At 49.5% G+C, this 138994-nt stretch overlaps 5 protein-coding genes, 1 long non-coding RNA gene, 3 other non-coding genes and 1 pseudogene across 20 annotated transcripts in view; 5 read left to right on the plus strand and 5 right to left on the minus strand.

Moving 5' to 3' along the window:
• Positions 1–30025: 30025 nt before the first annotated feature.
• LOC129046522 (uncharacterized) lies at positions 30026–48462 on the minus strand. Its single transcript, XR_008508058.2, has 3 exons — positions 47810–48462; positions 43325–43522; positions 30026–30359 (listed from the first exon to the last, which is right to left on the minus strand). It is a non-coding gene; the product is annotated as an uncharacterized LOC129046522 (long non-coding RNA).
• Positions 39353–39450, minus strand: LOC123862599 (U6 spliceosomal RNA; annotated as a pseudogene).
• Positions 47755–47826, minus strand: TRNAH-GUG (transfer RNA histidin (anticodon GUG)). Its single transcript has one exon. It is a non-coding gene; the product is annotated as a tRNA-His (tRNA).
• A 25-nt stretch (positions 48463–48487) lies between the features above and the next one.
• On the plus strand, positions 48488–48559 carry TRNAH-GUG (transfer RNA histidin (anticodon GUG)). Its single transcript has one exon. It is a non-coding gene; the product is annotated as a tRNA-His (tRNA).
• A 1440-nt stretch (positions 48560–49999) lies between these two features.
• TRNAH-GUG (transfer RNA histidin (anticodon GUG)) lies at positions 50000–50071 on the plus strand. The gene has a single exon. It is a non-coding gene; the product is annotated as a tRNA-His (tRNA).
• A 5999-nt stretch (positions 50072–56070) lies between these two features.
• On the plus strand, positions 56071–75580 carry SHF (Src homology 2 domain containing F). Of its 5 annotated transcripts, XM_045900158.2 has the most exons (7): positions 56071–56599; positions 65272–65413; positions 67167–67373; positions 68902–69042; positions 70279–70450; positions 70598–70717; positions 73967–75579. In XM_045900158.2, exons 1-7 carry the CDS (start codon positions 56099–56101, stop codon positions 74151–74153), a joined length of 1470 nt encoding a protein of 489 aa, XP_045756114.1. In that variant the 5' UTR covers positions 56071–56098; the 3' UTR covers positions 74154–75579. The 5 variants fall into 5 exon arrangements, with proteins under 5 accessions (XP_045756114.1, XP_045756116.1, XP_045756117.1 ...); XM_045900160.2 differs by lacking the exon at positions 68902–69042 and having other exon boundaries at positions 73967–75158; XM_045900161.2 differs by lacking the exons at positions 68902–69042; positions 70279–70450 and having other exon boundaries at positions 70522–70717; positions 73967–75580.
• Positions 75581–75923: 343 nt separating this feature from the next.
• DUOX1 (dual oxidase 1) lies at positions 75924–109084 on the minus strand. 5 transcript variants are annotated; one of them, XM_064570522.1, is made up of 36 exons: positions 108941–109084; positions 108460–108514; positions 106864–107090; positions 106492–106600; positions 104385–104468; positions 104031–104195; positions 102582–102769; positions 102228–102429; positions 101934–102100; positions 101466–101526; positions 101253–101349; positions 99828–99918; positions 98731–98833; positions 98305–98477; positions 96984–97159; positions 96654–96772; positions 95912–96049; positions 95135–95248; positions 94195–94394; positions 93389–93574; positions 91057–91282; positions 90693–90786; positions 90253–90428; positions 88266–88335; positions 87746–87835; positions 87122–87300; positions 86726–86956; positions 86081–86180; positions 85773–85822; positions 84270–84397; positions 80347–80500; positions 79702–79934; positions 79296–79454; positions 78075–78230; positions 77700–77828; positions 75924–77035 (listed from the first exon to the last, which is right to left on the minus strand). In XM_064570522.1, exons 4-36 carry the CDS (start codon positions 106547–106549, stop codon positions 76913–76915), a joined length of 4620 nt encoding a protein of 1539 aa, XP_064426592.1. In that variant the 5' UTR covers positions 106550–106600; positions 106864–107090; positions 108460–108514; positions 108941–109084; the 3' UTR covers positions 75924–76912. The 5 variants fall into 5 exon arrangements, with proteins under 5 accessions (XP_064426592.1, XP_064426589.1, XP_064426590.1 ...); XM_064570519.1 differs by having other exon boundaries at positions 87746–87871; XM_064570520.1 differs by lacking the exon at positions 108460–108514 and having other exon boundaries at positions 87746–87871.
• Positions 109085–115482: 6398 nt separating this feature from the next.
• On the plus strand, positions 115483–118753 carry DUOXA1 (dual oxidase maturation factor 1). 2 transcript variants are annotated; one of them, XM_045901904.3, is made up of 6 exons: positions 115483–115629; positions 115970–116027; positions 116365–116499; positions 116714–116927; positions 117174–117391; positions 118113–118753. In XM_045901904.3, the coding sequence occupies exons 1-6, from the start codon at positions 115483–115485 to the stop codon at positions 118367–118369; spliced, it is 1029 nt and encodes a 342-aa protein (XP_045757860.1). In that variant the 3' UTR covers positions 118370–118753. The 2 variants fall into 2 exon arrangements, with proteins under 2 accessions (XP_045757860.1, XP_045757861.1); XM_045901905.3 differs by lacking the exon at positions 116365–116499.
• Positions 118754–119570: 817 nt separating this feature from the next.
• Positions 119571–122776, minus strand: DUOXA2 (dual oxidase maturation factor 2). Its single transcript, XM_045901906.2, has 6 exons — positions 122630–122776; positions 121474–121531; positions 121057–121191; positions 120593–120806; positions 120092–120306; positions 119571–119740 (listed from the first exon to the last, which is right to left on the minus strand). Exons 1-6 carry the CDS (start codon positions 122774–122776, stop codon positions 119571–119573), a joined length of 939 nt encoding a protein of 312 aa, XP_045757862.1.
• Positions 122777–123908: 1132 nt separating this feature from the next.
• The window catches only part of DUOX2 (dual oxidase 2), an 18537-nt gene continuing 3451 nt past the window's right edge, over positions 123909–138994 (plus strand). The window contains exons 1-28 of one of the 3 annotated variants that reach the window (XM_064569678.1): positions 123909–123978; positions 124263–124352; positions 124587–124751; positions 125340–125527; positions 125680–125881; positions 126009–126175; positions 126583–126643; positions 126760–126856; positions 127284–127374; positions 127652–127754; positions 128309–128472; positions 129065–129240; positions 129462–129580; positions 129946–130083; positions 130302–130415; positions 130615–130817; positions 131130–131315; positions 132304–132529; positions 132609–132702; positions 134798–134997; positions 135503–135572; positions 135979–136062; positions 136590–136768; positions 136913–137143; positions 137325–137424; positions 138105–138154; positions 138423–138550; positions 138793–138946. In XM_064569678.1, the coding sequence (XP_064425748.1) occupies positions 123909–123978; positions 124263–124352; positions 124587–124751; positions 125340–125527; positions 125680–125881; positions 126009–126175; positions 126583–126643; positions 126760–126856; positions 127284–127374; positions 127652–127754; positions 128309–128472; positions 129065–129240; positions 129462–129580; positions 129946–130083; positions 130302–130415; positions 130615–130817; positions 131130–131315; positions 132304–132529; positions 132609–132702; positions 134798–134997; positions 135503–135572; positions 135979–136062; positions 136590–136768; positions 136913–137143; positions 137325–137424; positions 138105–138154; positions 138423–138550; positions 138793–138946 (3850 nt within the window). The remainder of the gene's footprint in view (positions 123979–124262; positions 124353–124586; positions 124752–125339; positions 125528–125679; positions 125882–126008; positions 126176–126582; positions 126644–126759; positions 126857–127283; positions 127375–127651; positions 127755–128308; positions 128473–129064; positions 129241–129461; positions 129581–129945; positions 130084–130301; positions 130416–130614; positions 130818–131129; positions 131316–132303; positions 132530–132608; positions 132703–134797; positions 134998–135502; positions 135573–135978; positions 136063–136589; positions 136769–136912; positions 137144–137324; positions 137425–138104; positions 138155–138422; positions 138551–138792; positions 138947–138994) is intronic. The other 2 variants (XM_064569679.1, XM_064569680.1) reach the window with 2 other exon arrangements.

Raw genomic sequence — 138994 nt, forward strand, 5'->3', positions numbered from 1 at the left:
CTCAGAATTACCCTATAGGCAAAGGAGTTACCAACCGACCATTGTAAGCAAGACCCACACGACCAGTTTGTGTTTCAGAAGGGTCGTGCTGGTGGCAGTGGTGTGACAGCTGGTCGGAAGGCCAATTAGGGAGCAGCTGTGATGATCTAGGGGCGAAAGAATGAGAAGGGGAGGCAGAGGAAGTAGAAGTTTGGGAGAATCAATAGGAGGTGGAGAGGAAAGAGATGTGAGGTGACCAAGAGGCCTTTCCCAGGGTGACTGGGAATGGTGATGGTATTTACAAAACAGAGAGTGCAGGAGGAGGAGCATATTTGGGAAGGAAGTGTAAAGTTATTCATCTTTGCATACCTACAACATAACCTAGAGCTGACAGAAAAGCACTAAATGCATGTTAATTTGCATTTGATTTTGGACATATTTAGTTTGAGATATCACTGGAACACGCAGGGGGAAATGTTTGGCAAACTGTTAGAAATACAGTTCTAGAAGCTTAGAAGAACAAGAAAGCCTGTGAATTAGCTTTGTATATTTTAAAAATTTTTATTTATTTAGAGGGGAAGCTGGGGAAGGGGCAGAGGGAGAGAGAGAGAGAGAATCTCAAACAGACTCCCCACTGAGCGGGGAGCCCAACGTCCTGGGCTCATCTCACCACCCTGAGATCATGACCTGAGCTGAAATCAAGAGTCAGTCGCCTGACTGAGCCACCCAGCCTCCCCTGAATTATCTTTTTAAATCAAGACATAAATAAGGGAGTAAGAAAAGTCCATTGACAAAATCCCTGAAGGTACTTAGCATAAAAGGGCAAGTGGTGGTGGGGGGGGGGGGGGAAGCTAATGAAGCAAACAGAGAACAGCAGCCAGAGATGTAGGTAAACAAGGAAGTTTGGTGTAATGAAAACAAAGAGATGAATTTCAAGGAAGAGATTTGCACATCCATGCTCATGGCAGCATTTTTAATAATAGCCAGGTGGAAGCAACCTAAAGGTCCATGGCTAGATGAATGAATTAAGAAAATATGGTAAATACATACAAAGGAATATTATTCAACCTTAAAGAAGGAGGAAATCCTGTTATATGTTACAACATGGGTGAATCTTGGGACATTGTGCTAAGTGAAATAAGCCACCACAGAAAGACAAATACTGCATGATTCTACTTATGAAGTATCTAAAATAGTCAAATTTATAGAACCAGAAAGTAGAATGGTGGTTGCCAGGGTCTCGGGGAAGGAGGAGAGAGGAGTTGTTATTCAGTGGGTATGAGTTTCAATTTTGCAAGATGAAAAAATTCTAGAGAACTTTTTAACAATGAGCATATGGTTAACACTACCATACTGTACACTTAAAAATGGTTAAGATGATTTTTTTTTTAAAGGGAAGGGGTTGTTTGAAGGGTCTTTCTGCAGAGATGCCAGATGAAATAAGGACTGGTACGCGTGTGAGAGCATTTAATAAGGTGGTTGTGATGACAATTCAATTGCACTTGGCTGTGGAATGAATGGAAGGTGAGGAAGTAGAAAGAGCAAGTGAACTTTACTTCTCCAAGAAGTTTGGCCACAGAGGATATGGATCTTTCCTGGGTAGCACAACATTAAGGGAGGATAGATTTAGGGCTCACCTTGCTTGCATCCATTCTCTCAGGGGTCACAGTTCTTCACTGATTATTGTCTAATGTCCAAAAACAGTAATTTAATATTTTGTCCAGGTTCCTAATTATTTACTGTAGGAGGACATTTTTCATACCAGTTAATCATTTGTGGGCAGAGGTGAGACTCTCTTTTATGAATTAAAAAATTTTTTAAATCGTTTTAAATATAAAGTGGGGAGTGAAATCAGGGGAAAAAAGTCAATTACCTTCCAGATCCTCCCTTTTTCAGTATCTCCCTGGGGATTCCAGAAAGGTCAACTTTTATTAGCTCTAGTAGGTAACATTCCCATTGTGCATCGTCATGAACAGGGTCCTGACAGCACCTTCCTGGACAGGCTAATAATTTGGCATCCTCCAAATCAGTATTTTAAAAATATTCTTAGTGGGTGGGAGGCTCACCTGTGGGGAGGAAGGCAGCAAGGACTGCTGCTGCTGGGGAACAAGGATGCTTGGAGTCCAGCGCTCAGGCCACCTACACCTCCTCCTGCAGCAGAGACTGCCCTGCTTAGGCGATTCTATGCACGGGCAAATGGAAACTGAAACCACCCCTCAAGCAACAGGGACTGCCCTGCAGGACCTCCAGCCAGCCCAGACCACCCACATCGCTTTGAGTATAACCCCCAACTTACGCCTGAGAAGACAGACCATGGTGTAACCTCTAGAATGATTGACAAGTACCTTTACTTTATTATCATTCTAAAATCTCCATCCAAGGAGGAGCACAAGCCTCATTTACATAACCTACAATGTATGTATAGGCATATTTCCTTAAGGCGCATACATGGCTTATGCCCACCTCTACATACGATGACAAGGCTTCTCTATCTAAATATTCATCTTAACCCTAAATAAAAAGAACCCATTCACCCTTGCTTGGGGAGTCATGGCTTTGGAAGTCATTCCCCATGATCTCCTTATTTGCTGCAAATAAAGTTTCCTTTGTGGGACCACTCGCCTGAGCATAATTTCTATCTGTGACTCACCAAGGAGCCAACTCACATTGGTTTGGTTGCACTATGTCATTATCTTTGTTGATTCTTTCTTCATCTGTGAGCTGGTCTTTAATTGGGCATAACCCTTCATTGTCAAAAGTTTTGTGTAATATTATCACATTTATTTCTAGAAATTCTGTATCTTATATATAAGAATTTTAATTTCAATTTGCAGGTGATTTGTATTTGCATAGAGACTGAAGTATTAAAAAAATTATTGGGAGAGGATAGAAATTAGTCTAAAGAGGAAAGGCCCACTTCCTACAGTCACATAGGTCATGCACTGAAAAACTTCAAGGGATGTCTGGAGAGAGAGGTGGGTGGTAAATGATTTAATTTTATTTGTGGTTGGTTCCTAAGTGATTGTTTTGATGTTATAATAACACGTTTTCTTACATAAGCATGTAACTACAGGAACTCAGAAATTCACTAATGTGGTCATGAGAAGCTGCTTCAAACTAGTGTGTGTGTGTGTGTGTGTGTGTATTGTAAGGCTTGTAATGCTGTTAGAAGCAACCAGTCTATTCCTCAATTCTTTTTTTTTTTTTTTAAGATTTTATTTATTTATTTGAGACAGAGAGAATGAGAGACAGAGAGCATGAGAGGGAGGAGGGTCAGAGGGAGAAGCAGACCCCCTGCCGAGCAGGGAGCCCGACGCGGGACTCGATCCCGGGACTCCAGGATCATGACCTGAGCCGAAGGCAGTCGCTTAACCAACTGAGCCACCCAGGCGCCCTATTCCTCAATTCTTATCATTATCATTTCACCCATACCAATCAAATACAGCATCCACTTGGTACCCTAGTCCCTTATCTTCCACTTGCACCTCATTCAAATTAACTGTAGGTAAAATCTTTGGTAACAGTGATGCATGCCACTGCATTGCAGGAATTATTATCCACTTGCCATCAGGAAAATCATTCCTATTGCTTTCAGATAGGTGGGCTATTGCCTTTTGGGGGGTCTGCTCTTAAAGACCACTTCTGGTACCAGCATTTTTAACTGAGGGTCCTAAGAAAATAAAGCTTAAAGCAAAAGATTATGTGCAAATGCTTTACTGATGAGTGCAATTCCCCAGGGAGGTGAGAGAGAGAGAGAGAGAGAGAGAGAGAGAGAGAGAGAGAAAACAGAAGTGAGGTAGTGAAAAAGTAAAAACAAACATAAGGGATGTATTACTAAGATGGCCATAGCTTCACTGCAAACAGAAGCTGATTGTTTCATCTTATGGGACATCTCCAGAGAGTACTTCCAAAGCTACTGCTTCTCAGAACCATCCACCACACAGGAGGCAGAGTTTAAAATGCTGGCTTCTTTCTGTCTCCTGTCTCTTATTGGTTGAGTTTTACCATACCCCCAGACTAATGCCCCAGCACTTCTGGATTTGTATTACCCAGCCTTACTAGGTAGCTTCTTGGGAAGCCAGAGCCTCTGCAGTCCTGCACGTGTCGGGGCCAGATGGCAACAGCGGCTATGGCCAGGGCTTTACAATTGTAGGATGCCTCATAGGGTTTTTGTCAGGACTCAGTCAGGTAGTACCCAGTGCCTGGCATATAGTAAGCACTCAGCAAATGCTAGTTGTTATTATTAATAGTAATTAAGTGACATTTTCATGTGTGACTATTATGGGGGTTTGAAGTTATGAGCATTTCTCCCACCCCTTCTAAGACTTTGTTAAGCACCGCTGGGCTCAGTCAGCACTCTGATACAGAGCCAGACACATGTGAGTGGTTCAACAATGCTACGGCCTGTGGTCTACAGCAGTGGGAGACAGCCAGGAAGCCAAATGTATTTGCAACAAACTCATAATAATGGTGGCCACCAGCCTGGTGGGATGCAGCTATGCAATGGTGCTGAGCATTTTGCCTTTCTAAAAACATGACTATGATAATGCCTTCCATTTTCTAGCTACCTTAAAAAATTCTTTTGAACTTTTAACTGGTCTCTGAAATCCCCTAAGGAAATAAATTGGTATAGTTGTTTGTTCTATAAATTATAGCCAGGTAGCTGAAGGATAATTTGCCCATTCATAGAGTCATAGATTTGCTTCTGAAACCATGAATACAGGAGCCCTCAAATGTCAAATATCTGAAGGATAATATGTTCTTTGGGAAATTTTCTGCATCATCCTCTGAGTTTGGTTAATCATAAATTAATATCTTTCATTTAATGAATAATTCAAATCTTAGTCTTGTCACCATAGAAAAGAGGACTACCCTCCTCTAATGTTTCTTTATGAGGCATTCAGTGCCACAGACATAAATGTTTACTTCCCTTGAGGGAATGACAGCTCTTGACAAGTGGAAACATGATTTCAGCAAAGAAATTGCTGTTCTATATGTTAAAAATGGCTTCGATATTCTGCTTTGATTCCTGCTTAAAATATATGGAAAGGATTTTTATAGTCAAAGTAAATCTCTGTACTGATGAATGTGATAGGCATGAGCCTTGAGACAGTGAAAAAATGAATTTTGGGAATTCAATGAATTTTGGGAATTCTTGCCTTTCTGGAAGCAAGAGCTGAGTTTTTAAAAATAAAAACTGATAGAAGTTATTCAGTCTAATGAAAAATGTAAGCTACAGGGCACCTGGGTGGCTCAGTTGGTTAAGCGACTGCCTTCGGCTCAGGTCATGATCCTGGAGTCCCGGGGTTGGAGTCCCACATTGGGCTCCCTGCTCAGCAGGGAGGCTGCTTCTCCCTCTCCCGCTCCCCCTTCTTGTGCTCTTTCTCTCTCTCACTCTCTCTCTCTCAAATAAATAAATAAATTTTTTAAAAAAAAATGTAAGCTACAACATGGGTGGTTTCTAATAAATTTCCTACATCATGCTTTTCTTGTTGATGACAAATGGTTACCATGAGTGTCTGGTATTTGTGTTGAAATCATATGATGACCTAGCTGTCCCTGTTCCCTGATCTACCTCACCCCCATCGCCTGAGAACAAATTTGGCTTCTGCTCTTTGGCCTTGTGCCCTAAACATGGCAGGGGGCTCCTGTCATGATGCTTCAAGCCAACCTGAGCAACTACCAGCCTCTAGCCCCACCCTTCTGAGACTATCTTTGTCCCCGAGAGAGCAGTAGGACATGCAAAGGACATGGAGTCAGGTTCCATCAAAGTAGCAGAGAAATATAAGGAATATATGACAGAGTTACGCAGGAAGTATTGAACTTTGAGTTGGAAAATATGAAAGAGAAAGGAAGCTAGGAAACCAAGGAGAGAACATTCTTTAAGCATCTCTATGTTCCAAGTGCTTTAAAGTTTAGGCACTTAATCTCCACAACAACCCTTTAACAAAGCCATTTTATCTTCATTTGTCTAACCGTGAGAACAGAAGGTCTGAGAGGTGAGGTTAGGCACCTTTTTCAAAGTCACTTAAGTGTAGATTTCTTAGGGAAAGTCAGTAGTTTTGTGTGCTGATTGTGTACTTAGACGGGTGTACATGAGACAGTGGTAAGAACTAGATTGGAAAGCTAGATTTCACCCAGACAATGAAAAGCCTTAATAAACCATGTCCTTTTCACTATACAAGGCTGGCTTAGGTCCTTGTTAGCTCTGTAACCAAGAGCAAGTATTTAGCCTCTCTCTGCCTGAATTTCCTTGTCTGTAAAATGGAGGGGTGGGGAGTGACACCATCACACCTATCACAGAAGGTTTCCTTAGTTCCAATGAGTTAGTGTAGGGGCACCTGGATGATTCAGCCGCTTATGCATACGACTCTTGATTTCGACTCAGGTCATGATCTCAGGGTCATGTTCTCAGGATCATGATCTCAGGATCATGAGATGGAGTCCAGCGTCAGGCTCCATGCTGGGTGTGGAACCTGCTTAAGATTCTCTCTCTTCTTCTCCCTCTACCCCAAAAGAAAGAAAAGAAAGGAAAGAAAGAAAGAAAGAAAGAAAGAAAGAAAGAAAGAAAGAAAGAAAGAAAGAAAGAAAGAAGAAAGAAAGAAAGAAAGAAAGAAAGAAAGAAAGAAAGAAAGAAAGAAAGAAAGAAAGAAAGGAATTTATACATAGAAAAGTGCCATACAAATTCAACTCATTTCTTGTCATTTCTAGTTGCAAAAATTTACAATCCAGCTGGGAGGACATGAAATAAATATAACCATAGAAGTATAACTTGAGGTTTAGCTGTTTTGATGTTCCAAAAGTCACCCAATCCACTGGAGAATCCCCCATCTGATAAGATTTAATGGAAATGGTTTTGCACCCACATCCTATATAAAAGGAGACTCTCTGCTCACCAGACTGCCTATACCAACACCATCTACACTACACACATCTACACTGGCCATCTCTTCACAAACAGCCCTAGCCCAGCATCATTTTGCTCCATTGCTTCTTTCTTTCTTTTTTGCTTCCCATTTTCTACTCATCCATAAACCCCACCCTATTCATATTATACTTATGTAGCAATAATAACTAACACTGATTAAAAACTTATTTTGTACCAGGAATTATAAGTGCTTTAGTTTCTTTGATTTGGCAGACATTTTCTCTCTTTTTGTTGTGCCCCAGGTATTCCTGCCCAAACCCTTCGAGTTTCATCTTTTTTGTTCTTCAACAAATATTAAACAGCTGTGTGTGTGTGTGTGTGTGTGTGTGTTAGGCACAGTGTTAGCTCTTAGGGCTTTGGTAACAAATCAAACAGACTTGGTCTCTGCCCTCATGGAGCTCCACATTCAGAGAGCTGATAAAAGTAACGTTAAATAAAGTCAATTCTGTCTTTGAGGGAGTTACCAGCTTGAATAGCAATAATTTTTTTGCTTGCTGCAAAAGAAGACAACAGTAAGACAAATAGCAACATGAGACAAAAATACAAAAAATGCCACACAGCAGGACATGATTGGCACACAAGTTCAGAAAGTGTAAATACTTTACAAACTGATGAGATCACTTGGGTTAAACTTGTGACCCTTGAGGCACTGAAATGGTGAAGGAAGGAAGGCAGGAAGGGCTGAGATGGTATAAGAGTGGACATAGTGGTTAAGAGTAAGGCCTTTGGAGTCGGTCAGACCTGGGCTCAAATCCCAGCTCTGTCACTTACGATGTGACTATAGGGAGTAACTTAATTTAAACTTAATCATCCAGGTGCCCCTACACTAACTCATTGGAACTAAGGTAACTTTCCTCCTTTGGAAAACTGGGATAATACTAGTACTTTCTTCAAAGCGTTGTTGTATACATTAAATGGGAGGAAAAAAGCAAACATGTAAATCTTGTCAAGCAATGCAGGGAGTGATAAGGTGCCAAGCAAATGTTCATGTATAAAAGAGCAAAGGCTCGATATATAAGGTTCTTACACTTTACTTGTGAAAAGAATACCTTTGGAGCATCTTACCATTTACACAATATGGTTTTTTCATATACATCATTCAGATTTTCTAGCAGGTTTGTCAGGTACATGATTATCACATTCATTAGGCAGAAGTGGAACATGGGCTTCAGAGAGATTAAGACCTTTCACATGGCTTGAGAGGGACTCTGGCCAGGACTTTGAATCCAGATCTTCTGACTCCTATCTTTTTATTCCTGTCTTAAAAGTCAATTATTCTCACAGAGGTGATAGTCTTTTAAATGCTTGCCAACCAATAGTTTAGCCAAGGACTTTTCACCAAGAGGAAATCAGGCATCTAAAGGCAAGTCAGAAGCAGCAAACACAAACTTTGCATACCTCAGGCCTCTAGAAATGATTGGCCAAATATAAATCAATCTAAGGCGCCAGTGTGGCACAGTCCATTGGGCTTCTGACTCCTGACATCCATTAAATTTACCGAGGTGAAATTCGCCTAACATAAAATTATTTTAAAGTGAACAATAAGGGGCGCCTGGGTGGCTCAGTCGTTAAGCGTCTGCCTTTGGTTCAGGTCATGATCCCAGGGTCCTGGGATCGAGCCCCACATTGGGCTCCCTGCTCTACGGGAAGCCTGCTTCTCCCTCTCCCACTCCCCCTGCTTGTGTTCCCTCTCTCGCTGTGTCTCTCTCTGTCAAAAAAATAAAGTGAACAATAAGTGATATTTAGGACATTCAAAATATTGTGCAACCTCCATCTACATCTAGATCCAAAACACTTCTGCTACCCCAAAGTAAAGCTTATATTCACTGAGTAGTCATTCCTTATTCCTGCCTTCCCCCAGTCCTTGGTAACCACCAGTCTGTATTCTGTCTCTGGATTTATCGATTTTGAATATTTCATGCAAATGGAATCATACAATAATAAGACTTTGTGTCTGGCTTCTTTGAATTAGATAATGTTTTCTAGGTTCCATTATGTAGCATATATCAGTACTTCATGCTTTTTATGGCTGAATAAAATTTCATTTTATGTACATAACATGATTTGTTTATCCATTCAGCAGTTGATGGATATTTGGACTGTTTCCACATTGTGACTATTGTGAATAGTGCTGCTATGAACATGCCTGTACATGTATGTGTTGGAATACCTGTTTTCAGTTCTTTTGGGTGTATACCTAGGAGTGGAATTGTGGGGCCATGAGGTAATTCTGTGTCTAACTTTTTGAGGAACACCTGCATCCTTTTGAAACTCATTCTTAAGGCTGTAATATTATTCATATTATAAATAATATTAGATAGATGATATATATTAAGCGTTTTAAATCAGAGTGTCTCAAACCTAGCACTGTTGACATGGGGACCAGAGAATTCTTCGTTGTGGGGGCTGAACCTGTGCATTTGAGGATGTTTAGCAGCAGTTCTGGCCTTTACCCAGTAGATGTCAGTAGCATCCCCCCAGTTGTGACAACTAATGCTGTCTTAAGACATTGCTAAATGTCCCATGGGTGGCAAAAATTTCCACTTCTTCCCACTGAAATCCGTTGTTTCAAAGGGTTCTCTGCACACTTGAAGCAAAGCTGTTACTAAAACAAAACAGTCAAACAAAGTAAGGGCCTTTAAGAAACGGATATTCCTTGCAAATTTGCATACAGGAAACATTTTTTGTTTACTGTGCAGTGATGTTAAGGAGTTTGCAGATTTACAAATGTGTGACAACCAGAAAATTGTATCATTAAATATTCATGTAACTTTCATATCTACTTTTGTACCATAAACCCAGCTCACCTGCAGAACTCCAAGAAATACAGCTTTTCACCTCAGTACATGTTATATATCAAATCACTTTTATAGCACACTGCATCACATAATTTTTAAGATGGCAGCTAGAAGCAAGATTTGCAAGATTTTTTTGATATGATAGTATTTATTATTTCAAATCTAGGCTCAGACAGAGCCCACAAGGAATTTCCTATTTGGCTCAGCCGAATAATGGAAAGATATATGTTAATTTTCATTATTGGGGTACAGTGAACCAAAATGAAATTTTTACATTTACTGTTAAAGATCATGGTGAGTTAATTGTAGAGTGGGAACTCTAAGTACATAAGCACCGTTGCCATCAAAATGCCATCAAGATCAGGATTGTTATGGAAATGGACCAGCTTTATGCACAGACAGACAGCATTCGTGTAGAGCTCACAGCAGTTAGCAAGGGCTATGGCAATGAACTTTATCTTCCCGGGGATGGAGGCGGAGGGGTGGGGCAGGAAGGTTCGTGCCATTCAGAGAAGTCGGGCAATGAAAAGCCAAAGAGATACATAGTAGGTCAGATAAAAATAATGCAACAAGTGTATCAATAAGTTCTACCAAACAGCTGAAGAAAAACAAGAACGAAAATCTATAGATGGATCCAAATCACTGAGGCAAAATTTATGCCTTGTAATGTGATATAGAAATCCATTTATTCTAAAAAGTAAGGTGGTATTCCAAAGCCACTTTCCTCTTGAGAAAAGAAAACAGCTCCTGATTATTTAAATGATGTTATTTATATGTATGTATTTATGTATTGTTTGGGCTTTATTGAGGTGTAACCGATGTATTTATATGTCAGTTGTCATATGTCATTAAAAATGACGTATTTATATGTATGTATGTATTTATTGTTTTGGCTTCATTGAGGTGTAACTGAGAAATGCAATTGTAGGATTGCCTGGATGGCTCAGTTGGTTGAGTGGCTGGTTCTTGATTTTGGCTCAGTTCATGATCTCAGAGTCGTGGGATTGAGCCCCACCTCTGCCTATGCGCTCAGTGGGGAGTCTGCTTAGATTGTCTCTCTTTCCCTCTGCCCTCCATGCCCCCCGCTTGCATGTTCTATATCAAATAAATAACTAAATCTTAAAAAGAAATATAATTGTAATATATTTAGAGTGCATATATGATGATTTGACATACTGTATATGTAGAAAGAATTCCCAACACTGAGTTAATTAACACATACATCACCTCACATATTTACGTTTTTCCTTCTTTCCTTCCTCCCTCCCTTCCTTCCTTTCTCTTTTGGTGAGAACACTTCAGTTCTACTCTCTTAGCAAGTTTCAAATTTCAGTTATATAATACAGTATTATCAACTATAGTCACCATGTTATTATACATTAGATCCTTGGACCTTATTCATCTTATATCTGAAAGTTTGTGCCTTTATACTGGTCTTTCCCTATTTCCCCCAGGCCCCAATCCAAGGCAACCATTATTCTACTCTCTGATTCTGTTTTGGACTTTTTTTTTTTTTTAGATTCCACATATAAATGATACCATCCCTCTCTCTTAGCTATTTGTCTTTGTCTGGCTTATTTCACGTAACATAATTGTTTATCCATGTTGTTGCAAATAGCAGGATTTTCTTTTTTTATAATGATGAATAATATTCCTTTGTGTATATATACCACATTTTCTTTATCCATTCATCAGTCAGTGGACATGTAGGGTATTTCCATTCCATGGCTAATGTGAATAATGCTGCAATGAACATGGGAGTACAGATTGTGATTTCATTTCCTTTAGATGTATACCCAGAAGTGGGATTGCTGGATCATATGGTAATTTTATTTTTAATTTCTTCAGCAATCTCTATATTCTTTTCCATAGAGGTTGCACCATTTTACATTCCCATCTATAGGGTATAAGAGTTTCCTTTTCTCCACATCCTTGTCGGTATTTATGGTCTCTTGTCTTTTTGATAATAGTCATCCCAACAGGTATAAGGTGATATCTCTTTGTGGTTTTGATTTGCATATCCCTGGTAATTAGTGACGTTGAGCACCTTTTCATCTACCTGTTGCCATTTGGATATCTTCTTTTTTTTTTTTTTAAGATATTTTAAATTTATTTATTTGACAGAGATAGAGAGCACAAGTAGGCAGAGTGGCAGGCAGAGGAAAAGGGAGAAGCAGGCTCTCTATTGAGCAGGGAGCCCGATGCAGAGCTCGATCCCAGGACCCTGGGATCACGACCTGAGCCAAAAGCAGCCGCTTAACCAACTGAGCCACCAGGTGCCCCTGGATATCTTCTTTAGAAAACTGTCTATTCAGTTCCTCTGCCCATTTTTAATTGGATTACGATTTTTGTGCTATTGAGTCGTATAAGTTTCCTTGTATATTTTGGATATTAACCCCTTATTGGATATGTGGTTTGCAAATATTTTCTCCCATTCTGTAAGTTGACTTTTCATTTTGTTGATAGTTTCCTTTGTTATACAGAAACTTTTTAGTTTTATGAAGTCCCACTTGTTTATTTTTCTTTTGTTGTTTGTGCTTTCGGTGTCATATCCAAAAAATAATCATTGCCAAGACCAATGTCAAGGAGCTTACCCACTATGTTTTTCTTTCTAGGAGTTCTAAGGCTTCAGGTCTTATGTTCAAATCTTTAATCCATTTTGAGTTGATTTTTGTGTATGGCGTAAGATAGGAATCCAGTTTCATTCCTTTGCATGTGGATATACAGTTTTCCTGCACCATTTATTGAAGAGACTGTCTATTCCCCATTGTATGTTCTTGGCTCCTTTGTCAAAAATGAATTGACCACATACCCATGGGCCTATTTCTGGGCTCTCTATTCTGTTCTGTTACTCTATGTGTTTGTTTTTATGCAAGTCACTATAGCGATACTATAGATTTGTAATACAGTTTGAAATCAAGAAGTGTGATGCCTCCAGCTTTGTTCTTTCTCAAGATTGCATTGGCTACTCACTCTTTTGTGGTTCCACATGGATTTTAGGATTGTTTTTTCTCTATGAAAAATGCCATTGGAATTTTGATTGGGATTGCATTGAATCTGTAGATCACTTTGGGTGGTATGGACATCTTAACAATATTAATTCTTTTAATCCAGAAACACAGAGTATCTTTCCATTTCTGTCTCTTTAAATTTCTTTCATCTGTGTTTTATAGTTAATATTGTACTGATCTTTCATCTCCTTGGTTAAATTTTTTCCTAAGTATTTTATTATTTTTGATGCTTCTGTAAGTGGGATTTTTTTTTAAATTTTTGTAAATGGGATTTTACTTCTTTCTTTTTCCAATAGTTGATTGTTAGTGAATGGAAACACAACTGATTTTTTTTTTTAAGATTTTATTTATTTATTTGACAGAGAGAGACACAGCGAGAGAGGGAACACAAGCAGGGGGAGTGGGAGAGGGAGAAGCAGGCTTCCCGCTGAGCAGGGAGCCCGATGTGTGACTCGATCCGAGGACCCTGGGATCATGACCTGAGTCGAAGGCAGATGCTTAACCGACTGAGCCACCCAGGCGCCCCCACAACTGATTTTTGTATATTGATTATGTCCTGAACTTACTGAATTCATTTATTGGGTCTTATAGTTTTTTGGTGGAGTTTTTTCTATATAGGTGGGTTTTCTATATAGGAGATCATGTCATCTGCAAACAGAGACAACTTTACTTCTTCTTTTCTGATTTGGGTGCCTTTTTTTTCCCCTTGCCTAATTGCTCTGGCCCTGACTTCCAGTACTGTGTTGAATGAAAGTGATGAAGGTGGGCATCTTTGTCATATTCCTGACCTTAGAGGAAAGTGTTCAGCTTTTTACTGTTGAGTATGATGTTAGTTGTGGGTTTGTCATATGTGGCCTTTATTATGTTGAGGTACATCCCATCTGTCCCAATTTGTTGGAAGTTTTCATCATGAGAGGATACTGAATTTTGTTAAAAGCTTTTTCTGCATCTATTGAGATGATCATATGATTTTTATCCTTCTTTTTGTTAAACTGGTATATCACATTTATTGATTTGTATATGTTGAACTATCCTTGCTTCCCAGAAACAAATCCCACTTGATCATGGTGTATGATTCTTTTAATGTACTGTTGAATTTGTTTTGCTAATATTTTGTTGAGAAATTCTGCCTCTATATTCATCAGGAAAATTAGCCTGTAATTTTCTTTTCTTGTGGTGCTCCTGTCTGGCTTTGGTATCAGGGTAATGCTGGCCTCATAAAATGAGTTTGGAAGTGTTCATTCCTCTTATGTTTTTTGGAAGTGTTTGAGAAGATTCATATTAAATCTGTTCTAACTGTTTGGTAGAATTCACTGGTGAACCCATCTGATCCTGGGCTTTTATTTGTTGGGAGGATTTTGATTACTGACTCAGTCTCCTTCCTAGTAATCAATCTCTTTAGAATTTGCTTCCTCATGATTCAGTCTTGGTAGGTTGTATGTTTCTAGAAATATATCCATATCTTCTAGGTTATCTAATATGTTGGGGTATAATTGTTCATAGCAGTTTCTTATGATCCTTTCTGTGTTATCAGTTGTGATATCTCCTCTTTTATTTCTGATTTTGAGTTTTCCCTCTCTCTTAGCTAAAGTTTTATCCATTTTGTTTATGTTTTCAAAAAAAAAAAAAAAAACACCCAGCTCTTAGTTTCATTGATCGTCTCTATTGTCTTTTTTGCTTCTATTTCATTTATATCTGTTCTGATTTTATTTCCTTTCTTCTACTAACTTTGAGCTTAGTTTGTTCTTTTCCAGTTCCTTGAAGTGTTAAATTAGGTTGTTTGAGATCTTTCCTTTTTCTTTTTAAGATTTTATTTATTTATTTGACAGAGAGAGAGACAGTCAGAGAGGGAACACAGGCAGGGGATGTGGGAGAGGGAGAAGCAGGCTTCCTGCTGAGCAGGGAGCCCAATGTGGGGCTCTATCCCAGGACCCTGGGATCAACCCTGGCATCATGACCTGAGCCGAATGCAGACGCTTAAGGACTGAGTCACCCAGGTGCCCCAGATCTTTCCTTTTTCTTAATGTAGGTATTTATTGCTATAAACTTTCCTCTTAGAACTGCTTTTGCTCCATCTCTGAAGTTTTGGTATGTGGTGTTTCCATTTTCATTTGTTTCTATTTTTTTCAAGTTTTTGCCTGTTTTACTTAAATATAATTGACATGTAACACTTATAAATATAAGGCATGCAACATAATTATTTGATATATGTATATATTATGAAATGATTACCATGGTTAAGTTTAGTTAATATCTATCATCTCACATAGTTACAATTTTGTTTCTTGTCATGAGTCAAGATATTTTAATTTCTCTTTTTTGGACCCACTGTTCAGGAGCATGTTGTTTAATCTCCACATATTTATCAATTCACGAGTTTTTTTCTCATACTTTATTTCTAGTTTCATAGCATTTTGATCAGAAAAAAATGCTTGATATGATTTCAATCTTCTTAAATTTATTAAGATTTGTTTTGTGACCTAACATATGATCTATCAGATGATTTCCATGTATACCAGAATGTGCATTCTGCTGCTGTTGGATGGACTGTTCTGTAAATGTCTGCTAACATGTAGTTTAAGTTTCCTGGTGGGTTTTCTGTCTGAATGATTTATCCATTGTTGAAAGTGGAGTATTAAAGTCCACTACTATTATTGTATTGCTATCTATTTCTCTCTTCAGATCTATTAGTATTGGCCTTATATCTTTAGGTACTCTATGTTGAATGCATACATATTTACAATTGTTATAGCTGCCTAATGAATTGACCCCTTTACCATTATGTAATGACCTTTGTCTCTTGTTGCTGTTTTTGGCTTAAAGTCTATTTTGTCTGATGTAGGTATGGTTACCTCTGCTTTCTTTTGGTTTCCATTTCCATGGAATATTTTTTCCCATCCCTTCACTTTCAGTCTATATGTGTCTTTGAAGCTGAAGTGAGTCTCTTGTAGACAGCATATAGTTGGGTCTTTTTTTTTTTTTTAAATCCATTCAGCTACTCTGTGTCTTTTGATTAGAAAATTTAGTCCATTTACATTTAAAGTAATTATTGATAGGTATGGACTTACTATTGCAATTTTGTTAATTGTTTCCTGAATTTATTGAAATTCCTTTGTTCCTTTCTTCCTCTCTTTCTCTCTTCCTTTGTGAGTTGATGGCTTTTCTGTAGTATGCTTTGATTCCTTTATCTTTTGTAGTATCTACTACAGGTTTTTGTTGTGTGGTTACCATGAGGCTTACATAAAACATCTTATAGTTATAACAGTCTATTTTAAGCTGATAACAACTTAACTTTGAATGCATAGATTTATACACCCCCCATTTTGTTTTTGCTGTTCTAATTTACAGCTTTTTATACTGTGTATCCATTAACAAATTATTGTAGCTATAGTTATTTTAAATACTTTTGTCTTTTATCCTTTATATTACAGTTATGAGTGATTTACCTGCCATCATTACAATATTAGTCTGAATTTAACTATATATGTACTTTTACCAGTGAGTTTTATACTTATGTGTCATGTTACTAATTAGCATCTTTTTATTTCAGCTTAAAGAGCTTCCTTTAAATTTCTTTTAAGACCAGTCTAGTGGTGATGAACTCCTTCAGATTTTGCTTGTCTGGGAAACTCTTCATCTCTCCTTCATTTCTGAAGGAAAACTTTGCCATGTAAAGTATTCTTGGTTGGCAGTTGTTTCTTTTGAATATATCATCCAACTCCCTTGTGGACTGCAAGGTTTCTGCTGAAAAATCTTTTAGTAGTCTATTGGGGGTTTCCTTGCTTTTCTCTTGCTGTTTTTAAGAATTACTCTTTATATTTAACTTCTTTTTTTTAAAGATTTTATTTATTCATTTGAGAGAGAGAGAGCAAGCACACAAGCAGGGGGAGAGGCAGAGAAAGAGGGAGAAGCAGACTCCCCACTGATCAGGGAGCCCAACGTGGGGCTCGATCCCAGGACCTGGAGATCATGACCTGAGCCAAAGACAGATGCTTGACAGACTGAGCCACCCAGGCACCCCTATATTTAATTTCTGACAGTTTCCAGGCTAATTAGAAGTTAGACCCTTAGGTACCAGATGGGAAAGTATGCAGTTAAACTCCTCTGGGAAATGAGCATTTTTTGCCTGCTCCCTCTATGCTGAGCCTGGCTGGACAGCTGTTGGGGTTTGCTTCTGCACCCATTTGAAAACTGTGTCTTTGTTTGCTATAGTCCTCTTGTATTCATGTATGCAAATGCCATTTACTATCAGAGCTAGGTGACTTGGCGGCCATCCCTTGGGTGGCAGCCATAAAAGTTGAGGGGCTATATATGTATATAAACTCTTCCAGAGAGATGCTGGCAACTTAATTTTATTGTTGGAGGGAATCAGAGGGGAAAGGTGAACTCCAGGGAGGATCACAGTCATCCCCTAGATGTATGCTGATTAGAAGCTGGATCCTCAGGCAGTGGCTTGTAAAGTATGCAGTCACATCTCTTCCAGTGAAAGACTGGGAGATGGGTGTTTTTGCCTGCTCCCTCTGCACTGAGCCCTGGGGGAATAGCCACAGTGAGTGCTCTTGTGCAAGCCCATTAACAACAGCTTCTTTGTCTGCTTCAGTCCTGTGGGACTCATGAATGCAAGTCCTGTTGGCTATCAGATCCAGGCAATCCGGAAGCTTGTCCCTTGGGTGGCAGCCACAAAAGCTGTGGCACCAGACATGTGTACAAGCTCCTTCCAGAGATGCCGATGACCTGGTTTTACCATTGGAGTGAGCCTGAGGGGAAGGTGGGGAAGTGCCTATCAGCTTGTTCAGGCTCCAGGAAGATGGTCAGCACTTGGATACATGCTAATTAGAAGCTGGACCCTCAAGCAGCAGCTTGTAAAGTATATAGTCAAACCCCTTCCAGAGAAAGACTAGGAAATGGGCATGTTTGCCAGTTCCTTCTGCACTGAGGCTTAGAGGCATAGCCACAGTGAGTAGTCATGTACTATTAAGAATGGCTTCTTTATTCGCTATAGTTCTGTGGGACTCAGGAACCCCAGCCCTGTAGGCTTTCAGAGCTAGGTGATTTGGGAGCCCATCGCTCAGGGTAGGGAGCCTTAAAAGTTGAGGCACTAGATGTGCAGTTCAAATTCTTTCCTTCTCAGGGAGAAGATGGGAGTTAGGAGTTCCCTTGGATTGTATGGTGCTCTATCAGGGGTACGGTTTATGGGGAGACTGTCTCAGATTCCCCCACCCAATTAGATGTATTTTCTCCGTTGCCTGATATGTAGGAGTCACTCAGCCACTAGTTTCTGGATTTCTCTCAGAGGGAATTACTCCATGTGAAGCTGTACATTTGGCACATCTATGGGAGAAGGGAAATTCTGCACCCTATTATGCGCCATCTTGGTCTGCAGTCACTCCAGTCTTACTTAGTATAAATGAGTTGGACAAAAGCATTATCTCTTTCAGATTCCAAATCCTAATGACGCTCAGTAAGTGACTTTAGGCAAAAAGTCAGTTGCAGCTTTGAAGGCAGAAATGAGCAGGAAGAATATTTTATTAAATTTTAAGGGAAGTTCAGTGATGTAAAGACAACTCATTGTTAAACAAAAATTAGCAATTTTCACTGTGCCTACAACGACATCCACTGAACTGCCACAAGAACATAGGAATCAAAACTTTTGCCAGACCATGATCCTTCCAATTTATAATTCATCTTTAATAGTACATCAAAAGGATTATTTTCTCAGAGGATGATGGTTGCCCTCTCTAATGATAATCTCCAAACACAAGAGGGTAACATCTGTTAATTTGGCATAGTAACCTGTTAAGCAGCTAGCACCTGAACATCTATCTGTATAGTGAATGAATCACTTGCTTAATGATAGATACCTTTCAAATCTATCTCTAGCTTTGATATTTCTCCTGAACCCCAGACCCCAGTTGGCTTGTGAATAGCTTCACATGGTGGTCCCCTAGGTACCTCCAAGTCAACATATCCAACTGAATTAAGCCATAATCTCTCCTCTTTACTTCTATTCCTAAAACTAGTCCTGTTCTTCACAGTGAATGAATGGCACCCCTTAGGCCCACTTGCCCAAACCAGAAAGAAGTCATTTATGAGTCCTTTCCCTTCCTCACCACCCTTCCCTCCTAGCAAGGGGACCAATCCTATTGATTCTCCTTGATCTAGTGCATCTCCACCCTCACAACCACCTAGTATCAGCTCTCATCATGTCTCACTTGGGCCATTACAGCAATGTGTTTATTGGTTTCCCTGACATCCAAGTGGCTACCAGAATGATCTTTGGAAAAACATCTTAACATTTTCACTTTGAACACTTAACAGTGTTCAAAATTCTGACAGTCAAAATCTAAATTCCTAGCAATTCATACAAGGTTTTTAAAGACCTTTCAACCTCATCTCCCAAAACAACTCACTTCATTTACCCATGTATCACTACTAATACACATATCTTTTGCTTTGGGAGAACCAAACATTCTAGTTCCTCAAATCTTTTTGTGTGTTCTGTAAATGGTTCTTTTAGCTTAACGATAATTTTTTTTTCCCTGTTGCCTTCTTTCAGTATTTTGTCTTTGTTTTTGACTTTCTGTGATTTGAAATGATATGTCTAGGTGTAATTCTTGGGGACATTTATCCTGTTTGGTGTTCTCTGAGCTTCCTGGATCTGTGATTTGGTGTCTGACATTAATTTAGGGAAATTCTCAGCCATTATTGTTTCAAATATTTCTTTTATTCCTTTTTTTCTTTCTGGTATTCCCATAATGTGTATGTTACACCTTTGGTAATTGTCCCAAAGTCCTTGGATAGTCTATTCTGTTTTGTTTTGTTTTTTTCTTCTTCAGTCTTTGTTCCCTTTGCTTTCAGTTTTGAAGGTTTCTATTGATATATCTTCAAGCTCAGAAATTCTTTCCTCATCTGTGTCCAGACTACTAATAAGTTCATCAAAGGCATTCTTCATTTCTGTTATAGTGTTTTTTGATATATAGCATTTCTTTTTGTTTTTTTCTTGGGATTCCTATATCTCTGCTTACATTGCCCATCTGTTCTTGCATACTATATACTTTATCCATTAGTGCCCTTTGCATAATAACTGTAGTTGTTTAAAGTTCCCAGTGTGATAATTCCAACATCCAGACATGGCAGGATGTCTTCAAGTTATGTTTTTTGACTTTTAGTGTGCCTTGTAATTTCTTCTTGATAGCCAGGAATGATGTACCCATAAAAGAACTGCTATAAATAGGTCTTTAGTAATGTGGTAGTAAGGGGTAGGGGAGGGAGAAGTGTGCTCTAGTCCTATGATTAGGTCTCAGTCTTTTAGTGACCTATGCATCTAGACTGTAAACTTCACAAGTATTTCTTAGTTTTTTTTCTCCCCCCTTAGGTGGGACAGGATGGCTACAGTAGACTGGAGTTGGGTATTTCCCTTCTCCTGGGTCAGGTAGGTCCTGATAATACCCAGAAGGTTAGGCTCTAGTTAACTAGTTTCCCCTGAGGGAAGTCCTTATTAAAAAGAACAGAGTGCTCTGGTTTCAAAATGGTTCCTTTCCCCTTTCCCTGCCAAAGCATTAGAGGATTTTTGTCCAATATGATTACCAACTGAGCCACCCAGGTGCACCTTATCAACACAACTTTATCCTCTCTCAGTCTTCCTCATTTCTGTCAGAAGCAGCCCATAATTTTTTAGTCACTTAGGACCACTGCCAAACCTTTACCAACAACATATCTATATCCCAATCACAATAAATACAGTACCTTCTTATCATGGGAACCACCCTTCCTTATTTCTTCCTCTACCCCTCCACTTCTCAGGAGCAGATGACCTCGGTGAAGGAAAGAGATATCCCAGGAAAAGGAGGCCAGGAGCCAAGGACTGTCTCTGGAGCCTTGACTCAGTCTCCACCCTTCTCCTATCCATGTTCTCTCTTAGGTCACTATGGGTCAGGATATGCACAGTTGAAGGACTACTCACGGCACTCTAGAGGGATAGCCCAACCTTCACCTGGAAAGGGGGAATCCTGTATGTCTACCAATTCTAACCAGCAGAGGGCAGCGCTGATGAAGGACAACACAGCCAAAAAAGGTGATCAGGATGGCTGCTACATTATCAACAAAGCCTATGGTGTCCATGGCTCCATTGCTGGCAGCTTCGAGAGGGTGCAGCTCCCCAGCTCCAGAGTGCCCACTCCAACCCCCAGGACACATCCCTTCAGTGTGAGTGCCCCTCCAGCACCCAGCTCTGCTCTCAGAGCTTCCCAGTGTTTACCTCACTCCTTCTGGCACCTACTCATATCCTGGCTGGCATTGTTCTGTCTGTTTTCACAGGAGTGTATCTCATCCATTTAAATTTTAAAATGCTATAGAAGGGAAATGGTACATTTCTTTTGTATGTTCTCAGTGTCTGAAGCCATATACTTAATGAATGACCTTATGGAGTACATATTAGTTGCTTGAAAAGTACTTATTAAATTAATTGCAAATAGATTATTAAAGCCCAGTGTTTATGACAGAATCAAAAGAAACCATGTTTGTTGTAATATTGAATGTCAGCTATACTTCATTTAAAGAAAAATAATGTTTGTGAAAATGTTACGAAATTATGAAGACCCAACTATGTAAACTGTATCTAGTATTGAGCTAAAATAATGCTATTTATCATTTAATGATAGGGATATTAATATGAATGAGACAAACTTCTGATGTTAGGAGTCTAGCAGAAGAAACTAAGCTGATAATGCATAATTTTTGTGCTATGGTGTAAGTGTGCAGAAGTACCCTAAGAACATTTCAGAAACAGTTAATCTGCCCGAGGCCTTGGGAGAGAAACACCTCAATACTAACTCTGTGTCAGTTTGACAAGCCACTGTCCCTATCATTGAGCTCTTCAGTCAATAGTACATACTGAGCACCTACTCCATACAGACAAATGTATCAAACAAGTATTATGAGAGATAGCCTTAGTGTTAGCCCTGAGCAAGGCAAGCTGTTGTCTCCTTAGAAACCCTGGAAAACAGGGGTCACAGAGAGAAACCAGAATATAGAGCTAACTAACATCCTGCATAGCCCCCCGAAGGAGAATTTTTGGACCAGGACATTTCTATACATTCCTGTGTAAGAAGTTGGATCAGTGGTTAAGGATATCCAAATTAAGTATGCCCAGATAAGTATTATTGGGCATGAAGTGTGAAAGCAATAAGCAGAGTTTTCTTTGAGCTTCCAAGTTTTCTTTTATCAGTGATTGGCTGTCCATACCGTCCTCATATATTTGACTTATCAGAAAGAAAACATGCTTTTCTCAACCTGCTTTCTGCCACACCTTGTGTTCCCCAAAGAAAAGGAGATCAAAAGGCCTTGGGGTGCTTACCAACTCCACAAGGAGGCTTCCTGCCACAGCTAGGGTATCTGTGGCAGTGGTACCCATGGTGATTTGAAAAACCAGGTTACCTAAAGGGATATAAACACCTAAAGCATTAACATTAGCAGGAATCTTGGAGAGTATCCCACAAAACCCCTCCTCCATTTTACTGGTAAGGAAACTGGGGCCTAGAGAAGTAGAGTGACAAGCCTAAGGCCACAGAGCAAGTTACAAACAGAGCCTAGACCAGAACTCAGGACTCCTGGCTTCCAGAACAAGTAGAAGAGAACTCATTTGAAATAGAGTTCAGCCTATTATCCATCTCTGCTCTGCCCCTCAGCCTACATAGGGCCTGCACCTGACCATCTGAAATCAGGCATGCTTGAAAGGGTTTGCCTTTTCACATTGGTTTTACCGCTCTACATCCTACACATACGCATTTTTCCAAAATAAGTGTCACCTTCATGCCTCTTGACAGATCACGAGATGAAAGCCCACTTCCTGACTGGTACAGGAGAATGACTCACCTTCTGAACCATCCACTGCACAAGGCCCAAGTAGTAGAGCATGGACATCACACATCCAAAGAAAGAGATGATTGATAAGGTCTGTAGTGAGAATGGCAGGGCAACTGGTGAGATAAATGTGCTCATTTATGCCATAAGTGAACTGTGTTTCAGGCCTCTGAATTAAGATGTTGGCGAGGATGCAGAGAAAGGGGAACCCTCCTACACTGTTGGTGGGAATGCAAGCTGGTGCAGCCACTCTGGAAAACAGTATGGAGGTCCCTCAAAAAGGTGAAAATAGAGCTACCCTACGACCCAGCAATTGCACTACTGGGTATTTACCCCAAAGATACAAATGCAGTGATCCAAAGGGGCACGTGCACCCCAATGTTTATAGCAGCGATGTCCACAATAGCCAAACTATGGAAAGAGCCTAGAAGTCCATCAACAGATGAATGGATAAAGAAGATGTGGTACACACACACACACACACACACACACACACACACACTGGAATATTATGCAGCCATCAAAAAAAAAAAAAAAGAAATCTTGCCATTTGCAATGACGTGGATGGAACCAGAGGGTATTTTGCTAAAGGAAATAAGTCAGTCAGAGAAAGACAAGTATCATATGATATCACTGATATGAGGAATTTGAAAAACAAGACAGAGGATCATAGGGGAAGGGAAGGAAAAATAAAACAAGACAAAATCAAAGAGGGATACAAACCATACGAGACTCTTAATCTCAGGAAACAAACTGAGGGTTGCTGGAGTGGAGGGGGATGGGAGGGATGGGGTGGCTGGATGATGGACATGGGAGAGGGTATGTACTATGGTGAGCACTGTGAATTGTGTAAGACCGATGAATCACAGAGCTGTACTCCTGAAACAAATAATACATTATATGTTAATTTAAAAAAGAAATCTGAATTTTAAAAAAGGAAAAAAAATAAAAGAGTCCAATCTGAGGACACAAGTCACATGACTTCCTTTTCTTCAAGTTTCCATATCGGTAAGATGTGATATAAAGGTTTATTCTTGGGGTGCCTGGGTGGCTCAGTTGGTTAAACGTCTGCCTTCTACTTGGGTTGTGGGTCCTGGGATAGAGCCCTGCATCAGGCTCCCTGCTCAGTGGGGAGCTTGCTTCTCCCTCTCCCTCTGCTCCACCAACCACTTGTGCTCCTTCTCTCTCTTTAATAAATAAAATATTTAAAAAAATTTTTAAAAAAGGTTTATTTTTTAAGACTGTTCTAATGAATAACCAAAGTATTTTTTAAAAGATTTTATTTATTTATTTGACTCAGAGAAAGCACAAGCAGGGGGAGTGGAAGAGGGAAAAGGGGCTCAATCCCAGGACCCTGAGATCATGACCTGAGCTGAAGGCAGATGCTTAATTGCTTAATCGACTGAGCCACCCAGGCGCCCGTAACCAAAGTATTTTTAAAAAGGAGGAAAAATATTCTTGTTCCCCTATGGATCTCTACCCAATAACCAACTACTCCAAGGGCAAAAGTAAAGGCTAAGCCACAAATCAATTACTTACGGTCTTCTGGTCCTTTGATGTACCAGACATATTGGATCAATACACAAACTGGTTTCCTCATGTCTGAGTATTGGACAAGGAAAGAAAATTAGAAGAGAGGTCTCAAATGAAAAGAAGAGAAAACAAAAAGAACACGTTGTCCAGTGAGATGCGTCAGGAACACCAACAATGACAAAAGACTTCACAGGTCAAAGTTGAATTTCAGAGCTGTTCTCATTGTGAACTCATCTCACTTAAAGTGAATAAAATCTGGCTTCCAAAATCCATCCTGTTAATGAGTGAAGTCTTTTTAGCTCTATCTTCTCAGTGTCAAATAAATCAAGGATCGAAAATTAAGGTTGTAGTCTGGTGTGTTTCTCCAAATTATCGCTGTTGTGAACATTCTTGTGTGTGTGTGTGTGTGTGTGTGAACATTTTCTGTGCATCCATTGGAGAATAGGCAGAAAAGAGGAACTTCATAGAGTCTGAAAGTTATTCTCTCGCCCCAGGCCTGCGATCAAAGGACACGTGCATGCCATAGTTAGATGAGCTGTGGCTGCTGTAGAATCCAGCTCAGTATACATTGGACAGTAAATTTTCCCCTTAAACTCTAAGGAATTGTAAAAGATAGCAATGGACTCAAGAAGTCTGGAGGACTCGAGGGGAAAAAAGCATAAAGAGTATCAGGGAAGTAAGGGAGACACATATGACCACTAAATCAATTCAATAGCTCAATGCAGCTGCAAGCCTCTTTGTTTTACTTCATTGAAAAGGAGCATGTTTTTTCTCATTTTTGACACCAGCCCTGACAATAAACAGACTGAAACTCTTCTCTGAAACTTAACCCCTCCTGCCCCCTAGCAATGTTGAGACCCAAGGCTACAAGAACCCGAAGTCCAGTGCTCAGAGGCCTGTTGCTGTTTGCTCCCTGAGCTTTGGGTTTGTAAGTGTAGGGGAGTGGTTTGAGAGATGGCTCAGGTGCTGTCAACAGAGAAAAAGGGAAGATATTAAAATCTTACTCATCATTTCATCCAGAGCTTCAGGAAGGAGTTTTTAAAGGGCTTAGACATCTTGTTAGTTTTTTTACCAAAGAACCTTTTTCAGAAAGTGGTGAACCAGGACCAACAGCACCAAACAGGTGAGGACAGACAAGGTCAGTGCCTCTGGGAATCCATGATGCAGATGCCAGGAAGTAAGCAGCTTAAGCTAAAAAGAGAAGGTACGTCGCTTCTCGGCCTTTGGGCTAAGATCAAGTGTAGTAAAAAGAGAAGGTACAGAGTGAGGATCAGCAAATAGGGCTCCTCGGGGGCAGATGAAGCTCTGGTCATGAATGTCTGAGACTTAAAGCAAGAATAACCCTCCAGCGACCTTGCTACCCAGTCCTAAGTGCCAGACTGAGCTGCAGTCCTCAAGGTCAGGATAGATGGCCGTTTTCTTCTTGAGGATTCCCAGGGAGAGTCCAGCTTAGTTTGAATACTACATTTTTTTCATTTATCTCTAATGAAATCTCACTTCCTTCTATTTTATCTGATAACCTCTTTCTGTCCCTTGGAGTAGATTTGATCAGCATCTACCATTAGACTCTTCAAAAGTCATCTGTCCTCAAAACCATATAACCTCAGTCATTTTAATCTTTCCTCTGGAGCAAAACCACGTAAATAAGGCTACTAATAAGAAGTACAGCCATATGGTTCTCACTTCATGGCTCCATGACTCACCTCAAAATAAGATTTCTGTTCTGGGGCGCCTGGGTGGCTCAGTCGTTAAGCGTCTGCCTTTGGCTCAGGACATGATCCCAGGGTCCTAGGATCGAGCCCCACATCGGGCTCCCTGCTTGGCAGGAAGCCTGCTTCTCCCTCTCCCACTCCCCCTGCTTGTGTTCATGCTCTCGCTATCTCTCTCTGTCAAATAAATAAATAAAATCTTAAAAAAAGATTTTTGTTTTCACCATCCCAGCTCTCTCTCATAATGGCATCAATGTCCCATACATCACTGACAGTATATTTTAAACAGACGTTTTCTCCCTTTTTAAGGTATTTTATATCATTGATCTTAATAATAAAGCTAGAAATAAGTAATATATACTAGGCTTCTTTTGTAAAGGCTACAAGAACCAGGCCCTGCTGTGAATCAAGAGCCAAACCCAGATTCTCTCAAATATTTAAGTCTATCAAATAGTACAGTTTTGAAAAATAGTTTATCCTCAGAAATAGTTTATCCTCAGATTTTACCTATTCCTGGAAGTACAACTCCAATAAATTATGGTTCACTTACAAGTAATTAAGATATATACATCAAATAGCCCTTTAGATCAGTTTGTGAAGAGAGTTGCTTTCCATCTAGTAATTGTCTTGACACAAGGTCACATTCCTAAAATAATTGCATCTCTTGCTTCCGTGAATTCTCAACACCTCACCTAAACAGGCCCAGCAGGATCTTCTTGAACAAGCCAGCATGTGTTTTGTAGGAACTTCTTGCTCTGGTGAAAGATTGTAGGTTCCGACTGATAAGCACCCAAAAACTAAGTTACAAAAATTACTGCATCCCATTTGTATCACACACCCAGAACTTAGATTACCTGGCCTGAGGAAGAATTTTCTATTAATCAATGAGGAAAAGTATTCAGCCAGGGGACACTGGATAATATTGTGGGAATGGCAAAAAGGTGAGATCAAACCTTGCCAAGGAGGAGCAAGTCAGAATAGACCTACCCAACCTGGACTAGTAATCAGTAATCTCCTCAGTAATCTCCTACCATGGAAGTGGACACTTGTCACATCAGGCGAGACTCTTGAGACTTACTTCTCCCTTGTTCCTTAGGGACAAAGGATGGTTTAGCTTCCAGATTCAGAAAAGGGCCATTTCTCAGAGGTAGCCTTGACCATTCTTCCCTAAAAGCCACATGAACGCCTACCCCTGAGCAGTAAATCAGATGTGCACTGACAGGCTGGAAGGGAAATACCACCACCCTCAAGAATCCCTGGTGGGCACGGCCTGAACCAAGAAGCCCAGCAATAGAGCTGTTCCGGTTTGATTTAACATTGATATTGTGCTTTCTATGTGCTGGGCTCTTTGTCGGAACTTTACAAGGAGTAACTCACTGACTCCTCCTCAGAATTCTTGAGGTGGTTACTATTCTCTTTTCCATTTTACAGAAAACAGAGAAGTTAAGTAACTTTCCCAAGGTCACAGAAGCTATAAGGAGCATAGACAGAATGCAGACTCAGGCAGCCTGGCTTCAGAATCTGAGCTCTCAACCGTCCTCCTATGCTGCATCTTACCTGGGCCAGGCTCACCCATCTCTGCCCTTCCTAAGTATCCTCAGCACACTGAAGTCATAAGAGCAAAGATCTCCAATTTCCAAACTCTTGGAAGGTCCAAAGAAGGCGAGGCCAGCAAGAAGGTCCCAGCTGGCCATCACACTGAGGTAGGACAGGTTGGCCAGGGCTGGGACTAGTCACTAAGTTCAGATGCCCAAGGGTCTTGGCTCATAGATTTCCATGACTCTTTCTCCACTGCTATCTCTCCCATCTGAGATGCTTCCTCTTCCTTATACAGAGCCTTCCTTTTCACTCTTCCCTCCTCCTCATTTCCCCTTTGCAGGGAGCCCAAGCCTGTGTTAGCTGAGTAGAGTGTGTATTACCAGATATAGGGAATCTGAGAAAAGAGAAAGTAATCTTTATCACCACCTAACTGAATCAATTCAAGAGGATACTTTAGGATCTCAAGAACTCTGTTGCCTTTCCATGCTTAATAGAGAACGTAGTGAGTAAAAAGGATTGCTTAGAGGTGTCAGTGTGCCCGAGAGACATCATTATCTCTGGAACATCATTTGCAAAGTGTATCAAGGAACTAATTTAGTTTTAATCCTAGACTTCCTGTGTGTGTGTCAGGTACCTTTGGTTTGCCCGTCCAGATCAACTCTCCACCTGGCTCTGGACCCTAGGAGCCTGACCCTGTGGACTATGGGCTCCCATGCCCTCCTGCTCATCTAGTTGGGTTCTACGAAGGGGACAAACAAAGAGATCAGAGTATGAAAAGGCTGAGGTCAGAGTATTGAGGAGGTCTTTACCTGACTCTCCTGGTTCTCTTACGTCTTGTCCTTTCAGGCCTGGGAGTAGTAAGGGTTCACTGCTTACTGCCTCGGGTTGTTGCACGATTCTTTCTTGTGGCTCCGCTACATCTGGCACACATCTTTGTAATGGTCTCTTTGTAAATAAACCCTCCTATAATTTGAATTTAAATATTCCATCTGTTTCCTCTTGGGGCCCAAACTGATACACTAGGTGAAGCTGATTTAAAATTATACCCAGTCAAATGCCAGTTCAGTAAAAGCCACTGCAAAATTAGAGGGGCTGCACCAGTCCAAAAATAAATAAAAATCACATGCCTAGAAAAGATTTCTGTCATCACTTCACAACCACATTTGCCTATTTCCTGGGAACTAAAGTTCAGTGGGTACCACCAGAAATCAGTTAAGAACAATCACTTGAGCAAAATCTATTAACAACCTGATCCTAGAATATCAAGTTGAAACTGGACCTCTCTTGTAAAAAATTAAAATAAAAAGAAAGCCATAAGAGGCATTGCAAAGGAAGAGAGAAAACAAACTCTCACACCCTTTTTAACCAATTGAGAAGCAGGGCATAGAGGTGGGGGAGTTCATAGTCTTGTTATCCTGCTTGGCCTGGGATCTTGTTAATACTACCAAGCTCTTTACTTTACATAATGGTACAATTTGAGGGTTAGTAACTGTGCTCTATCTGGAAGCTGAGTTGAGAAAAAAAATCTGTCTGATAAATGGTGAAACGTAATACCTTGGCCATAGCTTGCTGTGAAGTATTTACCCACTGATAAATTCTCCAGGTATGTATATGAGAGGCTTTTCAGATATGGACTAACAATAGCCCTCTCTCGTGCTTACTGCCTATAGCCTCAACTGACAGAGCAAGAAAGAGTGGGGTAAAGGTGGTGGGTAGTGCTAGCTGAACAGAGCATTAGTGGACACTACAGATCAGGCTTAGCAGCCAAGGTGTTCGTGCATTTTCTCAATGACCTTATCCACAGGATGCAGAAACTCCCAACTAAGGGAGACAAAGCTATGGAAACTCCTAGGGTCTGGGGTACTAGTATTTAGCAGTTAGAATGGAAAGCTTAGGATGACTTTCAGAAAATCCATCTCCAGTGCTGTTGTCATTGTGACCCAGGCTGATTATTGTTGCTTTAGCTTAAAGTAAGAATGACTGAGTCTGAAAAGCAAAAAAGGTTATCATTAGGCCAAAGTGGCAAGCCAAATAGGAGGAAAACCATGGGAGGCAAGAGAAAGGTCTATCAGATGGAGGCCAGCAAACTTACAATGGAGGCAGAGACTCTGTGAACCTGGGGATGACCAGTTCTGAGAGCCATCAGCCCAGGTTGAGTGAGAAGGGAACCTAAACTGAACATGGCCAGGTGCTTAATTGCTGAGTTGTGATGGATGTATTACCTTAGAAAAGAATGCTTTCTCCACAGAGTACCCAAATCTGTTTCATGTGCCCATTTCAGAAACAGAAAACATCAGATCTTCTTCACACTAAGGGTGGAGATCCAACCCCAAAGGTCCAGGAAGGCAGTAAAGTGAGATATCCAAATGGCCCTTCAATCCACCCTCAACTTCTTCCTTCCAGAACTCTTATCTCTCAGAGTTAGAGATAACACTGGTTCTGACAGGCAGTAAAGTCTTCCCAGGGACTTTATGAGAGAGACGATGCCTTCTCTCATTGGGGAGAATCACGACTCTATCTCCAGTGGCCTTTTCAAGCCAAGTCCTAGGTTCTGTTGTTAGCAAAATTTCTCCTGGTTTCTAATATATAGTTAATGCTGATCATGGACTTCCTATGCTGATATAATTTGCTCCTATTTATACATTCTTTTAATAATTTAAGTAGGAATTTGAGGACACAAAAGCTCTAGCTTCTTCAGCTGCAGATAGCAGATTCAGGCCCTAATGAGAGAAAAAAAGTAGAGGATGGGAAGGATCCCCTACCAAGGACGGGCTGCCTGAAATTCTTCACTTGGGATTTGCATTCACATGTAACATAGTCAAGACTGAGATGTTCTTCCAGACCTCCTTCCTGAGAACTTGTACAGCTCATACCCACCCACCAATCTTGCTATGCCCACCCATCCCTGCCAGGCTTACCACCATCCTCCCAGGAAGTCAGAACAGTTGCTCTGATAGGAGAGCCAGAAGAGACAGCAGACTTGGTAGAAGCAGTTGGTGAGCTAGGAGGAAAAGTGAAAAAGAGATATAATCTGTAAGAAGGAGGAGAGATCAATGATTTTCAGTGATGTATAAAATCAGGTAGCATGGCAAATGAGAAGAAGATGCTAGATTTGGCAGTGAAAAGGTGACTGGTTCTTATGAGAGAGCTGTTTACAGAACAGCTAAGGACCATACCAAGTACTAACAGGCTTTCAGAGCAACTGGACTTCTCATACATTGATGGTGGGGATGATTTCCACAAAAATATGCAAAAACAAAATACAAAAGTCAACTGTTTCTGTGTACCAAAAAATGAAGTTTAATGAAAGATACTTTAAGATATAATCTTTAGGGGCACCTGGGTGGCTCAGTCAGTTAAGCATCTGCCTTCGGCTCAGGTTGTGATCCCAGGGTCCCTCTCCCTCTGCCCCCTATTCGTGCTTGCTCTCTTTCTCTCTCAAAAAAAATAAATCTTTTTTAAAAGGATATAATTTTTAAAATAGTGTATCTTCAAATATTTTTTTCTGTCTCTCCCATCTATCCCTTCTTTCTAGGACTCCAATTATATGTATATTAGGCCACTTGATAATATCCCAGGGATCTCTAATACTGTTCTCTCTCTCTTTCAGTCTTTCTGTCCCTGTGTTTTATTTTGGATAGTTTCTATTGCTATGTCTTCAAGTTTACTAATCTTTTCTTCTGCAATGTCTCAGCTGCTATTAATCCCAATCAGTGTACTTTCATTCTAGATGTTGTGTTTTCATTTCTAGAAGTTCAATTTAAAACTTTTTTTTTATGGTTGTTTAAACTGTCTACAGGTTATATGACACACAGAAGGCCTTCCTGCTCCTATCTCACCCCCAGGAAAATTCCATTCTCCTCTGTGATTTCTGCATCCATCTGTCACACAGACAGAAAGCCTCTCCAGCAGACCAGTAACCCAGTTGAAACAAACACACAAACAAACGAACCAAAACACTCACCACTCACAACTCAAATGCACAGTGCTTCCTAGGCTGTTACACAGCGGGCACCTGATAGATACTTGTTGGATAGTTAATAATGAAGAACAACTCAACAACCCCCGCCAAAAAAAATCCAAATAAAAAATGGGCAGAGGACCTGAATAGACATTTTTCCAAAGAAGATATACAGATGGCCAACAAACACATGAAAAGATGCTCAACATGACTAATCATCAGGGGAATGCAAATCAGAACCACAATGAGATATCACCTCACACCTGTCAGAATGGCTAGAATCAAAAAGACAAAAAAGAACAAGTGTTGATGAGGAGATGCAGAAAAAGGAACCCTCACGCATTTCTGGTGGGAATGTAAATTGGTGCAGCCACTGTGGAAAATAGGATGGAGTTTCCTCAAAAAATTCAAAATAGAACTACCATATGATCCAGTAACTTCACTACTGAGTATTTACCCAAAGAATACAAAAACACTAATTCAAAGAGATACATGCACCCCTATGTTTACTGCAGTATTATTTACAATAGCCAAGATATGGAAGCAGCCCAAGTGTTCATCCATAGACAAATGGATAAAGAAGATGTGTATATACATATACATTCTCCCACATATGCATATATACACATATACATATATACACATATATATGTGTGTATGTACCTACAATGGCATATTACTCATTCTTAAAAAGAATGAGATCTTGCCATGTGTGACAACATGGATGGACCTAAAGTGAAATAATTCAAAGACAAATACCATATGATCTCACTTACATGTGGAATATAAAAAACAAAACAAATGAGCAAACAAAGCAGAAACAGACCCATAAATACAGAGAACAAATTGATGGTTGACAGAGGAAGGAGATGGAAGGGATGGGCAAAATGAGTGAAGGGGAGTGGGAAGTGCAGGCTTCTCATTACGGAATGAATAAGTCATAGAGGTGAAAGGTACAGCATAGGGAATATTGTCTGTGGTATTATAATAGTGTTGTATGGTGACAGATGAGAGCTACACTTGTGATGAACATAGCATAACATATGGAGTTGCTGAATCACGGTGTTGTACACCTGAAACTAACATTGTGTGTCAACTATACTTCAATTTTTAAAAAAGGGAACATTTTTTTAAAATAATGAAGACAGAAGAAACCATGCTGTAAGGAAAGGAGCTAGATAACTTTGAACACCAGGATCTTTTAGGCACTCCTGAAATCTTCCCCTGTGGGTGACTCCTTCTTGAGCTCTAAGGTTGGGTCTGCCAGTGTTAACGCAATGCTGATGTCATTTAGCCACCTCTGGGGAAAATGCTGAAAATTTGTTTAAAATGAAGGAGTTATATTAAGAGGAAAGGTCAAGAGACTGAAAATTTCAAGAGACTGAAAATTCCAACTTTGTAATCATTGGCTAGCTAAATGCTGAGTGGTTATATTATCTTGCTATCAGCTAAGGAAGAGAACAGATCTAGAAATTATCCTGTTTCCAAGAGAATGACTGAAGAAATCAAAGTACCAAGGAGGAGTACTTGGAGGCCCTCCTGTTCCTCTCTTACTCAATTCCATCTTAAGTCCTTGGTGCCAGCCAGGGTCATAAATTAGCTGTTATCTGGGGGCTTAGAGCAGATTATCTTGTAGAGTCATACAGATTTTTAGAGCAAAATGGACCTTTAAGATCTTCCTGTTAACCACAACTGCATTGATTGTAGATAATCCAAATCATCAAGCCATAGGCAGTCATCTGATGGGCATGGCATAAGGACTCTGTGCTCTGTTGGCTCTGTATTCAGGCCCTCAGTGAACTCAACAGCCTATTACACCTCCCACTTCCTGGAGAGGACATCCAGTTCCTCTCTCTAACCCTGACCTTAAGAAGTCTCCTTCCATGCTCCTGTCTTCCCAAAAACCTGAAGGTCATTTCCATTTAGATGACCCACTGATGTCCAGCACCACTATGTTCTACACAAGAACTTCCTGTATCAGGGCACTTGAGTGGCTCAGTTGGTTAAGCATCTGCCTTTGGCTCACATCATGATCCCAGGGTTCTGGGATAGAGTCCCACGTCAGGCTCCATGTCCAGCTTGAGGTTCTTTTTCTCCCTCTGCTCCTCCCACTTGTGCTCATGTGCTCTCTCTCTCAAATAAATAAATAAAAACCTTAAAAAAAAAAAAAAGAACTTCCTGTATCTTCTCAGATGCCACCTCCTCCCAGTTCCCCTCTGTTACCCACTGGGTAAAGCACTCCTTATACTTGCTTCTCTCCTCCTATACCAGCCCTCCCAACCCCCACCATTGGCACTTTCCTTCACTCAACCTTGTGCTGGAGCAGAGCTTGTGTTAGAGCTAAGGGCCTTTATGCCCTCTCACCAGGGGGGAAGTTCCTTGAGTGAAGAGCTTGTGAGGTAGAAAAAGAGATATGCAGTAGGGTGCAGAGGGAAGCATTTAAAGATATAGTTCTTCAACATCACAATTTTGGATAGTGTGCACCCTGAATACCACGCTATTTGAATTACTGCAGGCAGTTAAAATGGCAGGTTTGAAGGGGAGGTGACAACAAGTGTTTTGCAAGGATCCCGTTATCTTTATAATCCCATTATTTTTGTATCCAGTTATAGTTATTTTTTGAAATGCTTGCCATTTCTCATGGAATTCTGATGCTTTTTGAATTTTGCTGGCAAGAACGGTAAGGTCTTTTTTTCTCTAGCTTTGTCCCACATGCAGGTTCCTGTGGCAGTGAGACACCAGATGTGTGAAGGGTGTGGAAAGAGAGGAGGGACTTGATAAATGCCCCTCCATGCTGCAGCGCTGGGCTTGGCCATACCAGATAACCTGCTCTTTCAGGAAAGAGTTTCTAAAAAATACCTAACTGAAAGATCAACCACACGTTATCCGACCACAATAAGGAGAGTGGGAATATGGTAAATACTAAGGGCTTACAACCTCTGTCCTGGCATTAGGGATTTCTATCTTCCCTCCCGTCCTCTGCTTCTACATCCTGTTTGTACTTTCTCTCTCTCTCTGACTCTCCTTCCCTCTCTCTCCCTCAAACCCCCTCCTTCCTTTCTCCCGTCTCTCCAAGTACACTTTGCAGTGCTCTGCCTGAGAATACTGTGATGGAGACGGCTCTGGGAAAACAGCCTCCGGAATGCCTGTGGGGCCATCACAGTCCTTGCAGAGTGGAGCTGGTGACCGAGGCAGACGGTGCTGTGTTTGTGCTCTGTGTGTCAGAGAGCAGGTGGGTGAGCAGTCATGGCCTTGTGATGGGGATGGACGAGGCTTGGGGAGAACCCAGGGAGGCCCTGTGAGTGTGCTCATGTGCTATAGACATTCGGCATCAACAACCTTCTACAATTAGTCTTATAAGGATGTGGATTCAAATCTTTATTTTGTTTGCTAAACTTCATGGGAGACTTTTGGCTTGGGTTCTGGTTAGAAAAGCCTGACCTCCAGTATCCCTTATTGATTTATGATTGGCTAATTATTTTCCATGGCTAAATTGTGAGGTGAACGAAGTCTAAAACAGTTGGTGTTGTTCTCCCAACACCAATGCTCTAACGCTGATAAGAGTCTATCCTTGGGTGCCTGGGTGGCTCAGTTGGTTAAGCAACTGCCTTTGGCTCAGGTCATGATCCTGGAGTCCCGGGATCGAGTCCCGCATCGGGCTCCCTGCTCAGCTAGGAGCCTGCTTCTCCCTCTGACCCTCCCCCCTCTCATGTACTCTCATTCTCGCTCTCTCAAATAAATAAATAAAATCTTAAAAAAAAAAAAAAAGAGTCTATCCTTGTCTGGAAGATAACTTATAAGGAAGCAATCCTTGGCCTATTTGTTATTAAGCATTTCAAGGTTTATCTCTCTTGGGGCTTTTTACTTTTAATGCAGGATTAGAAATATTTGGAGTCAGAGGCTCTATGGGCAAAGCGACCTCATGACCTTGGGGGAAGTACAGTATTTAACTTCCTTGAACCTCAGTTTCCACTTCTGCAAAATGGAAGTGGTGATAAGCATATCTGCCTACAAGATTGGGAGTGATTAAATTAGAACCAAAGTGAAAGGGGAAAAAAGACATTTGTATAAATGGCAAAGTGCTCCAAGAAGTGCAAATCACTTAGCATAGTGCCTGGTACAAAGTAAGTGTTTGCTTGGTGGTGGCTATCCTGTCCTACATAAGTCACATAGCAGGAATCACTGGAACATCTTAGAAGCAGGAGACAGAAGGCAGCAGGAGAATAGAGAGAAAGAAAGGGAGCACTATGGTGGTTGCTGGGGATCCATGTAAAGAGCAGGACAGTAAGGCCTTTTCAGAGGTGGCAATGGCCAAGGAGCAACTAAGAAAAAGGACATTTAACATCTGCTGTGCTGAGCTATCCTCTTTCCCTCAAATCTTTGGTAAACTCTGCTACATGTACAGCTTGGTGTCAGTGGTACTTGGAGAATTCAGGAAGCTAGGGTATCTTTAATCAAGGCTGGTGAGGCATGGAGAGGGAAAGGGAGGTGATACTTTTAAAAAGATAGTCCACCTAGTAAAGTTAGAGAACTCAGCAGAAGTGTGCAAACAGAGCCAGAGACAATAAGGAGAGAATCGCCAAGATTACTTAGAAATATTGGGAGTGATGGTGATTATTCTCATTCTACAGGAGATGAGGATTCAAGATAATTTTATTTAAATATGAAAGTATGGGAGTTCCCAGCAAGCCAGAGGAGTCTGGGGACATCTAAGTGGCTAACACTTCAGTCACATGTATATTATTATCACTTGGTTTATGTTATGCCCCCTTAGCCGTATTGTAACCTCCTTGGGATTGCACCTACGACAGGGTGTTGCAACTGAATTTGTTGGGCTTTTTTACCCTGTATGAATTTCATTCCTGTATATGGACACACCAGATCCTGGCAGTAACCCACAAATAGTATGCCAAGTGTCAGTGTATTGCTCCTATTTTCAAGATAAGAAAATGCAGCCTCAGAGTGATGATGTCCTGTTCCCTGGGGGTTCTAGAGCCAAAAAACAGTGAGCCAAGCCTGAGGCATGAGGGTGCATGAGGGTAAACTTGGATGTCAAGGTGAAATCTAACTTTCCGTTCCCTCTCTCACCATCTAGATAGAGCTACACTCATGCAACAGCCTGTGTCCTCTCTAGCCCCACAGAGGAATTTGTCTGTCCCCCTCAAATCTCACATTTACCACCTAGGGCAAAACCTTTAGATGAGCTATTTGGTATTTAGAAGGCTAATGCCAATGGCATCTTCACAGAACTATGGAATTAAATGAAATAGTTAAAGTCTTTGACATGTTGCCTGGTACATAGAGATGTTCCATAAATTTTCTCTCCCTTTTCTTTCCTCCCTTCTTTCTCTATCGCTAAATTTTTTTAAAAAGATTTTTATTTATTTACGAGAGGAGAGGCAGAGGGAGAGGGAGCAGACTCCTCACTGAGCAGAGAGCTCGATGTGGGACTAGAACCCTGTACCGTGAGACTTGATCCCAGGACCCTGGGATCATGATCTGAGCCGAAGACAGATGCTTAACTGACTGAGCCACCCAGGTGCCCTCTATTGCTAAATTTAGGTTCAATGTTCATTCTACCATGCCCTGTTCCTTATGTTTCATTGTACCTTCAACAGCCCCTGTCACATGACTGATCATCTGACCCTTCACCTGGGGGTAACCCAGCAGGATGGGACTGGGGCTGGGCTGGGCTGGCTTTGGGCTTGGGCTAGAGAGGCAGACAGAAAGCCCCAGGCCATGTTTGAGGTACAAGGACAGAGATCCAAAGTGGTAGAGCCAAATTTGTTCTCAGGTCCAAGAGGTGACCTCAGAGCCAGATTATGGGATAATTTCAACACAGATACTAGTCCATGTGAAAAGATCTGTTAACAAAAGAGAACCATGGTCTGGAAAGTTTATTGGTGTATTAGCCTGTTTGGTTGCTATAGCAAAATACCATAGACTAGTATTAAACAACATAAATTTATTTCTCACAGTTCTGGAGGGTGAAGTCCAAGATCAGGGTGCAGCATGGCTGGGTTCTGGTGAGAGTTCTCTTCCTGGCTTGCAGATGGGTGCCTTCTTGCTATGTCCTCACATGGCAGACAGCAAATGAGCTTTCTGGTTTCTCCATGAGGGCCCCACTGTCATAACCTCATCTAACCTAATTACCTCCCAAAGGGCTCAGCTCCAAATACTATCATATTGAAGCCTGCTTCTCCCTCTCCCATTCCGCCTGCTTGTGTTCCCTCTCTTGCTGTGTCTCTCTCTGTCAAATAAATAAATAAATAAAATCTTTTTAAAAAGAAAAAAGATCTTAGTAGCTAGGCATATTTTTTCCTTGGTTTATTCTGTATATATGTATACTTGTTAATTTATTTCTTCTCCTTCTCTTTTCCCTTCCTGTGCTCTTCCATATAGGATGAGTTGATGATAGTTAACCTTATATTTTGTTTTTAGATTACAGGACATCAAGGGGGGATCGTGACTGAAAAAGAAAAAGGATGACCATCATAAAGACAACAAAAATGACTGATAAAACTTTGGGTCTCCTCTTTTGAGGGGAGATGGTAAGGCATCTTTGTAAGAGAGATAGTCACAGCACATTAGGTACAAGCATTATATTGTCATTATCATCGTTTGGAAGCTAAATGAGAGTAAAATGGTATGTATGGATGCTGAGTACCTAAAATAATGAACTGCCCTAGACTGTCTACTGGCAACTCAGCATCCCACTTCTGTACTCCCCGAAGAGCTAGGAATTCTGGAAAATATTTCTTAGAATCCCTTGACAACTGTTTTGCATGTTAGATTCCACAAATGAGAGGCACTTGCATGAAATTTAGAGAACAGAAGAGAGGCAGCTTCTTCAAGGCTATTCAGACTTTAGGACAACATCCATTCATGATAAAAACCCACTCCAGAGTAGTCAACATAATAAAGGCCTTATAAGACAAACCCACAGGTAATATCATACTCAAGGGTGAAAAACTGAGAGCTTTTCCCCTAAGTTCAGGAATAAGACAAGGATGTCCACTCTCACCCCGTTTATTCAACATAGTACTGAAGTCCTAGCCACAGAAATCAGACAACATAAAGAAATAAAATGTATCCAAATTGGTAAGGAAGAAGTAAAACTCTATTTACAAATGACTATGCAGCCATCGAAAACCCTAAAGATTCCATCAAAAACCTACAAGAACTGATAAATGAATTCAGTAAGGTCACTGGATACAAAATCAATGTACTGAAATTAGTTGCATTCCTATACACTAATAATGAAGCAGCAGAGAGTGAAATTCAGAAAACAATCCCATTTGTAATTGTGCCAAAAACAATAAAATATCTAGGAATAAACTTAACCAAATAGGTGAAAGATCTGTACTCCCAAAACAATAAAACACTGATGAAAGAAATTCAAGACAATACAAAGAAATGGAAAGACATCCCATGCTCATGGGATGGAAGAACAAATATTGTTAAAATGTCTATACCACCCAAAACAATCTACAGATTTAATGCAATTCCTATCAAATTACCAACAGCATTCTTCACAGAACTAGAACAAACAATCCTAAAATTTGTATGGAACCACAAGACCTCAAATAGCCAAAGCAATCTTGAAAACAAAAAACAAAAAACAAAACTGGAGGTATCATATCCCAGACTTCAAGTTATATTACAAAGTGGTAGTAATTAAAACAGTATGGTGCCAGCATGAAAATAGACACATAGATCAATAGAATAGAATAGAAAACCAGAAATAAACTACAATTATATGGTCAATTAATCTTCAACAAAGGAGGAAAGAATATACAATGGGAAAAAGACAGTCTCTTCAACAAATAGTGTTGGGAAAACTGGGCGGCTACCTGCAAAAAAAACCAAAAAAACTGGACCATACCAAAATAAACTCAAAATGGATTAAAGACCTAAATGTGAGATCTGAAATCATAAAAACCCTTGAAGAGAGCACAGGCAGTAATTTCTCTGACATTGGCTGTAGCAACACTTTTCTAGATATGTCTCCTGCAGCAAGAGAAAGCAAAAATAAACTATTGGGACTATACATTAATTTGTGTGTCATTCTTGCACAGGGACAATCTCTGCATTGTTCCAATTTTAGTATATGTGCTGCCAAAGTAAGCCCTCTATTGGGACTATATCAAAATAAAGTTTCTGAACAGTGAAGGAAACAACAAAACTAAAAAGCACCCTAATGAATGGGAGAAGATATTTGCAAATGACATATCCAAAAAAGGATTAGTATCCAAAATATATAAAGAACTGATACAACATCCAAAAAACAAATAATCTGTTTAAATGGGCAGAAGACATGAACAGATATTCTCCAAAGAAGATATCCAGATGGCCAACAGACACATGAAAAAATGCTCAACATCATTCATTAACAGGGAAATGCAAATCAAAAGTACAAAGAGATATCACCTCATATCTGTCAAAATGGCTAAAACACAAGAAACAACAAGTGTGGGTGAGGATATGAAGAAAAAGGAACCCTCATGCACTCCTGGTGGGAATGCAAACTGGTACAGCCACTGTGGAAGACAATATGGAGGTTCCTCAAAAAGTTAAAAATAGAACTACCCTATGATCCAGGAATCACACTACTTGGTATTTACCAAAAAAATACAAAAACACTAATTCAAAGAGATACATGCACCCCTATGTTTATTGCAGCATTATTTACAATAGCTAAACTATGGAAGCAGCCCAGTGTCCATTGATAGATGAATGGATAAAGAAGATGTGGTATACCTATACAATGGTATATTATTCAGCCATAAAAAAAGAATGAAATCCCGCCATTTGCAACAACATGGATAGAGCTAGAGAGGATAATGCTAAATGAAATAAGTCAATCAGAGAAAGACAAATGCCCTATGATTTCACTCATATGTGGAATTTAAGAAACAAAACAAATGACCAAAGGAAAAAGAGAGAGATAGAGAAACCAAGAAACAGACTGAAATATAGAGAACAAACTGGTGGTTACCAGAAGGGAGGTGGGTGGGTGGGGGATGGGTGAGATAGGTGATGGGGATTAAAGAGTACACTTACCATAATGAAAAAAAAAAACTATTCAAACTTTCCCTAACACTCTCCTCAAAGCTCTTCTACTGTCTGCCCAGTTCCAAAGCCACTTTCATATTTAGGTGTTTATATTATGGCAGTGCCCCACTTCTAGTAATAAAATCTGTATTAATTATCTATCACAGTATAACAAATTACCTGAAATTTTAGCAGCTTAAACTGATGAACACTGATTATCTCACGGTTTCTTAACTCAGGAATTTGGAAGTGACTTAGCTGAGTGGTTTGGGTTCAGAATCTCTCATGAAATTGCAGTCAAAATGTCAGCCAGAGTATAGGCATCCGGAGGTTGACTGAGGCTGGAGGATTTGCTTTCAAGATGGCTCACTCACATAACTATTGGTCAAAGACCTCATTTTCTTGATGACTGTTAGCAGGACTCCTCAGTTCCTCAACTCATGGATCTCTCCATGGGTTGCTTGAGTGTCCTCATGACATAGCAGCTAGCTTCTTCTGGAGCTAGTGATCTGTAGGTGCCAAGGGGAGGCTGCCCTAAGATGCGCCACTCTGGCACGAACATCATTTTGAGTTAAAAACAATCAAAACCCAGTAGAATCAGGAAAAGCTCTTTACATCCCCCTCAACGTGGCTTGGCTTGTACTAGGAAGAGAGTTATTAACAGATTCTTCTTTACCTGATTCTTCTTTACCTAAGTAAGTAATCTATATAATAAGGCAACCTTTGTTTTCCAAATATCTCCTCTCACCTTCTTGCTACTGGTCTTTCTCCCCCTTGTATCCTCAGGTTCCTATCCCTCCCCTTAGCTCATACAAGGCTCCTGTTGCCTCACTGTCTGTAATTTCCATGTCTGTGTGGATTCCCTGTACAAACACTATTAAATGTGATTTTCTCCTGTTAATCTGTCTCATGTCAATTTAATTCTTACTCCAACTAGAAGGACCCTGTAGGGTAAATTATTCCTATCTGACAGATCCAAGAGAGAGAGCAAAGAGGAAGCCGCAGGGCACTTTATGACCTCATCTCAGAAATGACACACCATCACCTCTACTTTATTCATTTGAAGATGTCACTAAGTCTAGCCCTCAGTCCAGGGACAGAAATGAATCTTTACTTCTGGAAGGGAGGAGCATCAAAAAATTTGTGAATATATTTTAAAACCACAAGTTCTCTTGAAGCATTTGATCTAAAGAGACTTAGGGAGGAAAGGAGTTCTTAGCAGTTTTGATGATATAGTAAGAAAGAAAGTCATCCAGACTCAGGATGAGGCCAGTGAACCAAAGGGTAGTCATGACACAGAAGTATTTTGACTCTGAAATTTAGGAGAAATTGGGAAAAGAGTCAAGTCAGTTTTTTGCAATTTTTACATGTGTCTCTCCCTTTTAACTTAAAATTACATTTGAAAATTGCATATTCTGTCATCATGTCAGATTCTCAATACCACAGGGTAACACAGATACACCTATTTTCATACTATTTTAACTACCACGACTCCAAAAAGTTTTCCATCCTTGATATTAGAGCTTCCTCTCAAACCTCACATCCATTTCCTTCATCCAACATGTCCATCCCCTCTACCTCTGAGCTAAAGAGCCTCTGAACTTACTGCCCTCTGATCACACATCTAGAGTCCCTCCTTCACCCCCAGATTAGTCCCCAAGCCCCAACCTCAACAACCAGAACCAAAAGCTGAAATTCTCTTCTGTCTCTCCTCTGAATTAAGACTTTGTCAATAATTACCCATTTATACCTCATCTTTCTAAAATACAGATATAATTATGTCCTTTTCTGTTTAAAAATAGAGACTTAAGGGATGCCTGGGTGGCTCAGTCGGTTAAGTGTTTGCCTTTGGCTTGGGTCATGATCCCAGGGTCCTGGGATCCAGTCCCTCATCAAGTTCTTTGTTCAGTGGGGAGCCTGCTTGTTCCACCTGCTTGTGCTCTCTCTCTGGCAAATAAATAAATAAAATCCTTTAAAAAATGGAGACTTAAATGGCCCCCCAATACCTATAACAAAGTCTATAAATGGCCTTCAGGAAATCTGTGAATTCCTGACATTTTTGTCATAGGTACATCATTTGGGGAACAAGCCTATGGCTTTAAATGGATCCCCCAAACAGTAAGTTACCATAAAATGTCAAGAACCACCAGCTTCCAGGAAAAAGGCCTGACTCAACAAGGGGCAAGAGAATCATCAGAATTTGACTCCACCCTTCCTTTCCCTTCCATATCTTATGTCATAGCTATGACTCGTCTTTCCCTAGTCTACCTGTATGTTCATGCTTCCTTGCCTTTGTTTCTGCCTTTCTCTCTGCCTAGAATATCTTGCTTTCTTTTCTGCTAGGAAAATTAGTATGCATGCCTTGGAACCCAGCTCAAATGTCATATCCTGGGGGAATGAATGATCTAAGCTGTAATGCGTTTTGTATATACTTCTAACATAATTGTAATTGTTTCTTCACTCTTCTTATTAACCCTGGACTGAAATGATCATCTCAGAGTTAGAATGAGTCTTATTCAAATTTATATCTCCAAGGCCTAGCATAGATCATACTAGGGCCTACTGTTTGTCGGGTAGGTGGATGGGTGTTAGCTTGGACCACTGCCTGACAGAACAGGGATAACCTCCCTGTGAGCATTCCCCTGCAGACCCCCCATAAACTGAGGACCCTAGTTTCTTCTCCCCCTAGTGCTTTGCTCTGTAGTGAGCTTTGTTCTTTTAGATCTTACTGACCAGTAAAATTTTAAAAATAATTTTGGAGATCAACAAAGGATTGCCAATTTTTAATTTTCCAAGTAAAGACTTTAGAAGAAATTATCACTTACCTTCTCCATCACGTTATAAGAAAAGTCACTTTAAAACCTCAAAAGTATGAAGGACATAATCTCAGCCTAGAAGATAGTCCTTTGAATTAAATACATTTAGCCTTTCAAAAAGCTTACCACATTTACCTTATTTTCTCTCATTCCATGATGAAAAATTCTTGTTTATCAGTTCTAGAATAATGTTTGGAAACCATTGATTTAGACCTTTGCTTCTGAAAGGTGACTCCTGCATTCTTCCTCAGGAATGAGTTTTTGGCCTCATGACAGGGACAGTCCTGTAGGATCTCCCCATGGGTTTCTTGTTGTGGGAATAGAAAGAAGTACCTGGAAATAAGAGACCAACTAATGCATATTGAGCACTTACCATCACAGTTAAAAACTCAAGAATGCAAGAAATGCAACTTTATCTCTTTTCTTACTGAATTTATTTTCTATTTGAATATGTCCCACTGGGTGACAAATATCATCTTAACTTGGGGTCCCTCTCCCTTTCTTTCATCTTTGATCCAGGGGACTGATTGAGTACACAGGCAGGGCTAGATGAAACCTCCCAAGGTCTCAAACACTGATGAGATTATGATGTCTCATATGTAACTGAAAAAATTTTAAATACGTATAGCTCATTATTTCCCAACAAAGTTCTCATTTTTTTCTCTCTCTCTCCTGAAATCATCACTTCAGTGCTTCTTATTCTTTCAAAAACTGTCTTACATTTTGGGGTAGATGCTTTGTTTCCCTGGTGTCCTTGGTAAGTTCCAAGCCTACCAGTGGGGTCATCTGGTCCTGCTCATTGGTCCTTAGCATCCACTTGGATATATTTGATTTTATTGTGGGTCCATACAGATCACCACAGAGTCATTCTCACACACAAGACTGCCTCAGATCTGAAGGCTCTTTATGCCACAGCTGAGCCATTCAGGGTTAGAATTTCTTTCTTCAGTGTAAAACTTTGATCCCTTTTAAAATGCAACACTTATTACTATATCAGTCATCATACTTTGTACAGACAAAGGAGCTGAGGGAATAGCAGGGTGGACAATAGGCAGAGAACAGGAGGACACTGTATCATATTATTTTCCATTGGCTCAAATTCTCTTATTTTTTTTTTTTAGCTTTCCTTTCTGATTCTTGCACTAGATTATAGGGCTACGAGAACAACACATCTATCTTATTTTCATTACTATGGCCCCAGAACCTAGAACAGTGCCTGCCACGTAGGAGGACCTCAGTAAATATTGTTGATCTAATGAATGAGAATGACGGGATAAGAACAACACAAAGAGGTAGAAGAGTGTCAGAGTGAGGGGGCTGGAAGTGCTAAAAATAAACTTCAATTCTTTTACAGTTCTGGTGGAAGTTTGTATCAGTTTTCTCTTGGAAAGTTTCGTTCCACTGAAGCAAGAAATGCCTCCTCCTTCTACCATTCCGTGTGTGTGTGTGTGTGTGTGTGTGTGTTTAGGGTGGGGAGGGGCAGAGTGTTTAGGGTGGGGAGGGGCAGAGGAAAGAGAATGTTAAGCAGGCTCCATGTGGGGGTAGGGGCTCGATCTCAGGACCCTGAGATCATGTCCTGAGCCAAAATGAAGAGTCCGATGCTTAACCAACTGAGTCACCCAGGCTCCCCTCTTGTGTTTTTTTTTTTCTGATTGTTGCCTCTGGTCTAGTTGTTTCTCCTAGCTGGAAAACTAAACTATTTTGGGCAAGCAGTATCAGTATATACCTTTGCAGCTCCCCAATCCGGATACAGAGCACTTTGAGAGCTAAAAGATCCTAGTTTATGGAATGAATGAATGAATGAATGAATGAAACTTGAGTCTGAATATCCAGAGAATCTCTGAGGAATGGGCTCCCTCTTGGGGCTTAAGGCCAAAGTGGTGTCTCTCAGACTGAGTCTTATCCAGCCTCAGCATTCCACATCCACTTCCTGCGGGGGCAGCACCTCCTAGTGGAAGTCCAGGGGTGCTGCCTCCTCCTTAGATGCCCCAAATAGGGCCTCTTGGTGACTCTCTCCCAGAGCTCCATCTTGTCATCCTCAAAACCATATGTTACTCCCCTAGATGAGGTCCGGTAGACTCTAGCAGGTCCCTTCTAGTAACCCCAAGTACCGACAAGGTGAACAATGAAGGGCTCCATTCCAGCCGAGTGTTCTAGACAACAGCAGCACTTCTCAAACTTGAATGTGCAGATGAATCACCTGGGAAGGATCTTGTTAAAATGAAGATTCTGATCTAGTAGTTCCGGAAGCTACCAAGGCTGTTGGTCCAGTCTGTACTGCACCTCTGCAGTGACCAGCCCCCAGATGCACCAGGTGTGACCCGGAAGCCATGGGGTTGGCTGTTTATGCAAACACTGAAGCTGATAAATTACAGTTGTCCCCTTCAAGGCTTGCCCCTTAAAAGTCAACACACTGGGGGCACCTGGGTGGCTCATTCGGTTAAGCCTCTGCCTTCGGCTCAGGTCATGATCCTGGGATCCTGGGATCCCCTGCTTGGCAAGCTCCTCCCTCTCCCCCTACCCCATGCTTGTGCTTTCTCTCCCTCTCTCTCTCTCTCAAATAAATAAATAAAATCTTTTTTAAAAAATAGAATACTGTGTGTTAACTATACTGGAATTAAAATTAAAAACTTAATAAAAATAATGTTTAAAATAAAAGTCAACACACTGATACCAAAAAATATTTTGCTGGAATGTTGCCTAAAACATTTTTGGAATGTTCGTTGAAGCCTGTTGCACCTTAAAAACTCAGTTTTTCTTTTTCTTTGAAGGTGGATTTAAAAGCAGTCAAAAAAAAAATTCCAAAATAAAATGTGACTATAAATATTGAGATGGATTTACTTATATGACTTATAAATTAGACCTGAAGGTAATCCCCAAACAAGAGTTCCAAAAGTATTTGGGGTAGCTGATTGGAGAAAGTGGAATGTCTACTTTGAAATACAACACTCATTTAGCTGCTTAGTACCACTGCGGTCCTTTTTAAGTTGTTGATTTTATTATGTCCTTTTAAAGGAGTTGATTTCATTACTAGTTTATTTAAGCAAAACAAATAGGGCTTAGTGAGTAGCAGGCACTGTTGCTTTACAAATATTAACTCATTTAATTCTCATAATAAGCCTGCTTTTATTCCCATTTTACAAATGAGAAAACTGAGGCACAGAGACATTATGTGGCTTACCTAAAGTTACCCCGCTAATTAAAGCAAGAGTCAGGATTCAAACCCTAGGGAGCCTGCTTCCAGGTGTCACTGGCTTAATTATTAAGCTATGCTAACCTTAATTAGAGTTAGGACTAGCCTAAGGAGTGTCAGCTACTACAGAGTCCATCAGAAGGAAAAGAAAAAAATTAAGTGACTTACAATGGAGACAGGAAGCCTACAAAAAATAACAAATCCAACCCAAACAGAAACAGCTGGAGCTGGAATGTGTGAATAGAGAGGTCTTACACCCCCTGTCTCCTTCCTGGTTCTGATACCTAGGAAAGACCTCAAGGTGGAAGGGATAGCAAGTTCTCAGGTCGACCTTCTGCTATTCTATTCTCTCATGCTCTGAGCTGTCTGTTTTGTGGCTTTAAACTCGTCAAATTTAGGGAACAGGGATCTGGGAGACCCCAGGAAATTACAGCCTGCCGTAGTGTCTCGCTTTTTACATGCTGTTCAGTGAGTCTTTGCTGATGGATTGTGGGTAAAGGGGGCCCAGCCCCAGTGAAACGTCCGTCTCTTCCAGGAATGCTTCCTGACTTGCCCTGCCACCTCCAGGTCCCCTGAGAGGAGCTGGAGAGGCTCATTCCTCACTCAGTCCTACCTCATTCCCTCCCTGACAGTGACACAGCCGCCAGCAGCCACCTGAGAGCCAAATCCAAAACTCACTACCATTTTGCCTAACGCCAAATGACAGACCCGAATTTGTAGAGCTCGGATTTTTTAAGTGCACATAAAACCAACTAACAAATGAAATTTGCCTTTAAATCTGAGGTAGATTAGGAAAAAAAAAATCCGCCAGGAGAAAACACCCTCTCATGTAGGAGGCTGTGGAAGTGGAGGCCACAAGCCCCTCGTTAGCACCCCTCACAGTGGGTATGGGAAACAGTGCCTCTAGTGTGGTCATGTTTTTCACTGGTCACAGGATCTGAACCAGAAATGGTTCACCGTATTGTCTAATCTGCATTCTTCTAATCCTTCAAAAATGTTTGCCCCTTGTTCCTATAACCCCTACACTCAAAAAGTATTGAAGTTGTAGCAGGGTGAGGCTTTTCTGAGGATCTGGTGTACGGTTTGACCATTGACAGCGGCCAAATGAGTTAAGAGTACCACACAGAACGACGTCCTAAAACAATCATACAGCGGGGAGGATGGAGGTGGGCAGCTTCACTCGCTCTTAGAGAATTAGAAAGAGGGATTCAAGTCCCAGAGATCCGCAGAACTTCTGTCCGCTTTTGCCGCATTCTAATTTCGGCCCTAAACCTAACCTACTATTAAAGGGGGCAGTCGGGGCACAGCCGTGGGAGGCAATGTGGCTTCCCAAATCTAAAAAGGCGCCCTTGCCGTGCCATTGTTCCCACAATGCCGTGACTCGGATTCGAACCGAGGTTGCTGCGGCCACAACGCAGAGTACTAACCACTATACGATCACGGCGAGCTACCGGGACGCCACGGAGCTCTGGCTTCCGAGTGTGGGCCTTCAAGTCTAGCCGGCCGCCGCCTTAGCCTTCCAACGTCGCCCGCGCTCTGCCAGGCCTGCCTGGCCCTCTCGCTGACCCCGAAGCGAAGAAGGGGCGCCGTGGTCTCCCCCGCCGGTCTCCGCCGGTCGTGCGCACCGATCGTAAAAGAAAGGACGGGAAAGTGCTTTGCAAACGAAAGGGTTCCTAGGAGGCCGGGACGCTCCCGTAGCCTGTAAGGATGTGATGCCCCGGTGTCGCCAGAATGCCCCGGGGTCGTCCCGCACACACCCACCAGGCCCCGGCGCTCACGGTATGTGAGCGGATTCCGGCTGGGAATGGTCTCTCGAATTCTACAAGAAGGAAAAATCAGTTCCGACCCACCCGCACAACTTCCTTCGAGGCGCGGGGGCAAGGGAAAGCTCGAGCGCAGCCTCCACACGGGTGAAGCGGCCGGATCTGGCCCGCGCCGAGCGCGGACTGAACTCAAGAAAGCAGGGAGACCAGTGCGTCTGCGCGCGCGCGAGGCGAAGCGAAGCCCCAGAGCGGCGGGAACAGATAATGACGTGACGAGGGGGCGGGGCTCTCAACACAGAAGGACTCAGGCGAGGAAACCGAAGGACGAATCCCCAGTAGCTCGCCGTGATCGTATAGTGGTTAGTACTCTGCGTTGTGGCCGCAGCAACCTCGGTTCGAATCCGAGTCACGGCATTGCGAGAGCAATGGCACGGCAGGGGGTTCGGGTTTTTATCGCCGTCCTCCATTTTTATTTCGAATTTGTAACAACATTCTCGAAAATGGATCCCAATCCTCTTGTGACAGCTGGAAACGACGTTTACGTCACGCCAGCTCTGGCTAAATTGGACTTCCAAAGAATATAGGCTTCCGGTTACTCAGCCTACCCGCGATGCCGTTCAGTGCGGACAAAGCACAGAGCACTCACAAGGCTAATTGTTGTCATAGGCATATGTACGAATTTCTATGGCAGCACTGGAAAAGGACTCCCAACCATAATAGAAAGAGAAGGCTTCGCAGAGGAGGTGACTTTTGAAGTAGCTCTACAGGCAGAGAAGGAATTTGCCGAGCAGCCAGGATAATCTTGTGGGCAAAGGTATGAAGGAGGTCTCAAAAAGGAACTATCGGCAATTCTTTATAAATCTTCTCCCTTCCCCACCTCTAAAGGACCTGTTGAATGAATGAATGGAAGTAATTCAGGAATGGGAAACGACGCTGAGGCAAGGCCAAGGGCTGGAAAAGGTGGACGAATTTCCTGCAGTCTGTGGGTGGGGGTGAGGGGTGGAGGAGTGAAAGGATTCAATTGGTGTTTAGTAACACCCCTCCGGTGACTCTGCAGGGGGTGGGGGTGATGATTAGAGCAGACAGATGGTCACCGTGGATTCTCTTGTTAGAACCAGTGGCACCTTCTCAGTTTAGCAAAAAGCCTCTGCCTACTGTGGACTCGGCCTGGTTCTAAGCGTCGTGGGGGCGGGAGCACTGATGGACAAGAAGAAAAACCGGACTGGTGCCTGTTGCCGCCCGGGGCACAACCAAGGTGGGCACCGGGTCCTGCGGCGGCAGTACTGTGAGGGAGGAGTCAGGGCCGTCGGGGCAGGAACAGAAGCTGCGAGGAAGTTGGTGGGGAGGGGATCGGCAGGGTGAGATGCATTCATTGAGCCCCTTCTACGTAGCCAATCGGTCCTGAGGGCGTCCACATCCTCCACCGAGGCGATGTTGGGTCACTTCTGGGGGAATCAGCAAGGACGAGAACCCCTTAGGAGCGTCCCCTGCAGACCCTCCCAGGCACAGGAGATGGGCATCTTCCTAGGAATGGGAATCACACAACTTGTGAACACTGAGTTCCGGCCAGTCCCGTCCCTGGATGCCCAAGTGCCCCCCCCCCCAAATCCCACCCCATTCCCATAGAACCCACCCTTCCCCACCGCAACATCACCATTTCTGTGGCTAAGGGACCAAAACCTGAGAGAACCCGAGCAACTGGCCAGAGCGCAATGCGCCTGCGCATTCTCAGATTCAGTGTTAGGCTGGAACTCCGCCCCATAGGTGGGTCTCTCGGTGACGTGCACACTGCGAAGGCCTATGACTATTGAAGAGGACAATCAGAAGGCCATCCTTACAGGTCCCCGGTAGCTCGCCGTGATCGTATAGTGGTTAGTACTCTGCGTTGTGGCCGCAGCAACCTCGGTTCGAATCCGAGTCACGGCATTGTGGGAACAATGGCACGGCAAGGGGCTCGTCTTTTTAAATTTTTCTTCTTGCGGTCGATAATGTTTTATAGAGATCACAATTCGCCTTCTTGAAATGAACCACCGCGTCTTTCTGCCTTGAAGAGTGAGCCACCCCTAAGATCGCCACCTCCAGTAATTCTCACTTAATGCTGTGAATTCAGTTTCACAGCAGTTATAATCCCTTCCCTCCTGAAGAAATTGAAAATCGGTGTCTAAATCATTCTACAGCAGCAAAACAGCGCCCCCATGACCTTGCGATTTTTTCCTTTTTATGAATTTTTTAAAATTGAGTTGTTTATGTTTAAATAGAGAATACATGCGCACAAGTCCAAGGAAAAGTAAGTCTCCCTCTCATTCTTCACTTCATCCCCCAGTTATTGCAGTTTCCTTCATATCTTTCCATGACAGCCCTTGTATAAACAAACATTTATATAGCATATATGTATAAAAATATGTCCCCCCCCTTCTTGCATAATACAAATGACTTCTTCCCTTCCTTGCCCTCACCCCCAGAAGTCAGGCAGAACTTGAGGTGATATATTTGCACTAATAGGCAATCTCCCTTTACAAGGAAGAGTACACATACAGGGAGGGAATATCTCCCCACTGATCCTGTCCTTTTTCTCCCTAGGCCCTGGATCCTGGCTGGGGTAGGTGAGGGATGGCTGGGTTGGTGAGATAGAGGAAACAGATACCTTATTGTGCTTATAAAAACCTTTGGATGGGAGCCTGGGCTCTGTTGAGAAGCAGTCCTATTTTGATTTCACGTTGGAAGGGCAGGGTAGCATCCTAGGTTTGGGGTTGGGAAGACGGACTTGACTTGGTAGTCCATTTGGAGACCCTTCACTTCCATCTCTCTGTTATCTTATTATGAGGATCAAACTTAAATTACAGGCCACTAGAGTTAGAAAATTCAAGTTAATCAAAGGTAGAACTGAATCTTACTATGTATATTTTCCAAGCATACAACCTCTCCATAAATATTTGAAGAGAGGTTTCTTATGGAGTCCATAAATGAGTGAAGTGGGCCAGTTTACTTCATGATTGTACCTTACGTTGTATTCTTTCAAATACATGTTATCTTCACATCAGACAAATAGAAAACTTGGCCCAAATGAAACTCCATCTCTATCTAGAATCTCAAAGAAGAGAGTGCATGTGTGAGTGTACTAAGATACGTTTGCCCTCTCAAGTTTGTGAACAGAGATGGGCCTGAGGCAAGGCTGGAGACAGAAGACAAGGACCAGTCTTAGAAGAAGGCAAAACCCAGAAGGGATCAGAACTCAGGAGAGGACTGGGCATCCAAACTTAGACAAAGAGAAGTGAGGACACCCCACTTAGTACCCACTAAGAAAAGTAAGGGCTGGGGCGCCTGGGTGGCTCAGTTGGTTAAGCGACTGCCTTCGGCTCAGGTCATGATCCTGGAGTCCCGGGATCGACTCCCCGCATCGACTCCCGCATCGACTCCCGCATCGACTCCCGCATCGACTCCCGCATCGACTCCCGCATCGACTCCCGCATCGACTCCCGCATCGACTCCCGCATCGGGCTCCCTGCTCGGCAGGGAGTCTGCTTCTCCCTCTGACCTTCCTCCTTCTCATGGTCTCTGTCTCTCATTCTCTCTCTCTCAAATAAATAAATAAAATCTTTAAAAAAAAAGAAAAGAAAAGTAAGGGCTAAGAACTAGGCCTTGGGACATACACAAATGTAGGAGGTTAAAGGAGGAAGAGGGTGTGGCCTGAAAGAAAGGAGAATCATAACAGTGTCATTTAAGGAAAGTTTGGGAGAAGGAGGTTTCAGGGATAGAGGTCAGAAGATTCAGGTGCTGCAAAAAAGAAAGAGGAATAAGATAAAATCATTGGGTTTGACACTTAGAAGTCATTGTTGACTTTAAAAACCTATGAGACCAACTAGGCAATGTGTATCAAGAGTCAGAAAAAAAAAATGTACACCCTTTACCCCAATAATTCCATTTCTGGGGATCTTGCTAAAGGAAATAATCCTAAACTTGGAAAAGGTATCTGCATAAAGATGTTTATTACAGGGTTATTTAGAAGGGAAGAGAGTGCAAATACCCTGAATGCTCAACAAATAAAGTAAGATTGAACCAAAATAAAATATGTTCATTTGATGATATATTGAATAGTTTTTTTTTTAAAGTATCAAAAGTACATAAATGAAGTATTAGGTCAACCTTTATTTTTTTTTTAAGATTTTATTTATTTATCTGACAGAGAGAGACACAGCGAGAGAGGGAACACAGCAGGGTGAGTGGGAGAGGGAGAAGCAGGCTCCCAGCTAAGCAGGGAGCCTATCACGAAGGACCCTGGAACAATGACCTGAGCCGAAGGCAGACGCTTAACGACTGAGCCACCCAGGTGCCCCTAGGTCAACTTTTAAATACCATTTCCAACCAAAAGGAGTAAGGTTCCCTTAAAAAAAAAAAATGACTGATTATAGGTCTACGGCAGGGGAAGCATAAGTCTGAAATATTTTCTGTAAGAAAGAAAGTTAACTGCTTAAAGATTGATGGGACCAAGTCAAAAGGACACAGAAGCCTCTTTAAAGGGCTCCTGTTGGCCAAATTTGGGACAATTTGAGCATCAAAAAGTAATGAGTAATAATAGTAACGGATTATATCACACTGAATAGGTAGACAGAGAAATAGATAATTTTTGAGACCATGGAGATGAAAGAGAGAGAGAAACAGAGAGGCAGAGAGAGAAGCAGCAGCAGCTCTTCTTTACAAGAAAATGCCAGATAATAAATGCAGAAGAAATGAAAGAATTAGAGTCACCATTTTGCAATCCCCAACATCATGACAAATAGAAGGAGAGATCATCAGTGGAAGCTAAAAACCATTGGACAAAACATTGTTGGGAGCAAATAATCAAGGATATCTCAGGATATCCCAACCACAGCTTACTTTAAATTGTAAAGGAAAGATCTGATGGACTCCAAATTAACCAAGTGATTGAGCCCAGCATCACCAATGAAGGGACAAATGTGTGCTACCGGCCTGCCAGTGTAATATAGTGGGAAGTCCACAACATCCCCTATGTAGTGGTCCTTTCCAAAATGTCTAATCTGAGTCAAATCAGGAGGAAACTGGAAAAACCCAGAATGTGGGACATTCTACATGACAACTGCCCTGGATGCTTCATAGTGATCAATGTCATGAAAAACAAATAACAACGATAAAATAGGGGAACTGGTCAAGATTTCAAAAGACTAAAGAAACTTAACAAACAAATGCTATGGGAGAGCCCTGATTAAATCCTGAATCAGGACAAAAAAATATGTATATAAAAGACATTTTGGCAAAATGGAAAAAATTTAATATGGACTGCATAATAAACAACACTATTGTGGACGTGTTTGAATGGCCCTATAGAAGAATTCTTTATTTTTATGAAATGGCAGCTGAATTATTTACAGCAAAAGTGTCATGATATTTGCAACTTGCATCAAATGGTTAAGGAAAAAAGAGAAAGGGATAAAGTAAATATGGCAAAATGTTAAAAAGTAGTGAATTTAGGTGAAGGGTATACAGATTTCCACTGTACTTTCTTTGACCTTGTCTGTAGGTTTGACATTTAAAAAAAAATTTGGAAGAAAATAAAGTTTACATAATAAAAATGAGGGAAACTATGCAATGTTAAGTGAAAAAAAATAAGGACATAAAATTGTGTATACCACAATTATAGCTATATAAAAATAAGAACAAGAGAAATGATCTTTATTCATTTCAACATTTGTTAAGCTCCTGCCACACAATAGGCTCTGCACTAAGAGATGGGAGGACCCTGCTCCCCTACAGAATCCTGATTTTATGGTGTAATACTTAAAATGGATGACTTTGCATCTGGCAAACCTCACTCAAGACTCAGAGAGCCTTGCTGTGATGACCTCACCTCTATACCCTGGTTCCTAGCAAGCTGCTTGGCCCCTATGAGGTGCTCAACAGCCTGCTTCCAGGAGTCCACTCTGGTGAGGGAAGAAAGTACATTAACAGATAATCTAAAACAGGTGTACAAGTGCAAGGTGTACACAGGGTATTAATTTTAAAATTATCATTTAAATTCTACTTTTATGATATCCACCCCCCTCCTCATCTAACATTTTTTTCTATTCTTTTCCACCAGGTATACCCCGCTTCTTTATGCTGCTTCCTACCTCATTGCTGTGGCTCAGCTCATGCTGGCCTCATAGCTTGGAGTAACCTTTTGTTCTTTTGCTTCATCTGCCCAAATCCTACCCAGCTCAGGTCTACCTGCCCCATGAAGCCTGCCATCTTTTGTGTAGACTTGATTGATTCCGTTCCTCTGAGCTGTCCGCAGCTTAACTCCCTACTTCTTAAACAAACATGGCTTCATTTGATACCTACCATTGTAAGCATTTTACAGGTTTCAGAGCATGTTCATTGTCCATCATCTCCCCTAATCTTCCCACAACAGTTATTATGCCCTCTGCAGATATAAGGAAAGTGAGCATCAGTTGCACTGAGTACCTTGCCCAGAGATCAGGCTAGATAGAGCCTGCAACTATTGGACTCCTGAGTCAGTGTTTCCTACAACCCTACTACTCCAAGCGCATGTGTATGTTTGGGGGTGGGGGTGGGGACCAGCAGCATCTGTATAACCTGTGAGCTTGTTAGAACTACAGTCTGGGACCCCACCCCAGCTAGACCTACAGAATCAGAAACGGCAGTGTAACAGGTTTCCTAGGTGATTGTGTTCACATTAAAGTTTGAGAAGCATTGTCCTATGATGCCAACTAGAATAGGCACAAAGCAGAAACCCAACAAACATTTCTCCAAATGTTTTGACCTGGGCCCTGGGATTCCTAGGGGATTCACAGTTTTGCCATTACATCCTTCTCTTACTCCCCCCACCTCTGAGCCCCCTTCCCTTTGGGGCCTAATGTGGCTCTTTGCTCCCTCCCATGGCAAATGTGAGCCCAAGGGTGAGAGAGACTCTGAGGCAGTGCCCAGGGGGATGAGGATGATGTGAAGCTGCTACCTCCCCAGCAGAGCCAAAAGCAAATGTTGGCGTTTGCTTCAGGGCTACATTATTTCTGTGGGGAAACTGGCTTTATTTCTAAGACAAAAATGCCTGTCGCTTGAGCATCCGAGCCTCGAGAGGATAAGGGGTTTGTGACAGACAACATTGGAACTGTTTCTAGACTTGATTTATTGACTTGTCTGTTTCTATTCTGTCACTAACCTGATTGACAATGAAGCCTGGGATTTGACTCGAAGGGATTTCTGCGTGTGTGCACGCTGCCGTCTGGGCCGGGTGGGCCTGCTCCTAGCGGCTGCGCGGGTGGGTGCGAGGCGTTCGTGTGAGGGCTGTTTGCATGTAAGGAGGGCGTGTGTGGAAACGACACGGGAGAAGCAGGTATCACTAGAGAGCTGATTATCTGTGATGTGAGATATGCCTGCCTGGACTGGGAAGCAATGCAGTGGGAGCAGTTGGATGGGAGGAGGTAGGTGGGGCTCCCATGGTACACAGAAGAGAGGGGATTGTTACAGAAACATCTTACGGAACAGCCCCTTCCCTCGCCCTCCCTAGCTTTTCCTCTTGGGATATTTCCCAGTTAGGAAGCCTTGGAGGAAGGGAGGGGAGGGACGGTAGGCGTCCAAGGGCTGGGAAGCCAGGAGTGTCAGGCGCCGCGCGTGAGCTGGGGAGGGGGAACAGATGGAGACAGGTGCGCCCCCACAGGGGCACGTGTGGGGACACGTGGAGGATTCACCTTCAGTCCAGGATTCGCATCCCCTGCCTTGCGGTCGCCCACTTACTTCTCGTGCGTCCACCCCGGCTGGAAACCCGCACCCCCTCTTCTCTTCCCTGGCGGGGGGAGGTAGACCCCGATAGGGAGCGGAACCCCGCCCCTCCCTTGTTACTGACGAGCCCCGCCCCCTCCCGCCGCCCGGCGGAGCTCCGCCCCCGCCCCCGCCCCCCGCCCGGCCACAGAGCTCCCCTCGCTCAGTCTGGCTGGCCCCATGTTACTGAGCGGAGCTCCTCCGGCGGGCTCCGGCCCGGGGCAGCGGGCGCAGGGGAGCGCGGGGAGCGGCCCGGGGGGGTCGCGCCGGGGCGCCGGGGGAGCGGGAGCCGGCCCTGGAGGGGGCGGCAGTGGCGGAGTGGCCAAGTGGCTCCGGGAGCACCTGGGCTTCCGCGGGGGGGGCGGCGGCGGAGGTGGGGGCAAGCCGGCGCCCCCGGAGCCGGACTACCGTCCCCCCGCACCCTCCCCGGCCGCGCCCCCTGCGCCACCCCCGGACATCCTGGCCGCCTACCGGCTGCAGAGGGAGCGCGACTTCGAAGACCCCTACTCTGGGGGGCCGTCCAGCTCCGCTGCTGCTCCAGCCACCCCCGCCGTTCCCGGCCCCACGCCGCCCCCGCGCCACGGCTCGCCTCCCCACCGCCTTATTCGGGTTGAGACCCCTGGCCCCCCAGCGCCCCCTCCCGAGGAGCGGATCTCTGGACCCCCCGCCAGTAGCGACCGGGTGAGTGCTGCGCCGGGGCGGGGGTGGCCGGGAGGAGAGGTGGTAGGAGGTCTGGGGCTTTCAAGAGGGACAAAGGTGGCCTGGCCGGGGCCGGGCCTGGGCCCCTCAATGTCACGGTTCCTGGCGGACAAATCTTAATCCTTGACCCGGGGGCTCGGAGCCTTCAACCACCTTTGTTCAAATTCTCGACTGACTAATCTGGGACGTGCGCCCCAAACTCTGCTTCTGTCCCTCTTATCGCCCCGGGACCAGTGGCCCTCTTCCTCACGGGCTCTGCCCTCCTCATCTCAGTCCTCCGCCTCCTCCCGGGGCCTAATCAGCGAGCTTTTTTCTAACGGATTTTGAGCACCCCCCCACCCTACGCCAGTTTATGGCCTCCCTGCCCTTTGATCTCTGACCCCCCCCGCCCCCCCCCCCCCCCCCCCCCCCGGGCAGAGGCAGCACAGAGCTCCATTGCTCCTCTTCAGGGAGCCCAAGCCTCCTTGCAGGTGTTGGAGCCCCAGGAAGGAGGGCGGGGGGGGGGTGGTGCGCTGGGGTTTCTCCCTGTGGCTACCGCAAGAGCTGGTCTTTGCCTTACCCAATGTGGTCCTGGAGCCAGGTGGACTGTTGTTCTCAGGAAGCCAGAATAAGCGGTATGTAGCTCTCCACCAAGGATACTGACCACTGAGGTCCAGGCGGGCCCACTCCTGCACTACTTCCCTTGTCCCCCCCAGGTAAGGGGGCAGTCAGTGCTTAGAACCTGTTGCCCAGAAGGGGCTGAGCAGCTGAGCCCACTTGTCTCCTCCTGGCCTCCCCTTTACCGGGCCCATTCTGAGGGAGGCTAGAGCCTTTGGGGGACCTGCAGGCATGGGATGAAGGGAAAGCTGGGCATTCACTGTTCTGGAGAACATTCACAGTGCCTCAGAGGCTCTGGTGGAGAAGCCATCCCTTGCCCAACCCCTTTTCAGCCTTCTCCCTCCTTGATAGCTGAAAGCCATCTCCAGGTCCCTCTAGCCCTAAATTCCACGGCAGTGACTCTGTGGGCTGCCCTGGCTCTGTTGTCCCTTCCTCACGCAACCCTGGAAGCTCAGCTCTGGGGCTTAATCCCTTTCTTCAGTGGAGAACACAGTTTTATTTGATTGGAGGGCAAATCCATTGGCTCCAGTGTTAAGCCTTTGGTGGAGAGAGTGCCGTTCTGCCCGATTTCCTGGATAAGAGAGATGTGTCGGGGTCAGAGCAGAAGCCTCAGGAATGTGAATTATTTTTCCCCTAGTTCCTGCCATGGGGCATGACTGCCCAACCTGGGCCAGGATCCTTAGCCTGCAGAAGGAGACTGTGCTTTCATCATGTCCTTCAGCTCCTGTCCTTCCTCATTGTCGCCCACTGTTGGGCGATGTGAGGTGGTGGTGGCAGTGAGGCAGAGGAAGCATTAGGCCTTGTTCTTACTATTGACCAGTTAGTGTCCTTCTCCCTGACCACTGCCCATTGGCACATGGGCCTGAGCTATCCCTGGCCTTCCTCTCTGCAATCTTGGAATGGCCTAACAGGCTACCCCCCAAGCCATGGGCTCCTCTAGGACAAGGACCATTGTCCTCCTCATGTGTGTATTTCCCAAGTGCCTGACATGCTTGGCCTAAAAAGGAGTGAATGAAATACGCCCATTGCTAGGGTGACCTGAAGGTCAGAGACTCCCTTAACTACAGCTCCCTTTTGTACATTTCCCCACAGAGACCCCCAAGGAAGGGGCTGCATCCACACAACTGTGGATGATCCATAGCCGCTTCTCACCGAGGGCAACCATTCCTCAACCTGGGTCGACTCTGTGATCTGTGGGCTGTTCAGACCTTAGGGGCCAAGAGGTGTCTGACTCCTTTGTCAGCTGCAGGGACAGGAATGAAATCCAGCAGGATCTCCCAGGAGCTACACAATCTGTGGTTTCTTTAGTGGGTGTGATGAGAAGGATCCAGGATGCCATCCAAACTGGCTCAGGGGCAGGGACATTGTCTCTGCGGGCCCTGACCTGGAGCCTCCCACCATTGAGAGAGAGCAGCTCCACTCGTTTAGGAGCAGAGTTTGGGGGATCCCAGAGTTTTCCCTTAGGACGAGTCCAGGTTAGGTCCCTGAGCCCCTTATCCTAAACCCAAGTTGCTGTCCCTGAACAGTGAGCTGGCCTGTTGATCTGGAGTTTATGTTCTGTGAGGTGTTTTGTCCCAATTCTCTGTTCCTCTCCTCTCAGCCAGGCAGGTCTTCTTGGCTTTTTGCTTTGGGGTCACTTCCTGAGGTGAGATAGGGACTGCACACCAGGATGTGCCATAGGCTGGCCCACTTTTCTTCTTCTCCTGGAGCCCAGTGGCTGGTGCCAGGAGGGCCCGAACCCTGTGAGAGGGCCTGGGTTGTGAGGTTTGACGAAATGGGTGGAAATACTTCTGTGATGAGATGATTGAGGAGAAACGAGCCCTGTGGAAAGTGAATGTGGGGGGCAGGAGAGAATGGGAATTTAGGCAGGACCCTGAGAGGCCCAGGGAGCTTAAGACAGTTAGTGTCTCCCCATGCAGGGCTCTGGCTGCTGGCCCTCCCTGAAGCCCACTGCCGCATTTGGCAAGGGGGCAAGGGTGCCATCTGGGCAGGCCTGGCAGGGCAGGTGTGGGAGCAGTGGGAGCTGCACCCTGGACCGGGCAGGCAGGGCCTCACCGTCTGGCCATAGGAAGAATTCCCTCATGGTGCTGGGCCCTGTCTGGCCTCCAGGCCACACTTGGGCAGAGGGGTGAGAGAACTGGGCCTTCCTTGCTTTGCTCCCTTTTCTCAGATCTGCAACAGGAAAAACCTGGTCTAATTAGGAAAGGGGGATGGGGATGGGAAAGGGACCCTAATTGGATGAAGCTTTGAGCTGCCTGTGACCATCTGCACAGTGTGTCCTTTGCCTCCATCCTGCCAAGATATGTGTGTGTGTGTGTGTGTGTGACAGAGAGACAGTGAAAGAGATGATGTGAACAATAAGGCAGGCACCCTGGATGCACTGAAACCAGGGCTCTTGTTCTTAGCCCATGGAGAAGCTTCTGGGGTTCATGAACCTCCAGAAATTGTGTGCAAATATTTGGGTGCATGAGCATTTTCTGGGAAAAGGCTCACAGCTCCCAGATTCTCACAGGAGTTCATAGGGCCCAAAATATCAAGAACTTTAAAAAATAGATACACCTCATATGTGGTGTCCATGTGGACTGGGATCTTCCAGGCCCAAATTTGGAAACAAGTGAAAAAACAGGTAGAAAGAGGAAAGGGAAGGAAACTTTGAGGGTGTCCAAAGTCAAACAAGACATCCCTGCCCTGGGATCAGGAGGGCGGGTAGGGGCTGCCGCAGGATCGTGCCTTAGCCAGTGTTCACTGAGGATTTCTATAGCATTAAGTGACACTGGCCTGAGCGCTGAAGGGACTCACCACCTACAAGACCCGGTCCTTGCCTTTTTTGAGTTTGTTCGGTCTTGCTTTAATTTTCCTTATTATGACTTCCACAGAGTCCGGAGTTCTGATCTGTTTATCTTGCACATGTCCTCCGGTGGAAGCAGGGAGAGGAAAGGTGAAGGGACCTTTGTGGCCTGGTTAGAGCTCTTAACCCTTTGGGGCCTGGGCTGGCCATCTTTGCTGCCATTGGTGCTCAGCTTCACTGCTGAGGCCTGCCAGCTCCTGGCGCATTTTATGGCAGGCCCATCCACTCTTCCCACTGCCACTTCCTCACGCTGCGGCACGCACTCTTTCGGGGAGGCATCTGCAGCTTGTTGGCTTGGCCAGTGACTCAGTGACACCTCAGTCAGCCCTGGCACTCCACCTGCTGGGAGCTGGGAACAGCCAGGGCGCTGCAGACCCATGGGACGCTACGCGAGAGCCGCGGGGGAGCCCAGTCCCTGTGCACAGTGAGCCTGCGGTACCTCCAGAGCCTGGGGGCGGCCGCGGGGCTTCGCGGCACCTCGAAGTGCCGCACTCTTGGAGCTCCCTTTGTGGCTGTCGCTGTGAGCTCCTGGAGGACCCAGAGATTTGGTCTTTTCTTCTTTAATGATATAACGGCAGACAGTTACCTCGTCAGTACCTACCGTGTGCCTGGTACCCTTTTGAAGCAGCTGATGTGTTTTAGACCAGTTGCTTCTGACAGCGACCCTCCGAGCAAGATTCTGTTCTTATCCCCAGGTTATCTATAGGGAGACTGAAGCACAGGAGCGTTGAGTCACATTTGCATGGTTTCACAGCTGGTAAGTAGGAGAGCTGAGGTGCACAGCCAGGCAGCCTGACGGCAGGCTGGCTGCCAACACCGTGCCGTGGGGCCGTGGCACCTGCAGACAGGAGACGGGAGGTGTTCACCGAGCATTCGCTGAGGAACAAGGGGAAGGAGACTCAGAGAAGGAATGGAGAGTGCATCCCATGCTGAGTTCACCATTTCCCGAGCCTGAAGGCCAGCACTTGCCACCCAGTCCTGAGGTGGCCCCAGACACACCTTAAAAGGGTTGTCGACATCCATTGTGTGTCTGTGATGTTCGAATGTCTTACAAGCATGACATTTCTTTGTAATTAGAAAAAGATGATAACAAATTTGTTTCATGTGAAGGAGTTTCCATGGCAGATAAAATTGGGAAAGACATTCCAATAAGTGGGAAGAGGGTGCAGAAAGTTTGATCTCGGGAAAGGTAAATAGTATACCATTTCCAAAACTGACAGACTTTCAGCGGAAAAAGGATCTCACGGTTAAATACTTTGGAGAAATGCCGAGTTAAACAAAATTAGACAGCTCTCTTTGCTACACGATTTCTCAGAGCCTTTAACATCCTAGAGTGTATTTTAAATCTACAAGGAGAGGAGAGAAGATGCTACATTTCCCAAGTTGTCTGGAAAATCTGCAGCAAGGCACTGAGAGTCAGGAGACCTGGGTCCCAGTCTTGTCTCTATGGCCACCATCTGTGTACCCTATCAGGCACCTAAACTCTGGGCTTTAGTGTCTGAATAGACGAGATCTGCAGCAGGGGTAACATCTATTGAGCACCGACTGCATTCCAGTCTCTGAACTAAGGACTTTGACGCTCATTGTCCTCTTCCCAGTCCTGTGAGGTAGGTACTAATACCATCCCCATTCTACAGGTGAAAAACCAGAGGCTTCCAGACATTAAATGTCAATTGAAGACATGGAGGAAAGGGGAAGGGATAGACTTTGGGGACCTTGCAGAGCCCAAATCCTGTGACTTGTGCCCCCTCCTAGCTCCCCCTGGACTGGCAAGCCCCATGGGTGGGGTCAGGAACTCCTAGCAGGGCCCACCAGATGGTGGGCCTGCCAGCTATCTCAGGAGAGGCTTAGGCAGGAAGGAGAGTCAAAGCCGGACAGCTGCTCTGGGAGGGGCACTGCCCAGTAGGAACAGGCACAAGAGCCGGGTCTGGAGCCTGCTGGATGGCAGGAGGGAGGGGATCTGGTTGGCAGGAGGCATGGGGACAAGGGGGCGTCTGAGCAGCAGCTACTTGCCTACTAGTTTGGAATTATTTCAGCCTTTCAGTAGCATTCTGTTTACTAGAGGGTTTGCCTAAATATTAGCCCTGGTTTTAGGTGCCTTCCCTGCCAGTTCTTCCCTTCTGCCCTTGAACCAGAGGCTTTGATCCCCATTAAATGTTGGTTCTCCAGACGGCCTGCTCCTACAGCAGCTACTGGCCTGTGAGAGTGGTCAGAGTTGGGGTGAATGGGGATCTGAGAGTCTGTGTCGCTCCAGAAGATAGAGTCTGAGAGAGGGAGGCCTTTTGAGCATCCAGGAAATGTGCACTGAGCGCCTACCTCGTGCCAGGCCCCGTGATGGATGCGGTATACAACGGTGAGTACAGTAGTCAGGTAAAGGTCCCATAAACAAAATAAATCATGATAGAACAAAGGTGTCAGAAGCCTGCGGAGGCAGCCCTCCCCCCACCCCCCGAGCAGTTTTGCCTCCTCACATGACCTAGAAATCACTGGGAAGGCAGGCCTGGCCTCTGACAGGGATCCTATGTGCCCAGGGTGGGTGCCCATCTTGCCAACCTTCCCAGCAGGTGTTTCTGCTTCTGCTCCTGACTCCCAGCCCTGTGGGTGGCTTCTCTGGGTGACGCGCCCAGGGCGGGGGGCTAGTGTTTCCTGGAGCAGGGTGTGGAGTCAGGGATAGAACAGAGGAGCCATTGAGCTGCCCACAGAGCTGCCACCTGGGTGCCCACAGGCATCGTGGGCTGGCCCTCAGGAGGCCCGTGCTGGGCCTGGGATGGGTCACAGCTCAAGTCCAGCCCAGGACTCCAGTGGGAAGGGCTGTTGGGGGGAGCTCTGTAGAGTTGGGACTGGAGCTTAGGCCAGGCACTTCTCACTGAGCAGCTCTGGGACTCAATGCCCCCCCCCCACCTCCCCGCTGGATTCATGATGCCTTTCTCTTCTGAATAAACAAGGAAAAATGCTTCCTTTGTCCATTCCTCCTGTTCTATGTGAACTAACTTAACAAATATCTACCAAGCACTTTTAGGCACTGGGTATTTAGCAGTAAACATGGTTCCTACCCTCAGGAAGCTCATGGTCTACAGGAAGACAGATGATAAAACAAGTATTTACTACACAGTGTAATAATAGCCCAGCACAGAGGCACCTAACCATACCTGGGGGGGGGAGAATGGAAAGGCTTTCTGAAGAAAGAAAATCGTCTAAGCCAGGCAGAGGGAAAGCTTTTTTGGTAAGAAACAAAGCACAGAACTTTCAGGTAACAGAATGATCCAAGGTGGGTAGGGAGAAACCGAAGAAGAAAGCAGAATCTTTAAATCCCTTTAACTTTGGACTTTGTCTTGTGGGCATTACACTGTTTAAGGATGGCACGTCCAGTGACTCAGTTCCTGTTAAGTAGCTGCCACATAGGAGCGTGAGGCTGGGTGCCCGCTGCCAACTCCAGAGCCCCCTTGGTCAGGTGGGTGTGGCTGTGGGTGCTAGTAGGCCTGGGAGGAAGCAGCTTGGGGTGGATTTCTTTTCTCTGCTTCCTGGAGGAAAGAGGACTAGGGGTGGAGAGCTCCAAGGGGAGATAGGCAGTGATCTAGTAGCAACATTTTTCTAGTACCTGCTGTGAGCCGGGTGCTTCTTAGGGCTGGAGAGACAGAAACAACAAAGAACTGTAGGCTAGTGGATCCGCTGATGGTGGGGATGGTATGACCTGAGATGGTGGTCTTCTCAGAAGCAGGTAGAGATTTGAGGGAGGCGAAGGAACTGGGGGGCTTGGGTGGAACAAGGTGGAACATGGTAGGGGCTGAAGAACTGAAGGGGGAGATGATAGGAGTCATTGGGATGTGCTTCAGAGACCCCTAGAGGGGCTTGTGGGGGGCCCAAGGAACATGCATGAGCGGTCTCTGTCGGGGGGGCAATTTCCTTTCTCCATCTCTGCTTTGCTAGGGGTCCCAGATCCACTGACCCTGGACAAGCAGTCACCCCACAGCCTCCCTGCTCAACTGGCTCTTGCAATCCTGATCTGGCCCAGACCCAAAGCCTACACCAAGAATGGAGGAGAGGCAGGAGTGGCCCCTCCTTGTGCCGCGGGCCCCGGAGCCACCTCTTGTCAATGCCTGTCAACTCAGTGTGCAGTGCTTCCCCTCAGGTGCTGGCAGCCCTGGGTGGGCTGGGCTCTGTCTCCGCCTCGGCCTCCCCCCTTCAAGGAGCCTGGGCCCAGCTTGGAGAAAGGCTCTATTGTCCTCAGCTGCACCCCGCCCTGAGCACCTTGAGCTCTTCCTCAGGGTGTGTGGCTTACAGTTCGCTCTGCCTTGACTGGAGCAGGGACAGAGGGTTGGTCATGAACCACTTGGGAGGAGAAAGGGGCAGTGTGGGATGTGGAGGGTCAAGGCTACGCCTTTCCTGTTCCTGGCCCCCAGGAACCAGGGAATTTCAGCAGAGCCCAAACCCTGGCTTTCCTCAGGGCTGTCCTTGGGTGGTCTCTCTCCTGGGATGACCAACATGCCTACTGGTGGCAGGTTGACAGCATAATTTTGCACAAAGGGCACAGATTCCAAATGGGTTCCTCCACTTAGGCGGGATGGTCTTGGGCATGTTGTTCCCTACCTGCCCTGAGCCTCCATTTCCTTAAAATGAGTATAATAATATGCACATGACATGGTGATGAATGTTCTGAGAATAGACCAGCAGAACTGTGCCATGAAATGAGTATTTGGCTTTTCTTTTCTCGATGGTCAGCAAATTTTTCTTTGTTCAGCATCTGGGATTGAACTTGTAGGCATGGACCAAGTTAATCTCTGAGTTGCCTGCTATTCTCCACTTGTTCTTTGAACTCCAACCCCTTTGTAGCCAGCTCTCTGAATTAATTCCCTCTGTTGAACCATCTGGTGTTGAACACCTCTATCGCCCTGCCTGGACCTGGACTGAGGCAGGCCTTAATGAAGCCTCCCCAGAGCTTCATCCTGGCCATTTAACCTAAGGGATGGCCCAGAGGCACAAAATTAACAGAAAAGATAGATCTGCCACTCTGCTGGCAGCCTAGTAGGTGAACCCTGCAGAGGAAGAGCCAGAGCCTGTCCCTGTCCAAGCTCAGAGCCTGCCCTTGGATACCTTGGGCTCTGGGTCTAAGATTCTGTTCAGGACTCACTCCCGTGGACAAAGCATCTGGGGAGAAGCAGAGCTGTCTCTCAGATGTCTGAAGCCTGCTCTCCTCACTGTCTTCCCGCAGTTGGCAATCCTTGAAGACTACGCGGACCCGTTTGATGTTCAGGAGACTGGTGAAGGCCCAGCAGGAGCTTCAGGAGCCCCAGAGAAGGTCCCTGAAAATGACGGCTACATGGAGCCCTATGAGGCCCAAAAGATGATGGCCGGTGCGTGATGGAGTCAGGGGTAGGGGATTGCTCTCTGAAGCCTGGGTATTTACACAACAGGCTCTGGGACCCACAAGACTAAGGACTGATTCCACGATCCCTTCACTGGGTCCTTGGAGACCATGGGTCCACCATGGACCACCTTGGTCCTTGGCCACTGCCTTCAAGAGAGTCATTTTGGAGAAGGAGCAATGACTTGTGGTACCTGAGATGTGAGGCGGTGGAGAAGGCCACACAACCAAAGGTCAGGCAGATAGAGTTAGGATAGTCAGGAGGGCAGGATAGTGGTGTGGGCCGGGGGTCATGGAACCCAAAAAGAGAATCACTAGCTTTAGGGAAGGTGGTGAGCTTGAGATGATGTGATATCAGAGTGAAACATCTTTATGGCAATTGGAACCACATGGCTAGAGAAGAGCAAGCCTGTCAAGGAGTGGGGGCGGAGAGCAATGAATAAGACCTGGTCCTGGGGTGCAGAGCAGAAGTCAAGAGAGGATCCAGGGAAAGATGAAGATAAGATTATGTCAGCTTTATTACTGACAAAGTAGATTGAGAACACTACTTAGCTATGTCTCCACAACGGGCTGCTTAATACTTCACAGAATTAAACTTGCCCACTCAGGCTTAGGCCATGAGGCACAGCTATAAGCCCCTTCATGGGGGGCAGGAGGAGAAAGAGCCAGAAGGCAGAGCTGAGAAAGAGAGCGAGCATCCACTGGTAATCAGATAAGCTGCTCTCCCTCCTTGGGAGAGGGGCAAGGGGGCAGAGAGTGGTCAGGAGTGTTCTTCCATGGGGCGCATGGAAACGTGAGCCGGTAGAGTGGAGGAATCTAGATGCGGAGAGACGAGGCTAAGAGTCCTCAGGTACTGGTGGTGAACAGATGGAATTTGGAGGATGGAGGGCCAGGACCAAGGAGAGCAGTGTAGTGCACAGAAAGGGAGAAGGTGGGAGGGTGACTACCCAGTTTAGATCAGAGGGGTGTGTCCCCCTCGGAGGCCCATGAATGCCCTGGAGTTGTATGTGAAAATTTGCACATTTTTCTGGGGAGTGGCTCCATAGCTTTTACTAGATTTTCACTGGGGTCAACGATCCCAAAAAGAATCACAGAACAGACTAGAAGAACTTCTGGGGAAAGTGGCAAGTTTGAAACGTTAAAGTGAAAGATGTTGATGGCAACTGGAAGTGTATAGGGTGCCATGAGACTGCGCAAGGAGTGAGGGCAAATCAGACCTGGTTCTGGGGAACAGAGACCGAGAGAGGGGCCAGGGAAAGAGTCCAAATAGGGGTGCTCAGAGAGGACGACCATGAACATGACTTGTCAGAGGGGACAGTTTCAAGGAGGGAGTGATCAGCAACAAAGAAGGATTTTCTGATTGTCAAGTGGTATTATTTGGGATGCAAGGAAAAAAATTGGAGCTGAGTAGCCAAGAGGAGGTGGATTAGGAGAGGACCCTGCCTCAGTTTCCAAAATGCGTAAGCCTCATTTCCCAAGCCCTTGCTGGCCATCTAAAGATCTTTTTTCTGTCTTTCACGCTGGTGCTTCTCTACCCCTGCCTCCATTGGATCCCATTGCTTTTTGGAACCCCAGAGGTGTTTTGAGGGCAAGGGACCCCGGATGTGTGGCCATTGGGCCCCCAAAGCCAGTGGCATCTCCTCTGAAGGAGGCTTGGTGTGTTGCTGAGGGCGCTGCCAGAGGAGCTGAGCCGGGCAGCCAGGGCTGCTCTCACACCTCCCCTTCCTGCCTTGCCCTGGCAGAGATCCGGAGTTCCAAGGAGACAGCAGCTCAGCCCCTGCCTCTGTATGACACGCCCTATGAGCCAGAGGAGGAGGGGGCCACCCCAGAGGGTGAGGGGGCCCCCTGGCCCCGGGAGTCCCGGCTGCCAGAGGATGACGAGAGGCCCCCCGAGGAGTATGACCAGCCCTGGGAGTGGAAGAAGGAGCGGATTTCCAAAGCCTTTGCAGGTAAGCCCTGGGTGGAGAGGGTGGGTCTGCTGGGGCCTCTGAACAGCTCTCCAGGCCCAGGGGAGTGGAAGGAGTGGACCCCAGGGGCTGGGGGAGTCCCCGAAGCTGGGCTCAAGGGAAGCATAGTTGAGTGCATCCCAGAGATTGGTGAATTGGGCAGTGTGGGTGCAGGGTCAGGGAACGGGCACGGGAGGATGAAGGGTCTCCCCTGCATCACCACCTCTCAGAGGCCAAGAGGCTTAGGCCACTTCCATCTTTTGGGAGACAGGGCGTATTTTAAAATAAAGAAATTCCCAAACAAGATGATAAAACTTGTGACATGTTAAATACTTACACTTAACAAAAGAAGGCATTTAACTCCCCAGACAATGAAAATGGCTGTGTGTGTAACCTTTAGAGATCCCAGCCCTGAATCAGAGAGCTGTGCCAGACCAGGAGCACCTGTGCCCCAGGGGGATTTCTGAGGAGCAGGAACTGGTGGGGGAGAGGGAGGTTGTGAGAAATCCCCTTTGTTGAATGAGGGTTAGGTTTCTCCTGTCCCAGGCACCCCAGCACCTGTCCCAGGCCTGGAGTCCAACCTGGGGAGGTGTGTGTTGGTGGTCTGAGTGGGTGCTGCTACAGTCTGGAGAGCCTGGAGAGTGCTTTAGCCCCTGGATTCTTGATTCAGTGAGAATACAAAGGGTGGAAATGCCATTCGACTTCACCCGGACTCCCATGGCCCCCTCATCCCTCCTGGAGCTAGACTCAGCTCTCTGCCCTGTCCTCCCCACCCTGGCAGCCAGACTGGGAAACCACAGGTTTCTAATTTGTTTCCTGTAAAGCTTGCACCATGGAGGATGGACCGTTTATCTCCAGAAGTCTCCTTGGAGAATCAATACTGTTTGGATTGCTTAATGGGAAAATCTATGCTCGTCATTAGGAAACCTCGTTAGCAGTCCTGCAGCCACCAGCGGCATCCCTGTCTTAATTGTCAAGGCTCAGGACTGAGGGTGTGGGGGGTAAATTTCAATAAAACATCTGCCCCCACATCGGAGTATTCCTGACAGCCTGGAGCCGGGCTGTCGGTCTCACTGCCCATGACTTCCCAGGCCGTGGGGAAAAGGTGGCAAGTCTGAGGGTGCCAGGAGGCTGTGGGGGCCTGGGTGTGGTGCTGGGAGGCAAGGGCAGCTCGTTGTCTCTCCCTTCCTCCTCTCCTGGTCCCTTTGGGCCCTGGAGGCTTATGAGGGTTCAAATGAAGGGGGCCCACGTGGCTGGCAGTGCAAGACTCTGCATCCTGCTATTTGCTACCTGTGCCTCCCACCCTTGGACTAAGCCAGCCTGGTGTGGTCACTGTGGCTCCATCCAACCCTCTGAGAGTCCTGCTCCCCCCTCAGAAGCCACCCCTGCCTCTGCTCTGACCCTGCTCCTTTCTAGGCTGTCCTGTGTCCTGGCTCTGGGTTTTGGTGTCTCAACCTCTGCCTCTCTCTGTCTCTCTGTCTCTGTCTCTGTCCCTGTCTGTGCCTCTTCTCCCTGCTGCTACTGGTTCCAGTTGACATTAAGGTCATCAAAGACCTACCTTGGCCTCCGCCGGTGGGACAGCTGGACAGCAGCCCCTCCCTGCCTGACGGGGACAGGGACATCTCCGGTCCAGCCTCACCCCTCCCCGAGCCCAGCCTGGAGGACGGCAGCGGTGGGTCTTGTGGGAGCTTCTGGCCAGGGTGACATGTCCTCTCATGCCTCAGGCCCTGCCAGCTTGGGTTGGAGGAGCTGAAGTGGGGCAGGGTTTGGAGAACCCAGGAAGAATCCCCCTTGTCCTGGAGGGAAGAGAGAAGGGACAAAGCACACATTCCTCCTTCCTCCCAGAGGTGTGGGGAAGGTGTCTTCTAAAGGAGTCCCTTTCCAAATATCTTTCCTACCATGCCACAAAAATCCACTATTTTAAATTCACTTCTTTGCATAGGACTTTGCCTGCCCCAATCCTTTGGCGATGCAAATAACTCTCGAGGTGGGGGTGATGCTAGCGTAGGAAGTGTCTGACTCCTTCGAGTAAGGGAAGGGTCTGATCCTTGCATCTGGTGACTGAGAGACAATAAGGTCCTGAAAGTGCTACAAGGAGAGAAAAAGCCTAGATGAGGAGAAAGGAAGCACTGAATGCTTCATCTCTGTTCAGTTTTGTACAGAATGTTTGTACATTTGGGCCTCAGTGTGAGGGCTATTTTGTAAATACGGGATGAAGGAGCGTCTCCATCGCCTGCCCGCGTGTGCCTGCGCTCAGGTGGCCCACTGGCTTCCTCCCTCCCCTGTGCTGGCTCAGTGGTCAGGCCTGCCCTGGTCTGGGAGGGCAGAGCCGCCTCAGCCGGGCTCCTGGGGGGGGGGGTGGGAGCAGGGAGCCTGTGGGCAGCAACCCTGGGGGCAGGGGAGGGGTGGGCCGGCTGGTGGCTTTGGGCAGGATTAGCCTGTCAGGATGGCACCAAGGGGAATCGGATAATTGTTCTCAAATCGATAAGTCATTTCTACAGAATGGCTTGGCAGGGTGATATGGAGAACGGTAATGAACTCTGAGGAGGAGAAAGAAACAATATTATCAGCGCTGAAGGCACCCCGAGGGGGAATGGAATAGGGGAAGGCAGGCCGCTGCTCCAGAGGGAGAAGTTTAAGTGGTTTCTCATGTTGCTCCTCTCCCCTCTCCTCCCGCAGCATGGGGACTGGTAGGCACAGTATGGCATAGGAGGGCTGAGCCCCACCCCCAATGAGGGAGTGGACCCAGGATTCTGTCCCCAGAGACAGTCAAGCCCAGGAGCATGTCCCACCCTTCCAGAACATTCCTTTGACCCCTTCTGGCAGAAAATGGGGGTGGAGCACCAGTTATTCTACAGGGCTCTATCTCTTAGGTCCTCAGAGTCTATGACTGGTATATTCCCCACAGCCCAGTTTGAAGGATCTGAGAAGAGCTGCCTGTCACCCGGCCGGGAGGAGAAGGGGCGGCTACCTCCCCGACTCTCTGCAGGGAACCCCAAGTCAGCCAAGTCCCTAAGCATGGAGCCCAGCAGCCCCCTTGGGGAGTGGACAGACCCAGCACTGCCTCTGGAAAACCAGGTGTGAGTGTCTGTGTCCAGCTGGGGACTCTCTCCCCTCCTCCTTTCCCCTCCTGCCACTGGCTTGCCTGCAGGGGACACCCAGAATGGGTGGGCCAGGACGGCGAGGGACCCAGCAGAGATGCCCCCCTTCCTCTCTCTTGTCCTCAGCTGGTACCATGGGGCCATCAGTCGAACAGATGCCGAGAACCTGCTCCGACTGTGCAAAGAGGCCAGCTACCTGGTGCGCAACAGTGAGACCAGCAAGAATGATTTCTCTCTGTCCCTCAAGTGAGTAGGGGTGGGCCAACTACCAGCGTTAGGCAGGATTAACTTGTCACCATGGCACCAAGGAGAATCCATGGGAAGGCAACTGGCAGGACAGAAGGAGACTCCAACATTCTCCCCGTGCCCAGCCAAGCTGGGGAGAACTCCATCCCCATGAACATTTGCTGACTCTGGGCCAGGCCCTGGGGATTTGGAGGGTCTGAGGCTCAGCCCCAGATTGCAAGGAGCTCAGAGTCCTTTAGAGGAAACAGTCAAGCTACAGTGTCCAGCTCAGAAAATATCTGTCACGTACTAGCTGTGTGGCCTGGGGCCCCCTTAACCTCTCTGGGCCTCAGTTTTCTTACTTATAAAATGGGGAAATAATAATGTCTACCTTATAGGGAAGGATCAAATGAAATAATATATGGGAGGCACTTAACATGGTGCTAAGTGCTAAATAAATGATCACCATCATCTTTATTGGAAGGATAGGAAGATAGGATACACAGAACGAGCACTGGCCTCCGAGGCCATCCTGGTAGAATGGCCAGCCCTCCCCTCGGTACCCAGGAGTTCTGCCTGGTAGCACCTGCACCCCACGTGGCAGCCCGTCAGATGGTGTGTCCATTCACATCCCCCCATCACTACTGGGGCATCTGTACCACCTCCTACCACATTCCCCAGGGATATTAGAATACAGGTATATCCCCACTTCAAATGAATGCAATATACAGAAATTTGGGACTATTGAACAGATACATTTGAGGATAATTACTCAACTTCAACTAAAAGATAATGGGAAGATCCAGTCTGTAGTCAAATAACTTGAATTTTATTCCTGGGCTTAATAAAACTAGCTATGTTGACCCTAGGCAAATCATGTAACCTCTCTGGGCCTTGGTTTCTCCCATTGCAAAATGCATTGATGGGTACCTCTTAGGTTTCTTGCAGCTCTCATACTCTGCAAATTATCATAAAATCAAAGGAGCATTTAGGAAAAGTTCATCTGTCAAAAATCTGATATAACACTAGGATGTGTATTGCTTTAATAGTTAAGAGTCACAGAGCATCTGCTATGTGCCAAGCAGCGTATATACCCTCTCCAAACCAACTACCAACCTGCAAGATGAATCTCTTTTTTTTATAGCCAGAAAGAAATACAAAGAGGTATGTGACTTGCTCAAGGCCACCAGGTAGTAAAGTGCCCAAAGCAGGATTTGGACCCAGCTCAGTTCAGTCTGACTGCAAGAACAGCACTATTCCATTGCGTAGTCCACCCGTCCTCAAGTCTGGAACAGTCCGAGGCTGGGTTAGATAGCAAGGGTCTGGCTCCCTAAACGGAGCAGGGCAGGGCTCTGCCTTAGCCTGGGGAGTAAGAGGGGAGGCAGGCCTGGATGCTGCTTCAGCCCTGGCTGATCTGGCCCCACCAGCATCTGTCTGCCAGAGCCTCGTTTGCATATAAATGGCTTCTCTGAAATACAATTATGGTTTCTCTGCTCTCTGTAATGGAAGGGCTTTCACTGGTAATTAAACAGCTTCCTCCCAAAGCCATGTCAGCTCTGGCCCTGCGGCCCAGCTAGTCCCACCCAGGCTCCTGAGGGTTGGTTGGGCAAGGACTCGGCTTGGGACTTTATCCCAGGAGGTCAGTTATCCAGATGGAGGCTTGTTGCCACTTTATTGCCCTTTTTAGCCAAATCTGTCCCTCAAGGAGAAGATATAATGCAGTTTTGGGGAGAGGTGATTATCCCAAGTGGACTGTGGGTAGTGGTTGTCCCCAAACTGTGAGAGGGTGAGGGAAAGCAAGGGCCAAGCTGCTGCCCACAGCTTTGGGCCTGGGCCATGGCATAGGGCAGACAGGGGAGGGAGACTGCTCACTGCCTCCCTTCTCTACCGCCCCCAGGGGCTGTACATTTTCCTCAGGCCCTTAGCTCCCTTCCCCAGGGCCTGTGTGGTCACTGTCAGCCTCAGCTGTTATCTCAGGCCTCCAGAAGAAGGATGCCCGCGCCCCCCCCCCCCCCGCCATACACACATACACCCAGCCTGGGGCCCCCAGCAGGCTTTAGGGTACTGGATCCTGGGGCAAGGAGAAGGAATTGGGAGGGTGGGTGATAAAGGACTGTTTCTTCCTGTCATCCCTTTCCTCTCTTCAGTCATCCACTTTCCATCTCCACTTGTGGGCCCAGTGAAATGGGGCCAGTCAGAGCCTTCTTTGTACCCAGGCAGGGCAGGGAAATAAGGTTTGCCAGCCTCACCTCGTTTGAGTGCCCCCCTCACCAGTCCTACCTCCTATACTAGTTTCTGAGCCCTGCACTTGTCCCCAGGTAGGCTCTGGCCCCGAGAGACAAGTATTCAGGCTTCAGGGCTCCCGCATGCACTGCTTCCTCCTTGCCTGTGGCCCGGGCCTGTGGTAGCTTGGGCAGGGGTTGTTCTTGCTCGGGCCCCACCCCCATGCTGTCTCTCTAAGACAGGGTGCCAGGGCGGCTGGGAGCTAGCCAGAGCTCTGAGCAGCAGGGTCCTTGTCTGAGGGCAGGGCCGGGCACTAATGTCCATTTCCTGGATTGTGTCAGGGAGCTGGGAGAGGCAGGGGAGCCTCCCCTCTCTGAGGGAGGGAATGGAGTTACAGCCTCACGGATGATGTCATCCGGGCTGAAGGGAGAGAGGAGCTGGGGGCTTGGCCCAAGGCCCAGTTAGCAGGAGGGTAAAGGGGTATCCCCGGGACAAGGCAGTGGAGCCTTCCCGATTTGGGAGGGACTTCCAGAGCAGCTAGCTCGCCCCCTCCGCTGGTTTCTGCAAGAGAGAGCCTCAACCAAGATTCACTTGGTTGTCACATCTGTCCACACACTGTCCTGCCCGGGATGTTTGTGTCTCCACATCAGTCACTAGGAGCTCCCCACAGGTGTCATCCCCCACAGCTCAGAGATGGGGAGGGTAGACCAGCCTTGGCCATACAGGCTGGAGGGCACTGGTGCCTGGGTCCCAGAGTCTGGGGCAGGGAGAGTGGTTGCTCCAGTTTCCACCTGCACATGCCCTGTACACTCACTACACACACACATTCTTGGCAAGCCCAGTGCCCGCACCACAAAGCCAATGCCTACTGTTACCCACTCACAAAATCCCCTCTGCCTCCTGCCTGTTTTCTGGACTGACCTCCACCTTCCCTCCCCACCTCCACACACAGCTGGCTCAGAACAACCACTTTTGCTGCAGGGGCGGGGGAGGGGAGGGGGACCGGAGAGGGCCCCTACTCACCAGGGTCTCCTCTCCTCTTCCCAGGAGCAGTCAGGGCTTCATGCACATGAAGCTGTCCCGGACTAAGGAACACAAGTACGTGCTGGGCCAGAACAGCCCACCCTTCAGCAGCGTCCCTGAAATCGTGCACCACTACGCCAGCCGCAAGCTGCCCATTAAGGGGGCCGAGCACATGTCCCTGCTCTACCCCGTGGCCATTCGGACTCTGTAGATGGGTGGCCCGGGCACTGTGACAAATCTGGACCCAGCCCTGTGCCCATCCCCTGGCTGAGGGCTGTGGCCCTTCCCAGGGACATGTTCTGGCAAACCTTTCTTCCCCTCTCCCTGAGATCGAGTGGAAGCTGGAGATTCCTTAATTTATTCTAAACGGAAAGGCCTACTGGGGCCTCGGAGTAAAAGGTGGTCTGGAGCCGAGGACAGAGGAATCCCTGGGGAGAAAGGATAGCCCCTGGAGGAAGGGGGCTTCAGAGCCGCTGGTCTCCAGAGGAGTTTCAGATCCGCAGCTCCCCGCCTTTTCCGCCCCTAGGGCACAGGTGGCGACCCCCTTCCCCACCGACTCCTTCCCCCTGGGTCAATGCGGGGTGGGGCAGGACGCAGGCCTGCGGGGCGCCCTGGCCGCCTCCACCCCTAAACCGCCGGCGGGCTCCGTCCAGAGTCCGGTGCGGGGCTTAGGGAAGGCAGACCCCCCTAGGATGGAGCTGGCCGTGGCGGTGGGGAGACGAGGGGAAGGGCTCGGGCCAGAGGGAACTTGCGCAGTCCCCGGGCCGCCCCGGCTCCCGGCCAGATGCAATAAATAAACCCAGTCCTGCCAGGCACAGCCGCGTCCGCGCCTCCAGCGCCGCCCCCCGGGCTGTCGGGGGAGGGAGAGGCGAAGCGAGCGCAGATTCTGTTTATAAATCAGCTCTGGAAGCGACACAAGCAGGCTGTGAAAAGCACTTTCGAAGCATCAAGTTCCTTCCCTTGACGAGATGTCAAAACATCCCCTGCCGCCCCCGCCCGGCTGGGGGCACCCGGAGCCGACCGGCCGCGCGGCGCCCCCTCCCCGCCGCGCCGAGGAGCGCGGCTCCCCGAGAGCGCGTCCAATTTCCTGCCAACAGCCGTTCATCTGGGAGGAGGGGAGCCGCGGAGAGACAAAGAGGCAGCGCGCCAGGCGAGGGGGAGCGGGCGGCCCTGCCACGCGGAAGCCGCGCACCCGCGGAGGCGGGAAAGCTGGCGCGGCGACTGCGTCTTCTTTCCAGAGGAAGCGGGGCCTGCCGCGCCTCCCCCATTCTCCCTCCGCGAGTCCGGCCCCTGGAGACTTGCAGCCCGCAGGTCTGGGCTCGGAGCTCCCTTGGGGCTGGGCCTTCGGGCTCGCGGCCGAGCGTGGCGGGGCGGTCCGCGCGTGCCCCCTGCTGGCCGTGCCTCTAACCGCGGGTCGCGGGCGCCGGGCCACACCCGACCCCGGCCCTGGGGACGCCCCAGCCCGCGCCCGCAGCTGGACCGGCCGAGGCCTGTGGGGCCAGCCCCCGGGGAATACCCACCGGGCCGCCTGTCGGAGCTGCTGTCGACCCACTCCAGGCCCGCCCTCCTGCTCCCACGGGGCTCCCCGAGGGGCCGAACAAACATCCGCTGGCCTGGGAGCGCAGTCTGAGGGCCTCCTTACAGAACCTAAACCTGCAACACCCACATGTAGTGTCAGTCATGGAATTTTGGATTTTATCGAAATCGAGGACGTGTGACCTGACAAATGTAAGAATTCTGTAGGGACAATCGAAAAGGCTCACTTGAAATTGGGCCCTGCTTTAGAAATTCCCTGAGGGTTGCCCTATATCTTGGAAGGTATTGAGTCTCTTTGCAGATGAGAAAGCAGGCTCTGAGTGTTTAGGTGATGTGCTCATCCGTCTCCTTGCTTTCATCTCTTTACCTGGAAGACCCATGTAGGCACAGGTGGTCAACTCCTGTTACCCGGAGGTCCTGGAGCCGGCCAGGCAAACTCTGGCTCCCTGTGGGCTCCTGCTCTGTCCTGTCACACACACCTGCACTTTGTGCCTGGCCCACCTTCTCCATGAATGCCCACCTCTCCCCCCACCCTTCCCGATCAGGCTTCAGAAGCCCCACACTAGCCACCCTGAGAGGCCCTCGGTCAGGAAGCGTGCCCCTGAGCTGGGAAAGGGGTCTCCAGCTAAAGCACTCGGGCCTGAGCTGGTTCCTTTATTCAGTAGATGCTGGGAAGTTCAGAGGACTGTCTGCACCAGCCTCGGTGAGCTGGCTGGTTGAGTAGCTTTCTCTGCCAGTGCCTATCCCCATCCCAGGGCAGAATAAAGAAACCCAGAGTGCAGAAAAGTGGTTTATTTGTAAAGGAGACTGCTGCAGTAGGAAGAAGAGACAAGGCCTGGGGAGCACCACACAGATACTGGGCCAGATTCTGACTACAGTACATGTTTAAAAACTGGGGAGAAAAGATCAGTTGTGTTGTTAGACTAGGATGCTGAGGGGGTTCCTGCAGACTTCTCTCTGCGGGCCCAGCCTCTACCCCACCCCAAGGCATTTGCCAGCCCTTTTGACAGTGGGGAGCCTAGAGGAGGGGGAGGTTGTGGGGGGCAAGTTCCAAGATGCCAGCATCTGTGCTCCTACTTTATCCTTAGGCTCACAGCCCCCTAATACACATACACACTGCTTGTCAGCTCCAGTCTTTTGAGGCTTTTTCTTAGTTTGGAAGAAGAGGTGTCACTTTGCCCCAAAGTAATAATAGCTCTCCTACCTCCCAACCTCTGTTGCCCAGACAATGCCTCCCACTTCTCCAGGCTGAGACATTCTGGACTTGGGGGTCTCTGAACCCATATGGGGTGACTGACTATGACTACCTGGACCAAGGATGGGAGGTAGGAATGAGGAGGAGGCAGAAGGAGTCAGAAATAGGAAGTACAGAGCGTGGTGGGGGCCCAAACCTCTGCTCAGCTGGGCAGTGGGAAGAGCCCCTGGGCAGGAGGCCTAGAAGTTCTCATAATGGTGGGAGAAGTGAGTCTGATCCTGCTTATTGATGAGCTGACAGGCCTTTTCCACATTCTTGGTCATGCCAGGGGGGCCACAGCTAAACACCCCAATCTTCCGGACCTGTTAGGGGAGGGAAATGTGAAGGCTAGCTCGGTGTTCGTGTTAAAGACAGGCAAGAGTCCTTGGTGAGGGCTCCTTCTATGTTTCTGATAAAGGTATGCTTCACATCATGTGTGGTGAGGGATGGCTCGGTGTGTTTACATCTAGCTCAGTTTTGGTAGACTTGCTCTGTGTGGGTCCAACCTCCACCCCCTCCAAGGCATCTGTCAGCTTCAGGTACATGATCAGTGTTTCTGATAGGGGCTGGGTTAATCAATGTTCCAGTTAAAGGCTAGCTTACTGTCTCTTTGAGGGCTAGGCCATTATTTCTGAGACTAGTGGCTAGCCCAGTGTTCATGGTAAAGATCAGTGTCTAGGGTGAGCGCTGGCTCAGTATTCATGGTAAGAATAGCTCTTGAGTTTATGGTAAGGATGAGCTCAATCACTGAGCTGTTCCTTCTGGACAGGCATCATGGCTTTAGAAGTGGCAAGTCCCTGTGGCTGCTTCCCCCTTTCGCCCCTCAGAGTGACCCCTACTGTTTTTCCATTCCATTATCCCCACTTATCTCCTGGGTGATGAGTTCTCCTCAGCAGTCAATTCCTTCCCTCATGGAGCTGGGTTGGGAGGTTTGCTCAGACCTCAGGTGATAAATGCCAGGAGAACCTTGATATGGGGTGGACTGACCTGCGGGTGGACCTCCTGCAGGGACTTGAAGAAGGGCTCGAAGGGGGGGCGGCCAAAGTGGGTGATGGAGCGCAGGCCCGTGAACAGACTCCGGTTCAGCACCTTCTGGAAGTGCCGCTCACAGATGTACTGGGGGCACAGGGGCAGGTCAGGCCAAGGACAGTCAGGGTCAGTGCCTAGCCCAAGCTAGCCTGCAGCTCAGGAGACAGAGAATGGGGTGGCTGGCGGGGGAGCTGGAGGCTGAGGATCAGGACCGCCATCTCTGTACCTCCTGCTGTCTGAACCTGGCTGTCCACCCACCTGCCCTGGTCATCTGCCTCACTCCACCAACCCATATACCCACCTAGCTGCCCCGGCCGGCCGGCCCTGACCTACCAGCATGGTGGTCCTGAGGTCGAACTTCTCGGCCAGCTGGGTGATGTAGATGTGCACGGACACCAGGTCCTGGCGGTCATTCTCCTCCACCTCCCGGATGATGTCAGCCAGCCACTCAAACTGCCGCTGGGTTCGCGTCACCCAGATGAAGTAGATCTGGGGACACATGGCGGGAGCTCAGGACCTGGCTCAGCTCAGGCTCCCTATATCCCAGGGATCCCCACAGCAATAGAACTTGGTCAGCTTGTGCCTCTCCCCAGACACGCTGTGGAGATGGAGTGCTGCGGGGACCATAGGGCCAGGCTCTGGGGCGGGAGATGGGGGTTACCCCAGGGCATGGAGAGGTAGAAGGGAGGGATAACCTGGGGTGATGAAAAAGGACACTTGTCAAGTGAGCTGAAGGTCTGATGGGGTGGGAAGCAGCTTTTTCACACGGAGCCTGCCCTGCCGCTCCCTCCAATGGGCCCTCCTCAGGCTGCTAGGCTCCGAAGCAACCCTAGCCCAGAGGGATAGGGTTCTACTAAAGGGCACGTCGCAGAACAGTCTTAGGGAAGACCCAACTGGCTGCCTGGAGCAGATGGGAATGGGCTCCAGAGGACGGAAGTTGCCATGGAGGGAGCCACCTCCAACTTCCGAAGAGGATGAAGCAGAGGCCATGTGAGTTAAGAAGCAGAGGCAGAGTTGGCACGGACGGAGGAGCAGGGGAGCTGCCTGGCACCCTCCGAAACCTGACAGCACATGGCTGGGCCTCTGCCTGCCGCGTTCCTGTGCCCCTGACTCACCTGCCAGGCCCACAAAGACAAGCAGGGGCCTGCTACCAGGTCCACGCTGGGGTGAAGGGACCCGGGATGGAGGGGGCCTGAGGGCCTGGGCTGTGTTCCTGGAACCAGCCCAGCCCACCAGCCCTGCCTGGCCACCTCCCCTCTTTTTCCTCTTGAAAGCAGAGCCAGTTTCAGTTCTGCCCCACCCCAAGTGTTCCTTTCCTTCTCCCAAGCTGACAATGCTCCCTTCAGGGGCTGGCCTCCTCTGTAAGACAGAGTGGGTTTCTTTACCCCTCTCCAACTCTGTTCTTTAGGGTCTGAGGATATCCTGACCCCTCTGGGGCAGGCCAACTGGGCCTTGCCCGGATCAGGCCAAGAACAGAGGTAGGAGAGACAGGCAGAGATGGACACAGTGATAGGGAACAGGGGCCATGGGTCGGCAGGAGGAGAGGGCACTCACCTTCTTACAGAACACTTGGCAGCTGACTGATGACTTGAAGACCAGGTCTTTGAGGATGGAGGCAAAGGGGGTGACCCCAATGCCCCCTCCCACCAGCACTGACACCTCAAACTTATGCCATTCCTGGTGGCCCTCTCCAAATGGTCCATCAAGGTATAGCTGCAAGAGGAGGAGTGGGTTTGAGTTAAGCTCCACCACCACAATAGTTCTGAGGCTAGAAATGGGAGGCAGGGAAAGGCAGGTATGTTTATGGAGTGAGGAGAAAGGGGGTACCATGGCATTACTTGGAAAGACCAGTCTCTGGATTGGGGAGGGGAAGAACACAGTGGGGAGCCTGGGGATGCAGGGCCAAGGCCTACTAAGGGGATGTGGGGGCGGGTAGCTCATCTGGCCTGGGTCTGGTCACCTTCGGGTATCTGGCACAGCCATCTCCCGTTGGAGGTGAGTAGATCTCCCTGAGCCGAGTGGTCCAGGGCCCTGCCGCCCGGATGTGCAGGCTGAGAGTGTCCTCATGGGGTGCAGAAGTCAGTGTGAACGGGTGGTACTCAGTGGTCCCCAGAGCCAAGCAGGCGATCTGCACCCACTGTCCCGACTTGTACTCAAAGCCTTGGGGCCGCTGGAACTGCAGGTGGGTGACTCCTGAGGAAAGGAAGTGGGCAGGAGGCTGTTATCCAGGACCCAGCAGCACTGTGGCCTCCAGAAAGTTCCCCCACCTGCAGCCTCAGCTCTCCTTCTGGAATATGCCAGGGCCTCTACCCATCAGAAGGCATTACTCCCCTTGGGCCATGTCCACCCTGAGGAGGGGCAATGCAGTGCTGGTGGTCAGCAGGGAAAGGAGCAGCCTGGCCCAGGCTCCTCCTCTCTGTTGTGAGAGAGGCTCAGGTCCCCTGGCCAAGAGCTGCTCTTGCCAGCTCCCTTATCGCTGCCACCTCAAGGCCCCTGCCAACTCCACTGGGCCAGGCCAGGAGATTGCAAGGTCCAGGCTCTGGCACTGCCCTGTGGGCTTTCTCAGAACTACCCAGCTGGTCCTCGACAGCTTAGAGGCTGGTACCTGAAGGCAGCAGCTCCGCCTTCACCACGCTGATCTCCACCTTCTTCCGGCTCAGGCTCACCAGCTTGTCTCCCCCATAGATTAGTGCCGGGACCAGGAAGTAGATGTGGAAGTGGGGCAGCTGGATCAGGCCGAAGCTGCCGTGGATGATGAGCTGGATAGAGTGAAGAGTTCGGCTCTGACCAAGCCATACCTACAATAATGTCTGTGGCCGGCTCAGGCCTTAGCCCCTTGCATCCTCCACCCACCCCACCCCACCCCACCCCCACAGGCACCCTCCATCCCCACCTATCCGTGTACCATGGTCCCCAAATCTAACCACTCCCAACCCCAACTGCATCCTGTGGAGCGTCCATGACTAATGAGACTATTTGTGCCTTCCCGGCACCATCTAAACCAGCCACTTTAACTCTCACCTGGTCTCCTGCAGTAGCTTTCTAGTTGGTCTTCTACGGGGCTGCCCACTGTGACCCATTCTCTTCAAGGCAGCCAGTGTGACTTTTTCAAGTTCGTTTTATCATGCCATCCCAGCTTAACCAGCCTTAGTGGACTTCCCATTACACCACAAGGCCTTGAGATGCTCTGGCCTCTAACATGGCAAGTCCTCTCTGCTTCAGGACCTTGGCACCCGCTGTTCCTTCTCCCAGGAATGCCCTCTCCCGGGTTCTTTCCCTGGCTACCTCCATCTCATTTTTTTAAAAATTTATTTATTTGAGACAGAGAGCAAGAGCATGAGTGGGGGTTGGGGGGGGAGAAGCAGAGGGAGAGGGAGAAGCAGGCTCCCCGCTGAGCAGGGAGCATGATGAGGGGCTTGATCCCAGGACCCTGAGATCATGACCTGAGCCGAAGGCAGCCACTTAACTGCCTCAGCCACCCAGGTGTACCCCTCTATGTCATTTGTCAGGGCTCAGCAGAAACGCCACCTCCTCAGGCCTTCCCTCGGTCCTCTGTTATATCTCCCAGTTAAGTCCCGTCAGAGCACTTGTCATCATCCACACTAATGTTTCATCATTCATTTACATGTTTCTGTTGTTTTCCCTGGTGGGCGGTGGGTGTCCATTTTTTTTGCTACCATACTCTCAGCTCTTAGCAGTTACTGCCTGGCACATACCAGGTACTTAATAACTGTTGAGTTAATAAAAGAAGTTTCCCCAATTTGTCTTCTCCCTTTGGAGACTAAGAACACCTAACTAGTCCTCCCTTTTCCTTGAAATACGTGACAGGTATTGTCTAGCTCTGGTCATTTCCCCAACAAGCTGGTCTAACACGGTCAGACACGACTTGCCCCCGTGCTTCCCATTTGCTTGCTCCTAAGTCTGGTCAGTCTGGCTCCTGTTTCCACCTCTTCTCAGGACCTGCTCACTGGGGGCTCACCTGCCCCATGAATGGCCAGACCCCAAGGTCCCCTTTCATTTGCTCCCACGGCTGGCCCTCTGTGGCACCAGCAACCGCCCACTCCTTGCCACGTCTGCTGCTTCTCTTGAGCCACTCACTTTCCATCTCCTCCACTGGCTCTCTGTTCCTTCTCCCAGCCCTGATCCTGCATGTTGCCCAAACCTGATTTTCTCACTCTCTGCTCTCCTCTGTCTATGCTGTCCCATGTGGCACGGCCCCTCTGCTGAGCCACAGCCCCTCAGTGGCCACTGCAGCCCACACAGGTCCTGCCACCACCTAATGCCCTGGGGCCATCCACGGCCAGTCCCCTCTGTGCCCTGAATCATCATTTCCACCTCTGTACCAGTGCTCATGCCCTTTCTTCTACCTGGAATGCTCTTCAGATTCCACTCTGCCTTGTCAAATCTTAGCTTACCTCTCCTTAAGGCTTGGCTCAAGTCCCATCTTCTCCCCAAAGTCTTCCCTAACCAGTTTGGTCCAAATGAAACTCCCTTCAGTGAGCTACTATAACTCACTGTTTGGAACACTCAGATCAGCAGTTAATCCTATATTGTCTGCTCATTCTGATCATTTCAAGGGCATGGCACTTATCTCTGCAGCAAATCCTAAGTTCCTAAGGGCAGAGCTTTGAGTGCCCCCCTCCTCCACCGAACAAGTGCATACTAGACCCTTTGACAGACAACTGTTAAACTGAACTCTGGCTCCTCATTCAGCTCTCCTTTTCCCCAGCTTAATGTTCCTTTGCCCACAGGACTAACTTAAACCGCTCTGGGCTCTTCCCTGAGCTGGCTCCGGTTTCCCCAAGTTCCTCTTTCATTATGGAGCCCACACGCACCCCCAAGGCTTCCTGAGCATCGAACCAGGCTGAGAACAATGTCGGGGTGACCTCATACTGCTCTGTTTATACATCCCATTTGGTGTTGGCTCTACTTTTAAACCACAAAGCTGCTGCAGATTCATGGTTGGTTGAGGGCTGGGGGAGCTAGCCCTGCCCTATTCTGCTTGGACCAGGAGCCTGGACATCCTTCTGCAGGGTCGACTCCACACTGGGGTCCTTTACTTATAGCTTCTCTTTCTGCCCCAAGTCAAGTGGACACACCAGGGATAGATGGGAAGGAAGTGGGTATTTCAGCCCTGATATCCCCCCAGGTGAGACTCTCCCTAGCGGCCAGGGCTAGGACTACCCAACAGAGGTCCTGCACCTTTCTGAGCTGCTGACTTCCCTGCTGGCAGGAAGGGTGGCTCTGAACCCCAGTGATCCCCAAGATCCAGGAATAAGTCAGAAAGGGGTCTTGGTCTCAGAGAGCCAGTCTGGCCACTCTTCTGGGTCTCCCATAGAGTTCAAAGAAGCTGCTTTTTCACCAGGAACATCATCTCCGCTCCTAACAGAAACAGTAACCCAGGATGCTAGGGCTCCACCCTAGCAAGGGTGGGTAGGGAGGGATAAATTAGCTACAGCTTCCAAAGAAGGCAGAGATTTCTTTGTAAACAAACATCAGTTCTAGGAAATGACCTAAGCGAAGGCTGGGTAGTCATCTTCAGAACCATGAAGTGCTGAGCCTCGGGCAACAGGGAAACAGACTCTCTGATCAGTGAGGACAGAACTGCACCTGGGAGGAGGCAAGGCAGCCCCAGGTGCCAGCCTGACCCAGGCCATGATGGACTGTCTCCCTCTGTCTCAGGACTCTGTGTAGTTCTGCCTGGAGCCAGGTGACAGATGGCAACCATCTGGGCTCTGCGCTTCTGAATGCTGGCAGCCAAGCTATCGTTGGTGGGGATGCTGGGGACTTGGGACTTAGTTTAGCTTCTCAGCAGGACCCTCAGGTGCTCTTTAGGGAACTGCCTGTGTCCGTGAGGAAGGCAGGCCAAGCAGAGCCATGACACAGGCACAGGTCGGAGTCAGCTCTGGATCAAATTAGCTGACGCAGCTGACGGCAAACCCAGGGAAGGTAAAGGGAACAGGAAAAGAGAAGGGAGGGAATGTGAAGGAAGGGAGGCAGGAGCTTGGGTTAAAAGAAGGAAAGGGAAAGGTAGTCTTAAAAATCCATCTTATCAACAGTCCAAGTGAAGACATTTTGAGCAAGCTCGTTAACTCTACAAGTGGCACTTCACTGGGTGGGGTGCTGACACCCCAGAAAACAGGATCAGAACAAAAGTGGCAGAACCAAATTAAGATACGTTTCTCTAAAAAAAAGGGGTGATGCTCCCGTGAAGGTGGGCAGTCCACCCAGGAGCTCACACCAACCACTGGAACTGGGGAATGACTGGCTGGGCAGAAACAATGTGGGGGTATCTGCAAGGAATGAGACCAGCCTGGTAGGGTTGCCACTGCCAGACCCATGCCCGGGCATCCATCTTCCAGGCACTGCATCCCTGGGTCCGTCTGCTTGACAGCCCCCCACTATACTCTCCAGCTTTGAAGTGAGAAGTGGAGGGGATTCCTGAAATGACTAAGGGGACGGAGAACTGATGTCTCAGCCCTCATGGCCTCCCTGGGATCATCCTGCCAAGACCCCAGTAGCCCTCACCAGCACATAGAGCAGGATGTAGAGGTGGTGGGTCAGCCAGAAGCCCCGGAAGCTGTGGCGCCGGAAGTGGTGGGAGGCAAAGACATACATGATGGCCAGGACCAGGAGCAGCAGGATCCCCGTGAGGCCTGCAAAATGAACATGGGGTGAAGGGCAGAGGGGCAGGGCTGTTCTGAGGCTGCCAAGGGTCAGGGTCCCCGTCCCACTTCATTGCTCTGGGTGGGGGCCGTGGAAGCGCAGGCTTCTCCTCTTCTCGCACACCACTGATCACAGGTGCCTTTATTTCAACAGACTCTGCTTGCCCCTCCAAGGCCTTGTCCCGCTTGTTATTTTTCAAGTACCGGTATCATTTGTTTTGTCTGTCACTTCCCTGACTGTCAGGCCCACAAGAACAGGGACCAGGCTGTTGCTGGTTCAGCACAGAATCCTAGCGCCTCCTGGGGGCCTCACATAAACATGTGCTGACAGAATGAACGCACAGGGCATCTACTCTGGGCCCTCTGGGTCAGACTTTGGACATTGCAGGCCCTGCCCCCATGGAGTCAAGACTCCGTCTATGATCCCGTAGCCCTGACGTGGCTACCACAGCATGAGCTGGGGCCATTAGTGAGTAAGCGTGACCACCTGAGCCCCCTGGGTTCAGCCCAGTGTTGGTGAGAGGTCCCTCCTCTCACAGGAGATCCCAGACCCGGGGCACACAAGAGAGCAATACTAGATTCAGGACGGGAGTGCAGAGCCAGAGAATGGCCCCTCAAGCAATCAAGGAGGAGCGAGGCAGAAATTACGAAGATTAGAGCCCTGAAGTATGGAAAGCAGAGGTGAAGAAGGGATCTAACCAAAGCCTGTAAAGGCCTGAGCAGAGAGGAGGGCATAAACACAGCCTTATCCACTAAATCCCAGTGTGCAGGGATTAGCAAGCACTCTGAAGTTCAAAGCAGATTGTTTTAGGATTAAAAAAAAAAAAATGCTGTGTTTCACAGAGAGGAGTGTAGAAAATGTGTTACTCCTAGGAGGAAACAGACTGAAAATATAAATAGATTCAAGAAGCTTTTGAATAGATTCACAGCTAATAGTTCTAAAATGGGTGATTATGGGGAGTTAGGAATTTGTCCCTAAACAGCTCTTGTCAAGACAGACTACAAGGGGTGGGGGGCTCTGCCTTGCTGGACAAGCCCGGTCCCTCCACCATGCAGCTGGGGCACAGCATTCCTCAAAGCCACTGTCATGGTAGGTGTGTATGTTGGGGTGGGGGGAGAGGGGGTCCACTCCCATTCCACGGAAGGAGGATGTTCAGAGTTGGGGCAGGAGCCCAACCAAGCTTCCAAGAGAAGGACTGGAGAGCAAAAGCTCCTACTGCCCAGGAGAGTCCTCAGGACCAGAGGGCAGAGCCTGGCCCACCATGGGAGCTGAGTGAGTGCTAGTGGGCTTGCCTCATGGCAGATCGAACCCAGAGCCCAGAGCTCAGAGCCAGACCGAGAAATTTAGAGCAGGGAGGGCTCTCACCTGGCACAGTCTGGAAGAACCACCAGTAATACTTCTGGGGAAACTCAGACCTGTGGAGAAGGGAAAGCAAGGAAGGATGCTGAGAGGAGATGTCTGGGACTTCCAGAAAGAATCCTCCAGAGGAAATACCCCAACCCAGCCACCAGTCTCCCTTTCTGCCCAGTTGGGGCCAGGGTTCTGGCTGGTCATTGTCTGTCCTATAGCCTGGAAGGTGATTCTCCTCTGAGCCAAGAGAGTTCCCCCAACCTTGACACACACACACACACACACACACACACACACACACACAATGTCGCCCACTCACTCACCCGTCGTCATGGAAGAGTCCAGGGAAGAGGCAGGAGAGGACGCTGAGTGGGCTGATGGAGAACAGGTACACATTCACCACATGGCCCACACTGTGCAAGACTAAGGAAGACCAGACAGGGTGGGAGTGAGCCAGGGGGAGCCTGGTGAGGGTGTTCAACCCATTTAGCCCAAGTTGGAGGATTCCAGGCGCCCGGCCTTGGGGGCCTGAAGGACCCTAGGGGCCTGCACTTCTGATCGCTAATCATCTTCCTGGCCGTCCCCACCCCCACCGCGCCCCCATTTATACCATCGACGAGCACAGTCACAGGAGTCTGAAATTATACCATTAGAAGTTCATTCTTTGGGTTTCTCTCACAGATAATGTTTTACAACATAAAAGCTGGGAGAGATTGCACATGATGTGCCCTCGTTCTGGGGTGTGGGTAACTTGTCAGCCTCCAGCTGACAAGTGAGGTGGCCCTGAAAGCATGGGAAGAGGCCCAGGGGGGTGGGTTGCTCCTGGGCTCACTTCACACCACTGCAAGGCCAGCTCCATCCTTCTGAGAAGGACATCTAGGGCTTACACTGAAGCACAAAAGAGAGGAGGGGCAGGCAGCAGGGAGCAGGAGGACGTGGACAGAACCCCTGGGACTCCGGGGCCCTGCCTGTGAGGACGATGGCCGTGGAGGCAATGAGCCGATGGAAATCCACGGCGGCGTCAAAGGGCACGTAGCGGTTGAGGAAGGTCTCTCGCAGGAAGGTGATGAGGTTGCGGCACATGGTGAGCAGGATGTAGGAGAACATGAAAGAGATGCTGGCGGCCGTGCCCCGGGACAGGATGATGCCCACACGGGTGGTGTCCGTGATGCCCATATGGTGAGCCCCGAAGGCGTAGTCTGTTGGGGAGCCCAGGCGGGTAAGAGGGGAGCAGTGTGGAGGAGAGAGCCCCGCTGAGAGGCGCCACCCCTCACGCAGGCCTCCCCCCACTGCCCCCGCAGCCTCTGTTCAAGCAGGCCCCTTGCACCCACAGGAGCCCCGACCCCAGAGCTGCCTGCACTCACAGTAGGCCCGCTCCAGGAAAAGGCCCCCGGTGATGGCATAGAACATGGCCACGCAGCCTATGTGGCGGCGGTAGTTCTCGATGAAGCGCTTGAACTGCTGCAAGGTCTGGTGGCGCCGGCCCCGTTGAAACTTCTCCCGGTGAGCTTCCGTGAACAGTAGGGGCTGGAATGATGTTACCCTGGGGGACAGGAAGTCTTGGCTCTGGCTATGCACCCCTGCATAGGGACAGCCTTGCAAGTGCTCACTTGGTCAGTTCATCCCAGGGGATGCACTCCCTCTAGCCCAGTTCCCACTCACACTCAGACAGCCCTCTCCCCTCCCAGTCTGCCGCTCTGTGTTCTTACCCTGCTCGGTTCTCACCCTTTACTGGAAGCTCAGAAGACACCCCCTCCAGGAAGCCTGCCTTGACTTCCCAGGCAGAGGTGAGCACTTCCTTGAGCTCTGAAGCCCCTTGCTCTGACCACTATTGCAACGTTCATCAGTGGGACACTGTAATTATCAATGTGCCAGTCCATCTTGTCAGACTGTGATCTTCCCGGGCATGAACTATGCATCCTGCCTGCACCCCTGCATGCTAAAGGGATGGGTGAACCGCCCGGGCTTGAGGAGAGGAGCAGGCGTACTTCTTGCCAAACCTCCGTCGAATCTCCTGGGGAGGGTCTGTGTCCATGGGGCACGGCAGTCTCTGTGCTGCACATTCCACATCAGCGTTGCTGTGGGGACAGCGAGCACTCACTCTGGGGGAGGGACTAGGACAGGAATGAGAGAGATAGGATTTTGGCCACCTGAGCCACTCGATCCTCTGCTGCCCCTGGTCTGTCCTCAGACCGACTCTATGGAGGAAGGGTCAGAGCTCACAGGCAGAGGACAGCAGGATTCCCACTGAGACCTAGAGAGAGAATGAATTAGATCCTGGGGATACACATACAGCTGGGCCCTTCACAAGGGCATGTGACCTTGGCAGCAGGCTCTCAGCTCTTCCTGGTGCAGGGCTGGGTCTGCCTAAAGCAAGGAGCCCTTTCTTCTAATTTGCATGAAGCCACACATAGGCTGGTAGAGCCACTGATCCCAGGCCTTCTGGGGAGAGAAAAGGCAACGCCCCCATCCAGCCGTCCCTCCAACACTCCTCCAAGGAGGACTCACCAGATCTTTTCCTGGCTGATGTAGGAGGCTCTCCGGCAGAGGTCCTTGATGACTTCCGGCACCTCCACCCCTATGACACAGAGCAACAGCTCAGGGCCCAGAGCCCAGGAAGAACTGGCACTCACCCCATGTCCATACTGTAGAGGGTCCTTGGCCAGTACCCTTGGCTTCGGGTGTCCCAGCCTCAGCCTGTGCCACCAGTGGGAGCCAGACCCAGCCATGAGTGGGCAGGGAGAAGGCCTGAAACAAAGCTGGCCCGGCAGTGTCCCCTAGATGCGTGTCCACCTTCAGCCCCACTCCTGGGACTGGTATCAGGCTTATGGGGTGGAGTTCAGGAACTGTGTGCAACCTGACCGCTGAGACCATTCTGCCACAAAAACCCTGCTAAACCCTTTAGCTTAAAACCTCCTGGGAATTAAATGTAGCTCTAGGTGGCGCATATATGGAGATCACCATAAAATTCTTGCCACCTTCTTGTGTTTAAAAATGTTCATAATAAAATGTTGGGGCGGAAATACTCTGCCATGAGCCACCTATTCCTCTCTGTCTGGGTTGAGCACTGAGGGGCAGGGCAGGACTGAGCTGCAAAGCCATGTTCTCACAGGAGGCCTGAGGATCTCCAGGTCACTTCCAAGTGCTAAACCAGTCTTGAAGATTACCCTGGTCTACAGCCCAGAGGGCAAAAGTGATTAAGCTGAATTTCATAAAATAAGAATGTTTATAACAAAGTATAGATCTTTATCCCTCAAATTTTAGCAAACAGCAAGTGTGGCAAAATGGTAACAAAAGGCAAATCTAGGTGGAAAGGGTAAAGGGATGCTCCTTGTGCTATTCTTGTAACTTTTCTGTAGGTATATTTAAAATGTTTCATAGTAAAATCTGAAGGAAACAACATGGCACAACAACAATTAAAAACAAAACACAATAGGACTCAATGCTACCCTTCTACATAATCCTCACTCCCCCAGCCTGGTCTTCCACCCCAGGGGCTGGATGGATGTTCCTGGGACTCTGGCCTGGGCTCACCTTCAGGCACTTGCCCCTGCTCTGCCCTCAGGCCCGGGTGCCTACTGCCCTCGCTGCCTGGGAAAAGTGAGAGGCTGAAGAATCAGGAGTGCTGGGTCTGCACTCCACCAGCTCTCTTCCAGCCCTGGGCTGTGTGAGCTGTGTCCTGCCCAACTCACCCCTCTCCCCCATCTGGGCTGCTCAGCTCCCCCAAGTTCTCGTAATCCTGGGAGGGGCTGGGTTTGGTCTCAACATGCCCCAGTGAGAAACTGTGAAGGTACCATAACAGCTCAGAGTAGGCCACAGAGAGTCCTGCTACCTGCCCCTTCCTCACCCTGGCTCTAGCCCCCACCCACCTGAGTCAGACACAGGTGGGACAGGAAGTAGGGGGAAGGACAACAGAAGTGGGTCTCTCCATGTACTCAAGCAAACATTAACTGAGCACTCAGCCAAGGGATATAAAGGCAAACAAACCCCCCCACCCCCCTACCCCCCGCCACCAGACACCCTAGCTCAGGCGGATATGGCCTGGTTAGGGCTGTAACAAGGAGACACTCTTTCCCCTGGTCCTGGGCACCCGGCACAGGGGCCTTTGACAGAGAGTTGGGAGAAGCAGAATTCTATCTGCTGTCCCGCACCCCATCGTGACCCTGCCCACCCTGGGAGCAAAGCTGCATTAGGACTTTTGTGGGCCCTAGGCACTGTCACCTTCTTAAACCACTTCCACCCTTAAAAAAAAAAAGCATATACATATATTTATAAAAGATAAATATTTTTTACAACCATGTCAGTATATAAAAGGATATAATCCAGGCTGGATATATTATCACCTATTCATTATTATTATTATATTCATTCATTCTTCTGATTTTAAAAGAGATTAAAACATTTCTGTGGGCTCCTAAAAGTAGGTGGGCCTGATGCACTGGGCCTGCCGTGTCTAATGGTTACGTCAGTCAGCTCCAAGGCCAGGCTGCCCCACCTCTGACGCAGAGCTGGGTGAATCGGAGCTCGCTGTCATGGTCCCGCAGCATGAAGTGGAAGTCCTCCCACGTCAGCTCCTCCTTATCCTGGAAGCCGGACTCCCGGAACATGGACTCCACCACCTCCTTCAGTTGGGCCTTGGACAGGCAGTTGTTGGAGATCTCGATGAAGGACCTGGGGTTGGGGGAGGGAAGCCATCAGGCCCTGAAAAGAAGCCTGAGGCCTAGATAGGAGGGCCTACTGGCCATCCCACCAGGCCTTCAGAGCCCACATGGAAGGTCCCCAACTGGCCAAATCCCAAGCCCCCTCCTAGTTATAATAGTCTTCGGCTATATGGTCCCAGCTCTTTACCCTCCTGCTCCCACCTTCATGCCCCCACTTCTTTCCACCAGCAGTCCCTGTCCTGGCCCACTCTTCTGGCCATGCTATAGGACCAACCTCAGCATCCTGATGAACTCATCCTTGGAAATGAGACCATTCCCATCAAAGTCATACATGCGGAACATAAGGCGAGACTTCTCCTCAGGAGAGCCTGGGAGGAAGAGGACCCCGTGAGAGCCCCAACCTACCTGCCTAAACCCCAGGCTGGCCAGAAGGGGCCTCACATGAATGTGACCCACTGCTGAACACAACAAGGGGTCATTGTGCTTCCTGAGCTCTACCTGGGTTCTCCCAGATGTCTGCCATGGCTGGAGACCTGATCTGGCACTTCCCCATCTCCAATGGGTCAGCTACCCTTCAGCCTCAGTCTCTAGCCCCTTCCATCCTCTCCTACCTGGACAATCACTCCCTTCTCCCCTACCTTTCATGAAGACCACCAGGATGTCCAGGAACTCCCGGAAGGACAGGTAGCCATTGCCATCTTTGTCAGCCAGGGAGAACATGGACTCCACAAACATGTCCTGGGGCTTGAGGCCCAGGGACTCGGCAAACTCAGCTCTGCTCAGCTCGCAAGTCAGGGCCTCCTGTACCTTCTGTGATGAGTCCAGGGGCAGGGTCCCTGCATCCGCCTGGTCGATGTCCAGCACCTGCACTCGGACAGCAGCAGAGGGAGAGAGACAGAGAAGGAGACAAGGTTTCCTTGATTTGAAGTCAAGCTGAGCCTTGTAGGATCCACCTTTTCCAGGTTTCTGCCCAGCACCCTGTCTCCTGAGCACCTACCCTGTGCCCAACAGGTAGTCCCTGGGGCCATTTCTTCTACAGAGCCCTGGCCCTCTGTGTTAGCTGATTGGGCCAGGCATGCACACTTGACACAAGCAGACAATCTGGAATTGGGACCAAGAGGTCCCAGGTCTGTCTTGACCTGAGCACAAGAAAACTCAAAAGTGGTGGACCACCATCTTCTTCCAAGTGCTCAGGGACACAGACAGAGGGAAGTAAACACACAGAGAAAACGAGGCAGGCTAAGAGAGAGAAGTGAGTGACCTTGTTTGCTGGCAACTCTCCCTTTCCTTGCCCTTTCCAGGCCAGGTCACAGACCTCCCTTTGGAATTCCTGCGACATCACCATAGCCTCAGAGTCAACTGACCCTTTGTCAGTGCTAGCTTGCTCTTACACCCAAAGGCGTTTTGACTGAGAAAAAGCCTCAGCTGAGTTGAGAAAAAGTTGTGCTTGGGAAAGGGGAATTCTCACAGTGGGCTATCTTCAGCCCGCCCAGGGGCTGCCCCAGCATCAGAACAGGCGGTGAGGGAAGCAGGCAGACCTCAGGCCACAGCACCTATTTCTCCTGCCTGTCAACCGGGGGCCCCCAGTCCCAACCTGGCTGTGGTTTCATGAGGCAAACCTTGTTGCTTCAAACAAGGAGCTTTAGTGGAAAGAGCCTGGGGCTGGAGGCAAAAGACCGGGTTCTTGTCCCAGCTCCGCCACCCACTTGCTGTGTGACTTCAGGCAAGTCTCTCCAGTTGTCTGGCATTCATTTTTCTTACATGCCTTACTTATCTCACAGGGCTATTGTGAGAATCAACAAGAGACGCTGTATGGAAAACATCTTGAAACCTGGAAGTACTGGGCAGACAGAGAGGGTTGGCAGCTATCCCCAAGACACAGTAGCACACCCTCACACCCCCAGCACAAGGAGTCCCCATAGCCCTGATGGGTCCCGAACTGAGTGGATGTGCCCCAGCCCTACCTGGGCCCTGGCAATGAGTCTCCCCACCTGGGGGTCCCTTCATTCTAGTGCATACTCAAGTTCAACGGGCTTGGGGAGTAAATGACAAGAGCCATGTGCCTGGCACATCATAAATGACCATTAAATGGTCGCTTCCCTCACAAATCCTCTCCCGGGCCAGCCAACCCTGCTCCTTCTCTTCAAACATTAATTTTTTTGCCCTTCTACTGGGCACCTCTGCTCAGTACCCCCTGGTCCTTTCCTCTGAGCCAAAAAATTTTTACCTCTTTTTAAGTTCTTGCCAAATCTGACCCAAACCATGACCGTCCACCGGCCTGAAGACTCACCACCTTTTCTGAACTCCGACACTGCTTATCTCATGGCTCAGTTTTGTAGCCATTATTCTGAAGTGCTGGTTATCTTCCTTTCTGTGTCTGTTCTTTCTTCCCAGAGGGGTGACAAACTCTTTGAGTGGGGCCTAGGCTGAATGGATCTTATCTCTTACCAAGCGTCTCCTCTCCACCCTTTTGGACCCAGGCGGCTTTATTTCTGTGCCAGATATGGGTACAAGTCCTTGCATTTCTCTTCCTGGCTTGTTTCCCCACACCCTCTCAATAGTTCATGGAAGTCTGCAAGGTGGGCACCAATGTCCCATCGAGGCCTCTGGCAGCTGCACTCCAACAAGGATGGGGGACCAAGGGTCCTCACTGCCCCCACACTGACCCTGGATTTCTGCGAGCTTTTGGCCAGGATGAGTTAAGTGAGGGCAGAAAGGCTGGACAGCCCTGAGGAGCACACTGAGTGACACATGCAGATAAGCTCCTGACGTGGCCTCCCTGGAGTCCCACAGGTAGGCGCTGCGGAGCACCTCCTTACAGAAAGGCCAGGTGGTTGGGCCCAAAACGCAGCAGACCTGATTAGTAGTGTCAGGGCTCCTGACTTCCCTGGAGTCAGCCCACGGCCCCCCGCAGGTGAGGGTACCACCATAGGCAGACATGCAGGGACAGACCTGAGCCTAGCTACACACCTGGGAGAAAAGGTGCCTGAAAAAGGTCTCCAGGAGGTGGCTCCTCTGCTCTAGCGTCACGGCCGCCCTCATCAGCTCCTGCTCCCGCAGCTCCCACTCCTGGAACCTCAGCCCGCTCTCCTTCAGGGTCCCCCGAAGGTTTTCCACCAGCACCTGCCGCTCCGCCTCCAGGTTAAATAGCAGCACCTACAGAGTGGCGACAGGGAGAGCAACGATTTGTCGAGGCCTCCTGGGGCCAGGGGCTTTGCATGAGTTTTGTCAGGGGCCACTGGGAAGAGTGCCCTTGTAAAAGGGATTTACTGTTATGTCCTGGGCTTGGTGGGGTTCTGGGCTCGATTATAGGCACAGAGACTGCATTCAGAGACATATGTCTGCAGTCATCCTTCCCTCTCTGTTCGCACTGGAGAAGAGAAGGGAAGGTGGGGAGGACAGACGACGGAGGGGACCGGGAGCCAGACAGAGCTGAAAATCAGCCTCTGGTTGAGTTCCCCTCCAAAATCTCTTAACAGTTCACTAGATCCTAAAATCAGGGGGCAGGGAAGAGGGCCTGACTCCTTCCAAGGACTCCCAGCTAGGACCCACCAAAGCATCCTTAGAAAGTGGGGAGGAAGACTGTACATGAAAAAGGCACTGTGGACATCATGTCACCCCACAGGCCCAGAGCAGGATGAATGTGTTCACGTTTCTCTATCAGGTACTACAGCCAGGAACTAGAAGCCAGAAACCCTGCCTGATTCAGTGCTCCTTCCCCTCCATCCGGCTGCCTCCCTGGCTATGGACCAGGAATAGGACCAGCTGGGCCATACCAGGTCATACTCCTTGGGGATCTTGAGCAGGAGGGCGCGGCGTCCGCGGTTGCCGGACAGGATGAGGTTGACCTGCTGCGGGGGCTGCAGCTGGATGGTGCGGAGCACAGAGAGCCTGCCGTCCACCACGCAGATCTGCCCAGGCTGCAGGTGCACCAGCACAGGCCGGGAGGGCTCCCTGTGGCCCTGCCATTCCAATGCTGGAGAGACAGGGCTGGGTCAGCTGGGGCCAGGACAAAGGAGGCTGGCCCAGGGCTGGAGTTAGGTCAGGGCCTCCATAGTTCCTGGCCCCTTCTTGAGTACTGAGGGCCATCCCCTCCCCAACAGTCCTGCTGTGCCTCTAGCCCACGTGAAGAATAACTACCATTTCCTGAGTGTTTACTGTGTGCCCAGTACTGTACCAAGTACTTGGCATGAACTGGTTAATATAATCTTCATAAACTTTCATGAGGTAAGTGCTATTACTATTCCTGCTTTACAGATAAAAAAAAAAAATGGGTTTAGAGAAATTAAAAAAATCTTCCTAAGGCCCAAAAGCTCAAGTGGTGGAATCAAGATTCCAATCCTCCATCAGTGTGACTCTGGACCTTCATTAATTACTTCTCTGTTGCCTGAAATTCCAGTGTAAGATGCCGCAAAGCATCTGTTGCCGAGGATTCTAGAGAGTCATGGTAAGCCTATGAAATGTAGTCAAGGCCCTGTGACTCCCCGCCCTGAGTCTATCACATCCCCTTTATGTGGGACCACAGGGAGGATCTATGGAGGGTGGAGGACTCCAGGTCCAGTTTCCACCTGACGCCTCCATGGCTTTTCCCACCTGCCCTGACCTGCTTGGAGGCCTAGAAAAGGGAGGCCTTTTCCTTAGGCTGCTGAGGTGGGAGCAGTCTGCAGCCCTGAGTTATGTCCTCCCCCACAGCACCCTGGCCAGCTCCAGGCCTACCTTCCATGCCCCCCACGAGTTTCTCAGACATGATGCTCTGGCGGTCCTGGCCCTGGAGCCTCTTGAAATTTCTCCTTCGGAGCCGGGCAACAATCCAGGCACTAAGCAGGCTCACTGAGAGGGCAGAGGCAGGAGGATGCTCAGAGGAAGGTAGGAGTCTGAGATCAGTGGCCCCTTTCCTTGGCAAGACCCGCTGCTCTCCCCACCTCCTAGGTCGGCTCATTCAATTGTCTCAAACTGTGAAGCTCCCTGGTGGGGAGTGGGGTAGGGGTGGGGAAGGAGCTTTGGGTAAGATGCCAACACAGCCTCTGCTGCTTCCACCACTCAGGTCCCTTCCTAGCCAGAGACTAAGGCCAGAGTCCTTGTGCCAGAGCTGGACCCACTCTGCTACACAGCTGGCGGACTCACACACAGCCATGCCGAACTCTAAGTCTCAAGCCTTTGCCCCAGCTAGTTCTCAACTGGTTCTCCAGCAGGGTTTGCCTCGGACAGTTTCCCAGGCCCAGGCTCCTGCAAATAACTGTGAAATACAGATTCCTTGTGGCTCCTGACCAACCTAGGCCCTGGAGGGACCCCAGGAGAACAGGAAGGCAAATTTCCCTGGAGCTGACTTATCTGCAGGTCAGACACTTCTCATGTCCCCTCCTGCTCTGATGTTTTCGTCATGTGCCCAAAGAAACAGTACTCCTCATGGACAGTTGTTAGAGATGAAACCACCCCACTGCCACCCCTTAGCTTATGCATTTCACCCAACACCACCCTGCCCATCACTTTTACCCAGGGGGAAGCAGCAGAGAGTCCCGATCGTGACCCCAAAGCCAAATCCACTGCCTTCAAAATAGTCCCGCATGATGGAGGGACCACAGGCTGGCAGGCCCTCAGTGCTGAGTTGTCTTGGCTGCGGGCAGGGGTCTCCTGGGGAGACAGAGGAAGCTAGAGTCCTGGGGCGTGCTGGGCCAGAGACTCTGGCACAGAATCACCGAGGAGGTTAGAGTGGCAGAAAGGGTAGAGTGGCGGGGGGGGCCCTCTGGGTAGCAGAGGGGTGAGAGCTGCTTACCCCTGTCAGTATACCAAGAATGTGGTGTTTGCCTAGTGGGGTAACAAGTGGGGTCAAAAATGAACCTCAGCCTTCTCTCTCCCTCACATGCACATATGTACACACGCACACACACAGCCCTTCCCTTGTCACTGCTGTGGGATTAGGATATCCTCACTGCACTGGGCCTTCCTGATATCACACCCACCCCAGGCTCAACCCAGCTGATGGGAGCCTTCCTCCCTAGGTCTCTCTGAGTCTCAGTCTTGTCCCCACTTGGGTACCCTCTGGAGTTGTGCAGAAGGGGACCTACACAGCCACATGTGGCCACCTTCGTGCCCAGAACCAAAGTTCTCAAGGGCAGAAACATGGCTCACTGCCTCCTTGGAGTCTACTGCCCAACCACACCTGAACCAGGCCCACGGATGAGGAGGGATGAGACACCAGACCCCAGGCCCCTCCAAGCACCCCCTGGCCACTCACCCATATGCCAGAAGAAGACACTGGGCTGCAGGGCACTGGGGTTTGTGTTGGTGACAGCCACTAGAACATCCCGTAGGGAAGTGTTTCTGATCTCTGCAATTTCTTCCTCAGAGAACAGCCTGGGGGTGGGAGAGGTGGGGAGCTGCTGCATTGGGAGAGAGATGCCTGCTCTGGCCCAGGGACCCAGATGAGGAAAGAAACCCAGAGGGGCCGAGGAGCGTGGGAGGCCAGCTGGGAATCAAGGGCCCATGGGGCTGCTGACAGCACCTGCAGAGGGCCTGGGGCCCAGGCCAAGGTGAAGTCTGAGGAAGGGACCCAGGCAGGCCTTACCCATTCCTGGTGTTCTCAAACCAGTAGCGGTCGCCATCCCGCAGCCTCACAAACTGTTCAAGGACGATGGTGCTGAAGAGGGGCCCGGGGTCCCCATGGCTCTCCAGGAGCCCCCCGGGGAGCAGCTCCAGCCGGGACAGGTCCTGGTTGTACAGGGCAGCTGTGGCCTCCAGTACCTGGGCCAAGAAGGGACACGAGTGAGTGCAAGGACCTGGCACCCACCCTGGGGCAAAGAGGTAGTATGCAGGGATCAGCCCCCAGGATGATAATGATAAATGACAGTGACAATCATCACTTATTATGCCCCAGGCACCGCTCCGAGTGCTTTACACAAGTTAACTCATTTATGGGAACTCGCTCACAGATTCAGCTGCCTATTTTAGAAAGTTGGAACAAAACGGGCAGCCAATTCCCTATGTGGCTTGTGCTCAAAACAGTATGAAAGTTGAGGGTCAAAACCAGTACAAAAGTTGGAAAGGTAGAATGATGTATTAGAAAAGGTTTCTATTCTTAGAGCTAAAAAAGTTTTTAAAAATCAAATCCCTGCATATACATTGCTTTTTGGAGACAGACTTCAATATTATATGAGCAGCATTTTCTACCTGACCTTTACTTTAGTTCTTTTCTCTGCAATGTAAACAAACATTTGCCCAGCTTAATTCCAGTGAGGCCCAGGTAAGCTAAAGATTTGCTACTTTCAGTATGCCTGGTGATTCCTATCTTTATATTGATTTTATAAAGCTTACAAACCCCATGTGCGTATTGCTTCTTCATCAGCCTTTCAATTCTCCACTTTCCAACAATCTTATAGAATAGTAAGGACGAAAGCAATAAAACAAGCATGCAATTGCAGAAACGCCACTATGCCAAGATGCTAAGGCCACCAAAACTGGTCTGTTGGCTGGCAGGCAATGTCACTTGCCCAGGTGATAGCTCAGGGTGTGACAGTTAACTCCCCAAGGGCAGCTTGAGTATCGGTGTATAAAAAAGTATAGCTTGTTCCTGGGTTGAGGACCCTCTACACCTGCTCAGGTGGTTGTTGGGAAAGCAAATGAGATAATGCCTATTAAGTGCCTAGCATGCAAGAGATGCTCAACAAACATTTGCTAGATCTGCAGAGTCACAAGATATACTGCCAAATCCTACTGGTCTGGAAACTTCCATCCTGGTATACGATACTGGGAAAAGCCACCTGGGTGAGTCCCATCCTTCTCCCAGCGACTTGTCTCTAGTGTTTGTGTCTCACTGCCTCCCTTCCATGTCTTGGGCCAATGTGCCTTGGCCCTCCCACCCTGCCCTCCGTGTCCCAACCCCTCCTTACGGTATGGTTGCTCTGGGAGAGTGCAGGGTTGATGTCCTGCCATCTGGTAATAGGAGGAAGACCCAGTGCTGCCCTGGCCTTGGTATAAGAGGGCAAGCCCAGATCCCGGCCCCTTTGCAGGCAGCCAGCCAGGTGGTCTGTACGAGAGAACTTCAGGGGCCCAGGCCAGAAATCTGGGGATGAAATAGCAGAGAGTCTGAGGGAGCTCAGGGCCACCACAGCTCCACTAGCCCAGACGCAGGCTCCAACCAGCCCCAGGGGGGACCAGAATCACACAGAGGGAACCATGGTCACCACACCTCTCAGCAGTGAAGGAGTACAGGCTCCCAGGTGCAGACACTCCTCCTGGCCTGACACTGGAGCTCCAGCAGAATCCCCACCCAGGGGCTAGCAGGGCACAGCCTTCAGGGACAGCCTCAGCCTCACCTAGCACATCCTCAACCACGACATGGTCCTCTCGCTCAGCGATCTGGGAGGCCATGCCCAGCAGTAGCGCATCCACATCTTCAGCTCTCCGTAGGTTTGGATGCTTTGGGAATGGGGAGAGAAGATGGGGCTGGAGGTGGAGCAGCCAGGCTCTCCCCACACCACAGTCCATGTCCTGGGCCCACCCAGTGCTGATGTTTGCTCTGAAACCAGCAGGCCATTCCTCTTCCATAGGTTGATTCTCCACTCAGGGTGAGTGATGTCCCCATCCAAAGCTCATGCTGCTGGGAGACAGGTCCCCACAAACACAAGGGATCTAAAACTTTACTTCTATTTTAGGAGACTTGACAGTATGATCAACAAAGACACTAGAACCTCTAGGTCTTGGTCCTTGCTCTGTTAGTGAGCAGCTGTGTGACCATGGCAAATCACAGGACCTTTCTGAACTCAGTGCCTTTTCCTTAATAGAAAGGGCATTAGGGATAAAATTAAATTAAGTTAAATTAAATTAAAACAATTAGGAGGATACTGAGGTCGTCCTCAATTCAGCTTTATCACTCTGATTCTGTGCTTTCCTCTTCTCCCTTTTCCTTCTACCTCTCTTCTCTCGTGAACACTCTACACAAAGTATCAGATTTTGCTTTAAATTATTCATCAATGCTCTTTACCCACACTGGCCTGGTTTGGATGGGACAGATTATCCCTGATAATCTCAGAACTCTTCCTTCCTTCTTGTTCCCCCCTCAACATACACATTCACACATTGCCTTCGGTATGTCTAATTGGGACATTTCCTTGGGGGGGGTGGGATGGCTGGGGTACTCCAGGCCTATGGGGGACTCAGAACTGTCAAGGGAGAAGAAAAACCTACAAGGAAGGAATGAATGTAGAGCTACACCTGCATAGGCCTCGCTGTCCCTCACACAGCCTGGAGGTGGAGGTCGAGGATGGACTTTCGAGCATGTACAGCTGGCTGCCTAGGCCCTACCGTCCCCCTTCATCATATACCTCACACACACACACACACACACACACACACACACATACACACACACTACACACATACACCCACCCACATATGTGCCCCCAGCCCTGACCTTTCGGCTCCAGTAGCTATTGCAGACCCGGAGAGCCCTGGAGGTACTTGAGTTCCTATTGATGACCTCCTGGAAGTGACAACTGGCATTTCTGAAATGCAAGGAGCAGGAGAATGATGACTGAGGCCATGGGGTCCTAAAGTCAGGCATCAGCTCTGATCTCCAAGACTGTACATAGCCAGAGGCCCAGGTCAGTGTAAACATTTAAAAACATGGGGCGCCTGGGTGGCTCAGTCGTTAAGTGTCTGCCTTCAGCTCAGGTCATGATCCCAGGGTCCTGGGATGAAGCCCTGCATCGGGCTCCCTGCTGCAGGGAGCCTGCTTCTCCCTCTCACACTCCCTCTGCTTCTGTTCCCTCTCTCCCTGTCTCTTTCTCTGTCAAATAAATAAATAAAGTCTTTAAAAAAAGCATTTAAAAATGTGCCCAAAGCATGCACATGCTTCCCTTCCCCCATCTCTTTCTCCATCTCTCTGTCTATGTATATATTACTAAATAGCATGGGGCTCTGTTTAGAGCACCTCTTCTCTCCTGATTCCCAAAGAGAGAGTGTATATATGTATGTTAAAACATTTTAAAAGGATTTTTAATTGTTCTCTTGAAATTACTTGTCTATGGATAAGTCAAATGCTATGATTTCTTGGCTATGATTAGGCATATCCAAAAATTGTTCCAGAGTAAGAAAATCTAACCTATGAATTGTTTTTTTTAAAGATCTTATTAATTTATTTGACAGAGAGCGCGCGTGTGCAAGCGCATGAGCAGGGGGAAGGGGTAAAGGGAGAGGGAGAAGCAGACTCCCCACTGAGCAGAAAGCCAGACTGACGGAGGTGGGGCTCAATCCCAGGACCCTGGGATCAAGACCTGAGCCCAGGGCAACTGCTTAACCGACTGAGCCACCCAGGTGCCCCTAACCTACAAATTGTTTTAAATTATAATGCAATTATAAAAATAAACTGACATGTTTTGTTCCATATACATTTAATTAAATATGTATATTTTTAGTTTAAATTTCCCTTTTCCTTATTTTGGAGTCAAAATTTCTCTTCAGCTCTCACGCTTTTTTTATTATAATTCCCTAGAAAGGCTTGCAAGACCCAGGTCCTGTGCTTATAGTTAAAAATGCCCCCAGTGTAGTGTCAAGACCTAAGATTCAGACCAGCAGGCTTTGCGACTCACCCTCTGAGCCTCAATTAGCCTGTGTTTAATTGGGGGGTTAATATATACACCAGCTGTAGGAAAATGGACATAAAGTGCTTCAAAACCACAACGATGTCTTTTTAAACAATTGTTCTTCCCCCTCCAAATTCACTCTTCTCTGGGGAAATTAGCACACTTCAGACTGATAATCCTTTCCTGAGGGCAGATTTTTCTCAAATGACATCCCCATTCCTCCCAACACACAAATGTTTTCGCTTTGCCCTCACCTCATGTAGACCCCAGGAGGCACCATGGTGGAGAAGAACTGCTCAGAGGCCACCAGGAACTCTGGGGAGATGCTGGGGTCCAGGAAAGGGCTGTATCCTGGGGGAAGGGGAGAAGAGAGAGGATAGTAACACTGAGCCCTTAAACCACCCACCCTCCCTCCCCCTCCCCAAAACTCCTGCTAGCTCTCCCATTCTCCCTCCCCATCCCCTTACCTGCATACTTCGGGGGTGTTTTCTGCAGGAAGCTGGGCAGCCACTCATACAAAACGATGTTCTGAGGGTCAACAGAGGGCAAAAGGGAGGCAAGTGCTGGAGCAGCCACGCTGGGAGGGTCTGAGCCCCAGGAAGGCTTAGGTGGGAGGTGAGGGCCAGGCAGGGGCAGTCAGCAGGGAGGCGACCCCAACAGGACAGGGGCGGACGCCTGTCCCCCACTAGGAACACGGGATGGGCGTGGGCTAATAACTAATAACCACAGCCAAGTCTCGTGTGTGACGCTCCTTTGCCTGCTCTTCATCCTCGGGGTCCATTCCTAGACGCTAGCTCCAGTTCTGGGGAGCAGTGTCCTCCCGGAAAAGGGCGCTTCTGGGGGCTGCTGGCGCGAGGATGGAGGGCCCTGCGGGGCAGCAGAGTCTCGCGCGCAGCCGTCGGGGGGAGGGGGCGGGGAGAGGGCGTGTGACTGACCTGGTAGGTGGCGATGACCCTCTTGCGCGCGTGCTGGAACAGCTCCTCGTCCCCCCACTGCGGGTGCTCGCGGGCCAGCCGCTGCGCGCACAGGTTGTGGTAGCGGAACCACAGCAGGCCCAGCGCCTGCAGGAACGGGTCGCGGTTCCCTCGCTCCGCCCCGAAGGCTGCACGCGACGCGGGGCCGCAGGGCAGGAGAGGAGCGGCGGTGTGACCACCAGCTTTGCCGCCCGCAGCCCGCGCCCCGCCCCGCGCCCCGCGCCCCGGCCGCCGCAGCCCGCCCCGCGGCCTCACCGTACAGCCCCCCGGGCCCGCGCTGTCCGGTGGCGGGGTCGGGCGCCGTCCACATGAGCAGGGGGCTTTGCGCGTTCCGGGGGAAGGCGGGGTCGGGCCCCGACGCCAGCTGCCCCCCGGAGAAGCTCCGCAGCGCGTCGCTCCACGAGTGCGAGGAGCCATAGATGGCGCTGCCGTCCAGCCAGCCCGTCGCCTCGTTGGTCTGCGGGGGGCACCGCGAGGGTGAGCCGGGGGTGAGCCGGGGGTCGGGCAGCGGAGGCGGGTGTCGGTGCGCCAGGGGGTGGGAGCCTCTCTCCCTGCCCCGCCCTGCCCTGGCCTGGCCGCGAACCCGGGACCCCGCCCGCCTCGTCTCACCAGGTCCCGGGGATTACTGGGGCTCTGTCCGGTCTCGGGGTCCCAGCGGCTCCTCTGGAACGGGAGGACCACGTCCCCGCGCCGGTCGGGGTCGAACACCGGGTCCCCGGGCGGGATGTGGATGTTGAGGAACTCGGCTGGGCAGCCGGGGGTCTCCACGCTCACCAGGTCCGAGAGCACGTGGTAGCCTGTCCGCAATGGGGAGGGCGTGCAAGGACCAGCTAAGGACCATTCTCCCTTCTGCATCAGGTATCTAGCCCTCCCCGACTACCCTTGAAGCTTCAAAAGACTCCTCAGCCATTTTTGGCAAGTCCAAGCCTTGACCTCCCCCACCCTTCCCAATCCTTTGTTACACCCTGGTCCATACTGTTTTCATTGTCAGTTTGGTCTTCTCCTTGGTAACTGGGAGGTGCCGGGTGAGTGTGCCTAGGCAGTCAGGCTGGGAACACCTGCTCTAACATGCAGCTGGGAGCAGCCTGCCCAGAGAACCTGCCAGGCTCACTACAACACTGGACACTGGGATTCAAATGTAGGCACCCTGGGTGGCCAGCAGGAGCCCGGCATTCCTGCTGGGAGCCAACAACCCACAGTCACTGGGGTCCAGCCACCCACCCTAGCACCCCCATTTTGACACCATGCCCACCAGCCCTCTTGTCAAAATCAGAATCCTGCCCTAAGACTGTCCTAGGAGTCACAGCGGGCAAAGAGTGAGAACAAAAGTCCCTACGAGATTATTGTCATGCTCCTGTCTCTACCTTCATCAACAGCTCAATGTGGGGCAAAATTATGCCTCCCCCAACCAGACTTTTCTCCCTCTACTTTTTCTTCCCCAGAAAAAGAAATACAAGACATAGCTTTCTTGACTTAAGAAAAGTCATTTTAGGCCCCAGACATCTTATGATTTATGCCTACTTGCACAAAGCACATTCTTGAGTTATCTTTGCAGGATTTAAACCCCTTTGAGCACTCAGATATTAGAGCAATTAAAAGGCAGACAATTGATGCCAACCCTTGCTGGCCCTTGTGACTTCCATCAATTAAGACCTGGACTCTGTCACTCCGAGATGACTTTTGCCTAAATTCTAGGCTTATTCCCCATTGGACAAGTGCCTTCATGAATGCATATGTACCCTTACCTTAAAACTTCCCCAGTTTTATTATTTGGGAAGACACTGCTTTAGGAAATATTCTCCATGTTTTCCTTTACTTGTTCTAAATAAAACTCTTCCTATTCTTGTCTTGGTTTTGTCTTTTGACTCAATATCCACTGAGAGGCAAATCCAGTTTTGGGTAAGAATACCCCATCCCATTGCCTCCCCCTCCATCTCTCACCTGCATCTCTAAGATCCTCCATCACTTCTCTCCCTCACTCCCTGACTCCCCCCCTCAGACATAGAGGTGTCCAGCTGACCCTACTGGCCTCCCTCCCCCAGAGGTTGAGGGCCTCACCAAAGAAGATTCCCAGCACCGTTCGGTTTCGCAGGGAGGCCTGCCCTGCAGGGCCCCTCATGGCAGTGTTGCTAAGGTTTCTGGGGTTGGGCAGGTGGGGTTCTCTCAAGGGCTGGTACACACCATCTGCATAGCTGGCTGGGACCAGGCGCTGCAGCCGAGAGCCTGGGGTAGGAGGGGTAGGGACAAAGATAAATCCTCAGTGGGGCTCCCTTACCTCCTCTCTCCCAGGCTTCCCTCCATACCACAGATCCTAAAACCTTAAGAATGGATGAGCCTTTGCTGGTACCTGCCAGGCCTTGCCCCTTCGGGCACCCCTGCCCCTGGGGCTGTCTCTATTTAGCCTTCACCTACCTTTGCTGCCCCATCTGTGCTCCATGAGGTTGTTGTACCACCCATCAAATCGCTGCACCTCCCAGGAAATGGGGTTCTGAGCTCCTGTGTGAGAACAGAAGGAAGGGGTAGCTGGGCAAGTCCGGGCATGAGAGGACAGGCAAGCCTGAAGGATATGGCTCTTGGGAGCCTGGTAAGGGGAGCAGCAGAAGGTGGACACCCAGCACAGTGTGGAAGGTAGGGGACAGAGGGAGAGAACCGAGGACAAAGTGGTATCCAAACTCAAGCTCAGGGGGGAAACATGGCACCGAGCACTGAAGCAGTGTAGCCAGGGGTGGTGTGTGCTGACAAGTAACCTCAGAGAACAAGATGAAGCTGGAGAACAGTGGCGATGTGGAAGGGCATGCAGGAGCCTTCTACTGCCCTCATACCTCAGTTCCCTGGGGTGACAAGGCAGGACAGAAACCATTCCCAGCCCTAAGATACCATAGGGAGTAAGAGCCAGCCGCACCCCAAACGCCAACCAGGGAAGGAGAGGTCATTCTGTGACCACTCCCTGGGTAGGGGAAGTGTGGAAGAGGGGCTTGGCCCTCTCCTGCTGAGCAGAGCCCCCAGGGCAAGTGTGTGGGCCCTGGGGCTGTGGCTCTGGGGCCTGTTGCTACTCTGGTCTCTTTTCCAGTTTCTGGGGTGGGGATCAGATCAGGGACTGCCTGGTCATGGGATAACCTTGCCGCCTCCTCTTTTGAGGCATCAGGTTCCTCATGTAATTCCTCTTATTGACCCTATTATACTTTCCAAAAACTAGGATCTGGGAGGGAGCACTCAGTTGTTGAGGGAAGAACTCAGGCAGTGAGGGCAGAGGGAAGGGTCCGGAATCAGAGGTGGAATGGGGGTCCTTCTGGTCAGTAGATCAGATGACCAGTTAGATTCCTTTCCCCAAACTAGAAGGTAACAGGGCTAAAGCTCCCTCTCTGCTCACTTCATAGAACAGAACAAAGAAAAGGACCCTCATCAGCCAGCGAGAGACCCATTCCTGATTGTCTTTCCACTCAGACTGAGAACAAGATCTCAGAGCTCCCCTCCTGCCCCACACTTCCATGTGCATGTGCACACCCATGTGTGCACACTCACTCACCAGCAGGTCAGAGAAGGAAAGTGACTCAGGCCCTGATGTTTGAGCAAAGAACTCAACTAAGGATCCAGGACTTGGGGCAGGAACTAGTACAGCTATATACATGTGATCTCTAAAATAAGATGAACTGGTGGCAGAACAAGGTGGAGGAGGGCCTTTGGGAGGGAGCATAAGGGAGAATGCCTTCTGGGAATAAGTGGCAAGAGCCTACTAGAAAAGGAAAATCCAAGGTCAAGGCAAAGAGAGAGCTGGAAGGAATGGGAATGGGAACAGCTCTGTCCTGGGAGAAGCTGCAGGGATCTATTGCCCAGTCAGAATAGATCATTCCAAAGGTTTTCTCTGCTTCCCTTTCCTGTATCCTCCAACCCTTGATGATAAGGAACTGGCTATTTAAAAAAAAAAAATTATTTATTTATTTGAGAGAGAGAGCACGAGCAGGAGAAGCAGCAGAGGGAGAGGGAGAAGCAGACTCCCTGCTGAACAGCGGGGCTCTATCCCAGGACCCCGGGATCATGACCCAAGCCAAAGGCAGACACTTAACCAACTGAGCCACCCAGGTGCCCCAGGAACTGGCTCTTTTTAACCTAACTTGTAGCACCTTAAACCTACCTCCCTTCTCAGAGACCCAGACTTCAGAGAATGGCCTCAGATTCTAGTAAGAGACTGTCCAAAGCTGACAGAAACAAGACGAAATCGAATGGACCGACCATATTAGTGGTGGTGGTTGGTTGTGTTGGTTTTTTTTTTTTTCCCCCATATTGTTTTAAAACACTGGTGACTTCCCTTCAGCTTTGGGTCTAGTCTGACCACAAGATCCATTATTATCTTGTATGCCTCATCAGTCTTTTCCCACTTGGGATCAGGGGTCCTTACATTATGAAGAAAGAGAGAAGACAGGGGAGAGAGAAAGGGCCTCCAGACTGAGGAATGAAATAGGAAATGCTGACACAGCAGGATTCCTCTGTTCCTAGCTATACTTCTTTAATCTATACTTACCCATGGATGTCCATGACCCAACCAGGAGTGTCCATGCCAGAGCCAGGCAGAAGCCCATGATGAATATGATAATAGGGCTTAGGTATTAGAACACCCCAAAATGGAGACCCTAGAAAAAGAGGACAGGAAGAATGAGTCCCAGCAATTCAGAAGAGTCAGGCCAGGGCCTCTGCAGGCCCCTGTGAATCTAGGTGTGGCCTGGGCCAACACCACAGTGAGGAGCAGAGAGCAGGAGACACACTGTCTCCCAAGAATCTTTCATTCATTCAACAAACACTTGACAAGCACCCACTATGTATCAGGCACTGACCTAGGAAGTGGAGATTAAGTGATGAACAAAGCAGACAGAAATCTCTGACTTCCTGGACTTACCTTCTTAGATTAACCGAAAAACGTTGCTTTGGTCCAGCTTTCCAGTGTATGTTCCTTGGACAGAGCCTTGCTTGGGGGCCAGGACACTGAGCTGCTGCTAGTCCACGAGTGTGGTCTTAGGCAGGTCACTTATCTGATCTGGACCTTGGTTACCTCTTCCAGCAATGGGAGTAAACATGCCTGAACTGTCTATCTCCTAGCATGGTTGCCGGAATCAAACATCAAACCTGAGAATGAGGTTGAATTCAAACAAGAAAGGTGACAGGTGTTATGTAAATGTGATGTAGAGAGCGTGGCTGGAGCATGGCTCCTCTCAGTGGAATCAAAGAATGCAGCGCCAGGCACTCCTATGCTTGGTCCCAACTTTCTGCTCTCTCTCCCCAGGCTAACAAATCACCCAGGGACAACAGGGAAACAGAGGCAGCAGGGGACTCAGGCTGGGACTCCTGACCAGCACAGGGAGTGCCTCAGGCCAGTAAAGATTTTCTAAAGGCAGCATAGAAACTGGGGGGTGGGGGTGGGGGTGAGGCTGGGGAACTATCTAGTGGAAGAAAGTGGGAACTCAGAGAAAGCCTTATCTCAAACCAAACCCTCAGGACTCCTGAATAGGTTGTCTAGTCCCAGAGGAGGAGCCCCAGAGGGTGATCTCATCCCAACTTGCTATCTCCCATTAAACAAGTGAAAAACCTTAGGCCCTGTCATAACTCAAAAGCTCAGCCACTCTATCCACTCCATCCCAGAGACTGTCCAGATGGTGACCTTTGATAGTGTGTGAAGAGCAGGGTCCTGAATGGTTGAAGCCATAAGGATGGATGTGCTGAAGTGGCCACAGTGGTCCTTCCCTGATCTAGGATGCCCTGCCCCTTCCCCCCTACCACTGTGTCTTCAGGATCCTGGGCCCCAGAGACCACTCAGCCCACAAAAAGCATGTAGTGAGCTTTCAGGCCAGGCTGTGCAGATAAACCTGAAGAGGAATTGGGTATGCTTAATAACCACTCCTTTCGGGTGGGTAGCCACAGTGATTTATACAACATTGATTCAGTAACTTTCTAACAGCCTTGAGTGGAAGGCATAACCTTTTTTTTTTATTCTTATGTTAATCCCCATACGTTACATCATTAGTTTTAGATGAAGTGTTCCATGATTCATTGTTTGTGCATAACACCCAGTGCTCCATGCAGAATGTGCCCTCCTCAATACCCACCACCAGGCTAACCCATCCTCCCACCCCCCTCCCCTCTAGAACCCTCAGTTTGTTTTTCAGAGTCCATCGTCTCTCATGGTTCGTCTACCCCTCCGATTTCCCCCGCTTCATTCTTCCCCTCCCGCTACCTTCTTCTTCTTCTTCTTCTTTTTTTTTCTTAACATATATTGCATTGTTTGTTTCAAAGGTACAGATCTGAGATTCAACAGTCTTGCACAATTCACAGCACTTACCAGAGCACATACCCTCCCCAGTGTCTATCACCCAGTCACCCCATCCCTCCCACCCCACCCCCCACTCCAGCAACCCTCAGTTTGTTGGAAGGCATAACCTTATGACAGGGCAGTGAAGCCCCAGGCAGTGGCAGAACCAGGGAGAGAACACAGGCCTACCTTGTTCTTGTCCCACATGGCTACTTTTCCAGCCTGAAGTCCTACAGTGGTGACCCTGGGGTGGGGGAAATATAAGCCAAGGCCATAGCGATTCCAACCTGATCCCAAGGGAAGGTTGAGGGGCAGCCTGGACTCTAAAAGCCCAAAGTTCCCTCCCGGGCATCATGTGCTTGTGTCAGGAAGAACTCCAGAGAGATCCTTTAGGATCCTTTAGGCCCAAGCAAACTAGGCCACCCAACACTCCCAGTTCTCCAAGAACCTAAAACTTTGGTGGTGGGGTGGGGGAGGAATAGGCCTGAACCGGCTCCATTTTAGGGTCAGGCTAATAACGGAGGCGCAGTGGGGCCAGGGCTAGAATTCCTCTTCCCTCAGAAAGCGTGGCCGAGCTGGGGCACACTCGGCCGAAGCCACGCGAGTGGAGCTCCCTCCCTCCCCCGGAGCGCCTAGGCCCGCGGGCCGGAGAAGCCCTTCTGGGTCTGACCTGTGGCCGTGGCGTCCCTCGACCCCGGAGCGCGGATTGCCTCCCTCCTGGCTCGCAGCGGGGCCGCGACGCCCGCTCCCGGCCGGCTTCCTCCGCGGCGGTGCGCGGGGCGGGCGGGGCCGGCGGTGAAGAAGAGACGGCACGGCCGGGTTCTAAGGCGAGGCGGGGCGGGGCGGGGCGGGGCGGGGCGGGGCGGGGCGGGGCGGGGCGGGGCGGGGCGGGATAGCAGCCGGCGCGCCGGGGACCCGCCGAGGTGCTCCGAGGGGACCGGGACGCGCCAGGTGAGGCGGCGCTGGCTCGCAGGGCGCAGGCGGGGGATCTGTCCCGTCGCTGGCGAGGGCTCGGCTAGTGCGGCCACTTGGACAGCAAAAAGGGCAAGTCTGCCGGGACTGGGGTGCGGGCGGGGGCCAAGCGGGTGCGGGGGGACCGGGGAGGCGCTCCCCCAAACTCTCCACACCTTCGGAGCTGGGCTCCAAGACCAAGAGGATCGGTCAATGCCGGCAGACCAGGCCAGGCGTCCAAGCAAGGCCCTCGTCCTAAGACCCTGAGAGAGTCTGTGGCCACCACTCCTCCCCCCGCAGGGTTCCTCGTGAGCTCCCGGGGTCTCCGGCGCTCGAGCCCCGCCCGCGCCCCGCCGGTCCCCGGACTGCATCGCTAGGTTTGTGCCGGAGCCGCCCGGGGTTCTGGGCAGGGGGCAGGAGGAGGAGGGGCCGGAGGGATGGCTGCGGAGGGGACAGCTCTTGCGCGCCGTCCCTCCTCTGTCCCCGGCCGAGGACCGGAGGCAGCGCCTCAGAGCCTCGGGTGCGGTCTGAGAAGGTTGAGAGCGACTTGCAGGGGTGGGCGGGGAAGCACCCCGGACCCGGTTTGTCCGGTCGAAGCCTGGTCCTTCAGTGCATTAGAAGAGTGGGACGGGAAGCGGGCTCCGCCAAGAGAAAGGGAGTGCGCTTTCGGTGACAACGTCTGGACCCGGTTCCCGCCCTAATCCCAGCCCCAGGAGCGCTGCTTGTGAGGTTCCACAAGGACGAGGCGAGCGGCGGCTCAGGCTGCCACGCACGCATCGTTTGCGAGACGCGAAGGTAGGAAATGGTGGTCCGGGTGTGAGTGGCGGGGATGAGGCTGCTGGGGTCGGTGCGGTCTGGGAGGGTTTTGAAGGGGACGTCGGAGTGCCGCCACTGCCCCGCGGGTTCCCGCGTCCACCCAGGGCAAGTTCAGATCAAGTGGGAGTTCCTCAAAGAGAGCTTGATAAGAAATTAAGAGGAGGCCATCCATCAATGCCACTAGGTTTACAGACATGGACTCCTTATCTCGGCTTACCTGGAGCCTAGATGTTTGACTTGCATGATTCAGCACCCCCCCCCCCCCACCACCACCCCGGGCTCCTTACTCACCTCAGCCCTTACTGGGGATTCCTGCCTCAACCCACTCCTCAGATCTTCTGTTTCAACACTTAATTCTTTTTTTTTTTTTTTTAAGATTTTATTTATTTATTTGAGAGAGAGAGACTCAGAGAGAGAGCACATGAGAGGGGGGTGGGTCGGGAGGGTCAGAGGAAGAAGCTGACTCCCTGCCGAGCAGGGAGCCCGATGTGGGACTTGATCCAGGGACTCCAGGATCATGACCTGAGCCGAAGGCAGTCGCTTAACCAACTGAGCCACCCAGGCGCCCTCAACACTTAATTCTTTCCTTGGTGCAACAACACACATACACATGTCCACATGCCTTCTTCATGAGAAGAGGCTGGGACAGGAGTGCCTGACAGGGTCCCTGTAGCCAGCCAGAGCTGTAAACTTTGAATGGGATCAACCCCAACCAAAGAAACAAAATATTACATTCTAGTAGCTGTGAATCATCAATCAGAGCTCGTGGCAACTCCAGCCATGTCACCCATTCCCCCCTTTGTAGAGAATTAGGAGTCTTTCTGGGTTCCAGAAGATGGGGGAGGTGGGCAGAGGGAGGCTACAAGAGGAGCCACAGAGCACTAAGAAAGCACGTGACAACTTTGCTGAAGACCCTGTACTAGGCTGAATTTTCTTAAAGACGCGTAACTTTATTTCTTGCCCACCCCTCATACACACATAGGAACCCCACTTCAACCTGAGATAGGTAAGGGTTAGGTAACTGTGTCTGAAACACAACTGAGCATTAGAAATGCTTCAGTATTTTAAGGGAGTTCAGAAAGGGAAAAGAGTGGCCCTCCCTTCTCCAGGACAGGGAGAAAGCGTGGGGATTGACCCAACCCATTGAGAAAGCACCTCAGTTTTGTCACCGGGGCCTCTGATTGAGGGCTTATGTATCTAGTTCTTTACGTTACTGAGAGCTACTTTCTTTTTGTGTCCTATTTCTGTTTACGTGAAACTGTGGGTGTATGTCTGACTGTATCTTGTCTTATTTATATCCATGTCCATTGTGTATACCTGTCAGTCGTGGTGGTGAGCTAGGGGAGAAGTGAGTGAAGACTGACAAGAGATTTTTCTCAGATTGGAAGAAATTCTACTGTCAGAGCCTCCTTGGCAAGCCAAGGAGGAAGATGTTCCAGAGGGAAACTACAAGCTTTGTAGGAAAAGCAGGATGGCTGGGCATGAGGACTTTCATTTCAGTCCCACCACTTCATGCAGGAGGCCTGTTACCTTAATAATTAAAACTAATTTGGGATCAGCGTCATCCAAAATTAACTTTAGATTAGGTGATGTAGATTAAGGAAAACCTAATTCATTAAGTTAAGCAAGAAGAAATTAAAAAAGGTGAATTTTATTCACCAACTATCTTTTTTCTTTAGTCATCTTTAATAAGTATTCTGGAGAATTGGAAATAAGTTAACATTGTTCTTTTGTACTTACAGAGCCTTTTGTTAGTGTTTCTTTGAAGCACCATGTTAATAGAGATGAGCCATTCTTGTAAAATATTTTATAACCTCCCATTAAAATATATGTAGGAATAATGCTAACATCTAACGCTAACCCAAATACATTACACTATTATTTGCTTATATTGCAAATATTTGTTTTTGAAATTTCAGCATATAATATGTATTCATAGGATCAGTAAACTTGCTTTATCTTCCTACCTTATTACCCAAGATATTCTACATTTTATAGCCTTTTCTAAAAAATATAGCCTTCCATCACAATTGTAATGGCTTCAGTCTAGGTGTCATTGATAAAAAATTGTTAGGCCAATAAATAAAATAAATATCATATCACTTATTATAAAAGATAACTTAATCCACACGTTCTTAGCTTTTTTTTTTTTAAAGATTTTATTTATTTATTTGACAGAGAGAGACACAGTGAGAGAGGGAACACAAGCAGGGGGAGTGGGAGAGGGAGAAGCAGGCTCTCTGCTGAGCAGGGAGCCCGATGCGGGGCTCGATCCCAGGACCCTGGGACCATGACCTGAGCCGAAGGCAGACGCTTAACGACTGAGCCACCCAGGCGCCCGCGTTCTTAGTTATTTATCTTTAGCTAGAGTTGAAATATATGTTTCAGATTCAATTAAACATGAACACTCATGCTTTGGATTCTAACTATTGTAAGAGGCTCTCTGAAAATTTTGTGAAAGCACTAAAAATGGGCAGGGTTGGTCAAATCCCTTCCTGCCCAATCCTTAGCCCTATATTCGTGACACTCAATTAATGTTGAATGAGAGTTTAATACTGTCTAGAGCACAGAGGGAGCATAGCTCCCTCTTGTGTGTGAAATAGAAGATGCTACCAGCAGGGAGAGGAACTCATTCATATATTCGTTCATTCAACCCATAGACTTATTAGTATATGCTATAAGCAGGGGATGCAAAGATGGAGATTAGAAGCTAATGGGGAGATTGATGTTCAAATAATTATAATACAGTGTAATTATTGTGATCGTGGAGGTATATTCAAAATGCAATCAGAATATTAGAGGTGGGAACATCCACACTGGCCCAATGGTTTCAGAGGAAACTTCACAGAGGGGGTAATACGAGCTGAGACTTGAAGGGTGAAAAGGTCTTTGCTAAGGGGTAAGAGCATGCCAGGCAGAGGAAATAGCATCTACAGAGGCATGAAGACTTGAAAGAGCATGTCAGATTCAGGGAGAGGCCAATAGTTGAGTATGGCTAGAGGTTAGGCTAGGCCAAAGATAGAGATGCAATGGTAGGTGAGATCAGATAACAGAGGATTTTGTATGTGATTGTGAGGTTAGACTTTACCTAGAGCAAAGAAGTAAAATGATTATATTTGCTTGTTAGAAAAAAAAATGTTCTGCCACCAGGCAAGATAGAATGAGGCTGAACTAGGGCAGTAGGGAAGGAAATGCATGGATAGCTTCAAGAAATGTTTAGGAGGTCAGATGGTCTAGCTTTCTGATTTATTTTATTGGTACAGTGGTGATGCCACCAAAGAGACAAAGAGAATAAAAAGCAGAGCAGAGAGAGTGAATTCAGTGTGGGACCTGTTAAATCCGAGGCATCCATGTGAAAGCCAAGTGAAAATGTCAACAGGGTAATTGGACCTTTTGTGTTTGGAGCGCAGGTAAGAGGTCTACCTGGAGACATAGATTTGAGATGCAACAGCCATGGAAATAGATGAGTTTACCTAGGGAATCATGAAGAGTGCTAGAAGAAAAAAGCCTAGACAGGCTCCTGGGAAACAGAAATATGTCAGAAGGAGGAAGGACTAGCGAAGGAGCCACAAAATGAATGGCCAAAGGCAGCAGACCCAGGAGAGCATAGTGTCATGGAGACCCAAGGAGGACAAGAAAGAGGGAAACTTCCACAATGCCAAATACCACAGGGAGGTCAAGAAGGATAAGAAGTGAAAACTTCCCTTTGGATTTAGCATGTGGTAACCTAATGGAAAAGTCGGAGACTTCTCAGAGACAAGCCAGATTGCAATGGGTTGAGGAGATAAAACAGTGAAAACACCAACATAGTCTATTCTTCCAGAAAGCCTGGCTGTGAAAAGGGGAGAGTGGGATAAGACAGTAGCTGGAAAGAACTAAGAAGTTCAAGGGACAGAGTCCCTTCTCTTTGTGTGCCTAAGATGGGAGAAATTTACACAGCCAGCAGAGAAAGAGAAGCTGAAAAGTTGTAAAGAGAAAGGGGATGACTAATGAGAAAGGTGGTAGTGAAGGCAGGCAGGATTGGAGTGAGAGCCTAGGAGGAAAAGAGATACCTGTTCCTCTGGAATGGAAGAATTGAGGAGTTAAGAAAAAAAGCAAAACTCCACATGAAAACTGAGACTCAGAGGTTATGTGACTTGTCCAAAAGATGGGATTAAAAGTTCAAACTGTCTGTCTGACACTATGCTACCCCCAGAGACAGCATAGGAGGTGGCCTGGCCTAGGAGGAGAGTGGAAAGCTGGGAGCCTTCCACAAGGTATTATAGAAGAATCACAGAATTTAGAACTAGAGGGGACCTGGAGATCATCATATCCAATTGCAGATGAGGAAACCAAGGGCCAGGGAGGTTGTCATTTGACTGCCCAATGTTTTAAAATTAGTGAAGAACTGGAACTGGACCCAGAACTGATTCTAGCCCAGGGTTCCCTCCAAGAAGGATTGGATAGAGAGAGAAACGGAGTAATAAAATGTCCCCTATTTCCCATCTATTGATGTCACTCTGTTTCAGGTATTATTCTTAGCACTTTACACACACAATCTTGTTTCACACTCACAATGACCCTGCGAGGTAGATATTATCATTTCTATTTTGTAAAAAAACCAAGTTTCTGTAGGGGCCAAGTAACTTGCAAGAGGCAGAGGCAGAATTCAGACACAGAGCTGCACAACTCCAAACTTACTGTTTCACTGCATCGCTTAACAAGACACTACCAGGTCAGACTGTAAATAATGGAGCCTCCCAGGCAAACCAAGGCCCCAGTACAGATCACACACAGGGATATTGGTAGAGCTGGGTTCATCGACTGTAAGATGAAGTGAACTTGATTTTGTTTATTCTAGAGTTGCCAGAGTAGGAGCCAGGGTGCTTGAGAAAGCTGGACAGACCAGTCCGAGGAGTGCCAGGACTGGGAATCAGCCCTCTGATAATGTAGTTGGATTAGATACTTAGCAGAGCTGTCTGGCTTTTGTTCCTTTGGGGACTGAGAAGGAAAGCCACTTGATGTAATCTGTACCATCTTTCACCCTTATGCCTTCACTTGATAGTAAACATAGATCTTTTTATGTCCTGTGATCTGTCTGATTGTGCTGGAGGTCTGAGAAAGATAAAAGAGAATTATATTTCCTAAGACAGTCCCAGAGGAAGCAGAGAAGACTCGAGGGTGGTTGTGGCCCTGATTTAGGGGACCTACGGGTTAGGAAAGGAGCATGGGGCAACAGAGACTGATTGCCAAGACCCCCATTCCCTCACAGTCAAAACGTAGGGAAATGAATGGCAGAGGGGCAGCCGAATGGCAGGAGCGGTATCATCTGGTGAGCTCCAGAGATGAGGGACGCGGTCTGGTTTATGCTCTGCTGTATCTTCAGCACCAAGAATAGTGCTTGGCACCTAGACATACACATCTATTGTCCTACAGCATACGCCTCCCCTGCACAACCCCAGCAAAATGGCTACTTTGGGACACACATTCCCCTTCTATGTGGGCCACAAGCTGATCTTCCCAATGGACACCACCTTGGCCGTCGTCATTACCATCTTTGTGACCGCACTGGTCACCTTCATCATCATCCTGCCTGGCATTCGGGGCAAGATGGTGAGAAACAAGCCCAACCCTGGAGACCCCAGCCCCAGAGAGATCTTGGCCTCAAGGTGAGGGGGCCAGACTCTCTGGCTACAACCAGACTCAGGAAGGAGACTCCAGTCCTGAGAAAGTGTCACCCACCCCCACCCCCAGGAGGAAGTTCCCTACTCATTGATTCAATGGATAGTAATTGAGCACCTATTACATGCCAGGCACTTTGATCACAACTGACCAAGTGACCTCAGTTTTAGAACATCCCCCTACCACCACCACACACACACAAGTCTGGAAAGAGGAAGGGTGGATTTGGAAGGAGGGTGTTCCTTCTAAACCCACCCACCCTATGACTCAGAGGCTGTTCTGGCTGTTGCGGGTGGTGACCAGCTTATTCATTGGGGCTGTGATCCTGGGTGAGTATAATCCTGGTCAACTGCCTCTGTCCCATCTAGTTCCCTCGGCAGTCAGCCTGTCCTCTCCTTGTTTCTTCATGGCATCTTCTGCTTCAGGGGAGGGAGGGGGGGTGGCATAAGCAGACTGTCACCAAAGGAAATCTTGGATTCTGACCTCTTTATTCATCTTGGGCAAATATACTGTTGACAAACTAACCATGAGCCAGACCCTGAGCTAGTCAACAGATATACAGTTAAGAGCAAAACAGACCTAGACCCCTTGTAGCTCTCCTTCTGACTCTAACCCAGGAATGCCTGGACCTTCCTGAGTTCCCATATGCCCAACTCCCCACCCCAGCTGTGAATTTCAGTTCTGAGTGGTTCGTGGGCCAGGTCAGCACCAACATATCATACAAAGCCTTCAGTTCCGAATGGATCAGCGCTGATGTGGGGCTGCAGGTTGGTCTGGGAGGACTCAACATTACACTCAAAGGTGAGGAATGGCTCTTACCTGTGAGGGAGGAGAAGATTCTGCTGTGTCTTTGGGATCTAATTTGGATCTACAGGATGGGGGGATGGTAGGAAGGGAAATTTCCAGAGACTGAGACCAGCTCCTGTCCCTCTGCCCAATGTGATGAGCCCCTACCCAGGCAAATGCCCACTCTGGTCCTTGGGTTCCTGCTGAGCACAACTGCCCTATTCCCCAGGGACCCCAGTGCAACAGCTGAATGAGACCATCAATTATAATGAGGAGTTCACCTGGCGCCTAGGCAAGAACTATGCTAAGGAGTATACAAAGGCACTGGAGAAGGGGCTGCCGGACCCCGTGCTCTACCTGGCTGAGAAATTCACCCCGAACAGTCCATGTGGTCTGCATGGCCAGTACCGCCTGGCAGGACACTACACCTCAGCCATGCTCTGGTGAGGGTGGGATGGAGGCCCTGCTGGCCTAGACCCAGGAATGGAGTTTCTACCCATCTTCCTCCACTTATGTGGAAATCCCTGGTGGGACAGGGTGGCACCAGCCCCATGGTGCTTGGTTGGGAAACCTATAGGCAGAAATCCCTATCTCACATCTTTGGGATATTTTTGGGTCCTTGAGCCTCCACCTGGGCCCTTCCAAGTAGAGGTGTCCAGGCCAGCCTTCACTGGGTCCTCGCTCTCCAGGGTGGCATTCCTCTGCTGGCTGCTGGCCAATGTGATGCTGTCCATGCCCGTGCTGGTCTACGGTGGCCACATGCTGCTGGCCACAGGCATCTTCCAGCTGTTGGGACTGCTCTTCTTCTCCACGGCCACATCACTCACACCACCCTGTGCTCTGCACCTGGGTACTGCTACGCTGCACACTCACCATGGGCCTGCCTTCTGGATCACATTGACCACAGGTGAGGTGCAGCCCTGAAGACAGACACCAGAAGGCTTAGGGCCAGGGAAGGAGGGCCAGGGACCACCATATAAGTGGGGGTTGAGGATCTGCCTCTGGGGACCAGGATGCCTTTCCTCTCATTAAAGCCCCATCCCTCTTACATCACTCATCTCTGGGTTTTATCTCCCCAGTTCCACCTGCCTCTCCTCCATAGATGCCTACTCCCTGTGTCTTCTGTCTCTGTCATTTCCCTCATCCCCTAACTCTCTCTTCACCCAGCTCTTTCCCAAATCTTCCAGTCTTATGTCCCTGCCCACTTCCCCCAAACACTCTTCTCTGTGTCCCCCATTCCTTTGCTTTCCTTCTCTTTCCCTGCCTCACGTAGCCTTAAATTGTCCTGCAATTTCTTCTCTTCTCCTCTTCTCTCATGCCCTTTCTCATGCTTCCTCCTCTGTGTTCTGCCCTTCCCCCAGGGTTCTCTGTTTTCAGAGTTCTCTTTTTTTTCTCTCTCTCTTCTGAGATGTAATGCAAAGAGCACTGGGCTTAGAGTCCCAAAACTCAGAACAACAGAGAGCCACACCAGCTGTATGACCCTCAGTCCGTCACTGCTCTGAGCCCAAGTTGCCCTGAAACAGGGATACCAGCGATTCTCTTTGAGTTGTTCTGATGCTCTTGGGAGAAGATGTCCTTGGGACAGCATTACTATCACCAAGGCGGGACACCTGTTGTCTCATTCCCAGGACTGCTTTGTATGCTGCTCGGCCTGGCCATGGCAGTGGCCCACAGGATGCAGCCCCAAAGGCTGAAGGCTTTCTTCAACCAGAGTACAGGGGAGGATCCTTCACTGGAGTGGAATCCTGAGGAAGGGGGACTCCTGAGCCCCAGATACCGGTCCACAGCTGAGAGTCCTGAGCCCCAGGACATTCTTCTGTCAGAGGCTTCTTCTGAGGCATGGTGTAAGGAGGAGCATCACAGAGAGTCTGACTGTGCCCTATAAGGGCTTCTCCCTGGTGGACACCTGGACTTCCAATCTGGTTGCAGATCTCATTGAAGCCCCATAAACCTGCCAGAACTGACTGCAGGATGGGTTGAAACCAATCTGTCCCCAGCCTCAATCTGCAGGTGGAGTAGGAAAAAGAGCCTCTTTCTATTGATGTAAAAACAAAAACGAAAACAAAAAGCCCTAATATGCTAAACAGACATTGGGGCTGCCTATCAACCCTGTCTCCATGTTAAGACCAAGCAGGTGCTGGCCATTTCTGCACAGCAACCCTGCCTTCCCTTGATGCTTGCCTCTTTGAGGGGCCATTTATTGAAACTCAGCTTCATCTATATTGTGTGTGTGTGTGGGGGGGGAGGTTACTGTGTGATTCCCATGTAGTCCCCCTCATCCCTCTGTACCTCTTATTTTCCTTTTTCCTGGGTCCCTCTTGTTCTTCTTTTACTTGTGTGATCTCTTGATACAATGAAAGCCCTGGGCAGCAGAAGAAACCAAATTTCTTGTCCCAGGTCTATATTAACTAAGTGTGCTACATTATCTTTAAGCTTAAACTTCAGTTCTCAAATTTGCCAAATAAGATTGTAGGTCTTGCCAAGGACCTAAAAAAAAAAAAAAAATCCCAGGATTTACATTTTTATGCCTTGCTGACAACTACCTTGGCCTTTGGACACTACCTCTTAGTTAGTGAATAAACTGGAGTTAGTAAATGACCTCAGAAATGCCATTCCCTCCCACTCAGCTGAGCCAATGGGAGGTTGACCTGTCTGGTCACTGCTACCTGCCATCCGCCTGGGGCACCTCAGGAAGATGCTGGCTCCGAAGGGTTCCCCTTTGGGCTCACTAGAGGGCGCCCCTCTCCCAGAGCCTTGTGGCAAGGCAGAGAGAATGTAGTAGGCTGCTTCCAACCCAGGGAAGTCGGCCGAGGACTCATATTCCCCAAGCCTGGAAAAGCCATTGAATGTAATAGAAACAAGTTTAAGAAAAAAAGAAAAAGAAAAAGGATTTATTTACAGCTCACCTCGGAAGACCCTTTTTCCCCGGGCGTGGGCGTGCGGCACGTCTGAGGCCGCCTGCTTTTCCCGGCGCCCGCGGCGCAGTGACCCTCCTGGAGCTAGCTCTCCTGGCCCGAGCGCAGCAGGTATTGCTACCCGGCCTGCAGGGGGCCGAGGCGGGGTAGGAGTCCGAGGTTGAATAACGCTCAAAGGTTAGTACTAGTCGTTAAGTCCAGGGCTCCGAACTGCTTATGCAGTGGGTTGTTCGCCTGGCTACCATAGTCCTTGCCACTTCCGTCCAAGAAGGTGCGGAGAGCGCTGGGTCGAGAGTAGTGGAGACTCACCACCGCCACTCCGAGGAGGAGGCACAGGATGCCTGCGGCGGCGCGGACAAAAAGAAACAGGGTAGTCAGGGCTCCAGGCCAGAACCTGGCCTGCCCCCCTCCATCTCCTGGGGGCTACCCCTAGCATTTCCTCCCCCAACCCACACGGCAGAAAGACCTCTAATATGGATCACGTGATACATGAGTTCATGCGCTAACTGGGGCAAGCCACCGAACCCTTCAGAACCCCCTGGCCTCATCTGTAAAATGGGCATAACTGCCTGCTTCTAGGAACTATTAAGAGGAGCAAATTAGATAATATATGTGAACTCATTTTGCAAACGGGAAAAGCACACATCAGCTCCCACGCCCAGCCTCCCGGAATCCGCCCCCTTGGTCCTCACCGGTGGCCAGGGTGACCCAAAAGGCGGCGCCGTAGTGAGTGGTGAGCGTGGAGGAGCCGAGGCGGAGCGGGCAGAGCTGCACGCTGGAGACGGAGGCGAAGGCGAAGATGGAGAAGAGCGTGAAGGCGCCGGTGGTCAGGAGCGCCAGGCCTCCGTAGAGCGGGACCGGCATGGAGAGCAGCGCGTTGGAGAGGAGCCAGAAGCAAAACGCCACCCTGCGGAGGGGGCCCGCCGCACTGTGAGCTGGCTTCCCCCAGCCTCGCTTGCTCTGTGTCCCTACCCCAGAACGAAAGCCGGGGCTGGGACGGCGAAGGCGCAGGGGAACCCTCCAGCCGAGTAGCCGACTCCCAGGCTTTGCTGGGGCTCTCTGGGTTCCGACCGTCTGAGCGGTAATTCTCACTCCCCGCCCCATAGGGCTGTAACTATACCTCACATCCTCTGGCTCACACGCCCCCGCCCCGACACTCCCTCACTCACAGGTGCCTTCCCTCCAGCGCTCACCACAGCGTGGCGGACGCGTAGTGTCCCGCCAGGCGGTACTGGCGGTAGAGCCCGCAGGGGCTGCTCGGGGTGAACTTCTCCGCCAAGTAGAGAACTGGATCGGGCAGCCCCTTCTCCAGTGCCTCCGAGTACTCCTCGGCATAGTTCTCACCCAGACGCCAGTTGAAGTGCTCGTTGTAGTCTATGGTCTCGTTCAACTGCTGCACCGGGGTCCCTGCGAAAGGAGGGCGGCCGGGGTAGTGGAGCTGCGCACAACCCGGGACACCGCAACTAAGCTAGTGCGCGTAGGAAAGGGGAGGTGTGAGAGACATGGGTTTGGCAGCGGTTGCGGAAAACACGGATCCGTGAGGAATAAAAACTCTTCGAGCCCGTGGGGTCTGAGATTTCCTCCAGCTGCCCCTGCCACACTCCCCCAGCCATGGGGTCTGCCAATCCAGAAGTTCACTTTGCCCCAGCCCCCTCACCTGTGAGTGTAATATTAATTCCCTCCAGGCCGACGTGGAGACCAACGTGAGCGCTGACCCTTGCTGCACTGAAGGCCTTGTAGGATGTGTTGGTGTTCATCCCACCCACTGACCATTGTGCGCTAAAGTGCACGGCTGTGGGGAGAAACACAGTGTCGGGGGAGAGTTAGGGAGAGCATTGGGGAGATGCAATGAGGAGAGTGGTGATGGCAGGTAGGACACTGTGAAGAGAGATGGAGGGTCTAGGGGTCCAAGGTGGTATACATGGTAAGGGTGGAAGAGTGGGCACTAGAAAGAGCTGAAGAATGCAAAGAAGGCGCAGGAAACAACCCCCAAATCTCCATTTTCCCAGGTGCCCTCTGCCCACCTCCATCCTCACCCCAGGTCCTCTCCCCATCTGCTGCACCACACACTCACCCACAATTTCCGCGCCTATGAACAGACTGAGAAGAACTCTCACCAGCCAGAACCAGCGCTGCAGGAACAAGCACCTGGGTCAGGTCTGGTAACTGCCCAACTAGAGTCCCCAAGACCTCCCTTGACCCCATGCCACCCAGATCTTTAGTGTCCCTGCAGCTGTCCCCTCTTGCCCCACACCCTTTTCCGAGTTACATTCCTGAGGTTTTAAAGCCAAAGTCTGTCTTGCTTTTTGTGCAAGTCCCTCTGAGCCACTGACATTTCTGATGTTTTCTAGCCATGCACTTCTGCCTCCCTAGCCCCATTTCCCAGTCCACCCTGCAACCTGGCTCCCTGCCTGGTGTTGTCATATCACCTTCACTCCCCCAGCTATCTGGCTCCTGGTCCTGGTCTTGCCAGCTACTCGAGTCACTACTATGATGAGGCTCAGTGAGTCCAGAAGTGCCAGGCAGGCTGGGGTCACCTCCCCCAGGAGAGGGCAGCCCCAGGGTCCTGTCGTAGAGGAGGTGGGAAAGCAGCCTCTCACATATTCTTAGGTGCACCAGTTTCCCAAGGAAACCGACACAGATCAAGACTCAGGGAGGCTAGGTACTCCTAGACTGGAAAAACAACTTAGGTTCTGGGAGAAGGAGGGGGGGGTGGCCCAAGGACAAGTACCCAGTCTGTTACAACTTCGAATCATTTGTGGAAGTCCCCGAGTCCTTAGGATGGGAGCACCCATACACATGCATCTCAACCCAGCACACCAGTGAAACACAGCAGTCTCAGCTCTTGGTCCCCTAGTCATTACCTGAAGGCTGAGATTGGAGTGCAGCCGCAGTCTGAGGAGAGGAGGGAGACTCTAGCAGCATGTGAAGACTAGAATTAGCCCCAGGATTACTGGACTGGGCACCCACTCTCCGCAGCAGCCTCCTGGATGATCCAGGTGGGGTCAGTCTCTAGAATGTCTTATACAGGGTCTCCATCTCTCCCAGTCCTTGGGCAAGGAGGGGTGCCGGCTGCCCCCAGACTTCTGGGTCTGCTCCACCTATGCTCCTCTGGTTCAACGTTTCATCTGACTATTCATGGAAGCCCTTGTTACAGTATTACCTGTCCTAGGTCTTCCAGAGACAAGCTGCCCATGACCCTCAAGCCCTAGCATCTAGCACCCCCTTACCGAGTGACCACGAATCCCAGGCAAGATGAGCAGGAAGCTGGCGGCCAAGGCCAAGAACACCAGAATGACGATGAGCAACGGGACGCTGAAGCCGGGGGCATGCCGGGGCTGGGGGTAGAAAGGCAGCTCACCATTCCACAGAGTCATGCTGCAACGGGCCAAGCTTGGTCCGCTGGAGAGGGAAAAGTGCGAACCTGGCAACTGAACCCAGGTCCCACTTCTCTTTACCCGGTCCCCTGCGTTCTTGGACAGGATTTAATGGGCTGGTCAAGTCTGAGTTGCTCAACTCGCCCGTAAGGAAGCCTAGTGGCTGGCTGCCTTCAAGTGCTCTAGGTTGGCCCAGGCAGGGTTGGGTAGGTGGGAGAGAGGAATTATTTCTCACTGGCTATAGCCAGTTACTTTCATGGCAGGACCTGGAGCCCTTTTATAGCAGCCTGGGTAGGTCGCTGGGTAGATGTCAGGGCTTGGCAGCTGGGTGCGGTTGGAAAGAGATCCTGCAAATAAGAGGCGAGGCTACTATGCAAATGAGGGAAGCCCAGCCTCCACAGTAAGAGGGCTAGCCTCCCGCCCAAATGCGACACTTGGCACTGGTCTGACCTCAGCGGACACCAGGGCAGCTGGCCTTAGAGGATCCAGAGAAGAGGGTGAGAGTGCTGCTGGGGAGGATCTTCAGAGCTCGGAGGGGCTGGGAGTGTGGGAGTGGTGCTGTGTTGGGAAGATGGAGGCTGGGAGGAGGGCAGAGAAGCAAAGATTCCAAGAGGAAAGACTTCTGACCCCAGACAGGGGCCCTAAACCAGAGGTTGGAGGGAGTTTGGGGCCTGATTGTTCCATCCCTCCTGTCCATGCACAGGCATTCACAGTAGAGTAGGAGGGGCTGCAGGTCCTGGTTCCCAGCTCACTAACTGCTTTCCCTTCCCTGCCTCCTCTAGGAGAAGCAGTTACTGAGGGCTTGGGGATGGAGATAGGAGGTTGGGAGTTGGGGGGGGGGTGCTGCCTTGGACTGACAAACTACAGAAGATTAGTGCGGCCGCAGGCGGAGGGGTTCTTTGGCCAGTGTTAGTTCTTCCACCAGGTGGACAGTGGGGACCAGTGTCAGTACCTACCAGGTGTCCTGAGAAGAGTGGCATGCCGATGTGGGTCCTTGGTGATGTTTCTAAAAGCTTTGCTCCAGAAGTGAAAACAGCAGACACCTCCTCCCCAGTGCGGGCTGTAGGCATGGGGGACACCAGCTCCTTGTCACTCACTTTTCACCTCCCACCTCCCAGGCGGCAGGGTCAGCATGCTCTGCGCAAGGCCAGAGGCAGTGGTGCTCCTGGGAGCTCTGCTGACTGCATCCCTGGATCCAGTGGGTAAGTATCCGGTGCCCCTAGCTTCGGGATGTCACCCTGTACCTCCTGAGGCTGGGGGAAGGAACAGATGCAGGTGAGCTACAAGATCGGTCAAATCGCAGCGCCGCTCAGCAGGATGGGAAACTTCCCAGGGCAGCCACAACGCCGCTCAGGGGTTGCCTCTCGGGTAGGGTTGGGGGCGCGCAGTGAGCGGAGAAGCGCGGGGGGGGGGGGGGGGGAAGCCGTCGCGTCCCGGAGCGGTCGCAGGGAGGCTAGCGCTGAGGGGACCGTTCTCTGACCTGCAGGCGGCCAGGACTCACTCCCACTGTCCTGGGAAGTGCAGCGCTATGACGGCTGGTTCAACAACCTGAGGCATCACGAGCGTGGCGCAGCAGGTGCGTCCTGTGGTCCGGGGGCGGGGGGATTAGGTAGGGGGCCGGGCCGCGGGAGACCCGCGCGGAGAAGCCGGGCTGTCTCCGCAGCGAACTCCTACGCACTCCTGGGGCCAGAAGACCCTGGCGAAGAGGGTCTCGCCAGTGAGGATGGGGATTTGAGGTAGGCGTAGGGAGAAGCTTGTGGGCTTTTTGGGGACGGGGTGCTCTGACAGCCCAGCTCCCTGCTTCCCACAGGCTTCCGACTGCAGCGCCTCGTGCCAGCCAATTACGCGGATGGCGTTTACCAGGCTCTGGGGGAGCCGCTGCTGCCCAACCCGCGCCTACTCAGCGACGCCGCCATGCGGGGCACAGCCGGGCAGCCATCCCGCCGCAACCGCACAGTGCTGGGGGTCTTCTTTGGTGAGAGCAAAGTGGGAGGACGCCGGGGGTGAGCAGTCACTTAGCTCAGCGCCTGGGGAGAGGGGCCCTGCGGCCAGTCTTCAAGAGCACGGGAGACGGACCCAAGACTCCCAGGCACCTCCTCCTCCGCACTAAGCAACACTTCCAGCCCTTCTTTATCTCGAGAGATTTGGGAGTGTCGAGTCAGGGATATTCGCTCCTCTAATCTCTCTCTTACCCCTTAGGCCAAACCTAGGAGTGTCATTGGACCTCCATTATAGCTCTAGGAGCTGAGTCCCCTGCCACCGCTCTCCTACCGTATGATTATATCCTCTTTCCTCCGAAGAGAGAGGGGGAGGCAAGATCTGTTGGGAGATGGGAACTGGGGTGGGAGAGCCCTTGCATTAATTATATTATTTTGATTCTTACAACAATGTTATGAGGTGGGTGGAGAGAGTACTATATCCCCACTTTGAAAATTAGAAAAAAGACCTGGAGCTGGTGGCAGAGCTTGCACTCCAACATGTCTTTTGACTCTTGAGAAACCTAGAGAAACTCCCTGCCCACGGGGAGTGGCGGTTCTCATCAGTTTGGCCCCCATGGCCGCAGGCTACCACGTGCTCTCGGACCTGGTGAGCGTGGAGACCCCCGGCTGCCCAGCCGAGTTCCTCAACATCCACATCCCGCCCGGGGACCCGGTGTTCGACCCCGACCGGCGCGGGGACGTGGTCCTCCCGTTCCAGAGGAGCCGCTGGGACCCCGAGACCGGACAGAGCCCCAGTAATCCCCGGGACCTGGTGAGACGAGGCGGGCGGGGTCCCGGGTTCGCGGCCAGGCCAGGGCAGGGCGGGGCAGGGAGAGAGGCTCCCACCCCCTGGCGCACCGACACCCGCCTCCGCTGCCCGACCCCCGGCTCACCCCCGGCTCACCCTCGCGGTGCCCCCCGCAGACCAACGAGGCGACGGGCTGGCTGGACGGCAGCGCCATCTATGGCTCCTCGCACTCGTGGAGCGACGCGCTGCGGAGCTTCTCCGGGGGGCAGCTGGCGTCGGGGCCCGACCCCGCCTTCCCCCGGAACGCGCAAAGCCCCCTGCTCATGTGGACGGCGCCCGACCCCGCCACCGGACAGCGCGGGCCCGGGGGGCTGTACGGTGAGGCCGCGGGGCGGGCTGCGGCGGCCGGGGCGCGGGGCGCGGGGCGGGGCGCGGGCTGCGGGCGGCAAAGCTGGTGGTCACACCGCCGCTCCTCTCCTGCCCTGCGGCCCCGCGTCGCGTGCAGCCTTCGGGGCGGAGCGAGGGAACCGCGACCCGTTCCTGCAGGCGCTGGGCCTGCTGTGGTTCCGCTACCACAACCTGTGCGCGCAGCGGCTGGCCCGCGAGCACCCGCAGTGGGGGGACGAGGAGCTGTTCCAGCACGCGCGCAAGAGGGTCATCGCCACCTACCAGGTCAGTCACGCGCCCTCTCCCCGCCCCCTCCCCCCGACGGCTGCGCGCGAGACTCTGCTGCCCCGCAGGGCCCTCCATCCTCGCGCCAGCAGCCCCCAGAAGCGCCCTTTTCCGGGAGGACACTGCTCCCCAGAACTGGAGCTAGCGTCTAGGAATGGACCCCGAGGATGAAGAGCAGGCAAAGGAGCGTCACACACGAGACTTGGCTGTGGTTATTAGTTATTAGCCCACGCCCATCCCGTGTTCCTAGTGGGGGACAGGCGTCCGCCCCTGTCCTGTTGGGGTCGCCTCCCTGCTGACTGCCCCTGCCTGGCCCTCACCTCCCACCTAAGCCTTCCTGGGGCTCAGACCCTCCCAGCGTGGCTGCTCCAGCACTTGCCTCCCTTTTGCCCTCTGTTGACCCTCAGAACATCGTTTTGTATGAGTGGCTGCCCAGCTTCCTGCAGAAAACACCCCCGAAGTATGCAGGTAAGGGGATGGGGAGGGAGAATGGGAGAGCTAGCAGGAGTTTTGGGGAGGGGGAGGGAGGGTGGGTGGTTTAAGGGCTCAGTGTTACTATCCTCTCTCTTCTCCCCTTCCCCCAGGATACAGCCCTTTCCTGGACCCCAGCATCTCCCCAGAGTTCCTGGTGGCCTCTGAGCAGTTCTTCTCCACCATGGTGCCTCCTGGGGTCTACATGAGGTGAGGGAGGGGCTGGCAGTGGGAGAGGCTTAGCACACTGACAGAGGTGAAGGGTCAAGGACCTTGGGGGCCTGGAGCCTTTTATATATTTCCACAGTTTAATGGGGAAAAGAAGCAGATTTGGAACCCTAAATAGGACCCTGCGGTAGGAGTTTCAAACTTAACAACCCCTCCTAATGGCTGAACTTCAGTTGCTGAGAGCAGGATTTGTCCAGCAGCTGGGTACTCTTGTCCCTCCTTCCCTTCCCACTCTAGGTGGACAAAGAGCAACCCATACCTTCAATCCACACATATTGCCACATCCCTGCTGTGTTCAAAGAAGCTCAGTCCTCAGTCTTGGCCAAACTCCTCTGAGTCCCTCACCCCACTCAACCTCATCTCAGCTTTTTCCCTGAGTTCTCATCCCATCCTTGATTCCCCATTTCAGAAATGCCAGCTGTCAGTTCCAGATGGTCCCGTACAAGGATTTTGGCAGCTCCCCAGCTCTCAGAGTCTGCAACAGCTACTGGCGTCGGGAGGTCAGCCTGGGGTCCGGGTCAGGGGGAGGTGGGTCATTGTCAGTCTTGACACACAGGCTGGGAAAAGCAACCATTCCAGTTCTGGAGTGTTGCTGCTCCAGCTAGTAGGAGATGAAGGGGAGAATGATCAGAAAATTAGGTGGAGACAACAGCTCAAAAGAGTCTAGGACGGGCCAAGGACCCATTGTCCTGAGGGACTGCAGTGCTTTAGGGTGATAGGGACCAGGCTTTGGGAAGAGGCCCAAGAGCCTACCCTGAATGTATTGTTTTTTTCCAGAACGCCAACCTGAACAGTGCCCAGGCAGTGGACCAGCTGCTGCTGGGAATGGCCTCCCAGATTGCAGAGCTGGAGGACAGGATAGTGGTTGAAGATCTGAGAGGTGAGCTTGGGAGCCAGAGGGGATAAAGGCCCAGGGGCCAGGGAGCCTGGGCACCCTTCTGGGTGAATCAACAGGCAGACCCTAGGGTACCTACAATGCGGAGGCACAGACCCACACACTGCAAATAGCCATTAGAAGAAAAAAACTTTTAACTTCTTTTTTTTGCTTAATTTGGGTTTAGTGTGGTTTTTATTCTAAATTACCTGTGTCTGAGTATGTGGGGGGAGGGGTGACAGCATGATCTCCTTGGTGCTTAGGTCTCTAAAGATTTTCATCCAGTCCTGTCTTGAGGTTAAGGAGGTAAAGAACAGGGAATACAGTACTTGGTGACTAGAATAGTCTTGAGTCCCAGGGGAAGATTCTTGCCAGAAAAACTGCCCCCAATCACACATGGTAACATTCCCCTCCACCCCCCCGGAGGCAAAGTTGATATGGGCACAGGTCACATGTTGGGAGAGCTGGGGACGGGTAGTGCCCATAGCCTAATGTAAGGCTGCTGGGCAAAGCAGGGTCAGGAGGATTCGGCCTGTAGCCTGGTCCTCTCTCCTTCTCAGACTACTGGCCCGGCCCTGGCAAGTTCTCCCACACAGACTATGTGGCCAGCAGTATCCAGCGTGGCCGAGATATGGGGCTACCCAGCTATACCCAAGCCCTGATGGCTTTGGGGTTGGACACCCCACGGAACTGGAGTCACATCAACCCCCATGTGGACCCCCAGGTGAGAAATAGTAATGATGGCAATAGGGGCTAAAACTTTCTTGTTTTAAGCCCTGTACATGTGTAACTCATTTAATCTACGTCAAGAATGTTATAGGGTAGATACTCTCATCATCCTTATCTTACCAATGACATAGTTGGTAAGTCAGTCCTAGAGACAGGATTTAAATTCAGCCAACCAACTCCAGAGTATGTTCCTCACCACTACATTGTACCATTCCTGCAGGCTGACCTGTGTTGGGTGCCATTGTCCTATTCCTGCAGGCTCCCCCCTCATGAATTGGGTGACCCTGAAGCTGCTAATCATTGGGGCCAGATAGTCTGGGTAGTGGTGGTCACAGGATATGGTCCTCAGGCACCTCACAGTGGTCTCAGCATGGGAGGGACACATTGGTCCTCCCATTGGACTTGCCACTCCTGAGGGGGACTGCCTAGGAAGAGGAGACTCCCTCAGGCCTGAGGAGCAAGCCAGGCAGCTGACGGAGTCCTGTGTTTGAAGGATGGAGCCACAGTGGCTGCCATCCCTCACACGCACATGCGCGTGTGCACACACACGTGCACACACAAACTCCTCACCTCGTGTGGTGCCCCAGGTGCTGGAGGCCACAGCTGCCCTGTACAACCAGGACCTGTCCCGGCTGGAGCTGCTCCCCGGGGGGCTCCTGGAGAGCCATGGGGACCCCGGGCCCCTCTTCAGCACCATCGTCCTTGACCAGTTTGTGAGGCTGCGGGATGGCGACCGCTACTGGTTTGAGAACACCAGGAATGGGTAAGGCCTGCCTGGGTCCCTTCCTCAGACTTCACCTTGGCCTGGGCCCCAGGCCCTCTGCAGGTGCTGTCAGCAGCCCCATGGGCCCTTGATTCCCAGCTGGCCTCCCACGCTCCTCAGCCCCTCTGGGTTTCTTCCCTCATCTGGGTCCCTGGGTCCGAGAATGCTGGAGGCTGGCGGCCCCTTCCCATCCCAACAATTCCTGGCTTTCTCCAACTTAGGCTGTTCTCCAAAAAGGAAATCGCAGAAATCAGAAACACCACTTTTTGGGATGTGCTGGTGGCTGTTACCAACGTGGACCCCAGTGCCCTGCAGCCCCGTGTCTTTATCTGGCATGAAGGTGGGTGGCCTGGGAGAACACAGTGAATGGCAACCAGAGAAAGGAGCAAGGAGGGGGGCAGCGGATCACTTGGTCCTGTCCGGGGAAGCAGGTGCCAGGCAGCCCCTTCGCAGTGGTGCTGGGAAGCCTGCAATAGGCTGCCTCCCCTAGTAGGGACTGGACTAGTTTGCAGGCTGCACTCTGTGCGCCAGCTGGGGTGGGTGCTGAGAACAGGCTATGGAAGGGAACTTACTGAGGGGAACAAGCTCCAGAGAGGTGGGCCTGGAAGGAGAATGGTACCTAGTCCTTTACTGGAGAGAGAGGAGGAGTGCCTGGCCATAAGTGAGGTGCTCAGACTTTGAGGCCTTCTGTGTCCTTTCCCTTAGGTGCCCCGTGCCCTCAGCCTCAGCAGCTCACAACCCAAGGCTTGCCCAGCTGTGTGCCCCTGACCATGTTGGACTACTTCGAGGGCAGTGGTCCTGGGTTTGGCATTACCATAGTGGCTCTCTGCTGTCTTCCGCTTGGTGAGCTCTTCACACCCTCACCTACCTCTTTTTCCCTGCCCGTCCCCCTGCCTGCCAACTGTCCCTGCCCCTCATAACCTGCTGGTCTGTGGGATGAGCTTGCTACCGTCAAAGCCCGGCTCAGGGGACCTTGTGAAGGGAGGGGCAACAGCAGAACCCTCAGTGAAGCTGCAGGTGAGGGGCTTCCCTCCCCACTGGCTCCTTCTGATCCTTTTCAGTGAGTCTGCTTATCTCTGGGGTGGTGGCCCATTTCCGGAGCCGAGAGCGCAAGAGGCTACAGAAGAAAGGCAAAGAGAGTGTGAAGAAAGAAGCAGCCGAAGATGGTGTGCCAGGTGAGATGGGAGGGGGGAGGGAAGGAGGGAGGGAGCTCGGGGGCCGGATAGGGAGCCCTGGGAGAAAAACCAGGGTACAGATATGGGGAGAAAGCCAGGCTTTGGGGTGGCCTGCTCAGACTGGTAGAGTGGAACTGGCTTGAGGTCAGGGGCCTGGGTACCTCTGCTGAACCGCTCTGCCCAACCGTCCTTTCCCCAGCGATGGAGTGGCCGGGCCCCAGGGAGAAGAGCTACCCCATCACCATCCAGCTGCTCCCAGACAGGCGTCTGCAGGTCCTGGACAGGCGGCTCTCTGTGCTCCGCATGGTCCAGCTGCAGCCCCTGCAGCAGGTCAACCTCATCCTGTCCAGTAACCGTGGACGCCGGACCCTGCTGCTCAAGATCCCCAAGGAGTATGACCTGGTATGGCCGTCCTGCCTCCCCTGCCTGGAAGGCTCCTCCATCTCCCCTCTCTGAGCCAGTCCTGTCAACTCACCCTCTCGTCAGCTGCAGAGCTCCCCTGTGAAGGCAATGCTGGGGAGAGGCACCCTTTCAGCAGACCCTACACTCCACGTGACCCTCCCTCTGACCCCCCCTTGGGCCACCCACCTGGTTCCAGCCTGGATGGATTGGGGGGGCAGCTTTTCTCCCCTTCCCTAAACTCAAGGTCCTTTTGAGGGGAGGCTGCGCCAGAGCTGAAGCTCCGAGCACCAGCACAGGTTTCCTCCCACCCAGGTACTACTGTTTAACTCCGACGAGGAGCGGGGCACCTTCGTGCAGCATCTGCAGGACTTCTGTGTGCAATGGGCTCTGGGCCTTGACGTGGCTGAGATGAGCGAGAACGAGCTGTTCAGGAGGGCTGTGACCAAGCAGCAGCGGGGCCGCATCCTGGAGATCTTCTTCAGACACCTGTTTGCCCAGGTGCCATGGCTGTGTCTTGGAGACAGGACCTGGCCCAGGGGCTGGAGGGAACTTGGGCTGGACAGGATCCTACACAGGGTGAACTAAGCTTCTGGTCTGTGGGCTGGAGACAGACAGCCTTGATTGAATCATAGCTTTGCCACTCCCTCCCTGCCTGACCTTGGGCAAGTCACATCATCTCTGCTCTGTATCTCCATTTCCTCATCTATTCAACAGTCATTAAAATAGGATCCACCACCTTGAGTTGCTGTGATGATTCAGTGAGATAGTCCATATCAGTGGTTCTCAAAGCGTGGCCCCTGGACCAGCAGTAGCCACCTCACCGGACCTCACCTGGGGATTTGTTAGAAATATAAAGCCTCAGCACTCCCCACCCAACTTAGTAAATCCAAAACTCTGCTGTTGGGGCCCACAAGCCCTCCAAGGGATTCTGATACACTTTCAGGTTTGAAAAACACTGTTCTATGTATAGTGTTTAGCCCAGGTGCTTGGTACATTGTAGGCATTTAACAAATGGTAGTTACATGTATAGGACTTTTAAAATCTTTGCACAATGGGCAGAGACCAAATCAGGCACGTGGTAGCCCTGTCTAAATTGACAAAAGAACATATCCCTAGCCTCTTTCTGCCTTTCCACTCCTGTCAACTTCATCTTCTGTCCCCAGTATAGGCTCTTTCATTTTGCAACCCCATCTTTGCCCTTTCTCATTCCCACCCTCCCCCCTTGAGACCTAGCACCATTCCTACTCTATAAAGCTCCTGGATCTTGGGTCCAGGGAGAAAATGGACTGGCTGCTAGAGATTTGAGTCACCACCTCAACAGGAGAGCAGAGGCCCAAGTCAGAAGTATATCTAAGGACCGGGAATGGCCACCAGGGCTCACCCTTTCTGAATTGGACTTCGGGGAGATGGAAAGGGTTACTGAACTGTATCCAGCCCAGGCCTCACTTCATTCTCTCTCGCTCCCTCTGCTGCTGCCCGAGTGCAGGTGCTGGACATCGACGAGGCGGACGCAGGGACCCTGTCCCTGGACTCATCACAGAAGGTACGGGAGGCCCTGACTTGCGAGCTGAGCAGAGCTGAGTTTGCCGAGTCCCTGGGCCTCAAGCCCCAGGACATGTTTGTGGAGTCCATGTTCTCCCTGGCTGACAAAGATGGCAATGGCTACCTGTCCTTCCGGGAGTTTCTGGACATCCTGGTGGTCTTCATGAAAGGTAGGGGGAGGGTGGGCCATTCCAGGAACCAGCAATCTTTCAGCACAGAGGTGACCTGCATCCTTCTTTCTCTTCCCAGGCTCCCCAGAGGACAAGTCCCACCTGATGTTCACCATGTATGACCTTGATGCAAATGGCTTCCTCTCCAAGGATGAGTTCTTCACCATGATGCGGTATGGTATGGGCCCTTCCAGTTCTGAGACTCCCTGCTGTTTGAAACAGGGAAAGTCAAATCAGAGGGTGGGCGAGGAGGCTATGTGACCATCTGTATTGAAAGGTGACTTAGCTACTGCTTCCTAGATTCTCAGAGCCTCCAGCTTCTTAAGTTTATCTGGCCAGGCCCCTGCCTCCAGGAGGGTCTATTATCTGCACTGTCTATACCAGCCAGAAAATTCTCCTTCCCTAGTTAAAAACAAACAAACAAACAACAACCAAACCAATATGACTAATAACAGAAGTCTACTAGCCCGTTTTGGATGCCTTTGGACCTTTGTAAACTCTTGTTACCATACATAACACTGTGCTTTGCACTGTGAAATAATGGATGGAGGACAGATGACCTTGGTCACTCTTCCTGTATTAATCACCATGACATGTGGGAGGAGAAACATGGGAAGTTCCTCTGTATTCCAAACCTTCTTTCTTCCTGCTGCGTAAGCTATTTCTGATTATGGTGTGCTGATAAAGACCAGTTTTGAGGACGCCTGGGTGGCTCAGTTGGTTAAGTGTCTGCCTTCGGCTCAGGTCGTGGTCCCAGGGTCCTGGGATCGAGCCCACATCGGGCTCCTGGCTCAGCGGGGAGCCTGCTTCTCCCTCTGACCCTCTCCCCTCTCGTGCTGTTTCTCTCTCTTTCTCTCTCTCTCGCAAATAAATAAATAAATAGATAAATAAATAAATAAATAAAATCTTAAAAAAAAAAAAGTCCAGTTTTTAGTGCATAGACTTCTTATTCCTGAAGACACTGTTTCGGTAATAGAGTCCTCTTCAGCTCCATAAGGTCAGGGGTCTTATTTCTCCTTTGTTTCCCGCTGCATCCACCTCTTCTGCACCTCTTCTGTGATTGGCACACAGCAGGTATTCAAAACAAACTTACCTGAATCAGGTGGAATAAATGAGCAAATGAATAAATAGAATGCATAAAATGGTGCGGAGTCTTTTACCTTTCCTACCTCAAGCCTTTCCATTGCTTTCAGCATTCCCCCTAACTGCTGCATCCCTCTTGCAGCCCAGATCCCACAACTGGGCATGGGCGTCTGAAAGGCTGGGGTGAAGCTGCCTGGGTGGCTCAGTCGGTTAAGTGTCCGACTCTTGATTTCAGCTCAGGTCACGATCTCAGGGTTGGGGGATCAAACCCTGCATTGGGTCCATGTTCAGCGTGGAGCCTGCTTGAGATTCTCTCCCTCCATTCTTCCCCCTAATCTCTCTCTCTCAAATCAATCAATCAATCAATCAATCAATCTTTAAAAGGCAAGGGTGAAGCCGGCTGCTGTCCATCCCTCACTGGGTGTGCCATTGCGGGCCCAGGCCTGGGTGAGGCTCTAGGGAATCCAGGAGAGGGTCCTTGACCCCCAGGGCTGAGCAACCACCATCTCCTCCTTTACCCAGTTGTGACTCTTGCTCAGTCTCACTTGGACGATGCCTTTTTTTAATGTGTTTGCTGTGCCATGCACACAAAGGTCTTTTTCTGTTGGACTCACACAAACGTGCATGGTTGGTTGGTTTGTATCCCAAAGCACAAGCTAAGAAAAAAGTATGGCCGCTGCATCTGCCACTCTGGGTTCTATCAGATGGGGTGTGGAGACACCCCTGTGTGCACCCTGGGGTGTTGGCACAAGGAAGCAGCAGCCTTGTAGCTACATCTCCTCCCCCCACACCCGGGCTATCTGTGCCCCCATTGGACTGTGAAAGGGGGAGGCCAGTGGTGGCGTGGGATGTGTCAACACGAGAGAGGGGGCAGAGAGCCTGCCACGCGAGAAGTCCATGGCCCATCTGGAAGTGTCCCTACACTAAATGGACGTTCATCTCACCTCTCAATGCCCCCTTGTTTGAGGGCTGCTTTCTCTAATTGGTCAAAGTCACTTTCAGTTTCAAACTTTTGGCCACCCCACCCAGCCTCACATCAGCTGCAGGCTCGTTGAACACCTTCTCAGTGCCATTTCCCGGGTCACTGGTAACCACATTAGATAATCTGGGGCCCGCCCCACCCTGTGCCTGCCTGAACCTGACCTTGCCAGATGACAGGTGGTTCTGTCTCTCCTCCTCCCCCAGGTCCTTCATCGAGATCTCCAACAACTGCCTGTCCAAGGCCCAGCTGAAGGAGGTGGTGGAGTCCATGTTCCGGGAGTCCGGCTTCCAGGATAAGGAGGAGCTGACGTGGGAGGACTTCCACTTCATGCTGCGGGACCATGACAGCGAGCTCCGATTCACGCAGCTCTGCATCAAAGGTGGAGGTGTGTATGTAAGAAGTGGTAGGAGTCAGGGAGGGGTGTTCCTTCAAAATGAGAGTTACTGGTGGATAAGACCCAGGTTTTATTTCTCCCCAAGTCTTTTGTGCCTAGTATAGAGCCAGGCACTTAGGGTGTCACACACAGCTGTGCAATTTGTGCACTGCACAAAGATGCCTCCTGAGAGGTCAGGGTGGGCTGAAATCCAGCTTACATGCTACTCACTAAGCTCATGCACATTGGCCTGGGGCGTATCTAGTCAGAGGAAGAGGCATTATTTTCTTTATACAAAGGATGCAGGGTTGCATCTGCCTGCAGCGGTTCCCTTTCCTAATTGTGCCAAGTCACCACCTCATCTAGCAGTGGCTGCCCTGTGTACAATGGGTGCTCAGTGTGGGCAGTGAGGGGAACAAGGCAGGAACAAGAGATGAGAACGTGACAAAGTCCCTAGCAAGTGCGGTGGCAGCCTTCCTAGAGAAGTGGGTGGGAGCAGTCTCCCACGCTTCCAGACTCTCGTTCTTCACTTCAGGTGTTGGAGGCATCTTTAAACCAAACATCAGCTGTCGAGTCTCATTCATCACTCGGACTCCGGGGGAACGGTGAGCAGGAATGGGGTGTCGGCAGGTCCCCTGAAGAGAAATGAAGGAAGTAGGGCTGGCTGAGTCAGTCCCTGGGACCAGGTATTTGCCCTCTGAAAGTAGCTCTTAGTCCATGATTGATCCTGCCCCAAATTCCAGTGCTTCCCACACCCCATGTGGCTCAGGAGCCTGGCTCTCTCCCTGCCACTCCAGGACAGAATCCTTCTCTAAAACAGATGACCGGATCATATTCATTCATTTTGCCCTGCTTCTCCTGCCTGGCTTCTCTCTGACCAGTTTTATGGACAGGTTCTCTGGGCAGGGATGGGTCCCAGGATCCATCCCCATCTCCTGAAGTTCTGGTCTGGGGGTTCTTCTCCTGGCTGCAAAGACAAGGGGAGAATAAGCCCCATTTTCCATTTCTCAGCTCCTGCTCCCAGAAACTGGAGCTCCCTGCCTCAGAAGCCCCAGAGCTGGGAGGCCCTGGGCTGAAGAAGAGGTTTGGCAAAAAGTGAGTATTTTCCAGAACCTTGGGCCCAAGGAAACATGGGGAGAAGTCTCAGAGTCTCTGGCCTGCCCAGCCCCCTGGACACACCAGGTCATGTGTCTCATTCCCTGACTGGTGGGCCACAGAGTCAAAGGATTCTTCAACATCTTCCAACCTCTGCACCCTCATCATCAGGCAGGGGCTTGGCACTCAGAGGCAATACTGAGATGGCAGGAAGGGGTCTCCTGGCTCCTGCCTTCTTTGGGCACAGCAGCAAGGCCTGTGCAGGGAGCAGCAAGAGGGAAGGACAGACGGACAGAGGAAGATGAAGTGGAGTAGTGGGGAGACAGAAGAGTGGGGGTAGATGGAGCAAATAAAGATGAGAGGTGAAAGTTGGGGTGGGGAGAGGAGTCTACTCCCTGGATGCTGTTTCCTTCATCTGTTCTGGCCCCTCTTGACCCTGCCAGGTTACCAGGTCTCCTTCATGGGGTGGCATTCAGGGGAGGCTGGGGTGCCCTGGTCTCATGGCCACCTGCTTCCCATGGCTGCAGGGCGGGGGGGCCCACTCCCCGGCTGTACACGGAGGCGCTGAAGGAGAAGATGCAGCGGGGCCTCCTGGCCCAGAAGCTTCGGCAGTACAAGCGCTTCGTGGAGAACTACCGGCGGCACATCGTGTGCGTTGCCGTCTTCTCTGCCATCTGTGCGGGCCTGTTTGCAGAGCGGGCCTACTGTAAGAGCTCCGGGTTGTGGGCAGTAGGAAGGGAGATGTGGAGAGCCTTCTGGTGGCTCTCCCCACTGGCCCCCGGGTGTGCCGACTCAGGCCCAGGCCTCCAGCCTCTGTGCCATGCTGATCCACCCCTCGCCCCCTCCCCAGATTATGCCTTTGCCTCGCCACCCTCGGGCATCGCAGAGACCACCTTTGTGGGCATCATCCTGTCCCGGGGCACGGCCGCCAGCATCTCTTTCATGTTCTCCTACATCCTGCTCACCATGTGCCGCAACCTCATCACCTTCCTGCGAGAGACCTTCCTCAACCGCTACGTGCCCTTCGACGCCGCCGTGGACTTCCATCGCTGGATTGCCATGGCTGCTGTTGTCCTGGCCAGTGCGTGGCTCCTGGGCACCCTCGCCCCCACTGTTGCAGCCCCCTGGGTCTAGCTGTGGGGGAAACAGTGAGGAGACCGGAGCTACTTATACTCCCCTCTCTCCTCCCTGGGCCTCCTCTGTCCCTCAGGGTGGGAGGTACCATTGGCCCTGGGTGGCATCTCTAACAGGGTCTCTCTCAGTTTTGCACAGTGCTGGCCACGTGGTCAATGTCTTCATCTTCTCAGTCAGTCCCCTCAGCCTGCTGGCCTGCATCTTCCCCAACGTCTTTGTGAATGATGGGTCAGTTCTGGGGAGGGCTCCCCCTTGGGACACTTGGGGCAGGCTGAAGGGCATAATGGAAAAGAAATAGATGGCCCTAGACACACTACTCTGCCTTTGAATGAGAGTGAGAAGCCTGCTGGGGAAGCTGAAAGGTGACTTCCTTGCCCTGGAAGGAAGCTGGCCATGATTAGCCAGGAAAGATGTTCTGGAGATGAACTGGAGACCCTTTCCCACGTGTACCTGGCATAGAGCGTGGCATCTTAGCCTATCGTCCATTCACTGGGCAAACATCTATGGAGCACATCTTACGTGCCCATCCAGGTGCCAGAGAACAAGCAGGCCAGATTCACACAACCATTCAGCAAATACTGAGTATCTACTCCATGCCTGGCATTGTTTGAGCATAGGGATTAGAGCAATGAGCAGAGCAGAGCCACACCCTTGCCCCCACGGAGCTTACGAAGCAAATGTCAGCTACAGTAGGAGAGCTCAAGATAACACAGGAGGAAGAACGACCGATAGAGCTGAGGGTAGATCTATGGGAGGCTGGGTGCCATGTTCCTGGAACGGACCCGTGGCCATCTGAGTGGAGCCCCAATAAACTCAGCAGTCAGGGCCGGCAGGAGCACCATCACATTGTGACAACGGGGGAGCCAAACCTACCCCAGCCAGAAGCTCCATATACCTTTGTCTTACAGGTCCCAGCTTCCCCAAAAGTTCTACTGGTGGTTCTTCCAGACGGTCCCAGGTAGGGAGTGGGACTGTATGCGAGGTCTGGGGGTTCTATCTGAGGATCTCTGCTTGTCTTCATCTTCCCATGAGTACATCCTTGTTTGTAGTGGTCATGGTTTCTTTCTAGTCTCCAGGACAAGCCCCAGCTGCAGCCCCTGCAAGCAAGCTGTTCTGGGGGCCAGGGAGGTCGGAGAAGGAGGGCAGAGTGGGGGAATGCTCTGTTGTATTGTCAGCCCACGTAGAGGTCCTGAGAGTATTCTCTGACCCTGTCCCCCTGCTCCCAGGTATGACAGGGGTGCTCCTGCTCCTGGTCCTGGCCATCATGTATGTCTTTGCCTCCCACCACTTCCGGCGCCGCAGCTTCCGGGGCTTCTGGCTGACCCACCACCTCTACATCCTGCTCTACGTGCTGGTGAGGCTTCCTCTGGGCAAGGCTAGGCCATGGGGCAGGGATGAGCAGGGTAGGGAGCAGGCTGAATTGGACCTAAGATCTCAGAGTGAGACCCTGAGGTGGGAGACCCCAGTCTCTAAAGTCTATACCAGCTTCATCTACCCAGCCCAGGCTGAGGGCCCAGGCAGGAAGTGTCTGGACAAAAGGAGTGCATGAGGGGGGCCTGGCTGGGCCTGAGCTGTACTAACTGGCTGTGTCTCCAGCTCATCATCCACGGCAGCTTCGGCCTGATCCAGCTGCCCCGTTTCCACATCTACTTCCTGGTCCCGGCACTAATCTATGGGGGAGACAAGCTGGTGAGCCTGAGCCGGAAGAAGGTGGAGATCAGCGTGGTGAAGGCGGAGCTGCTGCCTTCAGGTACCAGACCCAGCCTGACCCCAGGGAGGGAACATTGGAAGCCAACTC

Source organism: Mirounga angustirostris, unplaced genomic scaffold (genome assembly GCF_029215605.1).
Source record: "Mirounga angustirostris isolate CCGP_5_RB_7025 unplaced genomic scaffold, mMirAng1.0.hap1 SCAF_9, whole genome shotgun sequence".
In the NCBI taxonomy this organism is placed as follows: Eukaryota; Metazoa; Chordata; class Mammalia; order Carnivora; family Phocidae; genus Mirounga; species Mirounga angustirostris.

Coding starts and splice junctions, on each gene's coding strand:
- SHF (XM_045900158.2), top strand. CDS start 56,099: ATGTTACTGAGCGGAGCTCCTCCGGCGGGCTCCGGCCCGGGGCAGCGG. Junction 65,414..67,166: donor GGCCCAAAAGATGATGGCCG/GTGCGTGATGGA, acceptor TTGCCCTGGCAG/AGATCCGGAGTTCCAAGGAG. Junction 69,043..70,278: donor CAGCCTGGAGGACGGCAGCG/GTGGGTCTTGTG, acceptor TATTCCCCACAG/CCCAGTTTGAAGGATCTGAG.
- DUOX1 (XM_064570521.1), bottom strand. CDS start 106,549: ATGGGCTTCTGCCTGGCTCTGGCATGGACACTCCTGGTTGGGTCATGG. Junction 87,301..87,745: donor CGACGGAGGTTTGGCAAGAA/GTACGCCTGCTC, acceptor CCTGTCCCCCAG/GGTAACATCATTCCAGCCCC. Junction 79,455..79,701: donor GCTGTGCCAGATACCCGAAG/GTGACCAGACCC, acceptor CTCCTCTTGCAG/CTATACCTTGATGGACCATT.
- DUOXA1 (XM_045901904.3), top strand. CDS start 115,483: ATGGCTACTTTGGGACACACATTCCCCTTCTATGTGGGCCACAAGCTG. Junction 116,500..116,713: donor ACTCAACATTACACTCAAAG/GTGAGGAATGGC, acceptor CCTATTCCCCAG/GGACCCCAGTGCAACAGCTG. Junction 117,392..118,112: donor CTGGATCACATTGACCACAG/GTGAGGTGCAGC, acceptor TCTCATTCCCAG/GACTGCTTTGTATGCTGCTC.
- DUOXA2 (XM_045901906.2), bottom strand. CDS start 122,776: ATGACTCTGTGGAATGGTGAGCTGCCTTTCTACCCCCAGCCCCGGCAT. Junction 121,532..122,629: donor CTGGGATTCGTGGTCACTCG/GTAAGGGGGTGC, acceptor TTGTTCCTGCAG/CGCTGGTTCTGGCTGGTGAG. Junction 121,192..121,473: donor CATAGGCGCGGAAATTGTGG/GTGAGTGTGTGG, acceptor TTCTCCCCACAG/CCGTGCACTTTAGCGCACAA.